Here is a 144,179-nt window from a genome sequence, read left to right on the forward strand (position 1 = left end):
GACCACCGCGTAAGTTTAGCTGCCACCTGTCACCATACACGGTTAGTACAATATTATTGACTAAATTTCCATGCTGTGCTTGACATTTCCATGACTTTTTTATTTTATAACTGCAAGTTTGTACTTCTTGATCCCTTTCACCCATTCCCTCCCCCAACAACCTCACTCCTCTCTGGCAACTACCAATCTGTTCTCTGTATCTGTCAGTCTGGGTTTTGTCTTGCTTTGTTCATTTTGTTTTTTAGATTGCACATGTAAGTGAGACAGAGAAAGACAAACACAGCATGATTTCACTTTATGCGGCAAACGATTTTTGTCACATTTTCATCATTTTGCAATTCCTGTAGGTGATGATAAAACACTGAAGAGGATGGGGCATTTTAGACAAACACACATTTACACAGATATATTTTGGATTGATTGGTTGCAAGGAGATAGTATCTATTTTCTTTTTTCTTTTCTAATTTTGGAAAAAACAAAAAACACTGGAATGGAAATATATGCAAAAGCTTTTCAAATAGTATTTATTTTTGGCTCCCAGAAAGCTTAGCTGTGAAGGAAGGTGCTGAAATGTTGATGATGCCGAGTTTGAAATGAACATGTGCCTGAGCCAAGGTTACAGCCCTGAGGAGCCCCCTGCTTCAGCAGTCCCCCACTTAGAGGCAACGTGGGTTCACTCCACACTGTGAAGTGGCTACACACTGTGAACACAAAAGTGGAATGACAGCATTTGGATGAACCTGCTAGTCTAATCTGCATTTTCCCGCACAGGACCCATAATAGCCGTGGAAAAATTCTCCAATCAGACCATTCTACAGATAACAGATGACACCCCTCCTCTGGAGATGCAGCTCTCTTGAATGAATCATTTAATTATATAGTGTTCTTTTCTTCTTTTCTTTCCTTTTTTTTAAGTGGGAGGTGTGGTTTTGAGGTGTCTTTTGAAGAAAGTGGACTTGAACCTGTCATTAACTAGAAAACATTCCGAGAATTCCTCGGCAAATGCAATGGTTTTACACTATGATTTGAATTTCCAGGGAGAGCTTAGAATGGCCTCATTAGGCTCCTGCAAAGGAGACCTCTCCCATTTATTTTTAATTTTGTATCCTTGTTCTTAGGTGTGATAGGAGTGCCTGCTGTGTCCAGCTGCCACATCTCTCCTACCATTTTGGTGCAAAAGTCTATCCCATTATCTTAGTTGACATTGTACATTATGGTTCCTAGAATTATTTCTGAGACAGTTGAAAAGTTTGCTGGGGGTGAAATGTGGGAGGGAGAGATGGGTTAAGAGCCAACTGCAGCACAATACCTCAGAGATAATACAGTGGTGCCTCAGCAAAACTCCTGATGAACATTTGGTGTGGAAAGAGTGTCTTCAGGCTAAGACCCAGATGGTCTGGGCTTAAGGTAAGGAAAACTTAATTGCTTTGCATAAAAACATAGGTTTTCTATAGGCAGAACAGGAAGGAAGAGGGTAAAGATTCTCAGAAATAAAGAGATGCAAAAATTTGTGATAGAAAGATATGACCACGTTTAAGATAAGAGGCAGGGGCTCTGGAAGATAAGGCATCCAAGAGATAGATCTTTGGGCTGACTTCTTTAAAGCTACTTAATAATAAGTACAACAATTTTCACTGAAGCACTATTTACAATAGCCAGGACAAGGAAGCAACTTAAGTGTCCATCAACAGATGAATGGATAAAGAAGATGTGGCACATATATACAATGGAATATTACTCAGCCATAAAAAGAAACGAAATTGAGTTATTTGTAGTGAGGTGGATGGACCTAGAGACTGTCATACAGAGTGAGTAAGTCAGAAAGAGAAAAATAAATACTATATGCTAACACATATATATGGAATCTAAAAAAAAAAAAAAAAAAGGTTCTGATGAACCTAGGGGTAGGACAGGAATATAGACACAGATGTAGAGAATGGACTTGAGGATGCAGGGAGGGGGAAGGGTAAGCTGGGATGAAGTGAGAGAGTAGCACTGACATATATACACTACCAAATGTAAATAGCTAGTGGGAAGCAGTTGCATAGCACAGGGAGATCACCTCGGTGCTTTGTGACCATCTATAGGGGTGAGATAGGGAGGGTAGGAGGGAGACACAAGAGGGAGGGGATATGGGGATATACGTACACATATAGCTGATTCACTTTGTTATACAGCAGAAGCTAACACAACATTGTAAAGCAATTATACTCCAATAAAGATGTTAAAAAAAATATTACAAATTACTTGTTGATTGGCTCTTTACTATTTCTTTGTTGGCATGAACCTCCAAATTCAGTTAATTTCTGTTTGGGAAAATGACCGTGTCAGAGCAGTGCTTTGAGGAAATAAAGGCCAAGGATTTCTGTTGATGTGTTTGTTTTGTTCTCATTATTATTTGGTACAGAAAAGGGAACAACTAAAAGAAACAAGATAGGAGATTTGAGTGGAAACAGAATATTAGATTAATAAGGGATTATGAGAAATACAAGCTCCTGGAAGAATGTCCCAAAACACTGGGAAGTGGATGAATAACCCAGGTTGTCCATAATTTGTATATGAACATTTAATTCATTTTTGTTTAGATGTCATCATTCAGCATAAACCCAAAGTCTTAAAGGCTTGGGGACTGCTTGGATAGCAATCTCAATATTTTCCCTCTGGATTTTTAGAGATGTTTTGTTTAATTAGCTGTAAGTAATTTCTTTGCACGTAGGCATGGATCTTCAGTGTCTACACATAAAATCTAAAATCCTAAGAATTGTATATGTGACTTGTGGGCCCGAACTACTTCTCACCCACATTTCTTGCCTTTCCCTTTAAGACTTTTCAACAAACCTGTTTGCAGAAGAAAAATTTTCCCAAATTTAACCTGGAATAGAAATGATTTACAGGAGTGGGTCATGACACCATCTCTCTAGAAGAGAAAGAACACATGCTGGAGAAGAGAAATTATCTTCTAGAGCGGTAGAGTTCATAGAACCCTCCTTCTCAGGAGCAATTTGTATTCCTGGCAAAATGCTAAGTGATATTCTGCTGAACTCAAACAGGATTAATTCTTATTCTGGGAACTTCACCCTCCCAGTTGAAGGTCAGCTAATTGTCAGTCAAGAATCCAATGGCCTTTAAGGAGATTTTCTTTTCTTTCTGTATCTAACATGATTATCTGTAATTAATAGATAATCCAACAAGTTTACTTATTCTTTCTCTTATTCTACAAAATACCTACTAAGAGTAAACCCTTGAATTAGCCCATTCGGCCTTTTATAAAAGTATCTCACGCAAGACTGTAATAAAACTTTGACTCATACTTACAACCAAGCTGTCTGAAGTTTTCTTTAATACACATGGTAAAATATTTTGGTTGCTTCAAAGCAGCCAAATACAAATTTGAGACCTAAATAGTACAGGCAGCCAGGAGGCTAGGATTACATGAAATAAAAACAAACAAATCAAATCAAATCAAATATTTATTTGTGATCTGAGTAAATATACATATCTTAGAATTCCCTGTTGGAGTGTACTATAGATCTGTACCGTCTTATAGGTTAGCTATTGGGAACAGTGGCTATTGAGGATTTGAAATGTTACTTGTTCAATTGAGATTTGCTGTAAGGGTAAAATACACATCTGATTTTTAATACTCTATTTAAAAACAGAATGCAAAATATCTAATAATATTTACATTGATTACATGTAGAAATACTAATTGGATAAAATTATATATATTAGTAAAATTAATTTTACCTGGCTTTTTTTTTTTTTTATGTGACTTTAACTATGCACATGTAGCTTGTATTTGCAACACACATTATATTTACATTGGTTGGCACTATTATAGATAATAAGAGATTTTTTTATTGGGGTTTTTAAAAATTTTTTTTATTTTGTTCATTTGGTTTTTCAATATGATTTCTAAGAGGGCTAGCTGTAAAAATTATGGAAAGAATTTTGACTTAACTTGGTATGGGATAATAATGAATGAAGCCCTCCATCTGATTGCAGACTAACAAAGTAAATAGATCCTAGATTAAAGCACAACAGTAATTCTGTGTTTCCTTTTGTTTAACAAATATTTACTAAATTTCAAATATACACTGAGCATGGTACTATATCCTGGGGTTACAGTGATAAACAATGCAGGTGTTTTTCTTTTCCTCTCCTTTTTGCAGAGTAAGTGGGTATCAGGCATCACATCTGTAACTACAAGCATGGGGAATATCATAAAAAGGATTTTAAGTGGTGCTACTCGTAAATAACCAATAACCATTGATGAATAACCATAACTAACCTGGAGAGTTTTGAAATGGACTCTCTGATTTAATATTTTTAAACCTGATACCTGAATGATCAATATATATTAGCTAAGTAAAGAGGGATCTTCGGTAAGGAAACTCTTCATTTAGGGCCATTCCTAGAGAGGAATTCTGCCAAGAGCCATCAGGTGCTGAGGGATGAGTGTCCCGGTCCTAAAGGGAGAATCTGAGCAGCACAACACAGTGTTCACTACAGAATTTGTTAGGTTTGAGTTGCTCCAAAATGTCCAACTGTGGCTGCTTATTGGATCCAGAAGTAGATTAACTGTAAACTAATGAATCTCAGGCTTCAGGAGCTTTCTCTGGCAGGGGTCCCTACTAAGGCTCTGGGAAGGACACTGGCAGTGAGTTGGTAGGATCCTATATGTTTGTAAGTTTGCAAAAGTAGAATATTTTAACCACTATTTCTTCCCTCTATATCTCTAACTTTCATCTGAATTCACTGGCAAGGTCACAGGTATTTAGGGATCTGGCCATGGGGAAGATAAAGTAGGGATTCATCACGTTTCATAAACATAATCTTAGAAAGTTATACTTTTAAAATTTAGACTCTCTTTCAAGACTAGTTACTGTTAGCTATTCCAGCATGGGAAGGTCTTTCAGGAATAAGTCTGGTGTACATTATGACACAAAAGTGCAGCACCAGGGGTCATACAATAACATAAACATGTCCTTTGAAGCCTAGTGCCAGAAGCATGTGAATAATGGAGGAGCAATAAAGTTTAACATGTAAGGAACAAACATCTAATCTGTAGAAAATTAGTCTAATCATTAGATGTACTGAATTGTAAACAGAAGAATCAGTTCTCATCAACACCTACTCAAAACAGAAGGTCTCTCCTGTCAAGGATATACTTGAAGTGGAAATGGTTCAGAAGAGAGGACTGTTCTGGAGAACATCATGGGTGTTATACGTGTCCAGCAAGGATCTCACCTAAGGGAAATGGAGGTTATAAGGAGAACTCCCAGAGAGCTTGACACAGGTTCTCAGGAGTTGGCAGAACATAGAGTTGCCCTTTGGTTCTGGCTAAGAAAGTCTAACTGTGAGCAAAAGCTCAGGAGTTGTCCTTTTCTGATATCAGAGCAAAAAGTAGAATGATGCAATCAAGATATACTTCCCTTATGTGCTGTCAGCATAAAGAGCTAGTTAGAAAAGAAGTATTGATCAAATCAAGGACACCGAAGTTGAGGTCCTAAGCAGAGAATCTCTGAGAAATCCACAAAAGTACTCAATGAAAGAACCATCAAAATGACATCTGACACCTTAGGGGCACTAATGCTGGCTCACAACACTGACAGCAATTTCCCTCAAATTACCTTTTCTGCTGAAACTGTCAGGGATAGCAGTTGAATAATATGAGGTGGAAGAAAAAGAAAAAAGCCAACTTTCACCCACTGCCCACTGCAAACTCCCAAGGCTAAATCAGATCAGATCTAGGGCTTTAAATTGGCTAAGAGTTTTGAATGTTTATTATTGCATTAGCCTAAACCAGAGTTATTTGATGATTCAACCAGAGCAGATTTTTAACGTCAGAAAAGCGTAGAAGGGTGGGAAGCATCAGCAAAGTTGTGGAATAGTTCTAAAATTTCAAACAGAAATAGAGAAAGTGCCATCCCAGAGAGGGGAATTGAGGGGACAGCGGAAGAAACAATAAAGCTAGTTATTATATACCTTCTCAAGCCCAGTTGGACAATAAAACAAGTTACACATATTTGAGTTCATTCAAATCTTAATTTTTCATCTTTGTGTATTGAAAAATTAGTTCAATGTTGGATATATACTGGTCACAGAATACATTTTTAATAAATAAATGCTGTGTGTGTGTGTGTGTGTGTGTGTGTGTGTGTGTGTGTGTGTGTGTGTTATGTAATGTAGTGTTTGGGGGAGAGAGGTACTGAAAAGAAGTATCCTGTCTGACTTTGGAACTGGCTAAAGACATGACCTTACCAGTTGGGAAGTTGGGAAGGTAATTTTTCACAGCTATAGGCACCGATGAAGTGCTAAACCCAGTAGGGTTCAGAGGTCTAAGAGGATGAATTTCTTATACTTTATCATCACTCATGAGTGGATATTTAACTACCAAGCTAATCACAAAAGGTTTACATCATCGGAATTAATGAGGAATTAAAACACTTGATTGAATCAAGGGAAATTTTTCAAAGTTATCTGCCATAGGCTATTGATCTCTCAGCAGTTCATTAAACACCTGAAGCAAACATTGCCCTGAGCCGGAAGGGCAATGGGTGGGAGCACAAGAGATTTACAGAGACGGAGCAGGGATGTGATCCATCAGTATCTTCTTTGTCTCTCCTTGTCCACCCCCACTCTCATCCCAGATCTCTTTTCTGTTGATGTGTTGACCTTCTTAGAAGGTCTCCTGTGATTAATGAAGTCAGATAAATATAAGAATGTTCAACACAGAGGTTTAGAAATCATGTAACCTGATGGTCCTTTTTCCTAAAGCTGTATTTGACCAGAGCAAATCCTGACTAAGGAATCAAACTGTGCTTTCCATAAACCAGATATTTACTATTTTTCTAGTTTGACTTCCACACTCCCCCCTCTTTAAAGTCCAGAGTAAATCATGCCTCATGTGGAAAATCACTCACAGGCACCCTGTCTCATAGCCATATATTAACTGTTGCTAATTGCATAATATAGGAGCTTCTTTAAAATATGTGGCAATATAGAAGGAAAGGGAAAGTGATACTTAAGCAAGAATAGAAGCTGAGTGTTATCTTGAAAGTTGATTAAAAAAATCAAAGTCGTTTAATAATTTTTCAAGTATAGAAGAACCAACAGATATCAAATCTCCTAATGAAATAACAGTAGGTAACTAGTGCATGGAAGATCAATGGATAGATACATAGATAGATATATAAAGTTATACTTATACTTTAATGAATGTATTTAAATTAATTTTATTCCTTTCTCCTGGATCATTGACCAGTTTAACATATATTTATTAGCCACCTATATTGTTAGGAAGTGTGCTACATAATTAAGGAGAGAAGATGAGTAGGAGGTAACCATGACTTGAGGGATCACAGTCTTTAAGAGACAACAAGTGAACAGAGAATCATAAGACAGGTAAACTGAGCTCCGATGGAGGCACTCTGCTTTCCGGGAATCTCAGCAGAAGGGTCGCCAGGGTTGGAGGGTGTTATGGACTGAATTGTGTCAACCTCCCCAAATCCATATGTTGAAATCCTAATTCTCAGGGCCTCAGAATGTGACTGTGTTTGAGATAGGGTCTTTTAAGAGGTAATTAAGGTAAAACGGGGTCATTAGGGTGGCTCTAATCCAGCACAATTTAGAGGAGATTAGGACACAGAGGGAAGACCAGGTAAGGACACAGGGAGAAGAGGCCATCTAGAGCCCAAGGAAAGAAGCCTCAGAAGGGACCAAACCTACTGATACCCTGATTTTTTACCTTTAGCTTACAGGACTGTGAGACAATAAGTTTCTGTTGCTTAAGCCACCCAGTCTGTATTAATTTGTTACAGCAGTCCTAGCAAACCAATACAGAGGGCAAGTATCTGTGAAGGGTATCCTAACTTTATCAGGTTCTGACATTATCAGTGGAGGCAGATTTAGGGGAAATGATAGTGTCTGTCTCCAAACAGAGAGAAAAATACATGCAAAATTCAGGCAATGAGAGAGAGCAGGAAACATTAAAAAACTCAAAGTGTGAAATGCAAATCAAAACCACAATGAGGTATCACTTCACACGAGTCAGAATGGTTGTCATCAGAAAGTCTACAAGTGATAAATGCTGGCGAGGGTATGGAGAAAAGAGAACGCTCCTACACTGTCGGTGGGAATATAAACTGGTGAAGTCACTATGGAGAACAGTGTGGAGTTTCCTTAAAAAATTAAAAATAGAACTGCCATATGACTCAGCAATCCCACTCCTGGGCATACATCCAGAAAAGACAAAAACTCTACTTGAAAAGATACATGCACCCCAGTGTTCATAGCAGCACTATTTACAATAGCCAATATATGAAAGCAACCCAAATATCCATTGACAGATGAATGGATAAAAAAGATGTGAGATATAGATAGATAGACAGATAGATAGATATCTATAATGGAATATTACTCAGCCATAAAAAATGAAATAATTCCATTTACAGCAACATGGATGGACCTAGAGATTATCATACTAAGGGAAGTAAGACCGAGAAAGGCAAATATCACATGATATCACTTATATGCGGAATCTAAAAAATGATACAAATGAACTTAATTACAAAAAATAAGAAATAGGCTCACAGACATAGAAAACAAATTTATGGTTACCAAAGGGAGAAGGGCAGAGAGGGAGGGGTAAATTAGGAGTCTGGGATTAACAGATACACACTACTATATATAAAATAAACAACAAGGACCTACTGTATAGCACAGGGAACTATATTCAATATCTTGTAATAACCTATAATGGAAAAGATTCTGAAAAAGAATATATATATTGAATTATATATATATATTGAATATATATATATTGAATTATATATATATATTGAATATATATATATTGAATTATATATATATATAATATATATATACTGAATTACTTTACTGTACACCCGAAACTAAGACAACATTGTAAATCAACTATACTTCAATAAAACAAAGCAAAACAAAACCCTAAGTGTATCTGACTGGAGGACAGAATGGGAATACGCATGGCAAGATGAATCTGGGCTCTCAGCAGGCTTCAGATCTCAGAGGGTAGCAAGTGGTTGGTTAACAGGAGCCATGGACTTCCTAGCAAGAAAATAAAAAGAGTCCTACAGTGTTGAGGATGATACACTGGCAAAGTTGAATTTCACCCTCTGCTTCATCTTTGGATATTTTGAACATTCTCTGCTTTGTGACTATTTGCTAACCTCACCTGTAATGGGGAAAGCCACATGACACAACCCACAAAAAAAGCCACCTTTACAAAAGGACATTAATTTATTGGCAGAGATTCTGAGGGGTGCTAGAATGGACTAATCACAACAGATGGAGACAGGTCGCTTGAGAAAGTGAACAGCTTCATGTCTGTGTTTCTTTTTCATGATTTCAAATTTATAACAAAATTAATACAACTTATCACCAGAGATTGATGGCATTTTAAAAGCAATGAGTAACCAGAGGTGTGAAACGTTTTACTATATATCTGAACACAGTCATTAGTTAAAACAAGAAATGTTCTTTAAACTATGAGATGGATGACTGGATAAGTGAATAGAGTTCAGCCACTGGCTAATATTATTTGATAATACAACTGAGACTGTTATGTTTTATAAAGCAAGATTTGATCATATTAAGGAAGAAGCCCAAGTCATACTATATTGAAAGAAGAAGTCTTGAATAACGGTTAAATGCATGGATTACAGAACCACAGGCTCTCAGTTCAAATCCTACCTCTACCACATATTAGCTGTTTAATCTCAGGAAAGTAACACAGCCTCTCTGTGCTTCATTTTTCTCATATTAAAGTCATTTCAAGAATGATGACAGAAAGCATTATGGGATGTGCCAGCTGCTGTAATAAATGTTTTATATATACATATATGTATTATCTTCTTTAATCCTCAGAACCTGTAAATATAAGCATTATCATTAACCCCATTTTATTCATCAAGAAACTGGGACAGAGAGTGGTTAATTAATCAGCCCAAAGTCACACAGCTAGTAGTGACAAAGCTGAGATGTGAACCCAGACGATCTCTCTCCAGGGTCTATGCTTTCTTTATAATCTACTAGTTCCATAAGATTATTAGCACTATTATTGTTATTATTATAAATACTTATTATAGGAACACACTCTCCATTCAATTAACTTACTCCATACTTAGGTGTTTTTGCACATATCTGATCTCACCTTATCCTGAGCCTTAAGCAGATTGTCTCGAACTAGACCTCGGTTCCCGTCTTCCTATCCAGCACTCTGGTTGGCACCTTTCTCCCGAAGGGTCTCAGTTCTCCAGAATTGCCTTCAGTTGTATGCTCACTTGTAGCTGGATTTCGCTGTCAGATCAATGCTTCCTTGCTCAGTTCTTTGGTTTTGGTTCCAGGACATCTTCAACTTATTCATTTTCTTCCTTAAAGCTCCTTCACATCGGACCCATTTCACCCTCAACTCTGGGTCTGCTTCTTGCTCACTGGCACCAACTGACTTCTCCAACTACAAATGACTTTCTTCCCCCTCCTCCCTTGATGTAAAACTTCATGTTTTCCAACACAATAAGGGAATCCAGAATGTATAAATTCAGGTGGAATGTAGTTTGTGAGAGCCTGGGCTTTGGAGAAGGAAACCTTCAATTTGAACTTGACCCTATCATTTGTTAATTGTGTGACCTCAGATGAAGTTCTTGATGTCCCTGAACCCAGGTAACTTTTCGTACCATGTAGATGACATCAGCCCCACCCTCAGAGAGTTGCCTTAAGGATTAAAAGAGGCAACATGTGCAAATGCCTGGGTGCAGGTCGCAGTACTCAGTAAGTCCTCAGTAAAGTGATATGTTTATTATTTTTAATTTTGCTTAAGGTAATGTAATTTACATTGCCAGAACTATTAGATACACAAGCAACAAATGGCAAGGCACATGGGATAATAAATTTTTCCTGCTTAAAACCTGCAAAATCTTCTAATTACCTCCTAAATGAGTTTCCTAAGTTGATATCTGCTTATCTCTTTTACCTCATAGCCATCTATCCTGCCATGCTTTATATTCCAATAACAACGAATTATATTCTTCCTCAAAAAACACCATATGTCTTTGCATTTACAGAGTGTGTTCCTTAATACTAAGGATCTCCATTCATTCATTTCCCAACCTGGAAAGGTCCTACTAAACCTTATGAATCCAACTCAAGTAAAGATCCCTCTTCTACCCTCTCTGAGAATCCAGGTTCACAATCTCCAACTGAAGCTGAACAAGTGTTCCTCTCTGTGCAGCCCGTGGGCCTTGAAAGTGCATCCAGTAGCATGCTCGTTCTGATAAATGTATACATTTTTAGTGATAGCCCTATCATTCTAGGTCTCACCTAGATTCTGAGTTCTTTATCCCATCACTGGTATGTCCTCAAGACTTAGTAAAGATTCCTGATACTTACCAGGAGTCCAAGTTTTGAATGAATGAATCAACGCATGAAAACTTTAATGAATAGCAGTAAATTAGACTACTTTTAAGGCACTTTCTGACAAGTTCCAGCAGCTGCAACCAGAGATCACAGATAGAGGCATTTCTCTTTATATTTTCAAGAATTTGATGTAAAGTTTCTGTGTTATCTAGTTTGCAGGTTGATATATATTACATATTAAGCATATGTTTGATCTTTACATAACTGGCTTCAATTTCCCTCTATAAATTGTGACAATTGGCATAAATAATACTCCGGGTTTTTTTTCCTAAAACTATACCCATGTTGAGGCAGCACTGTGGAGTAGAAGGAATATGTGCTTTAGATCCACACTGCTTATTAGCTGGATGGACTCTAGCTACTTAGTTTTGCTGAGGCAGTTTTTCTCCATCTTTAAAGAGGGTTTATAATCCCAATTTGCAAGGCTTTGTTAAAAATTAAAAATCATAATATTATACATTAATGTGCAGGATTTAAAAAGCACTAAATAAATAGAAAATATCACTACTATTAATTATTGATTACTATTGACATACTATTTCATTTTTAACATCTTTATTGGAGTATAATTGCTTTACAATGGTGTTAGTTTCTGCTTTACAAAAAAGTGAATCAGCTATACATATACATATATCCCCATATCTCCTCCCTCTTGCATCTCCCTCCCACCCTTCCTATCCCACCTCTCTAGGTGGTCACAAAGCACCGAGCTGATCTCCCTGTGCTATGTGGCTGCTTCCCACTAGGTATATATTTTACATTTGGTAGTGTATATATGTCCATGACACTCTCTCACTTTGTCCCAGCTTACCTTTCCCCCTCCCCGTATCCTCAAGTCCATTCTCTAGTAGGTCTGCGTCTTTATTCCTGTCTTGCCACTAGGTTCTTCATGACCATTGTTTTGTTTGTTTTTTAGATTCCATATATATGTTAGCATACAGTATTTGTTTTTCTCTGACTTACTTCACTCTGTATGACAGGCTCTAGGTCCATCCACCTCACTACAAATAACTCAATTTTGTTTCTTTTTATGGCTGAGTAATATTCCATTGTATATATGTGCCACATCTTTATCCATTCATCTGTGGATGGACACTAAACGTTGCTTCCATGTCCTGGCTATTGTAAATAGAGCTGCAATGAACATTGTGGTAAATGACTCTTTTTGAAGTATGGTTTTCTCAGGGTATATGCCCAGTAGTGGGATTGCTGGGTCGTATGGTAGTTCTATTTTTAGTTTTTGAAGGAACCTCCATACTGTTCTCCATAGTGACTGTATCAATTTACATTCCAACCAACAGTGCAAGAGGGCTCCCTTTTCTCCACACCATCTCCAGCATTTACTGTTTGTAGATTTTTTGATGATGGTCATTCTGACCAGTGTGAGATGATATCTCATTGTAGTTTTGATTTGCATTTCTCTAATGATTAATGATGTTGAGCATTCTTTCATGTGTTTGTTGGCAATTTGTATATCTTCTTTGGAGAAAGGTCTATTTAGGTCTTCTGCCCATTTTTGGATTGGGTTGTTTGTTTTTATATTGAGCTGCATGAGGTGCTTGTATATTTTGGAGATTAATCCTTTGTCAGTTGCTTCATTTGCAAATATTTTCTCCTATTCTGAGGGTTGTCTTTTCGTCTTGTTTATGGATTCCTTTACTGTGCAAAAGCTTTTAAGTTTCCTTAGGTCCCATTTGTTTATTTTTGTTTTTATTTCCATTTCTCTAGGAGGTGGGTCAAAAAGGATCTTGCTGTGATTTATGTCATAGAGTGTTCTGCCTGTTTTCCTCTAAGAGTTTAATAGTGTCTGGCCTTATATTTAGGTCTTTAATTCATTTTGAGTTTATTTTTGCGTATGGTGCTGTTAGGGAGTGTTCTAATTTCATTCTTTAACATGCAGCTGTCCAGTTCTCCCAGCACCAATTACTGAAGAGGCTGTCTTTTCTCCATTGTATATTCTTGCCTCCTTTATCAAAGATAAGGTGACCATATGTGCGTGGGTTTATCTCTGGGCTTTCTATCCTGTTCCATTGATATATATTTCTGTTATTGTCCCAGTTCCATACTGTCTTGACTACTGTCAAATCTGGGAACCTAATTCCTCCAGCTCCATTTTTCTTTCTCAAGATTGCTTTGGATAGATTCTGGGGATTAACCAAGATGGCAGAGTAGAAGGACATGCTCTCACTCCCTCTTGCAAGAGCACCAGAATCACAACTGGCTGCTGGACAATCATTGACAGGAAGACTCTGGACTTCACCAAGGAGGATACCCCACGTCCAAGGACAGAGGAGAAGCCACAGTGAGACGGTAGGAAGTGCGCAATCAGAGTACAATCAAATCCCATAACTGCTGGGTGGGTGGCTCACAGACTGGCGAACACTTATACCACAGAAGTCCACCCACTGGAGTGAAGGTTCTGAGCCCCACGTCAGGCTTCCCAACCTGGGGGTCCGGAAACGGGAGGAGGAATTCCTAGAGAATCAGACTTTGAAGCCTAGTGGGAATTGATTGCAGGATTTTGACAGGACTGGGGGAAACAGAGACCCCACTCTTGGAGGGCACACACAAAGTAATGTGTGCATCGGGACCCAGGGGAAGGAGCAGTGACCCTGGGGGAGACTGAACCAGACCTACCTGCTGGTGTTGGGGGGTCTCCTGCAGAGGCGAGTGGTTGCTCTGTTTCACCGTGGGGATAAGGACACTGGCAGCAGAGGTTCTGGGAAGTTCTCCTTGGTGTGAGCCCTCCCAGAGTCTGCCATTAACCCCACCAAAGAGCACGGGTAGGCTCCAGTGTTGGGTTGCCTCAGGCAAAACAACCAACAGGGAGAGAACCCAGCCCCACCCATCAACAGTCAAGTGGATTAAGGTTTTACTGAGCTCTGACACCACAGCAACAGGGAGGGAACCCAGCCCCACCCATCAACAGTTAAGTGGATTAAGGTTTTACTGAGCTCTGACCGCCACAGCAACAGTCAGCTCTACCCACCACCAGAGCCTCCCATCAAGCCTCTTAGATAGACTCAACCACCAGAGGGCAGACAGCAGAAGCAAGAAAAACTACAATCCTGCAGCCTGTGGACCAAAAACCACAGTTACAGAAAGATAGAGAAGATGAAAAGGCAGAGGGCTATGTACCAGATGAAGGAACAAGAAAAAACCCCAGAAAAACAACTAAATGAAGTGGAGATAGGCAACCTTCCAGAAAAAGAATTCAGAATAATGATAGTGAAGATGATCCAGGACCTTGGAATAAGAATGGAGGCAAAGATTGAGAAGATGCAAGAAATGATTAACAAAGGCCTAGAAGAATTAAAGAACAAACAAACAGAGATGACCAATACAATAACTGAAATGAAAACTACACTAGAAGGAATCAATAGCAGAATAACTGAGGCAGAAGAACGGATAAGTGACCTGGAAGACAGAATGGTGGAATTCACTGCTGCGGAACAGACTAAAGAAAAAAGAATGAAAAGAAATGAAGACAGCCTAAGAGACCTCTGGGACAACATTAAACGCAACAACATTCGCATTATAGGGGTCCCAGAAGGAGAAGAGAGAGAGAAAGGACCCGAGAAAATATTTGAAGAGATTATAGTCGAAAACTTCCCTAATATGGGAAACGAAATAGCCACCCAAGTGCAGGAAGCACAGAGAGTCCCATACAGAATAAACCCAAGGAGAAACACGCCGAGACACATAGTAATCAAAGTGACAAAAATTAAAGACAAAGAAAAATTATTGAAAGCAGCAAGGGAAAAACGACAAATAACATACAAGGTAACTCCCATAAGGTTAACAGCTGATTTCTCAGCAGAAACTCTGCAAGCCAGAAGGGAGTGGCATGATATACTTAAAGTGATGAAAGGGAAGAACCTACAACCAAGATTACTCTACCCGGCAAGGATCTCATTTAGATTTGATGGAGAAATCAAAAGCTTTACAGACAAGCAAAAGCTAAGAGAATTCAGCACCACCAAACCATCTCTACAACAAATGCTAAAGGAACTTCTCTAAGTGGGAAACACAAGAGAAGAAAAGGACCTACAAAAACAAACCCAAAACAGTTAAGAAAATGGTCATAGGAACATACATATCGATAATTACCTTAAACGTGAATGGATTAAATGCCCCAACCAAAAGACATACACTGGCTGAATGGATACAAAAACAAGACCCATATATATGCTGTCTACAAGAGACCCACTTTAGACCTAGGGACACATACAGACTGAAAGTGAGGGGATGGAAAAAGATATTCCATGCAAATGGAAATCAAAAGAAAGCTGGAGTAGCAATACTCATATCAGATAAAATAGACTTTAAAATAAAGAATGTTACAAGAGACAAGGAAGGACACTACATAATGATCCAGGGATCAATCCAAGAAGAAGATATAACAATTATAAATATATATGCACCCAACATAGGAGCACCTCAATACATAAGGCAACTGCTAACAGCTATAAAAGAGGAAATCGACAGTAACACAATAATAGTGGGGGACTTTAACACCTCACTTACACCAATGGACAGATCATCCAAAATGAAAATTAATAAGGAAACAGAAGCTTTAAATGACACAATAGACCAGATAGATTTAATTGATATTTATAGGACATTCCATACAAAAACAGCAGATTACATGTTCTTCTCAAGTGCGCACGGAACATTCTCCAGGATAGATCACATCTTGGGTCACAAATCAAACCTCAGTAAATTTTTAAGAAAATTGAAATCATATCAAGCATCTTTTCTGACCACAACGCTATGAGATTAGAAATGAATTACAGGGAAAAAAACGTAAAAAAGACAAACACATGGAGGTTAAACAATACGTTACTAAATAACCAAGAGATCACTGAAGAAATCAAAGAGAAAATAAAAAAATACCTAGAGACAAATGACAATGAAAACACGACGACCCAAAACCTATGGGATGCAGCAAAAGCAGTTCTAAGAGGGAAGTTTATAGCTATACAAGCCTACCTAAAGAAACAAGAAAAATCTCAAGTAAACAATCTAACCTTACACCTAAAGTAACTAGAGAAAGAAGAACAAACAAAACCCAAAGTTAGCAGAAGGAAAGAAATCATAAAGATCAGAGCAGAAATAAATGACATAGAAACAAAGAAAACAATAGCAAAGATCAATAAAACTAAAAGTTGGTTCTTTGAGAAGATAAACAAAATTGATAAGCCAATAGCCAGACTCATCAAGAAAAAGAGGGAGAGGACTCAAATCAATAAAATCAGAAATGAAAAAGGAGAAGTTACAACAGACACCGCAGAAATACAAAGCATCCTAAGAGACTACTACAAGCAACTTTATGCCAATAAAATGGACAACCTGGAAGAAATGGACAAATTCTTAGAAAGGTATAACCTTCCAAGACTGAACCAGGAAGAAACAGAAAATATGAACACACCAATCACAAGTAATTAAAATGAAACTGTGATTAAAAATCTTCCAACAAACAAAAGTCCAGGACCAGATGGCTTCACAGGTGAATTCTATCAAACATTTAGAAAAGAGCTAACACCCATCCTTCTCAAACTCTTCCAAAAAATTGCAGAGGGAGGAACACTCCCAAACTCATTCTATGAGGCCACCATCACCCTAATACCAAAACCAGACAAAGACACTACAAAAAAAGAAAATTACAGACCAATATCACTGATGAATATAGATGCAAAAATCCTCAACAAAATACTAGCAAACAGAATCCAACAACACATTAAAAGGATCGTACACCACGATCAAGTGGGATTTATCCCAGGGATGCAAGGATTCTTCAATATATGCAAATCAATCAATGTGATACACCATATTAACAAATTGAAGAATAAAAACCATATGATCATCTCAATAAATGCAGAAAAAGCTTTTGACAAAATTCAACACTTATTTATGATAAAAACTCTCCAGAAAGTGGGCATAGAGGGAACCTACCTCAACATAATAAAGGCCATATATGACAAACCCACAGCAAACATCATTCTCAATGGTGAAAAACCAAAAGCATTTCCTCTAAGATCAGGAACGAGACAAGGATGTCCACTCTCACCACTATTATTCAACATAGTTCTGGAAGTCCTAGCCACAGCAATCAGAGAAGAAAAAGAAATAAAAGGAATACAAATTGGAAAAGAAGAAGTAAAACTGTCACTGTTTGCGGATGACATGATACTATACATACAGAATCCTAAAACTGCCACCAGAAAACTGCTAGAGTTAATTAATGAATATGGTAAAGTTGCAGGATACAAAATTAATGCACAGAAATCTCTTGCATTCCTATACACTAATGATGAAAAATCTGAAAGAGAAATTATGGAAACACTCGCATTTACCATTGCAACAAAAAGAATAAAATACCTAGGAATAAACCTACCTAGGGAAACAAAAGACCTGTATGCAGAAAACTATAAGACACTGATGAAAGAAATTAAAGATGATACCAACAGATGGAGAGATATACCATGTTCTTGGATTGGAAGAATCAACACTGTGAAAATGACTATACTACCCAAAGCAATCTACAGATTCAATGCAATCCCTATCAAATTACCAATGGCATTTTTTACGGAGCTAGAACAAATCATCTTAAAATTTGTATGGAGACACAAAAGACCCCGAATAGCCAAAGCAGTCTTGAGGGAAAAAAATGGAGCTGGAGGAATCAGACTCCCTGAGTTCAGACTATACTACAAAGCTACAGTAATCAAGACAATATGGTACTGGCACAGAAACAGAAACATAGATCAATGGAACAAGATAGAAAGCCCAGAGATTAACCCACACACCTATGGTCAACTAATCTATGACAAAGGAGGCAAAGATATACAATGGAGAAAAGACAGTCTCTTCAATAAGTGGTGCTGGGAAAACTGGACAGCTACATGTAAAAGAATGAAATTAGAATACTCCCTAACACCATACACAAAAATAAACTCAAAATGGATTAGAGACCTAAATATAAGACTGGACACTATAAAACTCTTAGAGGAAAACATAGGAAGAACACTCTTTGACATAAATCACAGCAAGATCTTTTTTGATCCACTTCCTAGAGTAATGGAAATAAAAACAAAAATAAACAAGTGGGACCTAATGAAACTTCAAGGCTTTTGCACAGCAAAGGAAACCATAAACAAGACGAAAAGACAACCCTCAGAATGGGAGAAAATATTTGCAAATGAATCAACGGACAAAGGATTAATCTCCAAAATATATAAACAGCTCATTCAGCTCAATATTAAAGAAACAAACACTCCAATCCAAAAATGGGCAGAAGACCTAAATAGACATTTCTCCAAAGAAGACACATAGACGGCCACGAAGCACATGAAAAGATGCTCAACATCACTAATTATTAGAGAAATGCAAATCAAAACTACAATGAGGTATCATCTCACTCCTGTTAGAATGGGCATCATCAGAAAATCTACAAACAACAAATGCTGGAGAGGGTGTGGAGAAAAGGGAAACCTCTTGCACTGTTGGTGGGAATGTAAATTGATACAGCCACTATGGAGAACAATATGGAGGTGCCTTAAAAAACTAAAAATAGAATTACCATATGACCCAGCAATCCCACTACTGGGCATATACCCAGAGAAAACCGTAATTCAAAAAGACACATGCACCCGAATGTTCATTGCAGCACTATTTACAATAGCCAGGTCATGGAAGCAACCTAAATGCCCATCAACAGACGAATGGATAAAGAAGATGTGGTACATATATACAATGGAATATTACTCAGCCATAAAAAGGAACGAAATTGAGTCATTTGTTGAGACGTGGATGGATCTAGAGACTGTCATACAGAGTGAAGTAAGTCAGAAAGAGAAAAACAAATATCATATATTAATGCATGTATGTGGAACCTAGGAAAATGGTACAGATGAGCCAGTTTGCAGGGCAGAAGTTGAGACACAGATGTAGAGAATGGACATATGGACACCAAGGGGGGAAAACTGCGGTGGGGTGGGGATGGTGGTGTGCTGAATTGGGCGATTGGGATTGACATGTATACACTGATGTGTATAAAATTGATGCCTAATAAGAACCTGCAGTATAAAAAAACAAACAAACAAAACAACTAATACTAAAGTTTCATTGGGTTATTTGTATGGAAATATGTTAATATAAATGTTTCAGACATTACATGAAATTTCTAAAAATCTTATATTTGTATTTGTATGGAAATATGTATGGAAATATGTTAATATAAATGTTTCAGACATTACATGAAATTTCTAACAATCTTATATGTTCTGGTATAATGTTATAAGTAATAATCCTAGTTATTACTTTAAAATGTATATCTCAGAAATAACTAATTTTCTTGTCAACTGCATTATTATGAACTTTCATCAAATCTTTAACCGTGGTCATTTTTAAGTCTTTTGTCATTTACGGACAGTTCTGGGTGTACTCTGATGATTCTGTAAATATGTTCCTATAAAAGGGTTTCATCTTCAAGAAATTCATGGAAAAGACTCTGACAAGTACAGGTTTCTGGTAACTGACTGTACTGCTGAACTGAATGAATAAGCATTTTCAGAACTCTAATGAAAAACTGATGAACTCATAGAAGTGCTAACAAAAGATCAAGATGAAAAAAAAAATTAATTACATGGGACTGAGTGAACTGATGAGGATGAGTATAATTTTTGTGACTTTCTGTCTGAATTTAAAAAAAAAAATCCCACAAGGACTCAGAGGCAAAGAATATACAAATCAATTTTCACTGCAAAGTAAAGGAGCTGTTACAGTGGAGGATTACTGGACTAAATGTCAATATTATGACATAGTATGAGTGTGTTTCATGTTTGGTAATTGCAATCATTGTTGCTTTTGTTGTGGTCATCCATGTACAATGCTTGGTGTCAGTCTATTTATCTCTTGTAAAAATAAAATACATTGTGTGTGTGTGAAAAAAAAAAAAAAAAAAAAAAGATTGCTTTGGCTATTGGGAGTCTTTTGTGTTTCCAAACAAATTGTTCAATATTTTGACCTAGCTCCATGAAAAATGCCATTGGTAGTTTGATAGGGATTGCAGTGAATCTGTTGATTGCTTTGGGTAGAATAGTCATTTTCACAATGTTGATTCTTCCAATCCAAGAACATGGTATATCTCTCCATCTGTTTATATCATCAATTTCTTTCATCACTGTATTATAGTTTTCTGCATACAGGTGTTTTGTATCCTTAGGTAGGTTTATTCCTAGGTATTTTATTCTTTTTGTTGCAATGGTAAATGGGAGTGTTTCCTTAATTTCTCTTTCAGATTTTTCATCATTAGTGTATAGGAATGCAAGAGATTTCTGTGCATTAATTTTGTATCCTGCTACTTTACCAAATACATTGATTAGCTCTAGTAGTTTTATGGTAGCATCTTTAGGATTCTATCTGTATAGTGTCATGTCATCTGCAGACAGTGACAGCTTTACTTCTTTTCCAATTTGGATTCATTTCTTTCTTTTTCTTCTCTTATTGCTGTGGCTAAAACTTCCAAAACTATGTTGAATAATAGTGGTGAGAGTGGACAACCTTGTTTTTCCTGATCTTAGGGGAAATGGTTTCAGTTTTTCACCATTGAGAATAATGTTGGCTGTGGGTTTCTCATATATGGCCTTTATTATGTTGAGGTAAGTTCCCTCTATGCCTACTTTCTGGAGGGTTTTTATCATAAATGTGTGTTGAATTTTGTCAAAAGCTTTTTCTGCATCTATTGAGATTATCATATGGTTTTTATTCTTCAGTTTGTTAATATGGTGTATCACATTGATTGATTTGCGTATATTGAAGAATCCTTGCATCCCTGGGATAAAACTGACTTGATCATGGTGTATGATCCTTTTAATATGCTGCTGGATTCTGTTTGCTAGTATTTTGTTGAGGATTTTTGCTTCTTTGTTCATCAGTGATATTGGCCTGTAGTTTTTGTTCTTTGTGACATCTTTGTCTGGTTTTGGTATCAGGGTGATGGTGGCCTTGTACAATGAGTTGGGGAGTATTCCTTCCTCTGCTATATTTTGGAAGAGTTTGAGAAGGATAGATGTTAGCTCTTCTCTAAATGTTTGATAAAATTCGCCTGTGAAGCCATCTGATCCTGGGCTTTTGTTTGTTGGAAGATTTTTAATCACAGTCTCAATTTCAGTGCTTGTGATTGGACTGTTTATGTTTTCTATTTCTTCTTGTTTCAGTCTCAGAAGGTTCTGCTTTTCTAAGAATTTGTCCATTTCTTCCAGGTTGTCAGTTTTATTGGCATATAGTTGCTTGTAGTAATCTCTCATGATCCTTTGTATTTCCATAGTGTCAGTTGTTACTTCTCCTTTCTCATTTCTAATTCTACTGATTTCAGTCTTCTCCCTTTTTTCCTTGATGAGTCTGGCTAATGGTTTATCAATTTTATCTTCTCAAAGAACCAGTTTTTAGTTTTACTGAACTTTGCTATTGTTTTCTTCATTTCTTTTTCATTTATTTCTGATTTGATCTTTATGATTTCTTTCTGTCTGCTAACTTTGGGGCTTTTTGTTCTTCTTTCTCTAATTGCTTTAGGTGTAAGGTTAGGTTGTTTATTTGAGATGTTTCTTGTTTCTTGAGTTAAGATTTTATTGCTATAAACTTCCCTCTTAGAACTGCTTTTGCTGCATTCCATAGGTTTTGGGTCGTCATGTTTTCATTGTCACTTGTTTCTAGGTATTTTTTGATTTCCTCTTTGATTTCTTCAGTGATCTCTTGGTTATTAAGTAGTGTATTGTTTAGGCTCCATGTGTTTCTATTTTTTACAGATCTTTTCCTGTAGTTGATATCTAGTCTCATAGCATTGTGTTCAGAAAAGATACTTGATATAATTCAATTTTCTTAAATCTACCACGGCTTGATTTGTGACCCAAGATATGATCCTGGAGAATGTTCCATGAGCACTTTAGAAGAGAGTGTATTCTGTTGTTTTTGGATGGAATGTCCTATAAATATCAATTAAGTCCACCTTGTTTAATGTATCATTTAATGCTTGTGTTTCCTTTTTTATTTTCATTTTGGATGATCTGTCCATTGGTGAAAGTAGGTTATTAAAGTCCCCTACTATGATTGTGTTACTGTCGATTTCCCCTTTTATGGTTGTTAGCATTTGCCTTACGTACTGAGGTGCTACTATGTTGGGTGCATAAATATTTACAATTGTTATATCTTCTTCTTGGATTGATCCCTTGATCATTATGTAGTGTCCTTCTTTGTCTCTTGGAATAGTCTTTATTTTAAAGTCTATTATGTCTGATATGAGAATTGTTACTCCAGCTTTCTTTTGATTTCCATTTGCATGGAATATCTTTTTCCATCCCCTCACTTTCAGTCTGTATGTGTCCCTAGGTCTGAAGTGGGTCTTTTGTAGAGAGCATATACATGGGTCTTGTTTATGTATCCATTCAGCCAGTCTATCTCTTTTGGTTGGAGCATTTAATCCATTTACATTTAAGGTAGTTATCGATATGTATGTTCCTATTACCATTTTCTTAATTGTTTTGGGTTTGTTATTGTAGGTCTTTTCCTTCTCTTGTGTTTCCTGCCTAGAGAAATTCCTTTAGTGTTTGTTGTAAAGCTGGTTTGGTGGTGCTGAATTCTCTTAGCTTTTGCTTCTCTGTAAAGGTTTTGATTTCTCCGTCAAATCTGAATCAGATCCTTGCTGGGTAGAGTAATCTTAGTTGTAGGTTTTTCCCCTTCATCACTTTAATCTCTTCAAATATTTTCTCAGTCCCTTTCTTTTTCTCTTCTTCTTCTGGGACCCCTACAATTCGAATGTTTAGGCATTTAATGTTGTCCCAGAGTTCTCTGAGACTGTCCTCAATTCTTTTCATTCTTTTTTCTTTATTCAGCTCTGTGGTAGTTATTTCCACTATTTTATCTTCCAGCTCACTTATCCGTTCTTCTGCCTCAGTTATGCTGTTATTGATTCCTTACAGAGAATTTTAATTTCATTTATCGTGTTGTTCATCATTGTTTGTTTGCTCCTTAGTTCTTCTAATTCCTTGTTAAACGTTTCTTGTATTTTCTCCATTCTATTTCCAAGATTTTGGATCATCTTTACTATCATTACTCTGAATTCTTTTTCAGGTAGATTGCCTATTTCCTCTTCATTTGTTTGGTCTGGTGGGGTTTTACCTTCCTCCTTCATCTCTTGTGTGTTTCTCTGTCTTCTCATTTTGCTTAACTTACTGTGTTTGGGGTCTCCTTTTCACAGGTTCGTAGTTCCTTTTGTTTTTGGTGTTTGCCCCCAGTGGCTAAGTTTGGTTCAGTGGGTTGTGTAGGCTTCCTGGTGGAGGAGACTGGTGCCTGTGTTCTTGTGGATGAGGCTGGATCTTGTCTTTCTGCTGGGCAGGACCACATCCGGTGGTATGTTTTGGAGTGTCTGTGACCTTATTATGATTTTAGGCAGCCTCTCTGCTAATGGGTGTGGTTGTGTTCCTGTCTTGCTAGTTGTTTGGCGTAGGGTGTCCAGCACTGTAGCTTGCTGGTCGTTGAGTGGAGCTGGGTGTTTGCATTGAGATGGACATCTCTGGGAGAGCTTTCACCGTTTGATATTACGTGGAGCCAAGAGGTCTCTGGTGGACCAATGTCCTGAACTCGGCTCTCCCACCTCAGAGGCATAGGCCGGACACTCGGCTGGAGCACCAAGACCCTGTCAGCCACACGTCATTGTCTATTCAGGTATTCCAGAGAGGCAGAGTACATCAAGTTGATTGTGCAGATTTAATCTGCTGCTCCTGAGGCTGCTGGGAGAGATTTCCCTTTCTCTTCTTTGTTCACAGCTCCTGTGGTTCCGTTTTGGATTTGGCCCCGCCTCTGCGTGTAGGTCGCCTGAGGGTGTCTGTTCTTCGCCTAGTCAGGACGTGGTTAAAGTAGCAGCTGATTAGGGGGCTCTGGCTCACTCAGGCCAGGGGAAGGGAGGGGTACGGAATGTGGGGTGAGCCTGCGGCGGCAGAGGCTGGCATGACATTGCACCAGCCTGAGGCGCGCTGTGTGTTCTCCCTAGGAAGTTGTCCCTGGATCACAGGACCCTGGCAGTGGCGAGCTGCACACGCTCCCGGGAGGGGAGGTGTGGATAGTGACCTGTGTCTGCACACAGGCTTCTTGGTGGCTGCAGCAGCAGCCTTAGCGTTTCATGCCAGTCTCTCGTGTCCACGCTGATAGCCGCGGCTCACGCCCATCTCTGGAGCTTGTTTAGGTGGTGTCCTGAATCCCCTCTCCTCACGCATCCCAAAACAATGGTCTCTTGCCTCTTAGGCAGTTCCAGACTTTTTTGCGGACTCCCTCTCAGCTAGCTGTGGTGCACTAGCCCCCCCTCAGGCTGTGTTCACGCAGCCAACCCCAGCCCTCTCCCTGGGATCTGACCTCCGAAGCCGGAGCCTCGGCTCCCAGCCCCCACCCGTCCCGGCAGATGAGCAGACAAGCCTCTTAGGCTGGTGAGTGCTGGTCGGCACCGATCCTCTGTGAGGGAATCTCTCTGCTTAGCCCTCTGCACCCCTGTTGCTGCGCTCTCCTCCGTGGCTCTGAAGCTTCCCCATTGCCACCCCCCATCTCCGCCAGTGAAGGGGCTTCCTAGTGTTTGGAAACTTTTCCTCCTTCACAGCTCCCTCCTAGTGGTGCAGGTCCCATCTCTACTCTTTTGTCTCCTTTTTTTCTTTTTTCTTTTGCCCTACCCAGGTATGTGGGGAGTTTCTTGCCTTTTGGGAAGTCTGAGGTCTTCTGCCAGCATTCAGTAGGTGTTCTATAGGAGTTGTTCCACTTGTAGATATATCTGTGATGTATCTGTGGGAAGGAAAGTGATCTCCATGTCTTAGTCCTCCGCCATCTTGAAGGTCTCTCCTGACATACTATTGTGATATATCTATATCTATCTATCTATCATCAAGAGAGAGAGAAAGAGAAAAATAAGTTGAGAGAGAGAGAAAACCAGGAAGAGTTACTGGAGACTGAAAATGTACCAGTAATATTTGTTAAATATAGAATCAGTTAAGTTTGCAAACTTAGGGAACATAGATCAACAGACATTTATAAGAAACAGAAAAAATAATGACCAGGGATTGCTTAATATTGAATTTCATTCATGATAAGAGTGAGGTGACAAAGAACAGAGCTAAAGTTCAACCAAATAGTCCGATTGAGTTATTTTGGCTAAAGTCCAACATCTTCATGATAATGAGAATACAATAAGAAAAGTCACAGATAAATTAGGAAATAAACTAAGTAGAAGTGAATCAACATATAGTCTACTTTTGTCTTGAACAGATACATGGGAAGGAATAAAGGAACAGTTTGTATACTGAAACAAGAATGAGAATTTTGTATTCAGTAATTTCGTAAGCACTTTATGTTGGCAAAAATATTTCTTCCCTACTCCTGATATTTCCTTCCTTTTGAAGAAAGCTCAAATAATGTAATGTCCTGGCTTCTTTCAGCCTCTTTACCAGTGCACTAAGTGTGGTTGCTCATCTTGTGCACTGCACATATCGAGGGATACCATTCACACTGTATTCTATTTAAATAGGTCCAGTGGAATAATTCAGTACACAACTTGTACAGATGTACTCTGATGCCTGCCTTAAACTCTCTCTATACTTGGGCTGAGGAAATAACTTTTCTCACTGAAACTTGGCGTGCTTGGCTTTGTTCCTCTTCTTATCCTCTTGAGAAGGAGCTGCCTACAAAGAACACATTTTTCCTTGTTCCTCCATGCTGTAACTGTACAGAGTCTGCTTCCTTGTAGGGTGACCAGTAAGTGTGGCTAATTCTGATGTTTAGTGTTAGGAAATCCAATTTCTCACACATGTAAATTTTGTCCTCCCACCGACTCTTTATTATTAATGAAGGGAATACTTTGGCTCCTATTTGCTATTTATTTCTCAGTTAGTTCATGGCCCAGGCATAGCAAAGAGGAATGTTGTTTACTTAGCTCTTTTCAAGTAAGTCTAATGTGTGCCTTATGGACCTTGAGAAATGAGCAAGGTGTAAAATTTTGTAGAATAAATTACGCATGGAATGATTTGGGCTTTGGGCATGGTTTGAACAGATGGCTATAAGCTTTGTTAGTAATTTCCTAAGCATAGACCATGTTGATTTTTCATAAATCCTAGTGATTTGCAGCCAGCATTGCACAACAGCTGATTTTTCAGTTGTAGAACTGGCTTTATGAATGTGTGGCTTGGGTATGTGGTATTGAACCTTTGCTGTATTTTGTCTTTAGCAGGTTACTGCAGCGAATGGAGGCAGTGACTAGAATGACCCAACTCATGTGCAGGGTCTTCTCAAACCCCAACAAATGTGTGGACTGCCTCAGCAAGCAGGTTAGAGCACCTCAACCTTGCCCTTTACTTAGTTTATGTGTGTAAAGAGCGGTGACCATGGTTACTAGGGGCTGCCCTCATAGGCTTTGGTAATAAAAAGGAAGCAGAGGCAAGAATTTGATTGGAGAGAACAGATTGTCACTACAGAACTTTCCAGCATCAGTAGCTGAAGAATATGTGCTGTGTTTGGTCTGAAATGAATGAACTGTGGATTGTTACAGAGCACAAAGGATGTTCTGGCTGTAAATCGTTAGCACCAGCCCTAGGTAGGAGACTGCATTGGTCTCCCCCAATTTCGATCAGGATTCAATGCCAAGGAGGGAAATTTCAGGGCTGGAACCAGCTCAGGCTTCTCCACAGAGTCAAGCATCAAGCCACTTAACCCTTCCAGTTCTCACCATAATCTGGTGTCAAGCTAGTACTGTATTGCTTAATTACTTATATGGAAGGAAATCCTCTCTAAGAAGTAAAAATTTTTTAAGTCTTAAAACTTCCAAAAATAAATGAAGGAGAAACAGCCTTAGTATTGGAGGACTGAAAATGCCTTCTCCTAACAGTGGGTGGTAGATCCCACATTACTTTGTAGAGCCCCGATTCAATTAAGCACTATATGCCTGAATCAGGAGGCTCCATGCAGACATGGGAAAACAAGGTAAATACTCTTCTGATCTACCAGGCAGTATTCATAAGTGGATTTTATTGATACAGTAAATAGTGCCAAAATTAACCTCTTGCTGAGAGAGTTGCCCAACTGAGTTTTAATTCCAAGTCTTAGGTAGCAGGAAATTGACATAAACTGCCTGGTATCCCAGCAAGACCCCACCAAGACATACATCTTCTTTCAGGATAATCATAAGTCTCCGCTATGGTCTTTAGCAACACAAAAGATTGGCTTGAAAACAATTTTGTCTGAGATAACTCTTTTAAGAGCAGGGGTTACTTTGTTTTTCTAATTCTGGGGATATGATGCCAGTGCTGTGATAATCTTGTTTTTCATAATAACTCCTGGGAATCTTTAAAATAATGAGGAACACCAGTGACTCGGTGTTGAACAAATACAATTCTGAGGCCATGAAGGAGGAGATAATATTTTAGTGAGAAAGAAGCCAATATTCAAATTAAAAGAACACTGTTTCTACCAACATGCTGAGAACTCTTCCAACTGAGACTGAATGGACTAAAAATTAAGTACTTTATAATCTTTGGAATTTTAAATCACTAGCATAAGGAAAATTAATTAATTTATGGAAATTTAATTCTTAATTCTATGGAAATTTAATATATTTGGACTTTTACTTGCAAAAGAATTTAATCTCCCTCTTTTAATATTTCCCCAGTAAGAGTATATTAGCAGAGTGTTTATATTCAAATTTGGGCAATCTCTTTATTGAAATTTTGTTATTGGCATATAATTATGTCATCAAGCATGCTCTCAAAACAGATCTCATAACAGACTATGTTGAGCAATGTTGTTGGGAAAAAATGTAGACTGGAAAATCAACTAGAGATTGAATGTTCAGCTTTGTAGTTGATTTAAGTAAAGTGCTCTTCTGACCCAGTTTAGAGTCTCTGGGCAGGAGGTGTTGCGGGGAGTCAGCTCTCATCACAGTCCTCCTGAATGTTACTCCAAGGTGTAGTGTCGGCATTGGCGGAGGGGCCCACGCAGGTCTGGAAAGAACTGGCTTGTTAAACTTTCACTCTCCTCCCCAGTCAGGGAAAACAGTGTTAAGAGAGCAAAATGTAGAGGAAGGCAAAAGGGAAATACTTCTCCCCTGTTCCTCATATTTCCTTCCTTGTGGAGCGAGATGAATTAGTGAAACACTCCTAGCTTTTCCCTGTTCCATTATTCACTACATTATGGAGAAATTGACTAATCTTGGATTAATTTGGGAAATAATAAGCTGTACATCCTTGGCACCATTCCTCCTTTTCCTTTGGGAAGAGTCTGAGTTCTCTTCTGTTCCTTTCAGTCATGTATCGTAGTTTTCTCTCCCCAGGAGCAGAGGTTTGTAGGGGTCTAGTGATACCTGTGCATGGAACAGTAAGTCTTTCTAATTTGGGGAGGGGGCCAATCCTGGGGAGTCTACCTGCCAGGACAAATTTACATCCTCCAAACTATGATGTGTCACTAATAAAGATGATATTTTACTTTCATCTAATGATTAGTTTATTTTCAAGGATTGTTTCTTCTGGGCCAGCCTACATAGACAGAGGGTGGGGGGAATTTCAGGGTCTTGCAGGAAAGGAAAAGGGTCCAAAATAAGTGGAGTCTTGTCACCTGGAATGGGTACACCCCATGGATGGGACAATGAGGAGAGAGACTGGAGTGGGATTAGGCCAGGATTATGTGGGATGTGATCATTTAGAAAGCTCTTTCCATTTGGAAATAGCGCTGAGCCAGCATTAATTGTCTCTGTGTCAAGCTCAATGGAAACAATGCTGAGAATGGAACTGAATTGGTCTAATTTCTATGTGTGACATCACCTCAAGCTGACTTCTAGTGAGAAATAAATCCTGAGCCTGTTTTACTGATACTTCTTAGCGTTGAATGAATTTCACAATAGATCAAGTCCTTGGGGAGGTAAAGCCAGTCTCCCTAAGGCAGTTCATGGTGAGATATTTTGTGACTGTACAACCTCATACACCATGCTTAGTAAAAGAACATAAAGATAGCTGAGCCATCCTCATCAATCAATGTCTTTTTGCCCAAATTTGAAGTCACTTGGAGCAATAACAAACTACTTCTACCTTTAAATACCTTAACTTCAGGCCCAGGCTGATGCATGTGGAGAGTGAGACAAATGACAGTTAACTGTCTCACTTCTCTCTGCTGGTCTGACCAGTACAAAAGGAAACAGCATTATCATCTCTTATAGTGTAAACATATTTCTCTTAATTCAGCCAAGTATGTCCCCAAAACCTTCTTGTATATTACCATACTGATGCACCTTCTATGTGGAGAAGGAGCAATGGGCCTGCAGTCTTGTGGAGTCTAGTCTAGGCTCTGATACATACTATTGTATCTTCCAATGAGTTTCCTAGCATCTTTAAACCTTGTTTTATTATTTTCATATATGAAAAGCCTTATGTTAGCCACATATTTGTAACCATAAATGATAAGACTATAGACTCTAAAGCCAGACTGCCTGGGCTCAAACCCTGACCCTGCCTCTTATTAGCTCTGAATCCTTTGCCAAGTTAAATGACTACTCCATGACTCAGTCTCCTCATCAGTAAAATGGAGATAACAAATATCTCTTTATATTGCAAGATTATTCCAATAATTAACAAACAGTGAATAAACGTAAAGTTCTCAGAATAGTGCCTGGCATGTGATTAGTCTCAAAAACGTGTTGTTATTAGTAGTGACAAGATAAAACTCAAACTCCTTTGTGTGTCACTGAAGACTCTTCACAATAATGAATTAATCTTCTATTGATGTCTGCTGCATTCATACCCCAAGGACCATTACCATCTCTAAATATCATGAGAGCAGACCATGTCAAATCCCTTGCTGTATTTCTAGTATCTAATCATGGTATCTGTATACATGTATATTGAGTTAGTGAATTAATTCATACCACACCCAAATCTACCTTGTTCTTGATCCCTGTCAGTGACATCCAGATTCCCTGTTTATAGATTCATGAAAAACACTCTCTGGTGGTCCTCTCCCACTTCTTTTCCAAAATAAATTTTACCTGTTCTTCAAGGTCTATTTCAAAGGTCATCTGTTTAATGAAACTGATAAGGTAACACAATGCTTTAGATGGAAAAAGCATCATTGTTCTGAAATGAGAAAGAAATGAGGATCGGAGATAGAGCAACTCTTTCTAGAAGTTTAAAAAAAAAAAAAAAACTTCTAGATGGAGCCCAGAAATTTGGAGCAGTAGCTGCAGGGGTATATACAGTTCATGGTGGTCCTGAGGAAGGTTTTGGGGCTTTAGCCATTCCATTCCCCTCAAATGTCCTTTAGCCCATCCAGAAAGTCCCCGTGGTGTACTTATACTCTGATAGGAAGAACTAACAATTTATTAATTATGAGTGGAGTTCACAGAGAAATAATTTGAGTACTTTGTTGTTTTTTATTGTTGTTGTTTTTTTTGATCTGTAACTCACACTCTGAGGTACACCAATATGCTTGATATACAAATAGAGAGTCAAGACAAGTTCCCCAAATCTTGGTCTTACCATACGCCTCCTCTTAGATCCAATAAAGAAATTTTGGTTCCACCGCTGCTTAAGGGTGGAAAAAAATGTCTTTTAACACAAAAGACCTGGCACTATGCTTATATACACATTAAAACAGAAGAAAATATAAGTTGCTGTCCCATTATTCCTTTGACTTATGTAGGAAAAGTATTAAAGCCCTCATAGTATGAATAAGAACATGAAAGCACAGAGGTTCAACAACAAGAAAAAGTAACAAGTTGAGTGCAGGGCAAAAATGAGAAGGCTGTTCTAATTAGTACAAACTTTGCCTTTTATTCACAGTATTTTAATGTTAATGGAAAGTAATCTGTAAATTTTAATTCCATAGCCTTGAAAATTTAAACCAAAGCACTGCCAAGTCTTTGTTATTAATAATCGTTCATGAATATTATGGCAAGAATTAGTTTTCGCCCTGTAGTTATAGTTGTGTTTCCACATCCAAGCTGGCCTTTAATTTCTTAAACTTTATTTTGGCTATGGAGAAAAATATCAGAAAAAATGTTTAATAGTTACAGTATTAACCCAGCAGAAAGATTTGGGCTATTAATCAGAGATTGGACCTTTAGCCCACATATATAAATACTTTTTATATAGAAGAAAAGTTCAAGGAGCTGAAGTCTGCAAAAGTCAATTGTTCTTAAGTATCCTTTAAAGGAGAGAGGACCCAGTGTTTGCACCAACTGGGAACTATTCTATGTGGCTGAAATGGGAACTTTTTTCACTGTTTAATGCTCTAGAAAGTATCAATGTGACAATGTCTCTTTTGAATTCTTTTCTATACTGAGTATATATTATGTGCCAGCTACTGTTTTAAATACACGGTGTAGAACCCCCAACAGCCATGTCTTTTCTTTATGATCCAAACTTCACTGGTCATACTTGTTGGCACAGGGGTGGACATCTGATCTTCTGACCCAACAGATATCTCAGGGGTTTTCAAAGTGGAACCAAAGACAGAGAGTGAAGCTCTTTTCAGTAATTTCAGCTACATGGCGAGTGGCTTGGGTGTCAGTAGTAGTCATAAGTTTCAGTGTGTCAGGAAAAAAAGAACATGAAACAGACATGCAAAGACATGCAAGAGATACACAGAGAGATCTCTGTAGTTCTTTTTTTTTAAATTAATTAATTAGTTTATTTTTGGCTGTGTTGGGTCTTTGGTGCTGCGCATGGGCTTCCTCTACTTGTGGCGAGTGGGGGCCACTCTTTGTTGTGGTGCGCGGGCTTCTCACTGAGGCGGCCTCTCCCATTGCAGAGCACGGGCTCTAGGCACACAGGTCTCAGTCGTTGTGGCTCACGGGCTCTAGAGCACAGGCTCAGTAGTTGTGGCACACGGGCTTAGCTGCTCCGTGGCATGTGGGATCTTCCCGGACCAGGGCTCGAACCCATGTCCCCTGCATTGGCAGGTGGATTCTTAACCACTGCACCACCAGGGAAGCCCGAGTTCTTAAAATCTTTGGAATCCAATATGTTTTCCTTTTTTAATAAAATACTTCAAGTTCACTTTCTGCCACTCTCAATCAAAATATCCCTTATTTATTCAAGAGTCTAATAGGTTCAGGGAAGAAAATGTACTGCACAGTGTGGTAAGTGTAATAATAGAGGAAATTCTAGGGTAGTGTGAGCACTTAGAAGATAATTTTCTATTCCTACTCCAGCACTGGGGAAAATAACATATCCAGAGAGATGTGCTAGTTATTATATTTTGTTTGGTTTTAATGTGTTGTTTTAATTTTTTTATGGAGGAAGTCTGGTGATGTGGGTGGAGAAGGATACAGGATAGGTATAAGTGGTAGGAGATAAAACTTCAAGACACTGTATCATAGCTCTTATTTGTAAGCAATGTAGTGCAATTTATATTTGATTAACCTTAATGGCTCACTTACTTGAAGATTTATTATTATAAGAATAAATCTATGTTAATCTCTGTTAATGACTGATTTGTCTGGCTTCATTATCATTTTTTTTTTCTACAGGGTGGATGGGTCATCCTGATCTAGACTATAATGGAATACGGTCAACACAACCCAAGTGATTGCTTTGGGGATTGACACGTATCCTAAATCAGGTCAATCCAAATTCACCCTAGGATGGTTCTAATAGCAGTTCCAAAAGCCTCCCATGTTGGTGATCATGGGATGAGAAGCTGGGGAAGCATTTGGCCATATTCTCTAACATGTGAAAAATTATCAATCTGCAGCAGGTGGGTAAGAGCCCAGCACAGAGAAAAAGGGCAGAGCTATGAGAAGGCAGAGCTTGGAATCTACGTACCCACCTAAGCCTGAGGTGAGATCCACCACATCTTTCTTAGTGATAAAGCTAATAAAATCCTATTCTTTGATTAATTTTGTTGAATGTCAATGAAAGAATATCAATTACACACTGGGTACTGAAGAGTGCATCAATGTGTTTCTCCTGTTGAGTATATATGTCTTTACTTTGCAAATCATGTTATACAATGAATTTAAGAACTGAGAAACAACATAGATGTCATGTGTCCCAGCTGCCATTGTTTTACATATAAGAAAATTGAGGAATAAACCAGGCATGTTGCTTGCCCCAAATCAAAATGTGAATTGCTGGTAGAGCAATCACCTCTTTAGCAATTAGTAAGCTAGTCTATTTCAAAATTTGTACTATACATGTTATAATTAATTGTGTATGATTGCATATACACACACACACACATATATACACACACACACATATCAAATTGAATGCAATTCGTGCTGTTGATGACAGCTCCACTTGACTTTAGAGTGGTTACTTTGCACAGTGAGAACAGAATATATGAGAAGTTTGTGGTGTTTTTTTTTTTCATTTAACATTTTAAATTAAAACCATTCAAAAATATCCAAAATAGACAAAATAGTGTAATAAAAAATGTAGTTATCATCCAGATTCAGTAATAATCATCTCATAAAAAATCTTGCCTCGTCTGTATTTCTATCCATCCTCTGTATGAGGACTTTGGAGTCAACTCGTTGTAGCTCCTTGGCGTGACCTCATTGAGAACAGAGAAGGGCTCAGTTAAGGAGTAGAAGACCCAAAATATGTACCTCCTATCATTTTGTCTATAGCTTTTTTCAACAATTTAAGTTTTTGGTTTTTTTCTCTTGAAGATGACTCCTCAAGGTCCAGGTGATTGCTGAAGCTCATTATCTGGGGCATGATATCACTGCTGGGTAGAACATTTCTTTGATAAGTGTCACTACTGCGTCTTCTCACTTTAAATAGTAGACTTGGTTCAGATTTGAAAACACTAGGGTCCACCCCCCCCCTTCATTTAAGCTGATTATGATTAAGCAGGCTGAGAAGAATTTAACACAGATAAACCTCTGGCAGTGAGGACAGAACTCCTTAATGTTTAGCAGTTAACACCAAAAACATCAGCACTTAACAACAGGATCAAACTTTCCTTTGACACCAAGAGGTTATGATGATAACCTAATTGTTTTCTCTCTCCCAAAGATTTAAGGAGCTGCTGTTCTTACCCAGCGGCATGAAGCACATGGAAAGAACTTCAAAATCTGACCATGTTCCATGTTCCTATTAGGAAATATATTTAAAAGGAAACACAAACGAAAAAATAAAATCTCAAAATCAAACTTAAAGAATTTAGAAAAATTGCATTTTCTCTAAAAGTCACAAAGACGATGATGCAGGAGAAAGAGTTGTAATTTTAGAAAAAATTAGTCCTAGAATTTAAAAAAAAAGTAAATAAAATCTGCTTTACTACTTTTTTAAACTAATTCCTAGAATGTTACTTAATTTTTTGAGCACAATTCTCCTCATTTATCTTAGTTTAGGATACCCAGAAATCAAAATTGAGGCAAAAGTTGATAGCAATTATTTTATAAAGGCATGCAATATCAGGGAAACAGATGTACAAGTAAAGAGAGAGTGCGGTAGGGAAGGAGTGAGTGTTATCGACATCAACCAATTGCTTGCATGTGGGGCCGCCTTCCAAGAGGTCATATGAACTGCCTTTTCTTAGAACAGTACATCTGAAGAGAGCTAGAAGACATTAGTCATAGAAGAAGAAATATCCACAGACTCCAGTTTCCCACTGGTCAAGTTCATGCTGCAGGCCATTAACTCATGGGTTGCACATGTGTGGGCACAGAGCAGAGCCTGTCACACCTCAGTGACAACATGGAAGAGGCATGTGACACCAGCAAAGGGTGAGGCCTCTTGGGTTGGGTCCATGGAATCTGCATTTCAGCTCATAGAGTTTGATGTTCAAGTAGTAACTGGGATGAAACAAGTAGTTAAATGGCCAAGGAGACAGATGAAGGCACAAATATCTGAGATGGTGGGAGTTACCTATCTGATCTTAAAGAGTTGTTCTAAGAATTAAGTAGGATAACATGCTAAGGACTCCATCTATAGTAGGTATTTTATACGTATCATGTAACCAGAATGTTCTGCCTCTTAGAAAATCACTTATGAAGTAATTCCTGAAAAAGTGTTTAACATAATCAAAAGGAAACAATTGGAAAAATTCAGAATGTGGGATAGTCTACATGTCAACTGGCCTAGAGTCTTCTAAAAAGTCATTATGAAACAGTAAAATTAAAACAATACAAAACATCTACATTAAATTATAGAATTAGTTTATACATTAAAAGAACCCAAAAACATAACAATCACATGCAATATGTGAACCTTGATTGGATCCAGAAATTTAAAAATGAAAATAACTGTAAGAGAAATGGTTCACTGGCGATTTGAATATCAATTGTATATTAGGGTTCCTAGAGTTAGCAAATAAAAATATAGGACATCTAATTAAATCTGAGTTACATAAAACAATGTAGTTTAGTATTGTATTTTAATATAAGTGTGTGCCATTCAATATTTGGGATATACTTATACTAAAAAGTTATTTGTTATTTATCTGAAATTCAAATTTAACTCAGTGCTGTGTATTTTATCTGGCAACCTTACTGTATACTCAATGATATTATACAATTGTTATTTTCTTAGATCTGTTAATGCTATTTAGGGGTGAACTATCACAGTGTCTGAAACTTTGTTTCAAATTATTCTGAAAAAAAGATGTTTAATATTAACACTATATAAATCAAGGTTAAGGATATACTGATTTTAAATTTATTTTTCTACAATGTCATCTGTAAATTTATTTTTAATGAAAAATTGTTAAAAAAGTTAATCAACTCATGACCCATTCCACATAATCGATTTCATTTAAAATTAGCAAGCAAAATGAGTATTTCAAGTGTTTCTTCTTTACCATGTAGTTAATCAAACTATGTTTCAGGCTATTTTGAAAGGCAAGGATCAATTTAGGAGAAATCAATTTCATTTGAGAGAAAATGAAAAAAGTAATAAAACAAAAGATTTTTAAAAAGATATTTAATAATTTTGATCTAATTATCAAAGGTAGAGTTGATGGATACATTATGTTCAATCATCCATAAAACAATAACAAAATGTGATTAGATTTCTTTGTCATAAAGCAATCATCAACAAAAAACTGATTCTCACACATTATGATTTCTGATGACCAATAATAGCAATACCACATTCTTCTAAACAGCTAGTGTACCACAATTTTAAAAGAAATTAGAAAATGTATAATGGAATAATAAAGAAAATATTTGAGAGCAAAATTTGTGAAACACAACCAAAGTGAATTAAACTAAATCAAGAACAAGGAAGAGAATAACAAATATAGAAGCTAAAAGTAATGAAATAAAACAGTAAATAATCAAAAGAGGGTGATAAAGCCAATATTTGGTTCTTAAAAAAGAACAAAAAAAATGGTAAATCACTGTCAAGAGTAATAAATAAAAATAGAAAGGTGTAAAATAAAAATACTAATAAAAAAATAAAACTATAGATATTTTAGTGATCAATGGGATAATATGAAAATTATATTCCAATCAATTAAAAACCTAGATAATATTTATAGAAAACTCAACTTATTGCAACTATTTCTATTTTTAAAAAATGGACTAGTTTAATAGCCAAAAAGAAAACTTAGTCAATAGTTAAATCCTCTGCCACAAATAAAACACTAGACCTAGATGTCATTACAAAGAATTTTAACCATACAATTGAGGGCAAGATGATCACTTTGGTGGTAACTGCATTCCTCTTTCAAAGGCTCTTGTTGGATGACCCTTTCCTACATGCAACAGTCTTCCTGGTTTCTAATACCCACCCCCTTGCCCCTGCAGCTATAAATGCTTCCTCCTATTGGAAAGCCTGAGGGTAATCCATCATCCATTGTTGATTTCCTTTACCCTGTCCACACATTTATAAAAAGTCCCTTCGTTATCCTTTTTTCTGTAGTCCATCATTCCTTTTTTCTTTTCTTCTAGGACCCTGACCAGTCAAGGTGCCAAATGAACAAACTGAGAAAAAAGATAGGAACCAGGACAGGGGCTAATTAGTTTTTGTTTGTTTGTTTTTTAAGCTTTGTACTTACTGGCTCATATGGTAGCTCTATTTTTTTTTCTATCTTTTTTTTAACATCTCTATTGGAGTATAATTGCTTTACCACAGTGTGTTAGTTTCTGCTTTATAACAAAGTGAATCAGCTATACATATACCTATATCCCCATATCTCCTCCCTCTTGTAGTCTCCCTCCTACCCTCCCTATCCCACCCCTCTAGGTGGTCACAAAGCACCAAGCTGATCTCCCTGTACTATGTGGCTGCTTCCCACTAGCTATCTATTTTACATTTGGTAGTGTATATATGTCCATGCCACTCTCTCACTTCATCCCTTCCCACTCCCTGTGTCCTCAAGTCCATTCTCTATGTCTGCGTCTTTATTCCTGTCCTGCCCCTAGGTTCTTCAGAACCAGTTTTTTTTTTAGATTCCATATATATGTGTTACCATATGGTATTTGTTTTTCTCTTTCGGACTTACTTCACTCTGTATGAAGTACAGATAACTCAATTTCGTTTCTTTTTATGGCTGAGTAATATTCCATTGTATATATGTGCCACATCTTCTTTATCCATTCATCTGTCGATGGACACTTAGTTTGCTTCCACATCCTGGCTATTGTAAATAGAGCTGCAATGAACATTGTGGTACATGACTTTTTGAATTATGGTATTCTCAGGGTATATGCCCAGTAGTGGGATTGCTGGGTCATAGGGTAGTTCTATTTTTAGTTTCTTAAGGAACCTCCATACTGTTCTCCATAGTGACTGTATCAATTTACATTCCCACCAACAGTGCAAGAGGGTTCCCTCTTCTCCACACCCTCTCCAGCATTTATTGTTTGTAGATCTTTTGTTGATGGCCATTCTGACTCGTATGAGGTGATACCTCATTGTAGTTTTGATTTGCATTTCTCTAATGATTAGTGATGTTGAGCATCCTTTCATGTGTTTGTTGGCAATCTGTATACCTTCTTTGGAGAAATGTCTATTTAGGTCTGCTAATTTTTGGATTGGGTTGTTTGTTTTTGTGATATTGAGCTGCATGAGCTGCTTGTAAATTTTGGAGATTAATCCTTTGTCAGTTGCTTCATTTGTAAATATTTTCTCCCATTCTGAGGGTTGTCCTTTCATCTTATGGTTTCCTTTGCTGTGCAAAAGCTTTTAAGTTTCATTAGGTCCCATTTGTTTATTTTTGTTTTTATTTCCATTTTTCTAGGAGGTGGTTCAAAAAGGATCTTGCTGTGATTTATGTCATAGAGTGTTCTGCCTATGTTTTAAGGAATCTTCTTAATGTTCTCCATAGTGGCTGTACCAATTTACATTCCCAACAATAGTGTAGGAGGTTTCCCTTTACTCCACACCCTCTCCAGCATTTATTGTTTGCAGAGTTTTTTATGATGGCCATTCTGATTGGTGTGAGGTGATATCTCGTTGTAGTTTTGACTTGCATTTCTCTAACAATTAGTGATGCTGAGCAGCTTTTCATGTGCCTCTTGGCCATCTGTATGTCTTCTTTGGAGAAATGTTTATTTAGATCTTCTGCCTATTTTTTGATTGGGTTGTTTGTTTTTTTGATATTGAGCCACATGAGCTTTTTGAAAATTTTTGAGACTAATCCCTTATCAGTCGAGTTGTTTGCAAATATTTTCTCCCATTCTGTGGGTTGTCTTTTCGTTATGTTTATGGTTTCCTTTGCTGTGTAAAAGCTTTTGAGTTTAATTAGGTCCCATTTGTTTTTGTTTTTATTTCTATTACTCTGGGATTTATGTCAGAGAGTGTTCTGCCTATATTTTCATCTAAGAGTTTTATACTATCTCGTCTTACATTTAGGTCTTCAATCCATTTTGAGTTTATTTTTGTGTATGGTATTAAAGAATGTTCTAATTTTATTTTTTTACTTGTAGCTGTCCAGTTTTCTCAGCACCATTTATTGAAGAGACTGTTTTTACTCTATTCTGTAGTCTTGCCTCATTTGTCATAGATTAATTGGACGTAAGTGTGTGGGTTTATTTCTGGGCTTTCTCTCCTGTTCCATTGATCTATACTTCTGTTTCTGTGTCAGTAGCATACTGTTTTCATGATTGTAGCTTTGTAGTATAGTCTGAAGTCTACCATATTATCCAGCAATCCCACTCCTGGGCATATATCCAGAGAAAAACATGTTTTGAAAGGATGCATGCACCCCAATATTCATTGCGGTACAGTTTTTTACAGTAGCCAAGACATGGAAGCAACCTAAATGTCCATTGATAGATGAATAGGTAAGGAAGATGTGGTACATATATACAATGGAATATCACTCACCCATTAAAAAGAATGAAATAATGCCATTTGCAGCAACATGCTTGGACATGGAGATTATCATACTAAGTGAAGTAAGTCAGAGAGAAAAAGACAAATATCATATGATATTGCTTATATGCAAAATCTAAAAAACATTATACAAATGAACTTTTTACAAAATAGAAACAGACTCACAGACTTAGAGAATAAACTAATAGTTACCAGGTTGTGGGGGAGGGATAGATTGGGAGTTTGGGATTGACATGTACACACTGCTATATTTAAAATAGATAACCAAGAAGGACCTATGGTATAGCAGCAGGGAACTCTGCTCAGTATTCTGTAATAACTGAAATGGGAAAAGAATTTGAAAAAGAATAGATACATGTTTATGTATAACTGAATCACTTTGCTGTACACCTGAAACTAACACAACACTGTTAATCAACTATACTCCAATATAAAATAAAGATAAATAAAATAGGGGCTTCCCTGATGGCGCAGTGGTTGAGAATCTGCCTGCCAATGCAGGGGACACGGGTTCAAGCCCTGGTCTGGGAAGATCCCACATGCCGCGGAGCAACTAAGCCCGTGAGCCACAATTACTGAGCCTGCGTGTCTGGAGCCTGTGCTCCGCAACAAGAGAGGCCACGATAGTGAGAGGCCCACGCACCGCGATGAAGAGTGGCCCCCACTTGCCGCAACTAGAGAAAGCCCTCGCACAGAAACGAAGACCCAACGCAGCCATAAAAAAAAAAAAAGAAAAAAAGATAAATAAAATAAAATAAAATAAAATCCTCTCCCAAAAAAGCTTTGTACTTTCTGAAAGCTATTCTCAGGCTCTTCTTGAGGATGTGCTCCTAACCCAATATTATTTGTGTCCTTATAAGACGGGACACACATATGGGGAGAAGGCCATGTGGAAATGAAGGCAGAGATTGAAGTGATGTTTCTGCATATCAAGGAATACAAAAGGTAGCCATCAAAGTACCAGAAGCTAGGGGAGAGGCATGGAACATATTATTTCATAGTCCTCAGAAGGAACTGACCCTGTCAACACCTTAATCTTGGACTTTAACCTCCAGACTGTGAGATAATACATTTCTGTGGTTTAAGCCACTCAGTGTGTGGTACTCTGTTATGTCAGCTTAGCAAAATAATACCTTACTGACTGCATGTGCCATTCATTGGAAAGCCCTTCATTTCTCTAGCTTTAAAAATTTATCCACTTCAAGTTTCAAGTTTCAAGCCTCACCTTGAAACTTCTATAACCATCATTCTCTTGTAGACTTTACCGATGCACAAAATTCCTGGCAAGCAACTCCAGAATCCATTTCTTGAACTCCTACATTATAGGTTTACAAACTCCTCAATATACAGGATAAATAAATGAACCTTATGGACAAATAATGTATCTGTCTGGCCTAAGCAAACCAATGTATACCGATTAAATTATACATATAGAATAGCATCTCAATGCACCAGAACATGTTGTTTGCAGATATTTATGGTGGTTTTTTAAGAGTGTGGTATCAAACTGAATGCAGGCCATATGTTATCGAAAGGATGAACCATAAACAAATATTTGTTATTTGGATAATAAGGGGTTTGTAGGGCAACAAACTCACATAAGTTAAGAAACAAAATACTTTTACTTCATAATATATATATCTTGAAAGATGACAATTATATGTTATGATTTTTTAAATTGTACAGTAATTTGAATTGCAATTACAATTTTAAATGAACAATTGGGATGGATAATTATATCTCATTATGTCAACTGGGTTACTCTGATGAGTTCTATTACTGGATACTGGTGAAAGTAAAATGGGTCCCCAAATATGATTTATTTAGCAAAATGGTATGTTCACCTTATGTTCCTGAGCTGTTTCTATAGAAAATAATACTGAAATGTTTGGTAGTGATCAGGTTAAGTTTGGGAGATTCATCTGAAAAAAACTGAAAAGGAGGATGAATTGGGAGATTGGGATTGACATATATACACTGCTATGTATAAAATAGATAATTAATGAGAACCTATTGTATAGCACAGGGAACTCTACTCAGTGCTCTGTGGTGATCTAAATTGTAAGGAAATCTAAAAAAGAGGGGATATATGTATAACTGATTCACTTTGCTGTACAGCAGAAACTAACACAATATTGTAAAGCAACTATACTCCAATAAAAATTAATTTAAAAAAAAGCCTGAAAGGGAATATTTATTTTGCAGCCAGTAATATTTGCAAATGATATGACCCAAAAGGGGTTAATATCCAAAGTATATAAACAACTCATACAACTCAATATAAAAAAAACTCGATTAAAATTGGGTAGAAGGCCTGAATAGACATTTTTCCAAAGAATGCACAAGAGATGACCAATGGGCATGTGAAAAGATGCTCAATACTATTAATCATTAAGTAAAGCAAATCAAAACCACAATGAGATAATCCTCACATCTGTCAGAATGGCCATCATCAAAAAGACCACAAATAATAAATGTTGGGGAGTGTGTGGAGAAAAGGGAACACTTACACACTGTTGGTGGGAATGTAAGTTGGTGTAGCCACTGTGGAAAGCAGTATGAAAGTTCCTCAAAACACTAAAAATAGAGCTATCATATGATCCAGGGATCCACACCTGCGTATATATCCAAAGAAAAAGAAAACACTAATTTGAAAAAAATACATGCACTCTGATGTTTACAGCAGCATTATTTATAATAGCCAAGATATAGAAACAACCTGAGTGTCCATCAATAGATAATGGATAGAGAAGATGTGGGATATATATATATACATACATTGTATGTATGTATGTATGCATACATACAATGGAATACTACTCAGCTATAAAAAAAGAATGAAATTTTGCCATTTGCAACAACATGAATGGACCTGGAGGGTATTACGCTTAGTGAAATAAGTCAGACAGAGAAAGGCAGATACTCTATGTTATCACTTATAGGTGGAATCTAAAAAAGTAAAACAAACTAGTGAATATAACAAAAAAGAAACAGACTCACAGATATAGAGAACAAACTAGTAGTTTCCAGCGGGAAGAAGGAAGGGAAGAGGGGTAACCTAGGGGTAGGGGACTAAGAGACACAAACTACTGTATCTAAAATAAATAAGCTACAAAGATACATTGTATAGCACTGGGAATATAGCCAATACTTTAGAACAAGTATAAGTAGAGTATAATCTATTAAAAAATTTGAATCATTGTGTTATACACCTGAAACTAATATAATATGTAAATCAACTATATCTCAATAAAATAAAAATAAAATTATTGTTAGTAATAATTAGAGTCTTAATAAAAATGTTAAAAAGCATCAAATATAAATAAAGAAAATAAGCATGGTATAACTATTTGTATCTTTGTTTAGGAGACAGGTCATTGAGCATGAAACTACAAAATCATTAAGTGGATGTGAGCACAGTGTACATAACTTTTTTGGCCCTAGTTTTCTCACCTCTAAATGTGTACAATAACATTTTCCTCTCAAGTTTGTTTCGATGGTTAGAGGAATTCATACATGAAACGTGGTTGACACTAAGTGAGCAATCAGATGTTGTTAGCTTCTTCTTGTCAGTTTTGAAAAGAAAAGATGGTTCTGATCTTTTTATGTGATTCTTGAGGACACAAAAGTAATTCACAATTCACTTTTTTGGTGAATTACCCCCAATTTGATAAAATAAGTTCAGAACATGTTGAAGAGTGAGCTTACAGTGTGTCTCAGTTATGAGATGGACAACAGGAGTGTCCACATTGAAATGCTCCCTAGAGGACACCCATCCTCCCAGGAGGGGGCTTGGAAGGGCTCCTCTCCTCTCCGGGTCTCTTGTTTTCTTCTCTGACAAGAGTTTGCAAGTTTTTAAAGAGAGAAACCACTTATTTTCAGGATAGTCATTATTTCATAGTTGCTTTTTTAAGTCTACCAGCTTTCTGCAGTCTGTGTCCTCCTCTATGAAACTATCTATTTTGGGGACTAAAACACAGACCGTTAACCTACACATCTGAATTTTATTACTGATTCCAAAAGTGACCTTGGACAAAATTTGACTCCTTCATATTCTGTTCCTCTACCTGAAAATGAGGGGTCAAAATACCTGTCATCAAGTAATCTCACTAGAGAAATATCAACTCTTTATCTAATCTTATTACATTTGATTGTAAAGTGAAAAAATAAGAATTCCCTTCTGTAACATTTACCTAGTTCCCTCATGCACATGGTATTTCAACAAGCAGAAAGTATAAGCAGACTATGTATTAAATAGTCTAATTCACAAATTTTGATTTGAAGGTAAGACTCACTCTTTATATAGTGTTTTCTTTGATCTTTCAGAGGAACAACAGTAAATGATCAAGAATCAATTTTCACCCTGGGGAGTCTCTGGTAAAGTTTCAGTTGCCCCACTTCTGATGACTCTGATGATTAATCTTGAAAAACTTTAAAAAAGAAACGTATCTAAAGATAGTTTTGAAAAATAAAAAGACAGAAAAAGATAAAGGTGATGAAGTATTATAACTACATCCAGAGGGCTACAACTTGTCTTTTAGAGTATATAAAAAGATATTTCTGAGTTTGGAAGAAAATAGTAGAATTCTCATTTATGTATTTCTCATTCTTATTATTTCTGTTTTCCTTTCCTTTTTTATTTTTTATTCCTTATTGAAGTATAGTTGCTGCACAATATTGTATAAGTTAAAGGTGTACAATACAGTGATTCACAATTTTTAAAGGTTATACTCCATTTATAGTTATCATAAAATATTGGCTATATCCCCACAGTTGTACAATATATCCTTGTAACTTATTTTATACCTAATAGTTTGTACCTCCTATTACCCTACCCCTATATTGTCCCTCCCCTCTTCCCTTTGCTTTTATATTATATCATACATATTATATAGGTATACTAGAATATGCATTTAATTTATACACAAGTAAACAAATACATAGTAAGAATAAATGGGGATACATGTTCTAATTTGATAATTAATCACGATCAATGAAAGTTTGGAGACAACTGGGTTAAATTCAAAACATTGCAGTAGAAAAAAGAGATATTAACATTTACTGATTGTTTTTGTCAGAGAGAGGGGGTCATCAATATCTTACTTCAAGGTCTCCATGCTCGCTGCTCCAACCACATGAAATGGTCTTTCTCCCCAGATCCATCTACCTCCTTCCCAAAGTCCTCCGGGCATATTCAAATATTACATTGCTAATAATTCTTCCCTGCATACCCTATCTAAAATTTAATACCCCATGTTCCAATGTTTCAAATAGCTTATTACTCTATTTTTCTTATTAGTACTTAGCCCTACCTACTGACCTACTATTTTATTTATTTTCTATACTACACTATAGGTTGTATACTTTCTGCCTCCCCACAAGAAAGTGAGCTCATGAGAGCAGGAAATCTGTACATTCTGTTCACCTTTAAATCCCTAGTTGCTAGACTAATGCCTGGCACACAAAGGTGCTAATATTTGTTGAATGGTATATATCATTTTATTTATTCCTCACAACCAAGAAAAGCAGATATTATTATCCATACTTTTTAGCTGAATAAACCGAGTGTCCAAAGATAGTAAATAACTTGTTTCAAATCTCAGCAAGTAATAGGCTTCCTCTGAGAGAAGAAAAGGTGAAAGAGGGCAGCAGGCCAACTGGATGATAACAGCTAAGGGCTGGCATCCAAAGACAGATCAGACTTGTTATATGGGTACCCGAGGAGTCAGGATGGAGTTAATGAAGAGAAACTAGGGGAGGGAAATTTCAGATCTTCGCAGAGATGAATAGACTTAAAATGCAACTCTTTCTAGGGAAGGAGAGAGTTCCTGGAAAACAGAGATGTTCAAAAAAAGTGTGTACAATCAGATTGCAGGGCTCTGGTAATGATGATTAAAGTACTAGAAGGAACATGGAATTAGATGTTTCTAAGGATCTTGCATGGTTTTTAAATATAAATTTTTAAGAAAGTGGCTGCCAATGACACCAATTATTAAGCTTCTATGGAAAAAGAAATGCTAGGATTTCCAATAAAAGCAATGAAAACTCATTGTTCTGTTTTGAGTAGATAAATCATAGTTCCAAGGAGGAGAAGGCTTAGGGGTGATGGAAATAACCCTCATAGTGCATCTACTGTACCAAACAATGTGTGAGGCACTCTACTCACATTTTCTATTTTTTCTGCCCATCACATTTTCAAATGAGGACACGAAGGTTCAGAGAAGTCTTGCTTGCTCAGGGTGAACACAGTAAGGGAGTCACAGACCTAGGACATGAGGCCAGGCTTTCAGATTCCTTTCTAGCCCCATACTTTGTCAACTTTAATACAGTTAGATTTTTTTTTAAGTTAGGAAATAAATTAGTTGAAAAATATACCTAAATTAATAGAGAAGGGCCTAAAATTATTTTTATGGCTCAACCTTTGCCATTTAGCTTTGCTATTTTATAAGAACAATTTAAAAGTATAAAAAAAAAATCAAAATCACTGTGACTATGAGTTCTGAAATTCAGGTAAGCATATTTAAGAAAAACCTGCCCAAATGAGGCTGGTCTGACCATTTTTTTCCACCTCGAAAAGTCTAAAGAATAATGGCCAAATGTTTTAGAATAAAACAGTTCAGTATGTTCACAACTTACTGTATTTAAGCAGGACAGGTAACTTGATTAATCAATTCATTCATTCTTCATAATTGTGTTTAAATATATCACCATACTTTATACAATTAAATTATTTTATGATTATTTTAAAAAATCCCCTTTATGGACTTTGGAAAATAGAGAAAATCTTTCTTAGATTACTATCGTTAAAATTCTTTCTCTTCAGTCATAAAGTATGTGATCTCATGAAAGTTTGTATGAATTTGTCGATCAGCTAATATAATAACAACGACAAACAGTTCTACAGTACTTATTCTATGGCTACACCTTACCTATATAACTCATTTAATCTTTACTACAAATACAGTATGCTGCTGCATTTGCTGCATTTCCATTTAATAATAGTGAAAACTGGAGCAAAGGGATCTTAAGTAACTTGACCAAATTTACGCAACTAGTGTGTGTCCTTAGCACTAGACTAGAAACCTTTGGATATTAAAAATTATTTTCCAGGTGCTTTGCCTGTCCTTAAAACATAAAAACCCTGAAATATCTGATTATTACATGAATTAATATATTAATGAATTAACTAATCAATTGAATAACTAATAAAACAGCTAACAAACTGCATACTATATGATCAAACGCTATTTTTGTGGTTAATGAGTTGAAGTGCTTTGAAATCTGCAGGGGAAAAAATATAGAATAGAATCAGTATTTGAGGAAAATGAGGTTATGCCAAACTTGAGGAAAGAGAAAGCTATCTCATTAATTCAACGTATATACATTATTCACATAATGCTTAAGAGCCATTGGACTAGATTCTAGGGATACAGAAACAAATGTGATGTTTGCTGTCCTCAGTATCTTTCTAGTAGGAGAGAAAGATTTATAAACACATAATTGCAAAAGGGTTTGGTTTAGGCAATAATAGAATACAAAGTGTTTTTCTGAATGTTGACAGAAACTGTATGTAGATATCATTTGTAATTTAATATAAATTGCTATTTAGAGCAACAGCCCTTGTGCCAGTGTCTTCACCTCCCACTTGTTTGAATTATTTTTTTAAACTTCAGTGAACACTTCAACTGAATGCTGTATATTACATCCCATAAATAGGAAATGGACCTTAGCTCAGTTGTCTGTTTTTGTGACGCCAAGTGATGTATCATTAGAGTAAATTAGTGCTCTAGGATTACTTCTTTAGCTAGAAAAATATGCAGATGCCAAATTTTCCCATGGACATTATCAACAAAAACTGTCAATCTCTTTTCACAATACGGATTCATTTCAGAGAGTCTACAGCAACTGCACAAACAGGATCTCTGTTCTAAAACAGGCATTTTTGTAACCACATTTCCCCTTGCAGATCTGCTTATATGTATTTGAATATTATTCATCCTCTAAGACAACGGGAGATTATTTCAAATTTAACATATTGAGTTGTGATGTGTCTTGTGTAAAACAAGTCTAACAGCACAATTACCTTCTTAATTACTCAGAATTTGTGTGCATCAATGCATGCTGTCATGCATGAAGGTGTTAAACACTTACAGCATAGTTTTCAGATGACACCATCACAATAAAAAGTATTTAGACAGGACCAGAAATCAAAAGTATTTTTACATGTTATCAAAAATTGAAATGAATATTGCTGAATTGAGGACTCGAAAAGTTAAGGAATTGAAATTAAGAATTCCAAAGATTCTCAGACAATATAGTTGCCAGGAACAAGCCTAAAGCGGTAGAGAAAATAATTATCCCTGATATTCTATTGTGTCAAGTGCTGTGCTCAGATTACTTTTCTGCTATTAAGCTAATATTTTCCTTCTTTGAATCTATGGTGCTTATTTGGAAATCAGTTTTGTAGTCTTTAGGAGAGGTGGAAATAGAAGAGAATGACATTTTTGAGCTGCTAATAAATAGCAGACAAAATTCTAAGCTCTTCACAATACAAAGAGTAAAATGTGGACACCGCTTTCAAGAGAAAAAACACATTTGAAGTATTGTTATTTTATACACATACAGTAACCACATACAATATTACCTACAACTTGTATATGTTTGTTATGTATGTTAACATAATGTAGATAAGCGATGCCAGACAAATCGTAATTATATTTTTGTTTCTGAACAAATTCATTAAGTGGACCTTGTTTCTCAGACACACTGAGCTTCTCCTTAATATGAGAAACAACGCATAATAAATCAGGTGCCAGAATAGTTAACTAAGAATCTGCCCTTCAAGATAGCAAGAACAACTAGGAATTTTATTTCAGGTTAAAGGGATATTACAAATCTTGGACTATGTATACTTTTAGAATATGTTTACTTACACCTTATTTCTTCTGGACAGATTCTGGAACTAGACAAAGCCAACACATCCCACATCCCATTTTGGAAAGAGTTCTTACTATACTGTAGCTGGTGACCTTCATAAGTTTACTCAGTTTTGCTGCCTTCAGAAGTGCCTCTTCTTGACATAAAGTTTCAGAACAGCTGCCTTTCAGGGTGATACCTAATTCACTGGTTGGCATGGTCCCTTTTCGGTAGTTCTCTCTCTGTTTCTGCTCAGTTTAATTCCAAAGCCCTTACAAATCACCAACCAGGATAGAAAAAAACCCCAGTGTTTAAGTGTGCCTAAGGAACCCTGAGATGCTTTTAGAGTGACAGGAGGGTATACTAGTCTGGGGTTCTAACCAGGGCCTTGCTTGTAGGTTCTTTCCCTCCTTCTTAATGTGCTAGTTTATCTGTGGCTAAATTAAGACCTTGGCAACACAACTGAGTCTCAAACCAGCAACTGCCCAAACTTAGTTCATCGCACACTCAGTGTATCATGTGGCCTCTCCCGATGCTCTTTTTTTACCCTCCAATTTTTAGTGTCCTTTTTGTTTATATAAACCTCTTTATTTACTTATACCTCAAAGAGATAAAAATGGGGGGGGGGCAAATACTTTCCGTCCAGTGCTTCAAAGCTAAAAAGGCAATAAATTACCCCTTTTTGGAAATGTAACAGGATTCTTAGACTGGCCCAAATCCTTATTTTGTAATGTGTCTTCAAACATTCAGATCTTTGTCCTGAGAGTGAAGAGGCAACCCTGTTTGGGTGATAATACGATCATTACAGGACAAAGTTTATAAGGTGCCTGAACTCACAGAAGAAGGATTTTAGATGATCAGGCAAAGCAAAAGAATGCAGCATTGAACTCTGCCCTTCTTTAAAAAGTATAACAGTAATTCAAAGGTCTGTTTTCTTATGTCCTTAGCTGGTTTTCCCTGTAACTCAAGACCCTGGGCCCCTTGCTGCAGCAACAGTAAGTACATCTCATTAAGCAACTGAAGAGTCAGAAAGGCTCATTGCTAATAACAACATCTTAAAGGCTAATGTATATTCATTTAGCTTTATGCCAATTTCAATTTCCTTCTATATTTCAGTTCAACTCTTAAGTTTTTTATGAGTTCTCTATGAAAAGTCAAGTGAAGAATACAAAAAAAAAGGGCACATGCAAAATCTCAGACTCTTAGATTCCCAGTGCAGAGGCAGTAATTTGAAATAAGCTTGGGTCAAACCAACTCGCAGATCTTGAAGAGCCTCCTGGAGAGGTAGTTGGCAACTGCAACTCCCCCAGGAACATAGACATTGGTGGCAGCCATTTGGGGAGCTTATTCTACCATGAGGACACTGGAGCTGGCAAGTAGCATTTTGGAATCCTCCTCTAGGCTATTAGTACTGGAGGCTTATATGCCCAGCAGCCACGACCAGTCTTGGGACCATAGAGCCAGCTGCCCTGGAACCCAGATCTATCCACTAGTGGGCCAGTCCCAGCCCCAGGCCCCACTGGCTCCCACTGCCAGTCACCCTGTCGACCAGAGACCTAGCAACCAAGCACAAGGCAAAGCCTGGGAGCCAACCAGGCCAGGGGCCAAGCCCCGCCTACCTGTGCACCCACAAAAATCAGACCTGCCACAACAGAAGGGCCCATGCAGCCCACTTAGGGGACACCCTTAAACATACAGCTCTGATGACTAGAGGGGAGTGTGCTGCCAGACCCCGTAGGACATCTTGTACATAAGGCCAGTTCTCCAAGTTTGGAAAATGTAACTAACCTACCTAATACCTAGAAATAAGTACAGAGAGTTAGGCAAAAAGAGGAGACAGAGGAATATGTTCCAGAACAAGGAACAAGGCAAAACCCCAAAAGAAGAACTAAGTGGAGATAAGCAATCTATACAATAGAAAGTTCAAGGTAAGGATCATAAAGATGCTCAACAAACTTAGGAAAAGAACACAGTAAGAATATTAACAAAGAGTTAGAAGATATACAGAAGAACAAAACAGAGCTGAAGAATATAATAACTGAAATTTAAAAATACACTAGAGGGAATCAACAGTAGATTAGATGTACAGAGGAACAGATAGGTGAACTGGAAGAGAGAGTAGCAGAAATCATGCAAGCTGAACAAAAAACAGAAAAAAAAAATTAAAAGATAGTTTAAGAGGCATCCAGGACAACATCAAATACTGATATTTGCATTATAAAGGTCCCAGAAGGAGAGGAGAGAAAGAAAGGGGCAGAAAATTCATTTGAAGAAATAATACCTGGAAATTCCCTAACCTGGGAAAGAAAACAGACATCTATGTCCAAGAAGTAAAGAGAGTCCCAAACAAGATGAATCCAAAGATGTCCTCACCAAAACACTTTATACCTAAAATGGCAATAAAAAAGAATAAAAACTTGCCATTTGCAACACCATGGATGGACCTAGAGGGTATTATGCTAGGTGAAGTAAGTCAGTGGGAGTAAAATAAATACCATGTGATTTCACTTACATGTAGAAGCAAAACAAAAAACAAAGCAAAGGAACCATAAAAATGAAACAGTATGAGACTCATATATAGAGAACAAACTGGAGATAACTAGGTAAGATGGGAACACAGGTATCAGTAAAATGGGTAAGGGAAATTAAGATGTACAAACTTCCAGTTATAAAATAAGTCACTGGGATTGTCTGTGCAGCATAGGGAATACAGTCAATAATACTGTAGTAGCTTTGTACGGTGACAGATGGTAACTAGAGTTATCATGGTGATCATTTTGTAATGTATAAAAATATCGAATCCCTGTGTTATACACCTAAAACTTATACAATGTTGTAAGTCAACTATACTTCAATAAAGAAGAAAAGAGACTTGTTTTATAGTATAACTTGTGATTGAAATTTATAAATATTCTTAAAGATCAATTTTTTTTATTGTGTAAGTTTTTCTTTCTTTCTCTCTCTTTCTCTACCAATATTCATTTTAACCCTTCGATTTCATTATTCAAAATTGTTGTATTCTTACTTATATTTTTTTCTATTTAATATAACCATTTTTGATAAAGTTGCATTTAGAAATTATGGTCCAGATCATATCCTGGTGATCTTTGAAAATACCCCTTGGTAAATTATCTGTATATGTGCTTATTTATTTTTTAGAATAAAATATTTTAAAAAAGAAACCTGTTTTATGTTATTTTTTAATTTAAACTAAAATATTGTGTAAGGCTAACGCAGAATGGGTAGGTCTTCTCTCTTCTGATAAAGAAGTAAACTTTTTTGTCACTTCAAGTTCTATTTTGCTTAAGAGGAAGAACTTTGGAGTCCAATATTACACTGTTTCAACCCCAGCTTATCCACTAAATATGAGACTTGGGCATATCACCTCATCACTGGGTTTTGTTGTTTTTCATCTGGAGTATGGGCAGAAAAATAATTACTTCACACACTTGTTATGAAGATTAATAAGTAAATTTATGAACAATGCTTAGTATACTTCCTGGCCCACAATGAGGCTATTTAAATTACAGCTGTTATTTTTATTTTAATAACAGCTATTGTTGAGAAATAAATTACCAGCGATTTCATGGTGTCTTTATAGCTAGTGTCCATTTTATATTTTCTATGCCCATTCACAGATGAGAAACCTGAGACTCATTCTGGGAAGCGGTCTCTTCAAGTTCAGGCAAATAATTAGCGTTACAGTCAGAACTTGAACTGAAATCATTTGACTGCAACCTTGTGTTTTTACTTCAACTTACTGTATTTTAGTGTATTAATTTGTCTTTTGCATTAATACAGTAAAGGTACTTGGGGGAAAAACACACACACACTCAAATGAGATATGTAAGAACACTAAAAAAGTAATTGTGAACCTGAGGTCAAGGGGACAAGCTCTAAAGAACACTACACCCATTCAGAGAAACAAAGGGGCAGGTCTAGTGACTTCTCTCTGAGGCGAGCAAGGGAGGACATGAAATGCAGGGACAAGAGGTCAAGTTTAAAATAATAAATGCCTGTGAGGCTGATTCTTCATTATTACTGTTACTTGAACAAACATGCACAGCTGTTAGTTGGACCTTTGGCCCAAACCGCAAGCTTCTTTATATGTCTGCTGTAAATTTCACTAAAAAAGCTGTTCTTAAGTAACATTTTTAAAAGAATAAATGTGGGGGGAAATGACACCGAATAGAGCTCAAATTTGTTCTTAAATTTGTTGGATTAGTAACTCTGTATCTTCAGCTCCCTATTTTTTTTCTCCCAAAATATTAATATTAGAAGGAAACAACAAAAAAGACTTGCTACAGATAGGAAATATCAGCCAACGGCGTTCCATTTTGTTAGGGCCCCCTGCTGTCTCACTCAAAGAGAACTGCTGTGAGTTGGAAAGAAGGAGGAATTAGCTCTCATATTTAATAACATCAGACCCTCTATCAAGAGCATCCCATATTTTAGGCAATGAAATTCTTACAAAAACCTTGTGAAGTAGATATATTCCCCATAGAGAGTTAGCGAACTATGGTTTACTGACCAAATTCAGCCTGCCACCTGTTTTTGTAAATAAAGTTTTATTAGAACACAGCGACCCTCATACACTTATGTCTGGTCTATTGCTGTTTTTGAGTTCATACACTGGCTGAGTTGAGTAGATGCAAAAGGGAAGAAATGGCCAGCAGAGCCCAACAAAATAAGATTGCAGAGCTCTGGATAAGGAAACTGAGACTCAGTGAGAAGAAATGTCATCTTCAAGGTCAAACAGCTTTTGGTCTTTTAAAGATAGAGATTGACCTCAGATTTTCACAGTTTGATATGAGATAAAACCCAAAGACTTCTCCAGGGCAAGCAAGATGCACTTCTTAAAAGGTACCATTTCACACACATTGGGGAACATAATTTCATCATAGAGAAAATGGGTACTAAATGGGGAAAGTTTGCAGTTCAAAATCTGAAGAGCTGCTGAGAGAAGAAGGTTCCCTCCTACCTGTCGGTACCCTTAACTTATGAAGTGAAAATTAAATGAGGGAAGATTAGTAGTTACGTTCTGCGAACTAGGAAAGAAACATATATATGTGTGTGTAATATCTTTCAGTGTCGGGCTTCCCTGGTGGCGCAGTGGTTGAGAATCTGCCTACCAATGCAGGGGACACGGGTTCAAGCCCTGGTCTGGGAAGATCGCACATGCCGTGGAGCGACTAGGCCCGTGAGCCACAATTGCTGAGCCTGCGCGTCTGAAGCCTGTGCTCCGCAACGAGAGGCCGCGATAGTGAAAGGCCCGCGCACTGCGATGAGGAGTGGCCCCCACTTGCCGCAACTAGAGAAAGCCCTCGCACAGAAACGAAGACCCAACACAGCCATAAATAAATAAATAAAATTAAATTTAAAAAAAAATAGTAGAAAAATGTTTAAAACAAAAAAATATCTTTCAGTGTCAAGTATTAAAAGTTTTGGTTCTTTGTTCAAAACTTTGTTTCCTCTCATAGGATTTCCTTTTATATATGATGCCTCTTTGAGGATTTTGAAAAAGAATTTCCTATTGCCCTGCCCAGGCAGAAGGAGTGAAGAATAGTTGCTGACTTCAGCCTTCAGGCTGATAAGGAGGAAGAGGGCATGGTTAGCAAGAGGAAACATCTGCGCATAGATAAATGAATTTGTGAACCAAGCGGGGGGGGGGGGGTCTTTTAAAATATCCCTGTTAATATTTGTGCTGTATTACCACATAATCCCCCATGAGTTTGGGGTTTTCAGATTTTTCACCCCACCAGATCATAAAGTCAAAAAGTCATGATATTATCAAGAAGTTAAGACAGCAGTATGGTATAGTGGGAAAACTCACAGTCGTGCTCACAAAAACATGGATTCAAGCTCTGCTTCTGTACCGAAGATTCATCTGATTGAAACCCCAGTTTCTTTGAAAATGGGACAAATATTGCCCCCACCTGCCCACAGGATTATTGTAAGGGTTAAAACAGACAAAGCATATGAACATGCTTTTAAACGATTAGAGACTATGTAAAGTAAAAATTATCAGTATCACCAAGATGATGATGATGATGTTGATGATGATAATGGCACAGATGACTAGCCCAGGACATTTTTGAAAGAGAAAGAGGGTGCTGTTAATGATTACCTTAGGGCAATACTTAAACCAGAATGGTTCCCAGCAAACTAGATATATGGTCTCAGCCACATTTTTTTTTTAATTTTATTTATTTATTCTTTTATACAGCAGGTTCTTATTAGTTACCTGTTTTATACATATTAGTGTGTATATGTCAATCCCAATCAGCCACATTTCTTAAGCTTTTAACTTTGCATCATGCTTAATTTCTGAGCTTCAAACTACAGTCTGTGGTGAGAGAGGAAGAATTTATATCATTTCAGTAAAATGGTTCATACAAGAAAGTCCTAACTTGGAAAGAGAGTGGAAGAGAAGGACAAGTGGAGGGATGGGTCCTAAAGTCCTCCCATTGGTGGTCTGTTACTAGAGAGTCATTGCTGATTAGTTATCTCTACTTGTATGTCCCTCAAGCCCCTCAAAATCTATTGTCTCAAACCAGATTTCCTTTCCCACAAACTCCTACCTCTTTTAAGTACCTCTTTCTTACTCTGGAAGTTGCACCAAAGTACACTTGTTCATTAATTGTGCCATATTTTTCTGGCAGAAAATGTTACTTTTATCATCTAAAACTCATTCACATCAGGTCCTGCATTTTCAAGCCCACTTCCACTGATTCTGTTCAGACACTTATCTTAGTTATTACAATACCCTTTATCTTGTTTCTCTGCTTCCAGCCCCCACCCTTCCATCTTCCTTGACTTCTTTGTCTCCTACACTTCCTTTAAAGCTTTCGAGCTTAATAATTCCCCATCATTTTCTCTCCCATACTCTCACAGGACGGTCTAACAGGTACTAATATTGCAGGACTTAACTCTGTGTACTGTAACTGAATGTTTGCCGCACTTTCACACACTACACTAGAGAACAGAAGGTATTTGAAACTAGTGCTGTGAATTGCACAGTGTGTGGCACAGCATTTAGACTCGGTAACTCAATAGTAGTTTCAGTGTGCATAGTTTTATGTGTTTACTATCTGCCCATCAACATGTAGATGCTTTGGAGCCCCACCATTTGCAAAAATAAAGTGCAAATATTCTTGAGGGGCCACTTCCCCTTCTCTAGAGTTTGGTCATGCTGAAAATCTTGATGTCTTTATTTTTAACTGTTTCAATTTGTGCATATGGGGATTATCATATCTGATTGCTAGGACAGGTTTGATTTCCAAAAGCACATTGCATACTATAAACCACTACTACCATGGGAGATCTTTGATATCTAGTTCAGTGGATCGCAAACTCATTTATAATGCTCTTAGATATCAGGGTCTCTTTATGGAATTCTGTGACATAATGATTATATCATATATTTAAATTTATCATGTAAAATAAAGTATTTACTATTAGAAAATGTGATAATGATAACATGAATGCAACATGAAAGGCATATTGTTTTAATAGGATCTAGGGAGAAGGTAGTTGGAGGTCATCTTTTCAACAAAGCTTTTAGCATTTTGGTTTTTGTTGCTGTTAATGCTTGCTTACTTACTCTACGTGCATTCAGTTTGTCTTTTGTTGATACTTCACAGGCGCTAACCTTATTATAAAGAAGGGAAGAAGATCTCATAACTGAGAAAATTCTAAGAATTAACCTAGCTTTCTCCACAAATTTGGAAAAAATTTATATGGCTGAATACCTTCCCACTATATTCCCCAGAAATATTTGTTTGGACCAAAATCTTTATTTTAAAAGATAGGAAAATTTTTAAAAATAAGAATTATTTCACGATTCTCACACACTAAGGAACTGAGAATTGAATTTTATGTCATACTTAGAACAAAATTCTGGCTTAGCTTGTTTTATTTTCTTTTCTCCAAACTTGAAAAGACCAGAGATGACACTCAGAGACTTTGGGAAAATAAGCAAGAGCAATATTATCTAGCCGCAAAGAGGGGCATTATTAGCCAGCCATGTAGAGCACTAGAAATAGAATGACTTAAGTTGTTGGCACAGGACAGGATGACTAAGGTTACCAGAGGATATGACAGGGAGGGGCTCTACATTTCTGGAAGTATGTTTAATGTGAAAAGGAAAGCTGACTCTTAGGTCACGAATGGGTTACCTTGTATTGTGGTGAAATCTTGATATGCTGCAAAACAGCAGGACCAATGATTCTGAAGAACTCGTGGTGTGGAGTCAGAGAGGCGGGGTTGAACCACAGCTCTGCTCCTTACAAGCTGCTGAGTTATATTAAACAAGTCAATTAACTGTTGCCAGTCTCAGTGTTATATTTAAGTGATAATAATAATAATGATAGTCTAAAAATACATATACATGCATGTTTTTAGGATCAAATGTATAAAAATTGCTTTTATCTAAAAAATGTTGATACCTACTTAAATGCTGACACCAACAAACACAGGATTAGTAATGAGTTATATCATATGGTTGATTTTATTTTAATGCTAACTTTTTACACATAAAAATTCTGTAAAGAAGGTCAGTATTTAACAATATGCTAAACCCATCTAAGAAATCAGGCCCTTGGTATGTAGACTAGGCTGAATCTAAGCACTAAAAGATTCCAGACATGTCTCTTAATTATAGAAAAGTCACAACTAGTGTTAATGCTTTCATCAGAATATCTTAATGTTATGTCCTTTATTACAGTCTTTTCTTTGAGTAGTCTGAACATCCTTTTTGTTGAAACTTAGGTCAATATAGCTATTGTGTATTCTTCCACTGTCCTCCTTCTATGTGCTGTTCAAATTGCCACCAGCTCAGGAAATCATCAAACAGCAGAGAAGGCTTACTACACACATTAACATTTCCAGTGCTACTGTTCAATGGTTTTGTATTTGTTATCCGTGTTCTTCTAAGTTAAATGGTCTAATTTCACCTTGAATGCCTTTCCTGCAACTAGTATATGTGTGTAAACAGCAAGAAAAGAAATAATTTTTAATCTAATTGTGTTGTTGCTTTTATTGTGTTTTCTCTTCCTCAAGTTTAAAGATACTCAATGAGTAAAGAATAAACATTTTTGAGGCTTCTATCCCTTGAAGAAGAAGGAGAAATTGGACTTTCTTTTTAGGAATGAGGTCTGCGTTTTCAAAACAAGTTTCAGTGGAAGCAACTGGTAAGCAGTGATGAGCAAAGGTTTAAAAGACACAAGACCTGGCCTCATATTTTGGCTCTAACTTGTGTAAGATGCATTGCTCTGTTCACATGACTCGATCCTATGAATTGCAGCTGCATGATTACTAATACCGACTTCATTGGTGTGTAAGACTTGAAAATGTTTCATAAATCATCAAGCACTATGCAAACATTAGTGATTATTGTTACTACTTTTTTATTACTTCTATAGGGAAAAGAGTGCTGGAAGTTATAACTAAGAATTCTAGTTATTTTACAATTCTATAAATAATATTGTGAAAAACCTTAAATGCTAAGATTAAGGATGCTAATATATTAGGAGTGTTTATATATATATATATATTTATATACATATATGACTATAACATATATATATATATATATATATATATTTATTTATTTATTTTTATTCAGAGTAAATAATATGGTCCCCAAAATTGGCCACAATTGTAAACACAACCACCGTTAGTGCTACAAAGTACACATCAACCCAGCATGTGAAAGAACTGTATTGAATAAAATCTTCTAGCTACATAATACCTAGAGACTGTCATGTTAACACACACACACACATACACACACGCATGCATGGATGGCGTTAAAAAGCAAAGGAAATGAAGATGCTAGTGAGTTCATATGAGGATGAAATTTCCTCCAACACCTGGGGGTAGGTTAAGCAGTGGGGAGTCTAGTGGCTTCGTAGGTCTATAGACTGAGGCCTGAACTACTCTCAGAGGTTCCCCTTAATTCAGGAAAAATTTAAGTGCAATAGACCAGATTCCAAGTCAACATTTGACTCTGTTGTGGGAATATTTTCAGAACAATCTATTCTCCCTTCTTCTTGCCTGATGCAGATAATGAAGTTTGCTTCTGAAATCCCCCAAAGCCCCAGTTAGCTTGGCCCTGGGCCCACATGTGGAGTGTGGCACTGGCCATGCAGTGACAGCTGCCCCCCCACCCAGGTGGTGAGGTCCAACATTCCTCAGGACTGTATGGGCACAGGAAGTGGGATCATTCTTTGCTACACAGAGTGTTCTGTGCACTGCAGGTTGTTTGGGTTTTTTTGTTTTGTTTTGTTTCTGTTTGTTTTTTTGGCCGTGCTGTGCAGCATGTAGGATCCTAGTTCCTCAGCCAGGAATCGAAACCTCACCCCCTGCAGTGGAAGCGTGGACTCTTAACCACAGGACTGCCAGGGAATTCCCCATGTTGTTGTTTTTTTTTTTTGTTTTTTTAATTTAATTTTTATTTTTATGGGTGTTTTGGTTAGTCTCATTTTATATTTTTACTGAAGCTTAATTCATATACAACAAAATACACAATTCTTAGGTATTTGGTTTGATAAGTTTTGACGATTGTAATAAGATAATAGAACAAGAAAGCTCACTTGAGCTCCCTTTCCCGTCAGTTCCCCTGGCCCCCTCTTTTTTTTTTTTTTTTTTAACATCTTTATTGGAGTATAACTGCTTTACAATGGTGTGTTAGTTTCTGCTTTATAACAAAGTGAATCAGTTATACATATACATATGTTCCCATATCTCTTCCCTCTTGCATTTCCCTCCCTCCCACCCTCCCTATCCCACCCCTCTAGATGGTCACAAAGCACCGAGCTGATCTCCCTGTGCTATGTGGTTTCTTCCCACTGGCTATCTATTTTACATTTGGTAGTGTATATATGTCCATGCCACTCTCTCACTTTGTCACATCTTACCCTTCCCCCTCCCCATATCCTCAAGTCCATTCTCTAGTAGGTCTGTGTCTTTATTCCCGTCTTGCCACTAGGTTCTTCATGACCTTTTTTTTTCCTTAGATTCCATATATATGTGTTAGCATACTGTATTTGTTTTTCTCTTTCTGACTTACTTCACTCTGTATGACAGACTCTAACTCCATCCACCTCACTACAAATAACTCCATTTCGTTTCTTGTTATGACTGAGTAATATTCCATTGTATATATGTGCCACATCTTCTTTATCCATTCATCTGATGATGGACACTTAGGTTGCTTCCATGTCCTGGCTATTGTAAATAGAGCTGCAATGAACGTTTTGGTACATCACTCTTTTTGAATTATGGTTTTCTCAGGGTATATGCCCAGTAGTGGGATTGCTGGGTCGTATGGTAGTTCTATTTTTAGTTTTTTAAGGAACCTCCATACTGTTCTCCATAGTGGCTGTATCAATTTACATTCCCACCAACCCATGTTGTTTTACTTCTTTCTCCCGATGTGAAATTCTACTAAAGTCTCACAATGAATTTATAAAAATTCATTCACATATTTCCAAATACTTCCTAGGGAAGAATTACCACCCATGTTGAGAGCCTCTGGGCTAAAAGCAAGCTGTTGCTGAGGTTGGATTCTTAAGAGGAATCCGAGAAACTGTTTCTCTTCTCTGAACTAAGTACAACCTTAGACCTAGAAGGCAAATAAGGTTTCAATGATCAAAGTATGAAGGACTATGTAGTGGACATCTAACATTTTTTTTGGTTGCCCAGAACTTAAATCCTTTACTCATGTTTACATAACCCCTGTCTGTCACCACAGGTTAATAGGGGCGCAGATTTAATTCTCTTAGCTCCCAGGGAAATGGGGGTTAAGGTCTGTAGAATCACTCATCAGCCCAGAAATGTGTATGTGGGGTTACTGATGGGAGTAAAGAATTTTATTTTCTGATGGGCATCAGGCTTAGCAGGAATGTCAAATTACTAGGAGGAGCCCACACAGTGGTGAGGGTCCTGCATGTAATGTGGGCAGCAAGGGATACTGCATTCAGGTTCTCCCTAGACTAGTTCTATTCTTCTGTTTGCACTGTGGTTCTGGCTAATAAGTCTCTCCTCATTTCTGTCATTTTCTGAGTTTGATTCTCCAGACTTCCTGGAAATTTATGAATCTCTCCCTATCTATCTTTTTAGTAAATACTTCTTTTTCTGCTTAAAGTACCTCTAGTTGCTTTGTGTTATAGATTGCATGTTTGTGCACCCCCTCAAATCCATGTGTTGAAACCCTAACTCTGAGCCAGATAGTCTTAAGAGTTGGGACCTTTGGGAGGCAATTAGGTCATGAGAGTGGAGTCCTCAAGAATGGGAATAGTGCCCTTATGAGAAGAGACACCTGAGAACTTTCTTCCCCTCTCTCTGCATTTGGCCATGTGAGGGTACAGCTAGAAGACTGCCATTAGCAGAACGGAAGGACGACCCTCCCTGGACACTGGATCTGCACATACCTTGATCTTGGACTTTCTAGCTTCTGGTGCTTTTGAGAAATAAATGTTTATTGTTTAAGATACTCAGGCTATGGTATTCTGTTAAAGCAGACTGAACTAACTGTATTATATCAACCTAAATGCTCAAGTGATGTGAATGGCTGACTATTTCTAAATCACTGAAGAGGATTCAGCATAGTATCTTGTACATGATGGACCACACATGCTGGGGATTAATAGGTTTGTTCTACAGAGTTAATATTTCTATTCATTCAGTAAGCATTGGCTGTGTACCAATATTTGTCAGGTACTGTGCTAGGTTCTGGGAATGCAAAAATGATCTAGATCCAATTCATGTCAAGTTCTCACTATTTCTTAAAGTTGAGGGGAATACATAAATATTTACATTCACATGTTAGTGCTAAGACAGAGGTATGGCTCAGAGTTTTTATATATTGTGAATCCTAGTCTTTTGTTTGCTATATGTATTGCAAATATATTCTAGTTAATTTTTATGGTGTCTCTGAAATAGAATTCATTATATTATAATCTGTGTTTCTGTGTCATGTATAAAATATCACCCTTCTGAAATTCAGGTTTATTAAAATGCTTACCTATATATATTTTTTTCTCAGGGTTTTATGTTTTCTATTAGTTTTAAAAAAATTAATTTAGCAAACATTTTTCTTGAATCTATTGAAGTGATTTTATGGTTCATCTCCTTTAATGAGTTAATGAGGTGAATTACTTTAAATATTTTCTAATATTAAGCCATGCCAGCATTCCTGGAATATACCCAAGCAGTATTGACTTTGCTCATATAGTGCTGAAATCAATTTGTTAATTTTTTTTTTTAATTTTACCTCTACATCCATAAATGAGATTGCCATATAATTTTTATCATCTGCCTTTGTCCAGTTTGACACCAAGATTATCTCAGCCTTATAAAGCAAATTCAGGTGGATTACCTATTTGCCAGTTCTCTGGAGCAGTTTGTGTAAGTTTGGAATTAACTCTTCCAAATCTTGACTGTTTGTTGAAAATTGCCTGTAATATCTTCTGAGCAGGGTGCCGATTTTTGGCAGTTATATTTAGCCATTTTTTTCTTGATAACCACTCAAGATGTATCTTTGATGTAATAGTCATGCATTTTGAATTAAAAAAAAAACCACATTAATTATACCATTCATTCTTCTATGGTCCCATACACACACTATTCTTATTTCTCCTTCTAATTCTTCTCTTGACAGTCTTTCCTCTTTATGTCCCTTTCAGGCATATCTATTTTGTATAACTGTCTGAAGTGATTCTGTCCCAACTTGCTTTTCTAAAGAAGTTTAAAGGACCCTAGAGAATAGAGCATACCAGGGTTCAGGAAATGGCCCTTCAATATTCTCAAGGCACAGAATGCTCCTGTCTTTCTCAAACACCCACTTATTCAATTCCTGAGTCCTTGGGGGAATGTAAGTTCTCTTCTGAAAAATCATTTGCCAAGCGTTTAAAGAATACTCACCATGTGCCAGGCTGAGAGCCGGGATTCAGGATGAGTAAAACAAGGTCCACACCCTCTGCCCTCCCCAACAAGGTTTCATCGTCTTTTTAGGAGATGGACGTTTTATAAAGAAAAAATTAGAGCAATGCGATAAATGTAGAGATAAAACCAAGGAACCTAGAGAAGGCAATATCTATATCTAAATGCCCAGGGATGAGAGGGCACCACTGAAGTCAATAAGTTCCTCTAGATCTTGGTTGAACAACTATTTGCCCAGGAGCATCCCGTTTTTAGCACTTAAAGTCTCAAAATCTAGGAAACTCCTCAGTCCCTTGCAAACCAGTTCAACTGGTCACCATATCTAGACCCTGAGTTCCTAGTGCTGTACCTGGACAGAGAGAGAATCAAAAGTGTGTATTTAGTTAGTTGACATATGACCCGAATAACCAAAAACATTGATTTTCACCAGGTATAGGGAGCAGAGATAGCAGGGCAGTCAGAGGAATAACGCTTTCACGGGCAGGAGAGAATTCAGCTGTGGTTTGGAATTACAAGTCATCCCTTGTGATGAAAGGTACGATGCTTACAGGGAAAGGATGGAGGATAAGATTGCCGAAATAGGCAATGGCCAGATAGTAAAAGTCATGTTGAGGAGAGTGGGCTTTATTTGACCCTTGGTCAGTATGAGATGATTAATAGGGAGGCATTAAGAAAGTTGGCTCTGAAATAACAAGAGCACGATAGCGAAGCATCTGAATTGCTTCACACCATCATATATACAAGGTTTTGACTGCTATTGGGCAGACTTGTCTGCATCTTTATTATCAAGACCCAGTGTCCTGCAGAAGAGGAATCCTCAAATTCTTGCATTCTCATCAGAGTGGGCTACACATTCACTGTGTGTCCCCAGGTAAGTATCTAAAATTCTTTCAGCCTTGGTACCATCCTCTCTAAAAGAGAAACAGTGATACTAACTCTACAGATTTTGTCAGGAACCAGAGAAAATGCCAGTGGGAGAGCTCTAGAAAATGTCAAGCAACCAGAAAATCTGGGTTTGGATTTTGTAGTTGGAATGATTGGATGGCTAAGTGTGTAAGAGAAAACTGCTGAAAAAGAAAGAAGGAACTGAACTCATCAGCGACTGAAGTTACCCCTAAATTGTCTGTGCAGCTTCAGCAAGGCTGCACAACAGGCCTTAAACTTGAGATAACTCAGTAATAGCATAGCTCAGCACACTTAAAGTTAGCTGCATATAATTTGTACATGAAATGGATCAGTCTGTGCTCTCAACGCAAAGGAGAGCTATATTTAACCTGACATAGAAGGGAAGCTAACTTACAAAAGAGTTAACAACCATGAGGCTGATATAGCATTTTTAATTAAATGCCACCTAGCAACACCCTTCTCAGTTAATTCCAACAAGAGACCTCATATTTCCCTGTGAGGGCCTTAATCCCCCTGGCTCCTAGCACTGTGAACACTCCATTGTTTCTATTTGAACTGAGATACCAATCGTTGGCCCATGGGGACTGAAGGTGCCATTCCCACCTGCACATCTCCAAAATGTGCCATCACCTACATCCTCCCATTTGTAAGAGATCTGGTCCCAGCACTATAAGTAGGGCTGTAATCATGGCCTATCTGTAGAGAAATTCTGCATCACTTTGGTTTATCTAACCTATCATTTTATTAGGATGAGGTTAGAAATGACAACCGTGCCTGTATATAGAGCTCACTCAGAGTAGCATGAACTCATGGCCCATAGACTTCATACTGGTTTAGGACCCTTGTGTCTTGGTTTCCAGTCTCAGGACTGCCGCTAACTGCTGGTGTGACCCTGGGTAAGTCCCTTGAACACTCTGAGCCTGAACCTCAGTTTTCTATCTGTGAAGTAGAGGAGAGTAATTTTACTTGTTTCACCCAGCTGTTGAGCTGAAAATAAAAGAAATAATGGTAAATGTGCTTTTGTAAACCACAACTGCTACCAGGGATACAAGACTTTAGAAAAGATTAATTAAAGTGCCAGATTTTTTATCAAAATTCAAAGTTTAGTTTTCTACCTACAGGTTGGATAGTAATGAATGAGATAGCATCACTATCTTGGAGTAGTTAAAAGTTTGGCTCTGGAGCCTGAATGCCTAGGTGCAAATCCTAGGGCTACAATTTACTAGCCATGTGTGTGGCCTTAGGCAAGTCTCTCAAATACTCTATGCTTCAATTTCCTCATCTGTTTAATGCTGATGATATTAATTGATTATAGTATTGACAAACTTATTATTAAGTATTAACTAAGTTTATGTTATGGAGTTGATATGAAGATTAACTGAGTTAAAAATCTATAAAGCTCTTTAATCAGAATCTGGCACACTGAAAATCCCTCAATCCATGTGAGTCAGTATATTTATTTCAGTTACATTTTCTGAAATGAAAAGGATTAAGATACCTCTGACTACAACATAAAATAATGAGAAGCCCAAGATGGCAGCATACGAAGACCCTGAACCCACCTCCTCCCACTGACACACAGAATCTACACCTGCATATAGAGAAGTCCTTCCTGAAGAAGACCTGAGGGCTGATTGAACAGCTTCTGCACATAGAGGGAGGGACCACATAGAGACTGGTAGGAAAGATGAAGATGCAGTATCCATGGGAACCCCACTCCCAACTCAGAGAACTGCTATAAGGAGGGATATCACTGAGAGGCCTGAACTCAGAATTACCTGCCCTGGGACCCAGAAAAAAACACAGCAGTTTAAATGTCACCTAGACTACATGGGAAGAAAATCCAATTACTAATCTTAGAGCATCAGCATAAAATAATGAATTTTAAAGACTTTGCCAACTTTAAAAAGTAATTCAAATATTACTGGTATGTGGGTGTGTGTGAATAAATATTGGTGAAGGGCATTGTTGCTCTGAAAAGTGGAACTCCTGAAGCTGGAGTCTCTCTCTCTCTCTCACACACACACACACACACACACACGTGTGGATACCACACTCAGACATAGACACACACACCTGCACACACACAAACACATTTACACACATCCAAATGCACTAGATTTCTAATCATTCTCAGGGCAGAATTTGCTTCCTTTAGTCAATTTTAAACCTGAAAGTATAAAAACCAGAGTCTTTCAGAAAATTAACAACTTTGTTTTCAGGAAGTCCCCTGTTCCCCAAAGATCATTAATTTTCAAGTCATGAGCCATTAATCTTGAACAAGACTAGTTTCTTGTCCCTTTTGGGTACTCAGTTACCTCAACTCTAAGAGGAACTTGGGCTACAATATATTTGGGATGGTGGTTACTTGAGGTGAGGTGAGGTCAGAAAATGATTCAAGAGGAATTCTTACAGTTTATTCTTACAAAAGGTCTAATAAAAGTGAGAAATTATTATTTTGATTATTTTGCTCATTAAAGATACTGAAGATTGAGTAACCACGAGAAATGCCTGGAAGCTCCTGATGTTTATAAGGGCACATCTGTCTGCCTTCTCTAGTGGAGTCTACATTTTTACTGTGCAGAGATACTGACATATTCTCTGATATACCTTTTGCACCTAGCTGCTCCCCTGCATTCTGCCAAGTGTTGAATCAATAATGGAATAATCACAAAGAACTCTAATGCTGGCCTCTTTACAATCCAACTGCACAATAACAAGGGTTTCATAGCTAGAATCCCTTTGAACCCACTCTCCAAATAGGTGACACTCTAGCCTTTATGAGACAGAAATCGAATCATACAGTCCTGCTTTAAAATTCCCTTGAGCTCCCTAATGTCTAAAAGAAAAAAAAAAAAAAAAAACTTCACATTCCTAAGCATGATATTCAACACTCATAGCATATTCCATCTTCTCCCTACCTTTCCTCCTCTCCCTACTTTTTTGGTGTGCCACAAAAGTATACTGATCCACCAAGTTCTAGAAAATGGGCCATGCTCTCTCCAAGCCTTGCAGTATTTCATGCTCTTCCTCATGCCTGAAATTCTCTTATCATTCTTAACTGCATCCCTACCAAACAAACTCCAGTTTAACATTCAAAGCTCACACATCTGCTCTCCCTGTCAGCCCCAGGCAGCATTCCATAGCCCTGTCTCTGCGGGCACCCATCACACCTCATGGAGTGATCTGTTTATGTGTGAGTGTTCCCATGGCAGAAAGCAAACTCATCTCTTATCTCTAGTACCCACCACAGTGTTTGGAAACAGAGGACATGCTCAATATGTGTGTGGTGCAGAAACAGAAGAAAAGATTTTGCCTTTTCCAGGCGTAGCCCAGGAGATGTTCATGGTAGGGAGCCTGGGAAGGCATTTCCCATGGATCTCTCACAATGACCCCTTAGGAAAAGAAGGAAAAAAAGAAGTACTAACATTTTGAACTTCTCAAATGTGCCCAGCCCTCAAGAGCTTATTTCCTGCGAGACTTTGTCTCTATGGAGCTGAACTGGATTTTGTCGAATAGTAATTTGTCACATGTGTAATAGGTGGAGGTAGGTGATTGATGAGGAATTTTGAAAAATAACTCTAACATGTCAGAAGGACAAAAAGATTAGTGAGAATTATTATTTATAGTAGTAGATGTGGCTTTGCATTTACCCAGCCAGATCAAAAGCCTTATTTAAAGGGAACTACCTCAAACCTAGATTCTTCCCTAACTAAATACTATTGCCAGTAAGGCCAGTATAATCAAAATAGCCCAATTGTGTTAATTTCAGGCTATTCCATCTGCTTCCTTTGATTAATACTTCAGAACATTTTTTGTTATACTGGTTTATAAAAAAATGTGACTCTGAATATTATAAAGTCTTTATATCACTAGAAATACAAATTTCCAAAGAATATAAATACACCTTTCCCCAGTTTTTTTGTTTGTGTGTTTTTGTTTCTTAAGTTTTTTTTAACAAGCCTGTGACTTATCGTCATGGACTGAATTGTGCTCCCATCTGAAATTTGCATGGTGAATCCCTAATCCTCAATGTAATATGGAGGCCTTTAAGGAGGTGATTAAATGAAGTCATAGGGTAGGGCCCTCATCCAATGGGAATGGTGCCTTGTAAGAAGAGAAGATGCCAGAGCTCTCTCTCTACATGCACAAGGAGGAAAGTCCATGTAAGGACACAAGGAGAAGGCAGCCGTCTGCAAGCCAGGAAGAGAGGCTTCACCAAAAACCAGCTCTGAAGGCACCTTGATCTGGACTTTTAGAAATGTGAGAAAATACGTTTTTGTTGTTTAGCGTACCCAACCTGTGGTATTCTTTCATGGTAGCCTGAGCAGACTAACACAGTTACATGCAATGACATACACAGGCTTAAATGGGCATTGCAATAATTCTTAGCATATGTATGTGCTCAGGTAACCCCTCTCTAATCAGGACAGAGAGCATTTGCAACCACCCAGAATGCTTCCTGCTGCCACCTCCCAAGAAAAGCTGACCTATACCTCCCACCCTACCACTGATCTGGTTTCTATCACCATAGATTAACGTTTTCCTATAATAGAATGAAATCTTACAAAATGTACTGTTTTTTGGCCTGAATTTATTATCTCAATATGATGATTTTGAGATTTATACATGCCATTTCATGTGTCAGTTACATATATATGTATATACATATATATAAATACATATGTATATTATATATTATGTAATATATTGTATATAAATTATATATTGCTGGGTGGTATTTCATTATATAAATATATCACAATTTATATATCCTTTATCCTGTTATTGAATATTGGAGGGTGTTTTTTTTTCCTATTGTAAATAAAGCCACTCTGAACATTCTCAGAAAAGTCTCTTTGTAGCCTATGTTTTCACTTCTCTTGGGTAAATATCTGGAGTGGAATACTCTGATCATTGGATGGTTGTATATTTAACTTTGTAAGAAACTTCCAAGAGTTTTTCAAAGTGTCTGTGCTATTTTACACTCTCAACAGCAATGTATAAGAATTCTAACTGTGCTTCATAACATCAGCAAAATTTTGGTGTAGTAGTTGTAGCTTTTTCTATGTATGGTAACTTATTGTGGTTTAAATGCTCATTTTTTAATGCCTAATGATATTCAGCTGTTAAAAAATCTTGTAAAATGTGTTTATTGGTCTTTATATATCTTCCTTTTTAATTGATTTTTAATTGTAGAAATTCTTTATTCTGGAAAAAAAAATCTTTTCTCAGAGATCTATGCAAATGATGTTATCTCCCATTCTGTGCTCTGTTTTTTCATTTTATTGAGAGTCCTTTGATGAACTGAGGAGCTTAATTTTTATAAAGTCCAATTGGTTCTTTTTTATTATATACTAGGTCTGTCCTCAAATAAATTTTTGCCTGACTCTCAGTCACAAAGATGTTTCTCCTATGTTTTCTCCTAGAAACTTTATGATTTTAACTTTTAAATTTAGGTGTCTGATCCATTTAAATTAATTTTTGTATACAGTGTAAACCAGGGGTTGAGATTCATTTTATTCCATACATATATCCAATTGTTCTTGCATAATTTATTGAAAATAATTTATTTTCTTCATTGAATTGATATGTTACCATTTGTTGTAAATTAATTGACTTGATAATTATGGCTGTATTTGAGGAAAATTAATCTGCTACAATGATTTATTTGTTTATCTTTATGCCAAGTTAACACAATCTTGATCACTGAAGCTTTATGTTGAATTCCACTTTGTCCTTTTTCAAAATAGTTTTGGCAATTCTAAGTTTTGGCATGAAAATTTGGCTTACAAATTAATGCAACAAAATCCTATTGTAATTTGCTTCATGCTGTGTAAAATCTATTGATCAATTTGGGAGGACTGACACTGGAAAAATACTGATTCTTCAAAAGCATGAAAATGTGTACTTCTGCGTTTATTTAAATTTTAAAATTTATTTCAGCAATGTTTTATAGTTTTCACTAAGGTCTTATAAATCTTTTGCTAAGCTTATTTCTAAGTAATTTCTTACTGTATGCCATTGCAAAAGGTACATATGCCAGTTGTTTGGGGCAGATACTCCAGTACACAGGGGATGAATGGATATCCTTTGTCTTGTCTTTGATCATGGTTTCACCATTAAATATGGTGTTAACTGTAGATTACTTACAGACGACCTTTATCAGATTGAAAAATTCCCATTTGTTCTTTTGTTCTATGTTTGCTGAGATTGGTATTAACATGGGTTCTTTTTGCATTTATTGAGATGATTATGAACATTTTCCTTTTTTTTTTTTTTTTTGTCACTAATGTCAAAGTAGATTGATTTATTTTGTAACATTAAACCAACCTTGCTTGTGCTGGATAAAATGACTTGATCATGGTGTATTATCATTTTTGTATATTGTCATAAATGATTTAATAATGATTATTTTGCTAAGGGTTTTTGTGTCTATTCATTAGAGGTATCAGTGTTGAGTTTTGTTTTTTGTAATGTGTTTCTCTGGTTTTGGTATCCTAGTAATTATGTCTCAGAAAAAGAGCTGTGAAATGCTTCCTTCTCCTCTACTTTCTGAAAGAATTTGTATAGTACTTTAAACATTTGCTGAATTTTACCTATGAAGACATTTATGCCTGGAATTTTCTTTGTGGAAACATACTTAAATACAAGGTAACTGCCTCTAATAGGCTGTTCAGATCTTCTAGTTCTACTTGAGGCAGTTTTGGTAATATGTGTCTTCAAGGAATTCTTCCATTTTATTTAAACTGAAGAGTTTAATGGCATAAAGTGTTTCATAATCATCTTTCAGGATTGTTTTAGTATTGATAACATTCTTAATAATAGTATCTCCTTCATTCCTGATATTGGTAGTTTGTGTTTCATCTCTTTTCCTATTACTCTTATTTTTCTAGCTTCTTAATGTTTAAGCTTAGATTATTAATTTTAAAACTATGTTCTTTTCTAATAGAATCATTTGAAACTATAGATTTCCCATTAACCAGTGCTCAGTTGTATCCACAAATTTGTATCTTTATTAAAAATATTCACTGTATAGTAGAAACAATTTTGTATTTATTATTCTAATATTATATTTATTATTCATCATTTTTTAGTACTAATTTAATGCTAAATAAAACTAAATATTACAAATTATTTCTTTGATCCATGTGCTATTTTGAAGACTTTTCATTTAATTACCAAAATATCTATTTTCAGATATTTTAAATTGTTTTTTACTACAATCTCATTACAGATAGACTATATAATTTAACATATTCAAAATTTGTTGAGTTGTTTTATAGCCCAGGATATGGACTACCTTTGTGAATTTTTATAACACTTGAAAACACTGTGCATTCTACAGTTTTGGGGTAGTCTATAAATATCAATTAGTTCAAGTTAGTTCATAATGTTTTTAGTTCTTTACACCCTTAGTGATATTTTCTCTGCTCTATCAATTTCTGAGAGAGAAATGATAAAACCTCAAAACGCAATTGTTGACTTTTAAAAAAAATCTGGGGCTTTGGTTTTATCAACTTTTTTTCATGCATTTTAAAGCTCTATTATTGGATGCATTTTAGGATTCTCCTATCTCCTAGAAAAATTATAAAATTATAATTATAAAATTATTCTTTTTATCACTGGTAACATTCCCTGTTTGAAAGTCTACATTATCGGATATTACTATAGCCACTCCAGCTTTCTTTTGATTAGTGTTAATAAAGTATACCTTTTTAATTCATTTTGCTTTTAACCTATTTGTCTTTTTATTTAAAATGTGTTTCATGTAAACAGCACACAATAAGTTCTGTTTTTTATAATCTGTTAATTGATGACTTTCAGTGGAATGTTTAGTCCATTTATAAATAATGTGAATGTCAATACGACTGGATTTAAACCTGTCATGTTCTTATTTGTTTACTATTTGTCTCATCTGTTTTTGTTTCTTCATTGTATTTTATTTCACTTATGGACCACAGCCCTGTGATTTCTATTGCTAAGGCTGAAAAATATTTTCATATATTTTGTCTAGTTTCTGTCATTGTTGCTGCTTTTACAGGCAAAGAATAAGTCCAATATTAATGATCCGTCATAACAAAAATGGAAGTGCTTTCCTATTTGTTTTGAAGTACAATTATGAATCTAATTTTCCAATGACTAATAAGTACTCCACAATCTTTGGGCTCTATGCCAGGAAGAGATGTGTTTTACATGCTGAGTTATCAACTATATGAGTAGATGTGGAAAAGAAACTTGGATTATGGACCAGCTTTAGAGGAAGGAACCCTGAGAGCAAACAGGTCAGAGGTCAGAACAAGCAATGCATCTGGAATCCTGACTTCAGGCAAGCTTTCAACCCAAAACCAACTGTCACATACTTTTGAGATATCTGACTTAGAAACTCAGTGCCAGGTACATGAAATACGATTGATACTGAAAGAAAAAAAAAAACAACAAAAAAAAAACACACATAGCAGCCAATTCAAGGAATCTTTCATCAGTAGAGGAGAGAGTGAACCTGTCATGAAGTCAAAAGCTGACTGGCTGAGATTAGGGTACCTTAACTACATGCTTCCAGAAAAAGTCTTGTCAAGCGTGTTTGGAATTGTATTAATCATCCATTGCCTTGTAACAAATTATGCCAAAAACTTACCAGCTCATGACAGTAAACATTTATTACCTCACTCTACTTCTGTGGATCGGGAATCCGGGGAGCATTTTAGCTCGGTGGTTCTGGTTCAGGGTCCATCATGAGATTGCTTTACGTGTTGGCGAGGGCTACAGTCATCTGAGTGGTTGGTGGGCTTTAGTTTCTCCTTGACTGCTGGCCAGAGACCTCAGTTCCTCACCCCCTGGCCCTCTTCCTAGGCTACTAAGTATTTTTATGATATGGCAGCTGACTTCTCCCAAAGTGAGTGATACAGAGAAAAAGAGAAGTTGATGCCATTCTGCTTTCAACGACCTAGTCTCTGAATCACACACATCACTTTGGCCTTTATTCTATTCATTGTAAGTAAGTCATCAAGTCCAGCTCACTTTCGGTGGGACAGGTTTACACAAGGACGTTACTACCACGAGGCAGGGACCACTGGGGATCATCTTCAAGGCTGGCATCTACAGGAACTGTGGTATTAGTATTAAGGGTTTCCTGTATTTATCTTTTTGGGGGGTAAGGTGGCTATGAGAACTGGAATTACAGAAAACCTCAATGCTAATAGAAGAAAGAGTTCTAGTGTGTGTAAAACTATTTAGCTATTTTATATCAACATCTAATCTCATCTCATTATCTGCACACAGGTTATCCTGACCTCTGAAACTATAGTTTAAGAGACATTTATTTTGTAATTCCATGTAAATCACATATTTTATGTTTTTATTAAAAGCAAATATACTTGTCTCTTATGGAAAAGAAAGTAAAAGTCCTCTTAAATCACTGCACCCAGAGATAACCACTATTAATATTTTGATGAGCATTTCAGACATTATTATATCTACATAAACATATAAACTATATATTACATAATTTTATGTAATTTTACAATAATCCTGCACTGGTTTCTCAGCATCTGCATTTTTCACTTGATAATATGGTGTGAGCAATTTTCCATGTCAATAAATATAGCTCTATACCATCATTTTTGGTGAATGCAGTGTGTCCCATTGTATAGATGCTCTATAATTTATTCCAGTAGTCACTCATTAGTAGAATATTTAGGTTGTTTTATATTTATGTTTTAAGAGAAGCTGAATGTGCAGCTGTAGGGATGCCCAGCTTAACCCAAACCCAAAATACAGGGCATTAAATTTCCTGGCTTTATTTCCTTTTCCATAGGTTTTTAGATTTAGTGAAAATGTCAATGTTTCAGAATTATTTGTGAAAGATGTAAACTTTTTTTAAGGATTTCAAGAGGCCAGCGTTTGTAAGGGAACATGTGGTTCAGGAGGGCTTTCCTATTTTCTGGGTAAAGTTAACTTCATTAATTTTTATGAGAAGATTCACAGCTCACACTCTCTCCATTCATCCTTAATATGACACACTGAAGACAGAGAGAAACATTAATCAGAATCAGTGAGGAGATAAGCTCCAAAGAGCAAGCTTTAGTGTAAAAACACATTAAGCAAGAACCAAACACCTAAGTCATGGCTGAACCTCCATTACCCCAAGCCCATTTAATTCTCCTTATCAAAGTAAAAGAAAAGAACATTACCCTTAGATCATGTAACTAGGGTGAACATATAATTTATAACCCAAATGGGGCACATTAAGGAGTGAAATAAGGTGTTATTAATCATTACCTGGTACAACTGACATAAACCAAAACGACGCCAGGCAAACTGGGACATATGGTCAACCCAAATATATCAATTAAGGCAACTAAAATACAGATTGCTGAGATGACTCATCAGCATCCACAGCCAGTAAATTAGCTGTGAATCAAAATCAGACCTCTCCTAGTCCAGGTCCTTTACTTTTTTCATAGATTTCCAGGTCTCTGAATATCTTTGCCTGTTTGTTTTCTGGTTGGTGCCACTTCTAGGTGAGATGTCATGGATACAATTTTTTATTTGTTGAAAGTGCTTTCTTGGAGATATACTTCTATAGTATTGATGTATTTATTCTTACTCAAATACAACAAAGAATTATTAAATACTTGTTTACATTCTAGGTATCTTCATGAGCACAATTTTACTCAGGTTCCTGCAACTTAGGAATCTGCAGAGGGGTAGTTCATAGGTCCACCACTAGAGAGAGTGCTGGCCAAGATTTTGAGTCGATAGCCTGAAAGTTCCATGTTTTGAGAAGAAGGAACAAGAATGAGATTTTTTTTATATGACCATAAGATCCTCTACCCCACTTCTGCCTCTAATTTTTACTAGTTGTTATTATTATTATTCAGTTTTTTATTTAATTTTAACACCTATTGGAAACTTTGTTAATCTATCTGACTTTTTAAAAATTTTTCTTTTTTTATTAAAGTATAGTTAATTTACAATATTGTGTTAGTTTCAGGCATACAACACAGTGATTCAGTTAAATATATATTCCGTTTCAGATTCTTTTCTCTTATAGGTTATTACAAAATATTAAATATAGTTCCTTGTGCTATAGAGTAGGTGCTTTGTGGTTATTTATTTTATATACAGGAGTATGTATATGTTAATCCCAAACTCCTAATTTAGGTTCTAGGGTAAAAGCCCCAATATGATAAATTAGGAGTTTGGGATTAACATATCTGTGGGTTTTACCCCAGAACCTCCTACTCTTTCTTCATTTTATTCCCAAAGCTCCAATGTTTTCTTCAGTCATTTAACTCATCATATTATACTACAGTTACCTATTACTGTTTCTGGTGCCACCCTTATCAATTATGATCTTATGAAAGTTAAGAACTACCTTATCAGTTTCACTCTTTCCAGCACAAATTTGGTACTTGGTTAATGTTAAATAAATTAGTAAAATAATGAATGAATACATGAACAAAATGAAAAAATATGATATGATCCAAGAGGAAATCTATATTTTGGGATGGCAGTCTTGATACAGGATGCTTGTGACTGGGATATTAAATTTGGATTTTAAAATTTCAAAGAAGGAACGTGTAGCCAGAGAGAATATAACAAATAGCTGACTTCTTAAGCTTATTTCCAACTTTAAATCAAAAGAAAGAGAAAGGGACTATCTCATGTTCCTCAAAAAGGTAAATCATCAGTGTCAGCCAAAAAACACTGACTTGGGACAGATCATATTTTACATGTTAATGAGACGTATGTGTAGGTCTGAGTATTGCTTATGTTTATCCGGTATTTCTCGGAGATCTGAAGGAGGTAGGTACGATGCAGAAGAATTAATGACCTAACCTCACTTCATGAGTTTTTATTTAAAATTAAAAGACCATTACATATGAGATTTCTTTCTTCGTTTTTTCATAATTACAAGACACTGTCAGGATTCTGGAGAATCTTGATTGTATCGCTCAGGATAGTTTATACTCTCTACTTCATGTCATCTACATCTATCCATGTACCTGTAATCAGATCAGTGTTTAATTAAAGTATTAAATAGAACAGGGTTAAAGACAAAACCCTCAGATGCATCACTAGGGGCCTTTGATGAGTCTGACATTGATTCATTAATTCTTTCCTTATGATTTATGCAATCACTTATGAATTAAATTATTACACTGTCATATAACCCACATTTCTATATCTTGAACATGATGAGACCATGAGATTTTTGCCACGTCTTCTAAAATCATTTAAAAATATGTATTTATTTCTGAGTCTAACAACCCTCTCAAAATGGTAATACATTTAGTTGCCCTGACCCATTTTCCATGAACCAGTGCTGTTTAATTGACTAATGCCTTTTACACAAGTACCAATTCATTCAGTCATTCAACAAAATTTTATTTCTGATGAATCATCTGTGGCAAGCATTATGCTAAATACTTGTGTCTAATCACTAGCTTCAATATTTTGCATCTACCTATGATAGTTTAAAAAAAATTAAGCAACATTTCCATGACTCTACTCTTCAGGAATCTAGTTCATCCCCCCAGAATTCCAAGCTAATCACTAACAATGACTCACTGATACCAACTGAAAAAAGAAAATCAGTATCATAAGTAACCAAGGGGAAAGGGGGAGGAGGGATAAATTGGGAGATTGGAATTGACATATACACACTACTATATATAAAATAGATAACTAATAAGGACCTATTGTATAGCACAGGGAACTCTACTCAATACTCTGTAATGACCTATATGGGAAAAGAATCTATAAAAGAGTGGATATATGTATATATATAACTGATTCACTTTGCTGTACAGCAGAAACTAACCCAACATTGTAAATCAACTATACTCCAATAAAAATTAATTAAAAATAAAAAAATCAGTAACATATGTGTAATTTTTCTGGCACAGGCTAGACAACTGAAGTCAAGATCATCGAAAGCAATTCTCTGTTTAAATCCTTTCTAATGAGTTTCCCTCCCTTGGGATCTTGTTTTTCCGTACTTTCTCCACTGAGGACCATCTACTAGTTCTTTGAGCCGTCCTACGACCTATCTAGATTCTTTTATAGCATATCCTCAGTTCTGTGTGTTAAACAGTTTCTCTTACTCTGTAAGCCATGTTTGACATTTGGTATTATTGCAAATAGGAAAAGGGAAGAAAACCTAAGCCTCTATTGGTATTGTCATATTTTTATCTTCCTCACTGTCAGTGACATTGTGTCCCTCTCTATGACTTTTTATGGAATGAGTCACTTTTGTCCGTTATACTATGTGGGCAGAGTATTTCTGAAAAGCCAGAGATCTTGCTTCTGTATCTCAACGCTTATGTCCTACTGCCAGTTACAGTTGTTTTAGCCACATGTGGCATCTTGGTTTTTCATATCTACTGTGCTATATACATTGATGGTCCTGCTGGAGTAAAAGATGATAGCCTCATACAAATGCTTAGTGATGAGATTATGTACATGAATCTTCAGAATCATTGGGCCATTCAATCTTAAATAAGTCTAAATAATGACCTGAAATCATATGTATTTCTATAATGCCAAACTCCATGATTTGGAGTTCTCTCTGTATGATTTTTGTCAATATTCCTTAGGAAAATTATCTGTTTTGCTTTCAAATCCTGCTTTTGGTTACATGACAATGGTTTACTTAAAAAAATATTTTTCAAAATTACTATGGAAGAAAGCTTGGAGCCACATGCTCTGTAGTGAGTATTGATTAAGTGCCTGCAACAACAACAATTAAGATATAAAACAAAGCCAAGAATGAGGACGCATCTCAGAGCAATAAGGTTATTTTGTTTTGTGTACTTTTTTCCTTTCCTTTAATTTTTCTTTTTATATTCCCTCCTAGGAATCTTGTCTCCCCAGGAGAGAAAGTGCTTATTGTTGTAAGATCACTGAAAAGAGTTAGAGAAGAAATGGGCTCTTTTGTTTTCACTCTATTCATCTTCTTTCCCTTTGCCAAAACAAACACATTTGCATTCTGAAGTCAACAGCACCAGTCAACTGTGCTTGCCATAGATTAACCTCTGTAAAACCTTTTTTTGAACACTTTGGAGGCTTTGATGGTAAAACTGAAAAATCCAAGCTGTCTTCCTTTAACCCACTTGGAACTGCTTGAAAACTGTGTTCCTGGAGTTAATGCATGCCAATTAGTCTCTTTTGGCTTATTGTCACTTTCATCGGTGGCTGAATTTGTCAAATTGTGCACATTTTACATGACTTTCTGATTAAGTTTCTCTTAACTTGCTTCATGTTTATTTGGAGGTTCCACTTGAAATACTGCGTTTTTATCCTCACAATACTCCTGCAATATAGCCAGGGAATGTATTTGTATTTGCATTTTTCAGATACTGAGACTGATATTTAATTGGGATAAACAATTTACTCAGATCACAAGGCACCTGGCAACATAAGGACTTGAAGTCAGGTCTTATGATTATTTGTCCTTTTCAGATTATTTCCTCAATTCAGTGTTAAATTAAAGAATACAATTAATGGGAACTTCTTATCATAAAATGTCTTTTCTGACTCTGCTTCCTCCTCAAGCCACCAGCACATTTCCATTTTTCTCTATGTAAATATTTTCAAAAGGGTTGAGCAGTAGGAGATAGTATTGGGGCAAATATAGTAGTGGAAGCACAGTAGTTTTTGGATCTCCTAGAATTCAACTCTCACCATCCCAAAATAAAACAAAGAGAAAAACTAAGATAACATAATAAAAACCAATGAACAATTTCTACAGTAAAAACAGGTGATTAAGTATCTTCACAAACCTCAGAAATATAAGTAGGTAGGGACAAGCCATCAACAGCTGTGAGATGGATATTACACCAACATCTGTATGGCAGAAAGCAGAAAGAAGAAAAATGGGGCATTTAGAAGCCCCAAGAGCAAAAAAGCTGCAATATTGCCACAGGTATAGTTGCAGTTTGCATCACCAGGAAAATCTGCGTAATAGACATTTATTAGGGAGTGCTCTTAGGATCTATACCTGTGGAAGGGAGAAAATAGAAGCACTACTAAAGTAGAGCAGGGGAAAAAGTTCAGCTGTGATACAGTTTTGAAGACGGCTTCAGCACATCTCCTGGAGAGTTCTGGAGCTAGAATAGACTTCTGGCATTGTCCCGAGATTGTGTTGCCTGGAGGTTATTATACCTCTATATTGATCAGTCATTGACTGTGGACAAATCCTACAAGGATATAGGACCTTTGGTGAAGCAGATTTTTTTTTCCAGCAGTAGCAATCCTTATAGAGGATCATCTTTTGGCAATACTCCCAGCAGATGGAATAACAAGGCTTTCATTCCTGGAAGGGAATTTGGTCAGCACATCACTGAGCCCACCAACGGTACTCATTGGAAAGTGGGAAGCTAGCAACCAAAACCAGGAGTAGGTTCTATACACTCCAACTTATGTGAAAATGCAAGGGAACTGCAGTAAGGTGCTGGAGTGGTCTGAGACCCATGAAATTTTCTAAACAAACCATTCAAAGCTCTGTTCTAGGACAAAGCCCCATCCTGAGAATTAACTATTGTAGGGAGACTATAAATTGAGCAGAACAGGCAAAACAGGAAGAAGGAAAAGAAAATATCCAGAAATTTTTGAGTAGTTATCAGAAAGTTTGAAGCCATATTTTTTATCATATCAAAACAAAAACAATAACAACAAAAGAGAAAGTTTTAGAAAAGTGAAGCTTAAAAAACAGTCCTACCTCATCACCATCCTTCTAAAAGTACAGGAAAACTCATTTCATGTCAAAACAAGAATCAGAAAATAATGATATATGAAATTAGTATAAAAAACAGTATTAGGATTGGAATAAAATCTATACAGACAATGAAACCCTGACAGAGTACAAGTCTATGCTGAAAACAAACTATGGTTACCAAAGAGGAATGGGGTGAGGGAGGGATAAATTAAGATTCTGGATTAACAGATAACAGATATATTTTGGATTAACAGATAACAGATATATTTTTAAAATAGATAACCAACAAGGACCTACTGTATGGAACAGGGAACTATATTCAATATCTTGTAATAAGCTATAATAGAAAAGTATCTGAAAAACTATATATATATGTATATATATATATATATACACATATATCTGAATCACTTTGCTGTACACCTGAAACTAACACAATTAAATCAACTATACTTCAATAAAAAAAGAATACAAGTCTGTGAAACAGATTTAAAAAACTGCAAACTAATATTTCTAAAACACTTAGACTTGAGAAAATGATAGATGCTATTAAAGAGCCCATAAATCAAAAGTAGAAAAAGTTCATAAATTATGTAACTGGAGGAAAGAAAGATTTGAAAAAAGAGGTTACAACTCACAGAATAAAATTTTTAAAACATTATTTCTTAAATGAGGACTCAAGTAGAAGAAACACAAAACACACACCAAATATAGATTATATCTTTAAAAACAGAAGACAAAAGTGAGAAAAAAATTAAACCAACAAAATATTAGAGATAAATAAGACTCAAGGAGAAAATGATAGCTATGGAAAATAAGCAAAGAAGATCTAACAAATATTTAATAGGGGTTTGGTTTGGAAGAAAATGAAAGGATAAAATGAAACTATAATTTATTAAAGTTTTTTAAAATAAAATAAAAATTGACTTGGAACTATAAGAGACACACAACACACCTGGGAAATTTAACCCTTTACAGCAATATTAAGACATTATAATGCAAAGACCATAAAAATAGAAAGAATGGAAAAAAATAACTTTGGGCATCCACATAAAAAAGACCAAGTCACTTATAAAGGGAAGAATATTAGATACCCATCAAAATTTTTGACACTAACACTTTCTCTTAGAAGACAATGGAGTAAGATATTTAAGATGTTCTATTCTTTCTATATGTGTTCTGCCCAGACCTACCTCCTAAGGTTTTGTGAGGAATTTCTAAAAACCCACAGTGGCCGTATAAAATTCAACATGTCCAAAGTTAATTGCAATATCTTAACCCTGAATCTTTTTAGTAATTTATAACACTTATCCAGTGAATATCATAAGACATACTGAGTATAAAATTAAGTTCTTTTTGTAAAAATTTTTACTGAAGTGTAGATGATTTACAATGCTGTGTTAGTTTCAGGTGTACAGCAAAGTTACATATATATATAACATACATATATATACACATATATACACACATGTATATACATATAAATACATATATATATTATATTTCAGATTCTTTTCCATTATAGGTTATTACAATATATCGAGTATAGCTCCCTGTGCTATACAGTAGGTCCTTGTTGGTTATTTTATATCTAGTAGAGTGTATATGTCAATCCCAAACTCCTAATTTACTCCCCTCTTTTCCCTTTGGTAACCATAAGTTTGTCTTCTATGTCTGTGAGTCTTATTTCTGTTTTATAAATAAGTTCATTTGTATCATTTTTTTAGATTCTACATGTAAGTGACATCATATGATATTTGTCTTTCTCTGTCTGACTTACCTCACTCAGTATGATAATCTCTAGGTCCATCCGTATTAATGCAAATGGCATTCTTTATGGCTGAGTAATATTCCATTGTATAGATCAATATATACCACATCTTCTTTATCCATTAATCTGTCAATGGGCATTTAGTTGCTTCCATGTATTGGCTATTATTTATTTTAATCCATCTTCTCACATAGCGAAAGAGGCAACTGAATTGCATACAGAAGTAGAGATTTGTCCAAAGTCATTCGGCCAGTCCATGGCATAGTACAAGAACCCAATTTGTCTGGTTACCAATCCAATACTTTCTTTCCAAAATACTATTTTTTAATATTCTACTTTAACTTTGTAGATGCACTTTTTAAAACCTACTGAAAATTCAGGGAGATTATGAAAAAAATTTAAACTCACAAAATTATATAAGATGAGCTTCTTTGTCATAGAATTTCCGTAAAAAGTGGTTATGTGTATGGGTATTAGAAAGAAAAGTAAGAAACATTTGTAACCAAGATAAAAGTATCTGACTCCATGGATTATTACATTACATATTTATAGCCCACAAAGAACAGAATTTCATATTATCAAGGAAATTTGAAGTTTAGATACCACATCCACATGGAATTACTTTCCTTCATTTAGTCACCAGAGAAATGACAACAAACAAAATCTCAAAAATGATTCTGAGGGGCTTCCCTGGTGGCGCAGTGGTTGAGAATCTGCCTGCCAATGCAGGGGACACGGGTTCGAGCCCTGGTCTGGGAAGATCCCACATGCCGCGGAGCGACTAAGCCCGTGAGCCACAATTGCTGAGCCTGCGCGTCTGGAGCCTGTGCTCCGCAACAGGAGAGGCCACGATAGTGAGAGGCCCGCGCACCGCGATGAAGAGTGGCCCCCACTTGCCGCAACTAGAGAAAGCCCTCGCACAGAAACGAAGACCCAACACAGCCATAAATAAATAAATAAATAAATAAAAAATTTAAAAAAAAAAGAATTTCTAAAAAAAAAAAAAAAAAAATCCATCACTTAAAAAAAAAAAAAAAAATGATTCTGAGAATAGAAAAGAAGAACTAAAATTCAAAGTAAAAGTGGATTGCCAATATGGTTAGACTTTAAAAATGTAATAAAATAGTTATTCTTCTTATTTCAAAATGCCTTGAGTGTTACTGCAGAGGAAAGAGTTCAGTCAGAAGCTTAAATGCAATAAACACAAAATAATGCTGGACCAATGTATTAAGAAATTTTTGGATACATATAGGAGGGTCAAAATAGTGCCTCACCAATAAAATTTCCATGCATTTACCTTCCTTTTTTCTTCCCCATAGATAATTTAAACATTTAAAGAGATTAATTAGCATGCCATTCAAGAACCTCTCTGATTTAGCACTGTACCATATTTTTTCTCCCAATAATTTGCTTCTTTATAAAGCTCAAAACCCCAGCCAAATTGGTTTACTTATTGTCCCCACACACATGTTCATTCATTCACATCATTATTCTTAATGTTGATATTCATTTTTTGGTATCTACAAAGTGTCAGGCATTGTGTTAAGTACCAAACAATTTTGGACAATTTTTTCAATATATGTTTGATGTTCCTTCCCTCTGCCACTGTTTCCTCCTACTTCCGGAGTCTACACCTACCACCAGACCCAGACTTAATCTCATTTCCAACATCATTCTCTGCCTACCTTGCTCTAAAATGGCCTTATCTCTGAATATTCACGAAAGTTCTTGACCAGACCGTTCCTTTACTGAGTAATCTTATACTGACCTGGGATATCTTTGAATGATAGAGTCATAGAAGTTATGGTTTGTGATGGGATCTGGTTGAAATAAAAATATGCTTTTTCTATGATTTAATCCACTGTACCTCGGAAGGCAATCATCAATCTTTTACACTAATGCCATTAGAGATACAGAGCACTCCACTTTTTAAAGGTATCTATTCTCTCCTTGAAGCATTCTAATTGCTATCAAGTTTTTCATCTACTTAAAAATAAATCCTCGTTATCTCTCTGTGACTTCTACACATTGGCCCCCAGTTTTGTGATTTGGCAGAAAACAATTTGGTAATTTATGGAAACTTTGTTTGTACTCAGCATCCACTCACCCATCCTCTGGGAACTATGCCCTATTTCCCATCAGAGGAAATTTCTTTTCCCAGTCTCAGTCTTTTAAGTGAGACTGGCTCAGTTACAGGGAGGAAGATGTTTCCTGCACCTAAACCAGTCAGTGTAGCCCCATGCTCATAGCAATTATTTCAGGATTGGCCAAAAAGCCTAGATCAAGACAGTCATGATAAGAATTTTCAATTCTTAAAGTTATGTTTATATGAGCTCTATGGTAAGTAGACTTAACCTATTTTTTTTTTTTTATTCTCATTTTTCAGATGACTTCACTGGCAACTCTACAAAAGATTTAAGGAATCTATGTTACCAACTGTATATAAAGTATTCCAGAAAAAAAGTAAACAATACCCAACTTGGTCAATGAGGCCAGCATTACCTTATAATCAAAACCAGATAAAGACATTTTCAAAAAAAAAAAAAATCACAGACCATTATCCCTCATACAAATACTTACAGGTATTTACCCTGGGTAAATTAAAGATGGAAACATTCTCAATCAAATGCTACGAAATCAAACCCAGCAATATATAAAAAGAATAATGTATGATCACCTAGATGGTTTTACCCAGGAATCTAAGTTTAGTTCAAGACTTATCAATCAATGCATTCACCCTACCAACAGACTAAATAAGAAAAACAATATGATTGTTTCAAGAGATGCAGGCAAACATTTCATAAAATTCAACATCCATTTATGTTGAAAACTTCAAACCAACTAGAAATTGAAGTTAACTTTATCAATCTGTTAAAGTCACCTACAAATAACCTACAGCTAACATCATTCTTAATGGTGAAAGGCTGAATGCTTTTTCCCTAAGATTGAAATGATACACTAACAGGAAAAAAAAGTCCTCTACCCATACCTCACACCATATAGAAAAAACAACTCAAAATAAATTATAGGGGGTCCTCGGGAAGATGGCGGAAGAGTAAGACGCGGAGATCACCTTCCTTCCCACAGATACAGTAGAAATACATCTACACGTGGAACTGCTCCTACAGAACACCCACTGAACGCTGGCAGAAAACGTCCGACCTCCAAAAAGGCAAGAAACTCCCCCCGTACTTGGGTAGGGCAAAAGAAAAAAGAAATAACAGAGACAAAAGAATAGGGACGGCACCTGCACTAGTGGGAGGGAGCCGTGAAGGAGGAAAGATTTCCACGCACTAGGAAGCCCCTTCGCGGGCGGAGACTGCGGGTGGCGGAGGGGGGAAGCTTCGGAGCCACGGAGGAGAGCGCAGCCACAGGGGTGCGGAGGGCAAAGCGGAGAGGTTCCCGCACGGAGGCTCGGCGCCGAGCAGCACTCTCCAGCCCGAGAGGCTTGTCTGCTCAGCCGCCGGGGCGGGCGGGGCTGGGAGCTGAGGCTCGGGCTTCGGTCGGATCGCAGGGAGAGGACTGGGGCTGGCGGCGTGAACACAGCCTGAAGGGGTTAGTGCGCCACGGCGAGGCGGGAGGGAGTCCGGGAAAAGTCTGCAGCTGCCGAAGAGGCAAGAGACTTTTTCTTCCCTCTTTGTTTCCTGGTGCGCGAGGAGAGGGGATTCAGAGCGCTGCCTAAACGAACTTCAGAGACGGGCGCGAGCCGCAGCTACCAGCGCGGATCCCACAGCAACAGGGGCGCAGAGGGAAAAACGGAGAGATTCCCGCACAGAGGCTCGGCGCCGAGCAGCACTCTCCAGCCCGAGAGGCTTGTCTGCTCCCCCGCCGGGGCGGGCGGGGCTGGGAGCTGAGGCTCCGGTTTCGGTTTCGGTTGGATCGCAGGGAGAGGACTGGGGCTGGCGGCGTGAACACAGCCTGAAGGGGTTAGCGCACCACAGCTGGCTGGTAGGGAGTCCGGGAAAAAGTCTGCAGCTGCCGAAGAGGCAAGAGACTTTTTCTTGCCTCTTTGTTTCACGGCGCGCAAGGAGAGGGGATTCAGAGTGCCGCCTAAACGAACTCCAGAGAAAGGCGCGAGCCGCGGCGATCAGCACGGACCCCAGAGACGGGCGTCAGACGCTGGGGCTGCTGCTGCCGCCTCCAAAAAGCCTGTGTGTGAGCACAGGTCACTCTCCACATCGCCCCTCCCGGGAGCCTGTGCAGCCCGCCACTGCCAGGGTCCCGTGATCCGGGGACAAGTTCCCCGGGAGAACGCACTGCCCACCTCAGGCTGGTGCAACGTCACGCCGGCCTCGGCCGCCGCAGGCTCACCCCGCCTCCTCTGTACACCTCCCTCCCCGCGGCCTGAGTGAGCCAGAGCCCCCGAAGCAGCTGCTCCTTTAACCCCGTCCTGTCTGTGCGGGGGAATAGACGCCCTCAGGCGACCTACACGCAGAGGCGGGTCCAAATCCAAAGCTGAACCCCAGGAGCTGTGCGAACAGGGAAGATAAGGGGAAATCTCTCCCAGCAGCCTTAGAAGCAGCGGATTAAAACTCCACAAACAACTTGATGTGCCTGCATCTGGTGAATACCTGAATAGACAACGAATCATCCCAAATTCAGGAGGTGGACTTTGGGAACAGGATATATTAGTTTTTCCCCTTTTCCTTTATTTGTGAGTGTATATGTATATGCTTCTGGGTGCGATTTTGTCTGTATAGCTTTGCTTTACAATAGCTTTATTTTACTTCACTATATTATAGCCTCTTTCTTTCTTTCTTTCTTTCTTTCTTTCTTTCTTTCTTTCTTTCTATTTTTTCTCCCTTTTACTCTGAGCCGTGTGGACGAAAGGCTCTTGGTGCTCCAGCCAGGCATCAGGGCCGTGCCTCTGAGGTGGGAGAGCCAATTTCAGGACACTGGTCCACAAGAGACCTCCCAGCTTCACGTAATACCAAACGGTAAAAATCTCTCAGAGATCTCCATCTCAACATCAAGACCCAGCTTCACTCAACGACCAGCAAGCTACAGTGCTGGACACCCTATGCCAAACAACTAGCAAGACAGGAACACAGCCCCATCCATTAGCAGAGAGGCTGCCTAAAATCATAATAAGGCCACAGACACCCCAAAATACACCACCAGACGTGGACGTGCCCACCAGAAAGACAAGATCCAACCTCATCCACCAGAGCTCAGGCACTAGTTCCCTCCACCAGGAAGCCTACACAACCCACTGAACCAACCTTAGCCACTGGGGACAGATACCAAAAACAACAGGAACTACGAACCTGTAGCCTGTGAAAAGGAGACCCCAAACACAGTAAGATAAGCAAAATGAGACGACAGAAAAACACACAGCAGATGAAGGAGCAGGGTCAGAACATACCAGACTTAACAAATGAAGAGGAAATAGGTAGTCTACCTGAAAAAGAATTCAGAATAATGATAGTAAGGATGATCCAAAATCTTGGAAATAGAATAGACAAAATGCAAGAAACATTTAACAAGGACGTAGAAGAACTAAAGAGGAACCAAGCAATGATGAAAACCACAATAAATGAAATTAAAAATACTCTAGATGGGATCAATAGCAGAATAACTGAGGCAGAAGAAAGGATAAGTGACCTGGAAGATAAAATGGTGGAAATAACTACTGCAGAGCAGGATAAAGAAAAAAGAATGAAAAGAACTGAGGACAGTCTCAGAGACCTCTGGGACAACATTAAATGCGCCAACATTCGAATTATAGGGGTCCCAGAAGAAGAAGAGAAAAAGAAAGGGACTGAGAAGATATTTGAAGAGATTATAGTTGAAAACTTCCCTAATATGGGAAAGGAAATAGTTAATCAAGTCCTGGAAGCACAGAGAGTACCATACAGGATAAATCCAAGGAGAAACACACCAAGACACATATTAATCAAACTATCAAAAATTAAATATAAGGAAAACATATTAAAGGCAGCAAGGGAAAAACAACAAATAACACACAAGGGAATCCCCATAAGGTTAACAGCTGGTCTTTCAGCAGAAACTCTGCAAGCCAGAAGGGAGTGGCAGGATATACTTAAAGTGATGAAGGAGAAAAACCTGCAACCAAGATTACACTACCCAGCAAAGATCTCATTCAGATTTGATGGAGAAATTAAAACCTTTACAGACAAGCAAAAGCTGAGAGAGTTCAGCACCACCAAACCAGCTTTACAACAAATGCTAAAGGAACTTCTCTAGGCAAGAAACACAAGAGAAGGAAAACACCTACAATAACAAACCCAAAACATTTAAGAAAATGGGAATAGGAACATACATATCGATAATTACCTTGAATGTAAATGGATTAAATGCTCCCACCAAAAGGCACAGGCTGGCTGAATGGATACAAAAACAAGACCCATATATATGCTGTCTACAAGAGACCCACTTCAGACCTAGAGACACATATAGACTGAAAGTGAGGGGATGGAAAAAGATATTCCATGCAAATGGAAATCAAAAGAAAGCTGGAGTAGCAATTCTCATATCAGACAAAATAGACTTTAAAATAAAGACTATTACAAGAGACAAAGAAGGACACTATATAATGATCAAGGGATCGATACAAGAGGAAGGTATAAAAATTGTAAATATTTATGCACCCAACATAGGAGCACCTCAATACATAAGGCAAATACTAACAGCCATAAAAGGGGAAATCGACAGCAACATAATCATAGTAGGGGACTTTAACACCCCGCTTTCACCAATGGACAGATCATCCAAAATGAAAATAAAAAAGGAAACACAAGCATTAAATGATACATTAAGCAAGGTGGACTTAATTGATATTTATAGGACATTCCATCCAAAAACAACAGAATACACATTTTTCTCAAGTGCTCATGGAACATTCTCCAGGATAGATCATATCTTGGGTCACAAATCAAGCCTTGGTAAATTTAAGAAAATTGAAATCGTATCAAGTATGTTTTCCGACCACAATGCTATGAGACTAGATATCAATTACAGGAAAAGATCTGTAAAAAATACAAACACATGGAGGCTACACAATACATTACTTAATAACGAAGTGATCACTGAAGAAATCAAAGGGGAAATCAAAAAATACCTAGAAACAAATGACAATGGAGATACGACGACCCAAAACCTATGGGACGCAGCAAAAGCAGTGCTAAGAGGGAAGTTTATAGCAATACAAGCCTACCTCAAGAAACAGGAAACATCTCGAATAAACAACCTAACCTTGCACCTAAAGCAATTAGAGAAAGAAGAACAAAAAAACCCCAAAGCCAGCAGAAGGAAAGAAATTATAAAGATCAGGTCAGAAATAAATGAAAAAGAAATGAAGGAAACAATAGCAAAAATCAATGAAACTAAAAGCTGGTTCTTTGAGAAGATAAACAAAATTGATAAACCATTAGCCAGACTCATCAAGAGAAAAAGGGAGAAGACTCAGATCAATAGAATTAGAAATGAAAAAGGAGAAGTAACCACTGACACTGCAGAAATACAAAAGATCATGAGAGATTACTACAAGCAACTCTATGCCAATAAAATGGACAACCTGGAAGAAATGGACAGATTCTTAGAAATGCACAAACTGCCGAGACTGAACCAGGAAGAAATAGAAAATATGAACAGACCAATCACAAGCACTGAAATTGAAACTGTGATTAAAAACCTTCCAACAAACAAAAGCCCAGGACCAGATGGCTTCACAGGTGAATTCTATCAAACATTTAGAGAAGAGCTAACACCTATCCTTCTCAAACTCTTCCAAAATATTGCAGAGGGAGGAACACTCCCAAACTCATTCTACGAGGCCACCATCACCCTGATACCAAAACCAGACAAAGATGTCACAAAGAAAGAAAACTACAGGCCAATATCACTGATGAACATAGATGCAAAAATCCTCAACAAAATACTAGCAAACAGAGTCCAACAGCACATTAAAAGGATCATACACCATGATCAAGTGGGGTTTATCCCAGGAATGCAAGGATTCTTCAATATACGCAAATCAATCAATGTGATACATCATATTAACAAACTGAAGGAGAAAAACCATATGATCATCTCAATAGATGCAGAGAAAGCTTTCGACAAAATTCAACACCCATTTATGATAAAAGCCCTGCAGAAAGTAGGCATAGAGGGAACTTTCCTCAACATAATAAAGGCCATATATGACAAACCCACAGCCAACATTGTCCTCAATGGTGAAAAACTGAAACCATTTCCACTAAGATCAGGAACAAGACAAGGTTGCCCACTCTCACCACTATTATTCAACAGAGTTTTGGAAGTGTTAGCTACAGCAATCAGAGAAGACAAAGAAATAAAAGGAATCCAAATCGGAAAAGAAGAAGTAAAGCTGTCACTATTTGCAGATGACATGATACTATACATAGAGAATCCTAAAGATGCTACCAGAAAACTCCTAGAGCTAATCAATGAATTTGGTAAAGTAGCAGGATACAAAATTAATGCACAGAAATCTCTTGCATTTCTATACACTAATGACGAAAAATCTGAAAGTGAAATTAAGAAAACACTCCCATTTACCATTGCAACAAAAAGAATAAAATATCTAGGAATAAACCTACCTAAGGAGACAAAAGACCTGTATGCAGAAAATTATAAGACACTGATGAAAGAAATTAAAGATGATACAAATAGATGGAGAGATATACCATGTTCCTGGATTGGAAGAATCAACATTGTGAAAATGACTCTACTACCCAAAGCAATCTACAGATTCAATGCAATCCCTATCAAACTACCACTGGCATTTTTCACAGAACTAGAACAAACAATTTCACAATTTGTATGGAAACACAAAAGACCCCGAATAGCCAAAGCCATCTTGAGAACGAAAAATGGAGCTGGGGGAATCAGGCTCCCTGACTTCAGACTATATTACAAAGCTTCAGTAATCAAGACAGTTTGGTACTGGCACAAAAACAGAAATATAGATCAATGGAACAGGATAGAAAGCCCAGAGATAAACCCACACACATATGGGCACCTTATTTTTGATAAAGGAGGCAAGCATATACAGTGGAGAAAAGACAGCCTCTTCAATAAGTGGTGCTGGGAAAATTGGACAGGTACATGTAAAAGTATGAAAATAGAACACTCCCTGACACCATGCACAAAAATAAACTCAAAATGGATTAAAGACCTAAGTGTAAGGGCAGACACTATCAAACTCTTAGAGGAAAACATAGGCAGAACACTCTATGACATACATCACAGCAAGATTCTTTTTGACCCAGCTCCCAGAGAAATGGAAATAAGAACACAAATAAACAAATGGGACCTAATGAAACTTAAAAGCTTTTGCACAGCAAAGGAAACCATAAACAAGACCAAAAGACAACCATTAGAATGGGAGAAAATATTTGCAAATGAAGCAACTGACAAAGGATTAATCTCCAAGATTTACAAGCAGCTCATGCAGCTCAATAACAAAAAAACGAACAACCCAATCCAAAAATGGGCAGAAGACCTAAATAGACATTTCTCCAAAGAAGATATACAGATGGCCTACAGACACATGAAAGAATGCTCAACATCATTAATCATTAGAGAAATGCAAATCAAAACTACAATGAGATATCATCTCACACCGGTCAGAATGGCCATCATCAAAAAATCTAGAAACAATAAATGCTGGAGAGGGTGTGGAGGAAAGGGAACACTCTTGCACTGTTGGTGGGAATGTAAATTGATACAGCCACTATGGAGAACAGTATGGAGGTTCCTTAAAAAACTACAAATAGAACTACCATACGACCCAGCAATCCCACTACTGGGCATATACCCTGAGAAAACCATAGGTCAAAAAGAGTCATGTACCAAAATGTTCATTGCAGCTCTATTTACAATAGCCAGGACATGGAAGCAATCTAAATGTCCATCGACAGATGAATGGATAAAGAAGATGTGGCACATATATACAATGGAATATTACTCAGCCATAAAAAGAAATGAAATGGAGGTATTTGTAATGAGGTGGATGGAGTTAGAGTCTGTCATACAGAGTGAAGTAAGTCAGAAAGAGAAAAACAAATACAGTATGCTAACACATATATACGGAATCTAAGGGGAAAAAAAAAAAAAAAAAAGGCCATGAAGAACCTAGTGGCAAGACGGGAATAAAGACACAGACCTACTAGAGAATGGACTTGAGGACATGGGGAGGGGGTGGGGTGAGATGTGACAGGGTAAGAGAGTGTCATGGACATACATACACTACCAAATGTAAAATAGATAACTAGTGGGAAGCAGCCGCATAGCACAGGGAGATCAGCTCGGTGCTTTGTGACCACCTAGAGGGATGGGATGGGGAGGGTGGGAGGGAGGGAGATGCAAGAGGGAAGAGAAATGGGAACATATTGTATATGTATAACTGATTCACTTTGTTATAAAGCAGAAGCTAACACACCATTGTAAGGCAATTATACTTCAATAAAGATGTTAAAAAAAAAAAATAAATAAATAAATAAAAATAAATTATAAATATAAATATATTACTTAAAGCTATAAAACTTTTCAAAGAAACACAGGAGAAAATCTTTGCAACCTTAGGTTACCACCACACCACAGTTAGAGTATGAAAGAAATTGGCAATATTCAGTGCTAGAAAAAAAGACAGAGCAAGTTGAACTCTCATTTGTGGCTGACTGTAATGAAAAATGGTACCGTGACTTTGGAAATCAGTTTGGTAGTGTCTTATAAAGTTAAACATGCACTTACAATATGACATAATAATTCTACTTACAGGTATTTATCCAGGATAAATGAAAATATATGTCAAAGATCTGTATGTGGATATTTATTCATAATTGCCCCAAACTGGCAATAATCCAAATGTCTTTCAACTGGTAAATAAACTATGTTAAATCTATACAATCAAATATGACTTAGCAGTAAAAAGCCTACATGCAACAACATGGATGCATCTCAAATCATCATTCTAACAGAAGAAGCCAGAATCAAAAAGCTACATATTGTATGATTCTGTTTATATGACATCCTGGAGAAGGAAAAGACATAGACACAAAAAATGATCAGTTTCTCCTATGGGCTTGGAAAGATGAGGAAGATGAGGACTATAAGGGGATTAGAGAAATTTTGGGGTGACAGAAATTCTCTAATCTCAATTGTGGTGGTGATTACATGCATATCTGTGTTTGTCCAATTTCATAGAACCAAACACCAAGAAAATGGCGAGTTTTACTTCTTCCAAATTACATCACAATAAATCTGACTTGGGAGTAGAAAGAGAGAGAAACAAGGGAGAGAAACAAAGGATAGTTACCGGGTCTGACTCTCTAAATGTTTGGAGACTGGAGGGATGAAGAAGAACTAGTAGAGAAGAGTGAGGAGGGAAAGGGAGTGAGGTAGGAGGAGAATTGAGAGAGTGGAATCTTTAAAGCCAAATGAAGAAAACAGTCCAAGGTAAGTAGACCGTTGTATTATGGCACTGACAGGGCATGTGAGGAGAGAACTGAATATTCTCTCCATCAGGAGAGAACTGATGGACTTAGCAATAGGGATGTCATTGGGTAGAGACTGACAAGAATAGTTTCATGATATGGTGGGTTAATAGTGGGTTCAAGAAAGGAAAAAGGAGAAGTGAAAATGGGAAGTGAGTAAAGACAACACTTTTAAAGAGTATTATTGTAAACAAACACAGTGAAATGAAATGTAGCCAGAAGTCCTATGGGATAAAAGATTTTGTCTTGCTTTCTGATAGTTCCTGCATGCATGTGTGTTGATGTGTATGACCTAAGAGAGAGGAAAAACAGTGATGACACAGGAAAGGGAACAATTTCTGAAACCACATCCTCAAATAAGTGAGAGGAGATGGGATCCAGTGCAGACCAACAGTCAAGAATTTGAAAAAGCTTCAAATCAGGAAAAGTGTCTGGACAGTCTGGTTAACAAGATGAGGCTGGTTCTTGCTTAAAGTGGTGTGTTAATTTGAATAAGTCCTTATCCAAGGGGCTGCTAGGAGTTACAAGAAGGGGTATGGAGCCCCAGATAAAGGGGATATGAGATGTAGATTGGAGGTCCGAGTCATAGCCTCAGGCAAAACTTGAAAGGTAAATCAGAACTACCATGAATGACTAAAAACAGAACTAACATAGGATGCAGCAAATCCACTCCTGGGTATTTTACCTGAAGGAAACAAAAGCACTATCTTGAAGAGATAACTGTACCCCTGTGTTCATAGCAGCATTATTTACGATAGCCAAGACATGGAAACAACCTAATCGTTCATTTATGAATGAATGGCTAAGGTAAATGTGGCATATAGAGATAATGGGATATTATTTAGCCATAAAAAGAAGAAAATCTTGCCATTTTCAACATAAAGACAAATACTGTATGATCTCACTTAAATGTGGACTCTAAAAAGAAGAAAACTCATATTGAACACAGAAAAGATTGGTGTTTGCCAGAGGCTTGGGATGGGAATAGGCGAAATGATGAGGGTGGTCAAAAGTTATAAACTTCCAGTCATAAGATAAATATGTTCTGGGGATATAATGTACAGCCTGGTGATTATAGTCAACAATACTGTATTATATATTTAAAAGTTGCTAAGAGAGTTGATCTTAAAAGTTCTCATCATAAGAGAAAAAAAATTGTAAATATTGAGGTGATAGATGTTAAATAAACATTGAAGCAGTCATTTCATTATATATATTTATATATATATATTAAATCATTATGTTGTATACCTTAAACTAATACAATGTTATATGTAAATTATATCTCAATAAAGCTGGGGGAAACAAAAAAGAAAAGTAAATCAAGAAACCCAAAAGAGAGGGCAAGTTCATTTGGAGGGGAGTGGGGAGATGCGTCAGGGAGGTAGGACTCATTCCGAGTATTTGAAGCCATAATCATGAAAATTAACACCACCTTCCTTGATTTAGGACAGATAATTCCAAACCCAACCTAGCCAAGCTCCTGCTCTAACTTCAGGCTTCTCAAAGACTGACTCAGGAATCAGGAGACCCTGGGCCTGAAGTTTGAAGGTTAAATGTGACTACAGTTAAGGAGGCTATGGTTGGCAGCAGCATTAAGGAAAAAAAAAAGGTTTTTTGTGGCTGGGTTCTATTTGTTTTGATGGATATTTAAAGTATGTGCAAAATACAAGTAGACTGATTTTTAATTTGATAAATTATTTTCTAAAGTGTTGAGGGAAAATACAAACTATGGAACCATAACAAATAAATCCTTTTTGAAACCAGAATCAAGCCACTCATAGATGTTATTCTTATTCCTTTTTTTTTTTTTTTTGAGTTGTGAGTTAAGTTTTCTTAGCCATTTTTAAATCAAGGTTTTGTTTTTCTCTTCTGAACACTTCCTTGAAATGGCATAACTTATTAAGGGAAAATACGCAATCCAGCAAACAAGAGTCCACCCTAAGTCTAACTTTTCAGAAACACTAATAGCAATCATTTGTACTTTATTATAGGTTGAAAAATGCTTTCAGAAATTTGATCTCATGTTATCCTTATAACTAAACTACGTTTGTCATCATTTTACAAATGCAGTTACAAGACCCAGAGAGTTAACTGTCCCGCTTAAAAACACGCAACTAATGACAGAGCCACAGCTAACATCCAGGCTTTCTGACTTTAGGTCTAATAATATCCCAGCCTTACGATCACCACAATCTTGGGGAGTGTGTGCAGAAAATTCCCCTTCCCAGACCTCTCCCCAACAAATTTTGATTTAGCCAAGCGGGGCTGAGGAGTCTATTTTAACCTCCATGACTGTCGTGAAGTTTCCATATGGATTTACTCAACTCTGCTCTGTGCATGCCTGGGTCATTCACAAGCCTCTATAAGAAGGGACCTTAACGCAGACTGTGAATGACCATGGAACCCCCAAGGAAATAGCACCAACCTTGAGACAAAGAAGCATGGATCCTGGTGTCAGCTCTGCCACGCTCCTGCAAAGTGGATAAAATAAGTCACTTCTCTGAGTCCCAGTTTTCTAATTTCTATAAATTGAGCTAACCTACAGAATTGCTACCAAGATTAGAACACAGCATGCTCAATCAGAACTGTCCCTTATGAGGACTAAAAATAAAGCTTTAGAAATCAAAATAAAGCCTTAGAAATCAAAGTCTGGCAAAAAATATATATATATATATGTAGAGTAAAAAAAAAAATCACAATTGAAAAGTCACCAGCAGAAGAAATGGGGTGAAAAGCAAGCAAACTCTGCTATTTATCTGTATGCTCTTTTCGTTTAAATTTCCATTTGAATTCTGGCATGAAATTAGCGATCCATTGAAAATATTCTATAAAAAACTAGTATTCAGAGTTACTAAAGAAGGTTGATGAGCTTCACACACATGCCACACACACACACAAGCACACATACACACAACCTTGCAGGTTGTGCTTTTTAACAGACCTAAATGTAAACTTCTGGAACCCAAAATAAACTCCAAGTTGGTAATACCTAAAATTAGCCCCAGTATGTAACTGTCTGCAAAGAGAACTGTGGTCTGTTCTGAAGATAATGATAGGGACTCAAGTCCAGCTTGGAAGGGAGGCCTTCTGTGGAAGACAGACACTGATGTAGAATACGGGGTGCTGTCCTGACACTAGAAAGCCAGGGTGTCACTCCAACTGAAGCTCATTCATTCTCTTTGCCCCAGAGCTTGAACCTGATCAATGTCTGTCTCACAGGAGCTTTCCTGGAGGCTCCGCACCACTTCGGCAGTGAGTTCTTGCTTGCTCGAGACACCTGTGTTTTGCAAGTTGAGGCGAGGACACCTGGTAATGAATGATGCAAGAGACACAGGTGGCCCAGGGCTGGGCCTGGTGGGCAGGTTCTTGGAGCGGCGCCCCTGTGAGAATCCTCTGTGCAGAAGGAGAACACGCCAGCAGCCAGATTCTTGCTTAGTCAATTACGCGTTATCACTGTCAGTCATGTCCTCATGGATGCCCTGGAAGGGCATAAACAAGGCAGTGCTATTGCTTGAAGGCAACACACTTACTCTGGTGGAAGCAGCAGCAGTAGCACTGCTTATATTCAGCATTTTCTCTCTTCAAAGAGAACAAACTCCTCAGTAAGACTGGAATAAGCTTTCCATGATTCTTCCTTGTCTGTCTCTCTAAACACATTTCCCTGTAATGTCTCCACGTGCACTGGAAGCCTCAACAATGCTGGAGGACTATTATGGGTTGAATCGTGTCCCTGCAAAATTCATATGTGGAAGGACTAACCGCTAGTACCTCAGAATGTGACTGTATTTGGAAATCGGGTTATTACCGATGGAACTAGTTAAAATGAGCAGATACTGGAGTAAGGCGGGCTCTTAATCCAATATGACTGGTGTCCTTAAAAAAAATAAATAAAAAGGAGAGATTTGGACACAGAGACACACACAGGGAGAACGCCCTGTGAAGATGAAGGCAGAGATCAGGTTGATGCATCTACAGCCTAGAAATGGCAAATATCACCAGCAACCACCAAAAGCTAGAAGAGAGGCCTGGAACAGATTCTTTTTTATAGCTCTCCAAAGGAACCAACCCTGCTGACACCATGATCTCAGACTTCCAACCTCCAGAACTGTGAGACAATGCATTTCTGTTGTTTAAGCCACCCAGTTTGTGGTCTTTTGTTATGACAACCCTAGCAAACTCACAGAATGATCTCCAAAGAAATTGTTCTTAAATTCTGGCATTTGTGTTTCTAGGACAGTGAAGGATTAAGGGCACAAGGTTTGGAACTAGACAGAATTCAGTATTATTTGCAGCTTAACCACTTTCTGTGTGATTCTAAACAGGACACCGTTGGAGACTCTGCTTGTAATTGTCGTGGTTAATAACATGGCCTTGGACTTGAGACAGACCTGGTTACAAATCCTGGTCTTCCACCAGCTGAGTTATATTCTGTTCTGTTTCCTACAAACAGTGGATACAATACTACTTCCTGGGGAGCCTGTGAGAATTCAATGTCACAGTGTACAGAAAACTTCTACCTGCTGCCTAGGCTTGGCCACTACTCCTACAGAGGCAGCAGGAATTTGTTTTCCTGGGAATCATTTCCCTTGTGCTGTCGGGACTATTCTATTTCTCTAGCAGGTTCTATAGACGGGTGGCCTTCTTGGGAAATCCTTGCCATTTTGGTTTAGCTATGTCCTATTATCTCATAAAAGCCTGTTCTTAAGTCATGCACCCACGCACAAATACACATATTAAACTGTTCTGAGGTAGCTTAGTTACATGCAGACTTTCCCTACTGGACCACATCCTTTGAGGGAGAGACCTTGTTTTCTAATTCCATATCTTAGTTCTTCAAAGAATATTTCACTAAATACATGATTAATGAATGAATGAATGAATGAATGAATGGTAAGGTTCTAAGTCGGGGTGAGTAATTTCCAGGAGGGAGTTCTGTCCTCCTGGGTCGCAGTGAGAGCATACTTGTGGCTTCTTTCTGATTCTGGGACATGGAACTTTGAGGAATGGAAGCAGGGAGAGTGTCTCCCCCCAGGGATGGAAAGACTCTAGCCAGATGAGACAGACGAGACCCTGCACGACTGCCCCTTACTCACACGTAGATCTTACCCTTTACAACACCTCACACTTAGGAAACATGCTCACACATGCTTTCTCATTTAGATATCACATCCATTTTTCTTCCAGGCCAGGAAGACTGTATTTCCCCATGTACCAAGGAGAAAACTGAAGCAGATAAATTTCTCAGGATCATATACACTAATGAGAGAGAGACATAGGACAAGACGACAGTCTTGGATGCCATGGTGTTCAGCTCTTTGTATAACTATGACTTCACTTGACATTCTGACTTCATGGAATTGGTTTCTGCAGTAAGGCTTTAGCTTTCTGACTGAGAACAATTCAATAGACATTTACATAAGAGTCAGCATGCATGGGTTTTCCAGGACTAGCGAGCCTCTAATAGGAACCTAAGCAGAACACATTCAAGAGGAGGATGAAACCTCCAGGACTGAAGTAAAAGCCTAGAGCAGATCATCAAACAGGAAGTGGAAAACACTTCAGTGAAGCTGATACCGAGCAGGACCCTGTGGGGCTCCTGGGCACAAAAGCCTTTCTGTGTCCCCAGTTTCTTGATTACAGGAAATAGGCTTCATTCAGCCTCCATGAGCTTCCCGGAGCTCCAATGGGCAGGTTCAAACAGATGCTAATTAGGAAAGGGAAGGTATGTGGAGACAAGGGAGGAACAGTCAAGAAACAATAGTGCAGCATTGGGGTAAGGTCATGATTCCCCCTCAAGGGATACACATAACAATACCTTTGAGCTGTTTTGCAGATACTGAGACCCCCACCAGGTGGGAGGAGTTAATGGTTTGCTGCCCACAAGCCCGTAGAGCCCAGACAGGCTGGAACCAGAAGGTTGGTGATGCTGACTCCCGCTTACCTCACCACCAACCAATCGGAAGAATGTCCACGAGCTGATCACACCCTCCTCTTTGAACCATTACTATAAGACTCCTCACTACACCCTCCAGGTTGGGACACACAGTTTTGAGGGCATTAGCCCCCTGTGGCCCCCTTTGCCTGGCAAAGCAATAAAGCTACTCTTTCCTACTTCACCCAAAACTCTGTCTCTGAGATTTAATTCAGTGTTGGGGTACAGAGGCTGGATTCGGCTTCAGAATCTTAGTCATGATCCTAGTTCTGACAATTACTAGTTGATTGATAATTATCTTACCTCCCTGATCTCATAGTTTTCATCTGCAAATTGGAAATAATATTATCTGCTCTGATTTAGAGTTCATGACAATCCATTGTAATATGAGACAGGAAGGGCATCCCAAAAGTTTGTAGCAGACACACAGAGGCTATTAATCTGGGCTTAATAAGAGTTAGTTTTGTAGTCAGCACTTAATTTTTTTTTGTAATTGAAGTAGAGTTGGTTTACAATGTTGTGTTAGTTTCGGGTGTACAGCAAAGTGATTCATATATATATGTGTGTGTGTGTGTGTATATATACACACACACACACACACACACATATATATATATACATACATATATATTTTTTTTTTTTTTCAGATTCTTTTCCCTAGTAGGTTATTACAAAATATTGAGCATGGTTCCCTGTGTTATGCAGTACATCCTTGTTGGTTATATATTTTATATATAGCAGTGTGTATATGTTAATCCCAAACTCCCAATTTATCCCTCCCCCATCCCTTTCCCCTTTGGTAACCATAAGTTTGTTTTCTATGTCTGTGGGTCTATTTCTGTTTTGTATGCAAGTTCATTTGTATCATTTTTTTGATTCCACATATAAGCAATATCATATGAAGTCAACACTTAAATTTAAATTAAGTCCAAAACATCCTCCGAAGTCCTTTGGGCAAGTCCTAAGTTAAAGACTAGCACTATTATTTCTCATTTGTCTAACACATCCAGCGTTCCCTTTAGTGCACAGACAGATCACTTCTTCTCTTAAGTACAAAATACGTGGCTGACTTGCTTCTAACGTGGTAGGAAAAGTATGAATATTTAATGTAAGAACCAGACGTCACTTAGGCTACAGCACATTCCTGTCTCCCATGTCACATGCAATCAAGGAAATATTCAGAGAAGCAGAGAAATGGGGGGGTGGGGGGAGGGGCGGAATTACAATGTAAGAGGGCTTGAGTGTTAAGAGGGTGTGTGCGTGTGTGTGTGTTTCCCATACATACTCTGAGTCTGATTAGTAATCTGAAGGTAAAGAGTCAGCAAATATCTGAACTGAGTTCCTCTGGCCAAGCAAAGACTCCAGGTGACTTTTTTTTTTTAATATCAGAACTAGATTGGGTCATTTGTAGAGACGTGGATGGACCTAGAGACAGTCATACAGAGTGAAGTAAGTCAGAAAGAGAAAAACAAATGTCGTATATTAACGCATATATGTGGAACCTAGAAAAATGGTACAGATGAACCAGTTTGCAGGGCTGAAATAGAGACACAGATGTAGAGAACAAACGTATGGACACCAAGGGGGGGAAAGCGGCAGGGGGTGGTGGTGGTGGTGTGATGAATTGGGAGAGTGGGATTGACATATATACACCAATATGTATAAAATAGATAACTAATAAGAACCTGCTGTATAAAAAAAAAAAAAAAACTAGATTATGATTAGGTTGATTTTCTATACCCCTCCCCACCTTGGGGTGTTAGAGCTTCAGAGGATAAGGGGTAGGGGGTGGGCATACTAATCAGAGTCCAGACCAAGACAGGCACTCAAAAGCCACCACTAAGAAGAGGCTTCCCTACAACTGATCTCTCTCTCTGCCCTCTTCACAGGATCCCTGTTCCCTGTTTCAGTTACTATGGTTCTTAGAGGCAGTGGCATTAGGTTCCAGAATCTTCTCCTTGCCTTTAGTCTCAGCATACTCCAAATCCATCCCCCGCACCATAGCCAGAGGTAGCTCTTAAATTGTAAATTTGACAAAGTAATTTACTGCCTAAAACTTGTCCGTGTCTAACAGGTACCCTTCAAGACAGTGTTCAAAATCCTTAAGAAGGCTTTCAAATCACTTGGCAAGCCAGCGCAAACAAACTCTCACGCTCGGTCTCTTACCATACCTCTGTAGAGTGCTGCCAGATTAAATTAAGGACAGAGAGGAAGAGAACAATGGCACACAGAAAATATACAAAACAGCTTTCTTTGCATTGTCTGAGTCTATGGAGCTCAGGTATAATCTGTGTTAAATTTATTGCCTCTCTGCCACCATCCTATTAAATAAGAAAACTCTAAACATTTGACTTTGCACTGGATCATCAATATTTAAGGATGGAAGAGACACTAGGGGGATTTTCTCCATATTTTGGGAAGCTCTGCGCCTACTTAGTCTTTAGAAACTCAGCTTTTTAAAACATCCTGTTTAAAGATGACCCGAAACCGCCCCCCAACAACGCGTCACTATTTTTCTGTGTCCTTCAGAAAACCTGCGTCAGGTTCAGTAAGCATGTGATGAATGTTGGGGTTTTTGTGCCCACATATTACTGGTGCTGAAATGCATTCTGAGTAAAATCCTCATCTGCTTTAGCCAGGGTGAGAGTTTCAGAGTGTTACATCGTGTGATGGTATCTGTGTTTCTAGGCAAAAGGCAATCTGCTTTTAACTTAAACTCAATTTGGCAAGTGTATGTCCAATAAAAAAGAGTAGCCCTTGAACCTCACTCCCATTCCCAAAGAGAATCAAATCACAGAGAGCGAGAAACATACAAGGAGAACGGACAACTTCGGCATATCAAGCAACTGGCAAAGAGCGTATTGCAGGACTCACTCTGCAGACAGGCAGCTGACAAAGCACGCTCTTGTCAAATGAACTATAATAACCAAATAAGCAGAAACGGGATACTTTCTATAACCAGTATAACGAAGGGCCCTGGAATAAACAGATAACAATTGCAAGTACACAGAAGCCCAGAGCACATGGAAATAAATAAAAATACCTGGAATGATGAAAGGAACAATATTTGTTCAGAGCAGAGAAAATGCAGTCCCCAAAGCCAGGCTGAGCTAAGGGAAAAAAAACACAAGTTAGTATCAGAATTCCACAATATACTACATAAAATGTGTTGCATATGATTATGTTCAAGTTCAATGTACAGGATATAGTTCTCACTCTATAGTTACAGGCTTCTCAATTAACCTCTGTCAATGTCTTCATAAAATCTTACATATTGTAATAGACATCTTCACTTTGCTGAATGATATAAAAGTAAAATTTCTGGTTCAGGTTCTGAAAATTATAGTGGTCAGACCAGGTATATGACGTCAATTCTACCTTTGCATACAGGGTGAGAGAATATTGTGCATTTCATTCATTCAACTCATTCAACAAATGTGTACTGAATCCATAATATATGGCAAGTGCATCCCTAAGTGCTGAGGAGATACTACTAAACAAATCAGAAAATAAATTGTTATCCTAATGGGACTGACAGATAATTATGAGGCAAAGATATAAAAGAAGAAGATAATTTCAGATTGTGATAAACACCATAAAGAGAATGAAGCAGAGTCTACTGAAGAAAGCGGTGACAGCTAATTTAGATAGCAGGGTCACAGAAAGACAACTTATGAAAGAGCAAATCATAAACCACAGAATTAAGATGACTGCTTGGGATATGAAGGCCAAGAGGGCCTGAGATGGACCCAACAAACTTCTCTCCAGCCCAAAGTGAAGAGGAATGACTGCAATTTCCCAAGAAAGGTACAAAAGATAGCTAAGAGAACAGAGCCAAGAGACTTGGGAAAAACAAACAAACATAATAATGACAACTAACTTAACATCTCCATAGCACAACAGAGATTTCAAAGAAAGTCCACAAGTATTCCTTTATTTTTTAAATTTTTTTTCACAATACCGTTGTGTCTTTATTATGAAAATTAAATGTAGGTCTTGTGAAATTAAAAATAGGATTTGCCTCAGTCTACTACCCTTATTCCCTTCCTCCCACTTCTTCCACTATCTATTGATTTAATTTGGTACACCTTTTAGTAAACTCAGTAAGGCACGGCGGGCAAATCCCTTCTCCCAAAGATTTGGTCATTGTGCGCTGGATCTCCAGATATTATTACTTTTTCCAAGCGAACAACCTTTGCTTGGTACCCAAATTCTACTCTTGGTAAGTCGTGCATCACTCTATGCACAGGTATTCCTTTAGCATCTTCTCACACTGCTAACGTCAGGGAGGCTGCCACTATTATCTCCATTTTATAGATAAGGAAAATGAAGCTCAGAGCTGCCATGCGACTTATCCTTGGTCCCACAACTAACCAATGGCAAGGCAAGGTCTAGAACAGGAGTCAGCAAATGACAACCTGTCGACTGAACCCAGTGGGCCCACTGCTTTTGTTCATAAAGTTTTAATGGAACACAACCTTACTCATTCATTTACATGTTGTCTATGGCTGTGTTCATGCTCCAATAGCAAAGCTGAGTAGTTGCAACAGAGACTATATGGCCTGTAAGGCCTAAATTATTTACTATCTGACTTATTACAGAAAAAAACTGTCAACCCGTGATCTAGGACAAAAGTTTCCTAATTCTGAGTCCAGTTTTTCTTCCTGCGGATGGTGCTGTATGAATGTATTTCACGTTTGTTAATCTTGACCCCTAACTAGCTGAGTCCTTGAGAGAGGAGCCATAATCTATTTTATTTTTTAAATTTATTTTATTGAATTGTAGTTGATTTACAATGTTGTGTTAGTTTCTGCTGTACATCAAAGTGATTCAGTTATACATATATACATATTATTTTTCATATTATTTCCCATTATGGTTTATCACAGGATATTGAATGTAATTCCCCGTGCTACACAATAGGACCTTGTTGCTTATCCATTCTATATATAATAGTTTGCATCTGCTAATCCCAACCTCCCAATCCATCCCTCCCGCACCTACCCCTCCTCCTTGGCAACCACAAGTCTGTTCTCTATGTCTGTGAGTCTGTTTCTGAAGAGAGGAGCCATATTTTTAAATGCTGCTTCCTGGGAAAAGGGAAGGCATATCATAGACATTCATTGTCTTGTTTTAACTTAAAAGAAAAAATAGGAATGGAGCAATATAAATTATTTATGTATATATTAATCTAATGGTTAATCCAGATATTCACTCATATTGTTTGTTTCCTACTTCAGCCAAATTACATTATCAGCACTGAGAAAGGAGGACCAGTTTATATTTCTATGATGATAATGACAGATAAAATTCTTAATCAGTGCTTTATTTTATGATGAGTACTATTTCTCAGTGACACAGCAGAAAGAAGACTGAAATGGAAAATTAAAGAAGGTAACTCTATGTCCTAGAAAAGTAGTTCCTCGAACTCTTAAAAATTCAAATTCTCATCTAGGAAATTATTTGAAATACCTAAACACTCCACAAAATATGATTAATAATAAGAAATCTTCTTGAGTTCATCATTAATTATTTTATTAATTTATCAATCATTATTAAATACTATTCCAGCTATCTATTGTTATATAATTAATATCCCCAAAACCTAAAAGCTTAAAATAACAATTTTTAAAAATTATTTCTCAGAATTCTAGAGTTTGACTATGCTCAGCTTAGTGGTTCTTGCTTCTCATGTGGTTGAAACTAGTCAATGGGTAGGACAGAAGTTATACCAAAGGTTTCCTCACTCACATGTCTGGTGGTTGATGCTGGCCACTGGTTGGAACCACAGCTGGGGCGGTCTGCTGAACACCTACCCATGGCCTTGTTACATAGCCTGAGCTTCCTCACAGCGTTGTACATATGTTCTAAGAGCAACTGTCCCAGTAGCAGGAAGTGGAAGTGGCCAGTTTCTTACAGCCTGGGCAAGGTGTCCCTTTTGCTGTAATCTATTATAAGAGCAGTCACAGAATCCAGTTCAATCAAATATGTCAAGTCTTTATTGAAAACCTCCACAGTCTGGTATCCAACCACAATTATGGACATTACTCCAAAATTCAAAATACGTTCACTCACTCCCAAGATCCCACAACTTTATCACATCATGGCATTAGGCCCAGCATCAAGGTCCACATTTTTTCATTTATATTGGCTCCTTGAGTGTGGTGCCTTAAGAACAGACCCTTGGATTCTGGATTCTCTCAATCTAAAGACATATAAACTAAAAAGACAACTTATCTGACCCCCACAGTCACTAAACATACAATGCTGGAACAGGTACAGAATAACATCTACTGACGCTCCTTTAGAACAAGGCGGACAACAAAGTGCACAGGGAAGTTACTGGCCCATAATAATTCTGAAATTCAGCCAGGCAAGTGTTCCTCCATTCCTGCGTAGGGTCCTTTATTCTTCTCTGGGAGTGATTCTTCCACGTTTTGGTTCAGTACTTGGCTCATGGTTCCTTCCTCTGAGTCATGCATCCTTTTTCATAAGAAAATTGACTTTACAACTAATTAATCTTCTCAACCTGTGTCCTAACACCCTTTTCATTTTGCATTGCCTCTATTTCCTTATATCCCAGCTTGTGATGCTTCCATAAGAAATTTATTTCAGATGACATGATACTCTACATAGAAACTCCTAAAGAAGCCACCAGAGGACTACTAGAGCTCATCAATGAATTTGGTAAAGTTTCAGGATACAAAATTAATACACAGAAATCTGTTGCATTTCTATACACTAATAATGAACTATCAGAAAGAGAAATTAAGGAAACAATCTCATTTACCATCACATCAAAAAGAATAAAATATCCTGGAATAAACCTACCAAAGATGGTAAAAGATATGTATTTGGAAAACTGTAAGATGCTGGTGAAAGAAACTGAAGATGACACAAGCAGATGGAAAGACATACTGTGCTCTTGGATTAGAAGAATTTATATTGTTAAAATGACCATACTACCCAAGGCAATCTACTGATTCAGTGCAATCCCTATCAAAATACCAATGGCATTTTTCACAAAACTAGAACAAATAATTTTAAAATTTGTGTGGAAACACAAAAGACCCCAAATAGCCAAAATCATCCTGAGAAATAAAATATTTGTAATTTTTAAAATAAGTTTTATGTGGTTTTTCTCCATTAGAATAAACCAAATCATACATCCCTGTTAGAAGAGCTCTTTTCTACTTTAGGTTTCCTGTGAAGCTGTTGTCAGAAAATGGCCTGAAGATGATCCGAAGCCCATTGTTTAATGGAGAGAATCTGCAAGGTGTCACCTTATAATCCATAGATGAGCTCTTATTTGTTTGGAGATTTTTATGAGACACTGCTTTGATTGTTCTCAGGTCATAGCACAGCCCATCCTCTATTTGGTCTTTGTCCAAAGCCATTCTTAATTTTAGACTCATTTGCTGTCTGGAGAGGCTGGAAATGGAAAACAGCATGAATTTGGAAAGCAGCAAGCCCTGACACATTTACATTTAACTGTTTGTTCTTTAGCTCATTTCTTTCCTCTCCCATTTTACCAAGACACCGGCTGAAAATCTTTGAGATCATCAGTTACATCATCTAATTAATACACTGCCATAGTGCCAAGATAATCAGACTTTCTGCCACTACACAAGTTCTCTTTCCTCCAGCTTCTAAAAAGATTATTCTTACTTTTCTCTAAGCTCTCACTGAAAGATTTCTTGAGGTATTTTAGGCTCTTACTAGCAGTCTCCTCAAAGTCCTTCTAGTTTCTTCTCACTGCTTAATCCCAAGGTCAATTGCCACTTGTTTTGTTTATTATGGCAGCACCCCACTTTTGATACTAAAATCTATTTCAAATATCTATTTATTCATAACAGGTCACCCCAAAATTTGTGGCTTAAACCAATGAGTATGATTTTATTACTGTCTCTAGAATTCTGTATATTGACTAGACTCAGCTATATATACACTAAGCAGGATTCTCTATGTTGACTGGGAAGTTCTTACTAGGGGTCTCTCATATGGGTGTAGTTAGATCGTGTCTAAATTTCAAGTCCTTGCAAAGGCCTCCAAACTCACATGTCTAGCAACTGATGTACCCTGTCAGCTGGGACTTCTGCTGGAGCTGATAGGTGGATCATGGTCTCACCATGTAGCCTGGGTTTCCTTGTGGCATGGCTGAGGTCTAACAGCAAGTGTCGCAAGAAGTAGGAAGTGGAAGGTGCCTTTTCCTTAGGTTCAGAAGCGGAAGGTGGATAGGCCCCACTGCAAAGAATTTGGAGGCTGTTTTTTTTTTTTAATTTTTACAAGTTCCTACTGTGGTCTAGACACAAGGTTAGGCACTTTAATGTCTTACAAACATGAACATGACATGCAGCATCTCTTCGGTGAAATCACAGTATAGGATGGCTTTACACTCTATCAACTTAATTAAGTTGAACCTTCACAGAATTCTCTTCTCTATGTGAATCCACATTAGGGTTTAACACAAGAAAAAACTATGAGCACGACTTGGAATGTAGAAGTGAAACCACAGTTACTATTTTCCAAATGTTGGTGTAAGGTGACAAAAGCCACTGCAACATTTATACTTGGTTGCCAATAGGCTGACTTAATTGCTAGCTGGTACAAAACTAGCGGCTTAATGTTGTGGTCAAATTGTAGCTCCCCCACCTGCTGCTGGATATCTGGATTTTTTTCAAGTCTTAGACAAGGAACATCAGTTTCCTCTGTAGGTCACCCATGTGGTTGAGGTTGGAGGCAGTGACAGCTGTAGGTTCCCCTTTGTTCTCATGGATTCCAGTTTTCTTTACAGGTTTCAGTTTGTCCAGCTGGTCTCAATTTTACTTCCAGCTTTTTTCCTAACTACCAGCCTTACAGACCTTCAGCGACTTTAGACCTTACTGCCAGATGCTGAGGCAACTGTCTTCCTTAGACCTCATATCCATCTCCCACAATTATCTATGGCTTAATAGGTATCTTTTTTTTTTTTTTAACATATTACTCATAGTGGGGCTGCCTGCCTGACAGCACCCAAATGAATACAAGCAGAGCATGATAACTTAATTATCAGAATTATAATACAGAATAATATGTATTATCATGTAAAGAAAAGAGTAACTAGGGAATGGATACAGCTTTTACAGAAGTGACTTTTTACATGGGTCTTTTAATTAATAAATATATTTTCACAATGCAGAAAAGACAAGACTGGCATTCTAGGTAAAGCAAACAGTATTGATTCCACTGACTTTTAAGTAAATGACTTTGAAAAAAATCACTCCTATGGATAGTAGCTGGTGCTTTATTAAATTACATGCCTTGGGGGGCTACTAGGCTTTCTCTATTCACCCTGTTCGTGAACTTCCCATCTGGTCAGGAAAACTTTGGACTCCGTGACATCTTACTCACAGCCCCTTCTTCCGATTTTTTTTTTTTTCAGAAGTCTCTAAGGAAAGCTGCTATTTATTCCCAACCATGGCACGGTCAGGATGGAGAATCTTAATAGCTTCCTCATTACCCCAGATCTGGCTCTTTGTGGCTGCACTTGTTTACTCTATTTGTAGTTAATTCCCAGAACTTCAGACACACCCATGAACAAATGTGTGTATCTTTAAAAAGCATTTTCTCAAAGGGAACATCAATCATTTCTCAAGCCAAATATAGACTCTCGCTGTTATGGGAAGAGTTATATATGAAAATGCAATCCCTGAGTTAAACTCCATTATGTTACAACTAACCTGTCGGAAACTGAGCACCAAATATAATTTCCATTAGCCTCAATTTCCACAGCTACAATGTACAGTCATTTCTTGGTATCTGATTGGTTCCAGGACCCCGGCAGATACCCAGATCCGTGGATGCTCAAGTCCCTTATATAAAATGGCATAGTACAGTCAGCACTCTGTGTCTGTGGGTCCCCCATCTGCAGATATGGAGGGCCAAATGTAAATAATGTCATCTTTAAGCTGTGTGCCTGGGGTTGCCTTTGGTGGTGTTAGTTGAATGGTGAATACAATGTATCATTTTGTTCAGTGCCAGCCTCTGTTTCCATCTGTTTTAGTGTTAGGAATAAGAAGACTTGACAGTCTAGAGCTCTAGGATTTCACTCTTCAATCCCAGATTTTATTTTCTTGCAGGGCTTGTTGAAGATTAGAAATAAGGTAAATATTGCACCTCAAGTAGTGTCTGGTACATTACAGGTACTCCTTGCTAGGGATTTAACAGGATGCAATGTAAGGCTGGGATAATGCTAAGATGGTAGAAGGTGCTAGTACAGGGGACCCAGGGGTACTAATGTCTTGCCTTGGTCGGACACTTCTCTTTTCTGCTAGGTCACTGGGGAGAATACAAAGGCAAATGAAAGTCAGGCACACTTCACTAATATCTGGCTCTTTGTCTCAAGCCATGTAGATTAGAGCGAGCTTGGAGGCACCATGTGGAGACCTAGTCGTTTCTAGTTTAAATATCGTATATGTGGAAACAGAAACAGAGACACAGAGGTAGAGAACAAACGTATGGACACCAAGGGGGGAAAGTGGTGGTGGTGGGATGAATTGGGAGATTGGGATTGACATGTACACAACAATATGTATAAAATAGATAACTAATAAGAACCTGCTGTATTAAAAAAAAAAACAAACTAGAGTGTTTTTCTTTCCCCTAAGCTCAAACCTATGTCTTTGAACTCACCGTTCAAATTATGATAAAAAGTTTTGCTGAGCAGAGGAGGGAAAAAATGAATACAGAGGGGGAGACAGCCTGAGAGAGTGTATTTGTGGCAGAGCCTAGATCCAGACTGGTCTATGCCTTCCCATAGTACAAGTAGCAACCTGCATCCAGCACTTACTTACAAGAACAGAGAGTGTCTATAAAGAAAGAAATACCTAACATGGCTAGAACTTTTATGCTATTACTTCTCTGCCCACATGGACACAAAATTTCAAACACCCTACTTATATGTATTCCAACTTATATCTACTTTATGGGTATACCCTTAGGAAAATGAGGCTCATTTAGAGGTGTTAATTTTAAGAAACTTCTTCTCACAAGGACCAGAAGAGTAGTGGAATTTATGCATTTACCCATGACTTATCAATAATCATCTCATGAGTAGTTATATTCACTCAATTTTTACTTTTTTTTTTTTTTGGTGAAACAGACTAATGCACTTTGCTGTTAATCTCAGTTCTGATAGCTGTGTGACCTTGAACGTTGCTTCCTTCTGGTACTCAATTTTCACATCCTTAATAAAGGAGGTGGACCAGATAATTTCTCAAGTCCCTCTCAGCTCTAACATCATAGTAGATAACCTAGTTATCTACGTGTCTTTAAACTACTTAAGGAAAATTTAAAGGGCAAAGTTTTATTCTTCAAGAAATTATTCTGTATCCCACTTTTTAGTTAAAAAATCTCTGCCGCATGCATTTAACAGACACAAAATCTTGGTGATTTTGCTAAAGCTAAAAATAGAGTCTCTGAAAAAAACAGGAGAGTCACGTTGTTTATAAATAGCAAGGCTTCAACTCTGGGGCTTGTTCGGTCAGAAAGAACAGCTTAAACTGAAAGGCAGAATCAAAATAAACCTATTTAACTCGTTTGGCAAGAGTCCAGGTGCAAGACTGAGAGCTCTTGAGTCAGCTAAAAGAATGGTGCAGAGGAAAAGCATTAAGAATTACCTAATGTGCTGTGAACAGGATGATGTGTCTGCTTAAATTATGACCCACTTCATAGGAGAGGAGAGTGAGGCTTAGAGGAGATTGCTGTCCGGCCTACAGTCACAGACAGATGGGGAGGGACTGGCATCAGAATCTACTTGTTCTTTTCTCTCCTTTATCCCCACATCTTGCAGCCATTCTGAGACAATCACAAAGCTTTCTGCTTATGCAAACACTTCCTTTTACTCAGTTGATACTCAGCAGAAATGTGGGACTGAGATTTGAGAAGCCATGAGTGCCGAAGCAGGCCCAGATAGAGGTACCCCATTGATTAATGAATCAATTAATAAAAGAATATGTTTAGAAGAGACTACATACAAGATACTCTGAAATGGACTTTAGGAAAAACACAGGCCTTGGTTTCAGGACACCTATACTCCAGTAAATAAGACAAGATCATAGCTAATTAAATGCCAGAACAAAACAGTGACCAGAGAAATAGATAATATTCATTTGTTAAACATTTCCAAACGTAATGGTATTTATTTCTGGGTAGTGGTATTTCATGAGAATTTTAATTTATTTTTGTTTTTTTTAAAATTATAAGGCTGTAATAAATGTTATGAAATATACAATGTAAATTCTCCAAGGACCAAAGACCATAAAGGCATGACCTATTTATTTATTTATTGTGAATTATTTGGTAGTATTTTTTAACCTAATTTATTTCTTAGAGCAGTTTTAGATTTACAGAACAATTGAATGGAAAGTACAGAGATTTCTCATATACTTTCTTACCCCATACAGAGTTTTACCTATTATAATATTTTGCAGTAGTGTGGAACATTTGTTACAATTGATGAGCCAATATTGAAGTATTATTAACTAAGGTCCATCGTTTACATTAGGGTTCACTCTTTGTATTGTACTTTCCATGGGTTTTGGTAAATACATAGTGGCATATATTTACCACTAAACTATCATATAGAATAGCTTCACTGCCCTAAAACCCCCCTGTGTTCCACCTATTTATCTATCTTAGCTTCCCCCTTCCCCAGCCCCTAGTAACTACTTTTTACTGTCTCTATAGTTTTGTCTTTTCCAGAATTTCATATAGTTGTAATCATATCATATGGAGCCTTTGTCACATTGGCTTCTTTCACTTAGCAATAGGCACTTAAGTTTCCTCCATGTCTTTTCATGGTTTAATAGCTTATTTCTTTTTATTTCTGAATAATATCCCATGGCCTGGATGTACTACAGTTTATCTCTTCACCTATTGAACAACATCTTGGTTGCATCCAAGTTTTGACAATTATGAAATAAGCTGCGGCAAACATTTGTATGCAGACTTTTGTGCGGACATAAATTTTCAGTTCGTTTGGTAAGTACCATGACGCACAATTACTGAATTATATAGTAAGACTATACTTAGTTTTTTAACAAATCGCCAAACTGTCTTCCAAAGTGGCTGCACCATTGTGCATTCTCACCAACAGTGAATGAAATTTCCTTTTGCACTATATCCTTGCCAGCATTTGATGTTGACAATGTTTTGGATTTTAGCCCTTCTAATATGTGTGTAGTGGTGTGTTACTGTTTTAATTTGCAACTTCCTGAAGACATTTGATGTTGAACATATTTTCATGCTTATTTCCATCTATGTATCTTCTTTTGTGAGATTTCCAGATCATTTTCCTATTTTTAGTGGGATGTCTGTTTTCTTATTGTTGGGTTTTAAGAGTTCTTTGTATAGTTTGGATATAAGTCCTTTATAAAATATGTGTTTCAAAGATTTTTTTCCCCAATTTGTAGATCATCTTCTCATTCTCTTAACAGTGTCTTTGGCAGAATAAAGGTTTTTAATTTCAATTAAATCAAATTAATGGCTCATGCTTTTGGTACTGTAGCTAAAATATCATCTCCAAACCCAAGTTTATCTGCATTTCTCCTATGTTATCTTCTTGGAGCTTTATAGTTTTGCCTGTTATATTTAGGTCTATGACCCATTTTGAATTAATTTTTGTGAAGAGTATGAAGTCTGTATCTAGATTCATTTTTTGGTATATGGATGTCCAGTTCTCCAGTGCCATTTGTTGAAAAGACCATCCTTTCTCCATTAAATAGCCTTTGCTCCTTTGTCAATGAGCAATTGACTGTACTTGTCTGGGTCTGTTCTAAGCTTTCTATTCTGTTCCATTGATTTATATGTCTATTCTTTTGCCAGTATCACACTGCCTTGATCCCTATAGCTTTATAGGGAGTCTGGAAGTTGGGTGATGTCTGTCTTATAACTTTGTTCTTCTCCTTCAACGTTGTGCTCACTATTCTGGGTCTTTTGTCTCTCCCTATAAACTTTAAAATCGGTTTATTGATATCTCCAAAGTAACTTGCTGTTTTTCTTTTAATTGGAATTGTGTTGAATCTATAGATCAAGTTGGGAAAAACGGACATTTTGACAATATTGAGTCTTCCAACCCATGTACATGGACTATCTCTCCATTTATTTACATCTTTCTTGACATGATTTATTTCTCAGACCTAAAGATAAATGTTGCATCTATAGACTTTATTTTAAGCTTGCAGTACACATACACGACAATTCCTTGTTGCAATTATTAAAAAGCAAAAGTAAAGACACAACACGGTAGTAAGTGCTAATAATGGAAGTGTATATAAAAAGCCATAGGAGTACAATATCAGACCAGATTAATTCTGTGATGAGTTGATGGAAGGAACTCTAGCTTCTCCAAGATGATGGTGGATGAGAAGTTCATAAACTAGTGAATTATCAGAGGATCTTTCTAGACCAGGGGTGGGTGTGTGTGTGTGGTGTGTGTGTGTGCGTGCCCAGGATGAAAGGCTGTTCAAAGGCATTCTGGAGACATGAAATATGGGGGGGGGGGAGGGTTATAGGACAGAGATATCACTTTTGTCGAAGGGGTTTGGATAATTAAAAGGAAGAAGAGTCTCCAGTAATGGACACACAAGGTACACAGGGGGCGGGGGGCAGAGTTAATGAAGTGTCAGATTGTATAAGGACTGGTAAGAAGATCAGTTTGCTCTTGTGTAGGAGGGCAATCGTCGGTAAGGCAAAGAAGTATGAGAGAATACCTGCTGCTTTTGCAGGCAGTAGCTCTACTCCTGGCCCATGTTTGCATTGCTGTCCCTCCAAAAATATCTCAAGAGGGTACACCCTCAGATAATTCACTACTTACTCATTCATCCAATAACTCTGTGGATGATATTACGCTCTGGGTACACTTTTCTAGATGCTGGGGCATAGAGATGTAAACAAGACAGTGAAAGTCTCTCCCCTAAAGCGCTGAAGCACTTTATACTGCTCCCCTTGTCAGCCATCTGCCTCTAGTTACCTGACTCCACACTGTGGGCCTCTTTAAATGCTTTTGTCCTATTATTTGCTTCAATGAGCAATTCAGGTTTTCTACTCTTGTTTATTGACCTAAACATTTCTTTAAACTATACCCCATCCTTTTTCACTCCTTCACCACTCAGCTCTTAATTCAATATTTTGATTCAAGAACATCTGAAACATCCTTTTTCATCCTTAGCACCATAAAACTCTAAGCACTGAGGTTCCTTTCCTCATGCCGCAGTGGGGAATTTGGGTCAGGATGTGACATTCATATTGTACATATACCACCAATGTACTCATCAGTGGCTTTTCTGCTGGCGTAAAAGGCTAAAAATACTTCCTTTTTAGGAGGGGATGGGATAAGGTGTCATGGAAAGAGTGGGTCTATTCTGTAAATTGATTGCCTAAAAGAAAGAAGTGTTTTTCCAGTTGGAAATGGGAGCTGCTGGAAAAGCCTAGGCAAAGTCTGAGGCAGATGGTCCACAACCCTGGCCATCACCTAGAAGGAAAGCTAGTCACGTTGGCAAAGAAAGAGCCAGGCATTTTACACGCAGTTATTTCCTTGAATTCGTCAAGTTGCATGAAGGTATAATTATTGTTATTTTTCACTGAGGCTCAGGAACATTAAATCATTTCCCAGGGTTACAGGGCTCTTTTTTGGCAGAGCTAGGATTCAAACTTGGGTCTCCTTCTATGGTTTCCCAAGCTTTCAGTCTCTCTGTCACCCCACACTGCTTCCCAAGACTGGCTGGGCATCCAGAACTGAGCTTTAATTTGAGCTTGCCAAACGACGCATTGTACCAGGTTTGACTGGTGCCCTGTCCGCCTCCTCTGGGCACTAACCATTCCAGTACTTGCGTGAAGTCTCCTGCTGCAGGCATCTAGGCCTCTCTACCTGTGAGGTGAAGGGATGCCACGCCCGAAGGGGGAAACTGGGGAACCACTGGGAGGGCAGAGGATCAAAAGGGAGTGTAGCCAGGTTTCCCTTACCCACTTGGGCCCCCAGGAACCTGCTGAAATGCCGGGCCTGATTCTCTGCCCACTGAGGACCCTCCAGCCGCGCGGGTGCTGAGGAAGTGGGAGGGAAGGCGGAGCAAAAGTAAAGGCTGGACACCTGGGACCAGCACCCCTGAGGGGCGGCTGGGGGAGGGGAGGAATTCCTACGCCCAGCAGGGCCCACGCACAGTTAGGGGTCCAGCGGCGACAGGGGAGAGGGGGAGGGGTGTGAAGGAACGGAAGGGAACAGGGCCAGTGCCTTCTCTGTCCACTTAGGCACCGGGAAGCCTCTTGGGCTCCAGGTCCTAACCCTCCGCCCTCGGAACCTCCCTCCTGCCGCTCAGAACACAAGCCCCGGCCCTACACCGCCACCCAGGGCCCGACCTCTACACTCGGAGACCCCCTCCAAAGCGCTGGGCCTAAAACCCACCCACATACCCTCACCCAGGGCCTTACCTCCAAACTCCGGAACAGCACACTCCAAAGACGCTCCGTTTGAAGTGCTGCCTCTCCGCTTCTGCGGAGTTCTGAGGCAGAGGGCCTGCCTCAAGCTTGAATGTTGCCCCGCTTAGGCCCCGCCCCACGCTCAAACGTAACCTCTCCACCCGCCTAGGTCCCGCCCCACCCTAAACCCCGCCCCTGCCTAAGTTCCACCCCGGCCTAAACTCTGCCCCATAGCCAAGGCTTTTTTTTAATTTTATTTTTTTCTTTTTTCCTCTTTTATTTTTTAAAATTTTTTAACTTTTTAAAATTTTTGAATTTTATTCTATTTATTTTTTTATACAGCAGGTTCTTATTAGTTATCTATTTTATACATATTAGTGTATATATGTCAATCCCAATATCCCAATTCATCCCACCACCACCACCGCCTGCTGCTTTCCACCCTTTGTGCCCATATGTTTGTTCTCTACATCTGTGTCTCAATTTCTGCCCTGCAAACCAGTTTATCTGTACCATTTTTCTAGGTTTCACATATATGCATTAATATATGATATTTGCTCTTCTCTTTCTGACTTACTTCACTCTGTATGACAGTCTCTAGATTCATCCACGTCTCTGCAAATGACCCAATTTCGTTCCTTTTTATGGCTGAGTAATATTCCATTGTATATATGTACCACATCTTCTTTATCCATATGTCTGTCTATGGGCATTTAGGTTGCTTCCATGACCTGGTTATTGTAAATAGTGCTGCAATGAATATTGGGGTGCATGTGTCCTTTTGAATTATGGCTTTCTCTGGGTATATGCCCAGTAGTGGGATTGCTGGGCCATATGTTAATTCTATTTTTAGTTTTTTAAGGGACCTCCATACTGTTCTCCATAGTGGCTGTAACAATTTACATTCCCACCAACAGTGCAAGAGGGTTCCCTTTTCTCCACACCCACTCCAGCATTTGTTGTTTGTAGATTTTCTGATGTTGCCCATTCTAACTGGTGTGAGGTCATACCTCATTGTAGTTTTGATTTGCATTTCTCTAATAATTAGTGATGTTGAGCAGCTTTTCATGTGCTTCTTGGCCATCTCTATGTCTTCTTTGGAGAAATGTCTATTTAGGTCTTCTGCCCATTTCTGAATTGGGTTGTTTGTCTTTTTAATATTGAGCTGCATGAACTGTTTATATATTTTGGAGATTAATTCTTTGTCCGTTGATTCATTTGCAAATATTTTCTCCCATTCTGAGGGTTGTCTTTTCGTCTTCTTTGTAGTTTCCTTTGCTTTGCAAAAGCTTTTAAGTTTCATTAGGTCCCATTTGTTTATTTTTGTTTTTATTTCCATTACTCTATGAGGTGGATCAAAACAGATGTTGCTGTGATTTATGTCAAAGAGCGTTCTTCCTATGTTTTCCTCTAAGAGTTTTATAGTGTCTGGTCTTACATTTAGGTCTCTAATCCATTTTGAGTTTATTTTTGTGTATGGTGTTAGGGAGTGTTCTACTTTCATTCTTTTACATGTATCTGTCCAGTTTCCCAGCACAACTTATTGAAGAGACTGTCTTTTCTCCATTGTATATCCTTGCCTCCTTTGTCATGGATTACTTGACCATAGGTGCGTGGGTTTATCTCTGGGCTTTCTATCTTATTCCATTGATCTATATTTCTGTTTTTGTGCCAGTACCATATTGTCTTGATTACCGTAACCTGGTAGTATAGTCTGAAGTCAGAGAGCCTGATTCCTCCAGCTCCGTTTTTCTTTCTCAAGATTGTTTGGGTATTCGGGTTCTTTTGTGTTTCCATACAAATTGTGCAATTTTTTGTTCTAGTTCTGTGACAAATGCCATTGGTAGTTTGATAGGGATTGCACTGAATCTGTAGTTTTCTTTGGGTAGTATAGTTATTTTCACAATGTTGATTTTTCCAATCCAAGAACATGGTATATCTCTCCATTTGTTTGTATCATCTTTAATTTCTTTCATCAGTGCCTTATAGTTTTCAACATACAGGTCTTTTGTCTCCTTAAGTGGGTTTATTCCTAGGTACTTTATTTTTTCGGTTGCAATGGTAAATGTGAGTGTTTCCTTAGTTTTTCTTTCAGAGTTTCATCAATAGTGTATAAGAATGCAAGAGATTTCTGTGCATTAATTTTGTATCCTGCTATGTTAACAGATTCATTGATTAGCTCTAGTAGTTTTCTGGTGGCATCTTTAGGATTCTCTATGTATACTATCATGTCATCTGCAAAGAGTGAAAGTTTTACTTCTTTTCCAATTTGTATTCCTTTTATTTCTTTTTCTTCTCTGATATCCATGGCTAGGGCTTCCAAAACTATGTTGAATAATAGTGGTGAGAGTGGACACCCTTGTCTTGTTCCTGATCTTAGAGGAAATGCTTTCAGTTTTTCACCATTGAGAATGATGTTTGCTGTGGGTTTGTCATATATCACCTTTATTATGTTGAGGTAGTTTCCCTCTATGCCCACTTTCTAGAGAGTTTTTATCATAAATGGGTGTTGAATTTTGCCAAAAGCTTTTTCTGCATCTATTGAGATGATCATATGGTTTTTATTCTTCAATTTGTTAATATGCTGTATCACATTGATTGATTGGATTATATTGAAGAATCCTTGCATCCCTGGGATAAATCCCACTTGATCACAGTGTATGATCTTTTTAATGTGTTGTTGGATTCTGTTGGCTAGTATTTTGTTGAGGATCTTTGCATCTATATTTATCAGTGATATTGGTCTGTAATTTTCTTTTCTTATAGTATCTTTGTCTGGTTTTGCTATCAGGGTGTTGGTGGCCTCATAGAATGAGTTTGGGAGTGTTCCTTCCTCTGCAATTTTTTGGAAGAGTTTGAGAAGGATAGGTTTTAGCTCTTCTCTAAATGTTTGATAGAATTCACCTGTGAAGCCATCTGGTCCTGGACTTTTGTTTGTTGGAAGATTTTTAATCACAGTTTCAATTTCATTGCTTGTGATTGGCCTGTTCATATTTTCTATTTCTTCCTAGTTCAGTCTTGGAAGGTTATACCTTTCCAAGAATTTATCCATTTCTTCCAGGTTGTCCATTTTATTGGCATAAAGTTGCTTGTAGTAGTCTCTCAGGATGCTTTGTATTTCTGTGGTGTCTGTTGGAACTTCTCCTTTTTTATTTCTGATTTTATTGATTTGAGTCCTCTCCCTCTTTTCTAGATGAGTCTGGCTAATGGTTTATCAGTTTTGTTTATATTCTCAAAGAACCAGCTATTATTTTATAGTTCTTTGCTATTGTTTTCTTTGTTTCTATTTCATTTATTTCTGCTCCAATCTTTATGATTTCTTTCTTTCCACTAACTTTGGGTTTTGTTTGTTCTTCTTTCTCTAGTTCCTTTAGGTGTAAGGTTAGATTGTTTACTTGAGATTTTTCTTGTTTCTTGAGGTAGGCTTGTATTGCTGTAAACTTCCCTCTTTGAACTGCTTTTGCTGCATCCCATAAGTTTTGGATTGTCGTGTTTCCACTGTCAGTTTTCTCTAGGTGTTTTTTGATTTCCTCTTTGATTTCTTCAGTGATCTCTTGGTTATTTAGTAACGTATTGTTTAGCCTCCATGTATTTGTGTTTTTTACATTTATTTTCCTGTAATTCATTTCTAATCTCATAGTGTTGAGGTCAGAAAAGATGCTTGATATGATTTCAATTTTCTTAAATTTACTGAGGTTTGATTTGTGGCCCAAGATGTGATCTATCCTGGAGAATGTTCCCTGCGCACTTGAGAAGAAAGTGTAATCTGCTGTTTTAGGATAGAATGTACTATAAATATCAGTTAAGTCCATCTTGTTTAATGTATCATTTAAAGCTTGTGTTTCCTTTTTTATTTTCATTTTGGATGATCTGTCCATTGGTGAAAGCGTGGTGTTAAAGTCCCCTACTATGATTGTGTTACTGTCAATTTCCCGTTTTACGGCTGTTACCATTTGTCTTATGTATTGAGGTGCTCCGATGTTGGGTGCATAAATATTTTCAATTGTTTTATCTTCTTCTTGGATTGATCCCCTGATCATTATATAGTGTCCTTCTTTGTCTCTTGGAATAGTCTTTATTTTAAAGTCTATTTTGTCTGATATGAGAATTGCTACTCCAGCTTTCTTTTGATTTCCATTTGCATGGAATATCTTTTTCCATCTCCTCACTTTCAGTCTGTATGCGTCCCTAGGTGTGAAGTGGGTCTGTTGTAGACAGCATATAGATGGGTCTTGTTTTTTTATCCATTCAACGAGCTTGTGTCTTTTGGTTGGAACATTTCATGCATTCACGTTTAAGGTAATTATTGATATGTATGTTCCTATTACCATTTTCTTAATTCTTTTGGGTTTGTATTTGTAGGTCCTTTTTTTCTCTTGTGTTTCCCACTTAGAGAAGTTCCTTTAGCATTTGTTGTAGAGCTGGTTTGGTTGTGCTGAATTCTCTTAGCTTTTGCTTGTCTGTAAAGCTTTTGATTTCTCCATCGAATCTGAGTGAGATTCTTGCCCAGTAGAGTAATCTTGGTTGTAGGTTTTTCCCTTTCATCACTTTAAATATGTCATGCCACTCCCTTCTGGCTCTCAGAGTTTCTTCTGAGAAGTCATGTGTTAACCTTATGGGAGTTCCCTTGAATGTTATTTGTCATTTTCCTTTGCTGCTTTCAATAATTTTTCCTTGCCCTTAATTTTTGCCAATTTGATTACTATGTGTCTCGGCATGTTTCACCTTGGATTTATCCTGTATCGGACTCTCTGCACTTCCTGGACTTGGGTGGCTATTTCCTTTCTCATGTTAGGTAAGTTTTCGACTATACTCCCTTCAAATATGTTCTCGGGTCCTTTTTCTCTCTCTTCTCCTTCTGGGACCCCTATAATGTGAATGTTGTTGTTTTTAATGTTGTCCCAGAGGTCTCTTCGGCTGCCTTCATTTCTTTTCATTCTTTTTTCTTATTCTGTTCCACAGCAGTGAATTCCATCATTCTGTCTTCCAGGTCACTTACCCGTTCCTCTTCCTCAGTTATTCTGCTATTGATTCCTTCTAGTGTATTTTTCATTTAAGTTATTGTATTGTTCATCTATGTTTGTTCTTTCATTCTTCTAGGGCTTTGTTAAATATTTCTTGCATCTTCTCGATCTTTGCCTCCATTTTTTTCTGAGGTCCTGGATCATCTTCACTATCATTATTCTGAATTCTTTTTCTGGAAGGTTGCCTATCTCCACTCTATTTAGTTGTTTTTCTGGGGTTTTATCTTGTTCTTTCATCTGGTACATAGCATCCTGCCTTTTCATCTTGTCTATCTTTCTGTGAATGTGGTTTTTGTTCCACAGGCTGCAGGATTGTAGTTCTTGCTTCTGCTGTCTGTCCTCTGGTTGATGAGGCTATCTAAGAGGGTTGTGCAAGTTTCCTGATGGGAGAGGCTGGTTATGGGTAGAGCTAGCCATTGCTCTGTTGGGCAGAGCTCAGTAATACTTTAATCCACTTGTCTGGTGATAGGTGGGGCTAGGTTCCCTCCCTGTTGGTTGTTTGGCCTGAGGCGACCCAATACTGGAGCCTACTGGGCTCTTTGTTGGGGCTAATGGCAGACTCTGGGAGGGCTCATGTTAAGAAGTACTTCCCAGAACTTCTGCTGCAGTGTCCTTGTCTTCATGGTGAGACATAGCCACCCCCCACCTCTGCAGGAGACCCTCTAACACTAGCAGGTAGGTCTGGTTCAGTCTCCTATTTGGTCACTGTTCCTTCACCTGGGTCCCGATGTGCACACTACTTTTTGTGTGCCCTCCAAGAGTGGAGTCTCTGTTTCCCCCAGTCTTGTCAAAAAGTCACGCAATCAAATCCCGCTAGCCTTCAAAGTCTGATTCTCTAGGAATTCCTCCTCCTGTGGCCGGACCCCAGGTTGGGAAGCCTGACATGGGGCTCAGAACTTTCACTCCAGTGGGTGGGCTTCTGTGGTATAAGTGTTCTCCAGTTTGTGAGTCACCCACCGAGCAGTTATGGGATTTGATAGTATTGTGATTGTGCCCCTCCTACCGTCTCACTGTGGTTTCTCCTTTGTCTTTGGATGTGGGGTCTCTTTTTTGGTGAGTACCAGTTTCTTCCTGTCGATGATTGTTCAGCAGTTAGTTGTGATTCTGGTGCTCTTGCAAGAGGGAGTGAGAGCACATCTTTCTATTCTGCCATCTTGAGTCAATCTCCCCTTTTCCTGTTTTAGATTAGGGTTCTGTTTTACCTTGTTGATTCATTATTGTTGATTCTTTTATATTTTTATTTCTCCTAATAAATCTTTTATTTTTATGCTTTTATTTTATTCTTTAAACTTTGTTATTGTTCTCTCCTTTAGGCTTGTTCTCCCCCCCCCCTTTTTTTTTCTTTTTTCTGTTGTGGTTTTATTTTACCTTGTTGCAGTTTTTTCAATTATAGATTTATTTCCTACTATAATGTTTATCTTTCTAGTATTGTTTTGGTTTTTACACTTGATATTGTACTGCTCCTTTTTTTCTTTTTTCTCCCTTTTTTTTTTTTTTTTTTTCCAGGGCTGGACATCCCAGGACAAACAACCAGTAAGACAGGAATATAGCACTACCCAGCAAAAAAAAAAAAAAAAAAAAAAAAAAAAAAAAAAAAAAATGAAATGACAAAAAAATATGTTACAAATGAAGGAGCAAGGTAAAAACATACAAGACCAAATAAATGAAGACAAAATATGCAAACTTCCTGAAAAAACAATTCAGAGAAATGATAGTAAAGATGATCCAAAATCTTGGAAAGAGAATGGAGAAAATAAAAGAAATATTTAATAAGGATCTAGAAGAACTAAAGAGCAAACACACAGTGATGAACAACACAAGTGCTGAAATTAAAAATACTTTAGAAAGAATCAATAACAGAATAACTGAGCAGATGAATGGGTAAGTGAACTGGAAGATAAAATGGTGGAAATAACTGCCAAGGAGCAGAATAAAGAAAAAAGAATGAAAAGAATTGAGGAACGTCTCAGAGACCTCTGGGACAACATTAAACGCACCAACATTCAAATTATAGGGTTCCCAGAAGACGAAGTGAAACAGAAAGGGTTTGAGAAAATATTTGAAGAGATTATAGTCAAAAACTTCCCTAAATGGGAAAGGAAATAATCAAACCCAGGGAGCACAGAGAGTACCATACAGGATAAACCATACAAGATAAACACACTGAGACATACATTAATCAAACAATCAAAAATTAAAAAGAAAGAAAAAAATTATTAAAACCAGCAAGGGAAAAGCAACACATGACATACAAGTGAATCCTCATAATGTTAACAGCTGATTTTTCAGCAGAAACTCTGCAAGCCAGAAGGGAGTGGCAGGACATATTTAAAGTGATGAAAGGGAAAAACCTACAACCAAGATTACTCTACTGGGCAAGAATCTCACTCAGATTTGACCACGGAGAAAGGAAAACCTTTACAGATAAGCAAAAGTTAAGAGAATTCAGCACCACAAAACCAGCTTTACAACAATTGCTAAAGGAACTTCTCTAGGCAGGAAATACAAAAGAAGGAAAAGACCTACAAAAACAAACCCAAACAATTAAGAAAATGGTAATAGGAACATACATATTGATAATTACCTTAAATATAAATGGATTAAATGCTCCAACCAAAAGTCATAGACTAGCTGAATGGATACAAAAACAAGACCCATATATACGCGGTCTACAAGAGACCCACTTCAGACCTAGGGACACATACAGACTGAAAGTGAGGGGATGGAAAAAGATATTCCATGCAAATGGAAATCAAAAGAAAGCTGGAGTAGCAATTCTCATATCAGACAAAATAGACTTTAAAATAAAGACTATTACAAGAGACAAAGAAGGACACTACATAATGATCAGGGGATCAATCCAAGAAGAAGATATAACAATTGAAAATATTTATGCACCCAACATCGGAGCACCTCAATACATAAGACAAATGGTAACAGTCATAAAAGGGGAAATCGACAGTAACACAATCATAGTAGGGGACTTTAACACCACACTTTCACCAACGGACAGATCATCCAAAATGAAAATAAAAAAGGAAACACAAGCTTTAAATGATACATTAAACAAGATGGACTTAATTGATATTTATAGGACATTCCATCCAAAAACAACAGAATACACTTTCTTCTTAATTGCTCATGGAACATTCTCCAGGATAGACCATATCTTGGGTCACAATTCAAGCCTTGGTTAATTTAAGAACATTAAAATTGTATCAGGTATCTTTTCTAACCACAATGTTATGACTATAGATATCAATTACAGGAGAAAAAAAAAACTGTAAAAAATACAAACACATGGAGGCTAAACAGTATGCTACTAAATAACCAAGAGAACACTGAAGAAATCAAAGAGGAATTCAAAAATACCAGGAAATAAATGACAATGAAACACGATGACCCAAAACCTATGGAATGCAGCAAAAGCAGTTCTAAGAGGGAAGTTTATAGCAATACAATCCTACCTTAGGAAACAAGAAAAATCTCAAATAAATAGCCTAAACTTACACCTAAAGGAAGTAAAGTAAGAAGAACCACAAAAACCCAAAGTTAATAGAAAGAAAGAAATCATAAAGATCAGATTGGAAATAAATGAAAAGAAATGAAGGAAGCAATAGCAAAGATCAATAAAACTAAAAGCTATTTCTTTGAGAAGACAAACAAAATTGATAAACCATTAGCTAGCTTCATCAAGAAAAAAAAGGGAAAAGACTCAAATCAGCAAAATTAGAAATGAAAAGGGAGAAGTAAAAACTGACACTGCAGAAATACAAAGGGTCATGAGAGATTACTACAAGCAACTATACGCCAATAAAATGAACAACCTGAGAGAAATGGACAAATTCTTAGAAAAGCACAACCTTCTGAGGCTGAACCAGGAAGAAATAGAAAACATAAGCAGACCAATCACAAGCACTGAAATTGAAATTGTGATTAAAAATCTTCCAACAGGGCCTCCCTGGTGGCGCAGTGGTTGAGAGTCTGCCTGCCAATGCGGGGGACACGGGTTCGAGCCCTGGTTTGGGAGGATCCCACATGCCGCGGAGTGACTGGGCCCGTGAGCCACAGCTACTGAGCCTGCGCGTCTGGAGCCTATGCTCTGCAACAAGAGAGGCCGCGATAGTGAGAGGCCCATGCACCGCGATGAAGAGTGGCCCCCACTTGCCTCAACTAGAGAAAGCCCTCGCACAGAAACGAAGACCCAACACAGCCAAAAAAAAAAATCTTCCAACAAACAAAAGTCCAGGACCAGATGGCTTCACATGCGAATTCTTTCAAACATTTAGAGAAGAGCTAACACCTATCCTTCTCAAAGTCTTCCAAAATATAGCAGAGGGAAGAACACTCCCAAATTCATTCTATGAGGCCACCATCGCCCTGATACCAAAACCAGACAAAGATGTCACAAAAAAAGAAAACTAAAGGTCAATATCTCTGATGAACACAGATTCAAAAATCCTCAACAAACTACTAGCAAACAGATTCCAACAGCCCATTAAAAGGATCATACACCATGATCAAGTGGGGCTTATCTCAGGAATGCAAGGATTCTTCAATATACACAAATCAATCAATGTGATACACCATATTAAAAAATTTAAAGGATATAAACCATATGATAATCTCAATAGATGCAGATCCATTTCCTCTAAGATCAGGAACAAAACAAGTTTGCCCACTCTCACCACTATTATTCAACATAGTCTTGGAAGTTTTAGCCACAGCAATCAGAGAAGAAAAAGAAATAAAAGGAATCCACATCAGAAAAGAAGTAAAACTCTCACTGTTTGCAGATGACATGATACTTTACATAGAGAATACTAAAATTGCTACCAGAAAACTCCTAGAGCTAATTAATGAATTTGGTAGAGTAACAGGAGTAGCAGGATTCTGTGCAAAATTTTTGCACAGAAATCTTTTGCATTCCTATACACTAATGAAAAATCTGAAAGAGAAATTACAGAAACACTCCCATTTACCATTGCAACAAAAAGAATAAAATAGCTAGGAATAAACCTACCTAAGGAGACAAGAGACCTGTATGCAGAAAACTGTAAGACACTGATGAAAGAAATTAAAGATGATACAAACAGGAGAAGAGATATACTGTGTTCTTGGATTGGAAGAATCAACATTGTGAAAATGACTGTACTACCCAAAGCAATCTACAGATTCAGTGCAATCCCTATCAAACCACCAATGGCATTTTTCACAGAACTAGAACAAAAAAACACACAATTTGTATGGAAACACAAAAGACCCCGAATAGCCAAAGCAATCTTGAGAAAGAAAAACGGAGCTGGAGGAATCAGGCTCTCAGACTTCAGACTATACTACAAAGCAACAGTAATCAAGACAGTATGGTACTGGCACAAAAACAGAAATATAGATCAATGGAACAGGATAGAAAGCACAGAGATAAACCCACACACGTATGGTCACCTTATTTTTGATAAAGGAGGCAAGGGTATACAATGGAGAAAAGACAGCCTCTTCCATAAGTGTTGCTGGGTAAACTGGATAGCTACATGTAAAAGAATGAAATTAAAACACTCCTTAACACCATACAGAAAAATAAACTCAAAATGGATTAAAGACCTAAATGTAAGGCCAGACACTATCAAACTCTTAGAGGAAAACATAGGAAGAACACTCTGACATAAATCACAACAAGATCCTTTTTTACCAACATCTTTGAGAAATGGAAATAAAAGCAAATATAAACAAATAGGACCTAATGAAGCTTAAAACTTTTGCACAGCAAAGGAAACCATAAAAAAGACAAAAAGACAACCCTCAGAATGGGAGAAAATATTTGCAAATGAAGCAACTGACAAAGGATTAATCTCCAAAATTTACAGGCACCTCATGCAGCTCAATATCACAAAAACAGCCAACCCAATCCAAAAATGGGCAGAAGACCTAAATAGACATTTTTCCAAAGAAGATATACAGATTGCCAACAAACACATGAAAAGATGCTCAACATCACTAATCATTAGAGAAATGCAAATCAAAACTACAATGAGGTATCACCTCACACCAGTCAGAATGGCCATCATCAAAAGGTCTACAAACAATAAATGCTAGAGAGGGTGTGGAGAAAAGGGAACCCTCTTGCACTGTTGGTGGGAATGTAAATTGATACAGCCACTATGGAGAACAGTATGTAGGTTCCTTAAAAAACTAAAAATAGAACTACCACACGACCCAGCAATCCCACTACTGGGCATATACCCTGAGAAAACCATAATTCAAAAATAGTCATGTACCACAATGTTCATTGCAGCTCTATTTACAATAGCCAGGACATGGAAGCAACCTAAGTGTCCATCAACAGATGACTGGATAAAGAAGATGTGGCACATATGTCCTATGGAATATTACTCAGCCATAAAAAGAAACGAAATTGAGTTATGTGTAGTGAGGTGATTGGACTTAGAGTCTGTCATACAGAGTGAAGTAAGTCAGAAAGAATAAAACAAATACTGTATGCTAACAAATATATATGGAATCTAAAAAAAAAAAATGGTTCTGATGAAGTTAAGGGCAGGACAGGAATAAAGACGCAGATGTAGAGAATGGACTTGAGGACATGGGGTGGGGGAAGGGTAAGCTGGGACAAAGTGAGAGAGTAGCATTTACATTTATACAATACCAAGTATGAAATAGCTAGTGGGAAGCAGCTGCATAGCACAGGGAGATCAGCTCGGTGCTTTGCGACCACTTAGATGGGAGGGATAAGGAGGGTGGGAGGGAGACACAAGAGGGTGGGGATATGGGGGTATACGTATGCATATAGCTGATTCACTTTGTTCACAGTAAAAACTAACATAACACTGTAAAGCAATTATATTCCAATAAAGATGTTAAAAAAAAGAGAAAAGAATCAATCTATAAACCTTTCATATCAACAGGCTAAAGAAGAAATATCACATGATCATATCAATTGATGCAGAAAAAGCATGTTACAAAATTCAAAACTCATTCATGATATATAGTCTCAGAAAACTAGTAATAGAGGAGAGTTTCCTCAACTTCGTATATAACATGTAAAACCGCCCCCCCCCCACACCAGATTGGGAACCAGGCAAGGAGATCCACCCTCACCACTACTATTCAACACAGCACTAGATGTTCTAGCCAGTGCAATAAAGCAAGAAAATGAAATCAAAGGCACTCGTATTGGAAAGGAAGAAATACAACTGTCTCTATTTACAGATGGCATGATGGTCAGCAGAGAAGATCCCAAAGAATAAACACTTTTTTTGCCTGTGTATACCCTATTACTGCAGCACCATTTGTTGAAAAGACTCTCTTTTGAATTACTTTTACACTTTTGTCAAAAATCAAGTTGCTGGGGCTTCCCTGGTGGCGCAGTGGTTGAGAGTCTGCCTGCCAATGCAGGGGACACGGGTTCGAGCCCTGGTCTGGGAAGATCCCACATGCCGCGGGGCAACTGGGCCCGTGAGCCACAACTGCTGAGCCTGCGCGTCTGGAGCCTGTGCTCTGCAACAAGAGAGGCCGCGATAGTAAGAGGCCTGCGCACCGCGATGAGGAGTGCCCCCCACTTGCCGCAGCTGGGGAGGGCCCTCGCACAGAAACGAAGACCCAGCACAGCCATAAATGAATGAATGAATTAATTAATTTAAAAAAATCTTAGATTATAAAAAAAAAAATCAAGTTGCTGATGTTGGACAGTTTCTGGGGTCTCTATTCAAATATGTGTCTCTCCTTCCATTAATACCATACTGTTGTTTGTTTTTGTTTACCAGTAATAAACAAAGATTTATTTGGGAAAAAAAAAAACTTAGAAATAACTAAGATGTCCTTCAGTAAGTGAATGGATAAATAAACTGTGGTACATCCAGACCATGGGATATTATTCAGAGAATAAAAAAAAAAAAAGAAATTATCTATCAAGACATGAAAAGACATGGAGGGGCTTTAAATACATCACTAAGTAAAAAGAAGCCAATCTGAGAACACTCCATACTGTATGATTCCAACTTTATGACATTCTGGAAAAGGCAAAACTATGGAGACAAAAAAAGATCAGTGGTTGCCAGGGTGAGGGATGAAGAGGTGAATAAGCAGAGCACAGAGGATTTTTAAGGGAGTGAAAATACTTTGTATGATGTTATAGTGATGGATATATGCCATTATGCATTTGTCAATATCCATAGAATGTACAACACCAAGAGTGAACCCTAAGGAAAACTGTGGACTTTGGGTGATTATGTGTCGACATAGCTTTGTTCTTGGTAAAAAAATGTACCACTCTGGTGAGAAATGTTAATAATGAGGGCAGTTATGCATATGTTGGTGCAGGGAGTATATGGGAAATTCCTGTACCTTCCTCTCAATTTTATTATAACCCTAAAACTGCTTTAAAAATAGTCTTAACAATGTCCAAAAATGAGATATGTCCCAAATTCGTGGATCATTATAGACAATAAGTAGCACCTCCCTCACTGTCATACACAATAATAATTCTAGTAGAATTGAATAAAATCTCTCTTTAACAAGTTGATTAAAAGATTAATTTTTGGCTTATATGCAAAATATCCTCAGTAAATGCTTAAAAGAAAGTAGAAACACCTGGATTGTGAAAGCAGTCATTGTTTTGCTCAGAATTTATTAATACATACAGGTATGCTCCCATGGTGCTTATCATTGTAGAAAAAACTTATTCTGTCATAGAGGCAGAAGGCTCGATTTAGGGAAGTATGTCTCATTCAAAAAAATTTGACTAATTTGACAAAGTATGTTTTAGTAATGGACCAAGTATGCCTGTAGTGCCACAGCTTTATTTTTTTTTTAAGTTGCAAGAGGAATAATCCTGCCGTTTACAGATGATGTCAGTGGAGACCCTTGACAAAGGATAAGATGTCCTCTGAGAATGCCTCCATTCTGGAGGGATGTATTTCATCCCTCTGCAGACTTGACCCAACACACTGTGTGGCATTCCTCACATGAGGCACCAGTGACATGCATTTTTCCCTTGCCGCTTCTGAGACTTATGTCAACACGAGGTAGCTGGTGAAATTCCTCATTATGTTTCCTAGTTTTAATAAGAATGCAAGCAGCCCAATTCCTTCGAGCATCTAAATTCACTACATTCTGGGAGAAATTAGGAGAAGTCAATCTTTCTATATTTATTGCCCTGAAAATGAAGCATGCAGCTAGAAGCACTTTTTTTCTGGCAGAAAATAATTTTATCAGTACAACTCACAACTTAAATTACTGAAAGAATGAGGAACTATAATTAGTTTTCCAATGCTATTGTTGTTACTGAGAATATAGTTTTCCCCCTTAAAAAAATTAATTACAAAAATAATCGTGTTGAGAAATGAATTGCAGGTAAGGTGGTTCCTCTTTCACTGAATGCTAATCACTTGATTTGCTCTTTTGCTGGAAAGAGTCAAAAAAAAAAAAAAAAGAGAGAGAGAGAATAAAGAAGAAAAGAAAAAAAAAAAAAGACAAAAGTTGTTTTAGGATATTGTGTGTGGTTCCTTTAGGAAAAGGCCTTCAGGAAGGCTCTCAATTGAAGTTCATTGAAAGTTTAACTGAAGTTATTTAATGACTGCTTTTGGCAAAAAAAAAAGACTGAACAGTAGTTTTTGAGTAGTGTGTATAGGCAATATTGTTTTCTCTTGCTCTTACTAGCTTTACCATCTTTGTTCCCATCTTCCTCATAAAAGAGTAGAGAGATGCTGCTTTGATAATAGGGTTAAATTTTGTTTGTGTTGATTTTTACTTTTAATGAAACATACACAGATATAGTAATTGGTCAAATTTATCAAAATTCATGATATATATACATACACGTATATATGTATGTGGGTCTATATAAACATGTATATTTGTATGTGTATATCAGCTATTAGAGAAATCAGTAAATTTTAAACTTTTTTTTTTTTTTAAAGATTTATTTATTGAATGATTGATTACTATGTTGGGTCTTCGTTTCTGTGCTAGGGCTTTCTCTAGTTGAGGCAAGCAGGGACCACTCTTCATCGCGGTGCGCGGGCCTCTCACTATCGTGGCGTCTCTTGTTGCGGAGCACAGGCTCCAGACGCGCAGGCTCAGTAGTTGTGGCTCACGGGCCCAGTTGCTCCGCGGCATGTGGGATCTTCCCAGACCAGGGCGCGAACCCGTGTCCCCTGCATTAGCAGGCAGACTCTCAACCACTGCGCCACCAGGGAAGCCCATCAGTAAATTTTATATTCTTCAAACTAAGGCAAAGATATCATCTTCACCCTGATGTTGTTTACTAGAAAGCCAAACTCTTTTTCTTCTTCCACAAATCATCCTTTTAGGTAGGAGATATTTTTTAACTTCAATTCTTGAACTACCAAAGCATGTTTCACTATCAGGCCATGCTAAACATTAGCAGTTACAGAGTTCCTGAATATCTATTTGTGTATGAATAATTCAATGTACTTTGAGGAAATGTTCATGAATGGTTAATGAACAAGAACATATTTGTGCTAGGTAGATCCAAAAGATGGAATGGGAGGGTAGTGGTTATCTGGTCATTCGCAAGCTCGAATCCAACAATAACTCAGAAATCAGTGTAAAGAACGTGACACAGGATACCCGTGAGGGAATCTTTTCTTATCCACCCAGTTTGGTTTATGAGACAAGAAAGAAGGTGTGTGATTAAACATGAACACAGGTATACTCCCATGCCTAATTTCTGACCCATTATCAAGTCTCTGGATGAAAATCTTGTCTTAAAGGAATGCAGGATTAGGAATTTACTGTGAAGATATTTGAAAGAAAACACTCTAGTCCAAGCACTGAAAATTAGATGTTTAAATTTTTTTCAAAAATCACTTTTTTTCTTTTTGGAAAAGTCCCCTTAATCCCAAATTCAACTTCCCTAGCACTGGTGGTCCCAGTGTCTGCCAGGCTGTATGTGCCTAAACGTGTTTGTACCTAAACGTGTTTGTACAGTTGAACTTAGAGTTAAAAATTAGTGACACATCCCTTTTTTCTTCCTTTTCCTCCCTCTGTTTCACTCCAGCTAGAGATTGACCGAGCTGATTACAAACCCAGGGGTCTACAGTTTCCCACTAAAACACACTAACTTTAATAAATATTCTTACCCATGACCTTACAATGTTTTCTCACATACATTATCTAATTTCATGTTTACAGTAACATTTGAGGTATGTATTAACTTAGCATTGTTTTTCAGATTAAATACCTTAAGTTTAGATAGATTTGCTCAGCCATTAATTGGTAAAGCTGAATTTGAAACCAGTATCTTTGATTCTAATTCGATTTATATAAATAGCTTCTTAGATGCAGTGTCCTTGTGTGTAAGTGGATGAAATATGTCTGTGTATATATATAAATTTCCTGGTATCATTTAGAAGATATATAGTAGATGTTGTGTGTGTGTGTGTATGTGTGTGTTTCTTATAAATGAAGCATGAGAGATTCTGGTTTAATAAGGAGTTACATATATCAGAATTCAGAATAATCAAGAAAGTATCTTAATTAAAAATATATACCCTGTTTAGAGGCTATTATTTTAACTTTATTACCAGAGAATTAGAGACGATGTTAATTCCAACTCTAAGGCAGTGCCCACCTAAGTGAGTATAAGTCAGTAGAACCACAGGATCACGAGATGGACAGCAGAGAAATTTCTATCCCAGTTGAGATATCCAGCAGGGGATGGGATGGACAGGTGGGACATCTGAGGTGACACCGGAAACAAATGGTTTATGGAGAATGAGGCTGAGATTTCCCATCAGCACTAAGTGCTGAAACTGTTCTTTTTCCACCTGAAGCCAGGGTGGTTTGTACCACTCCCACATGAGACATTTTGCAGAAAGCAGTCGTAGAATTTTCGCAGAAGGCATGCTCACATGAAAAGTCTGTCATAAATTCATTATTTCCAGAATGTGTGAAATAGCAAATAAAAACAAAAATAGCAAATAATAGTTGTGATAGATTGTAAAGTGGCTACAAAATCTCCCTGTGCCTGAATGTACCCCACTTTGCTATGTGACAGAGTAGAGTGTATTCCTCCATCCTGTGAAATTGAGTTGGTCATGTGACTTGCTTTGGCAAATGGGGTATTGGCAAATGGGGTATTATCAAATGCCTCAAGCAGAAGTTTATAAGCACTAGTGAATAGGGCTTGCCCACTTGCTGTTCTTGGAATCCTAAGATTGCTATATGAAAGAGCCCAAGCTAGCCTATGGGACCTATGTGGAGAAGAACTAAAGCATCCCACTGACAGCCAACCAGCTGCCAGATACATCAGTGAGACCATCCCCAGTCCTGAAACCAGCTGGTCTCACAGCTGACCACCAGTGCATGAGAGAATTCAGCAGAGATCAGACCAGAAGAAACATCCAGCCCACAGTATTATAAGATAGATAACATGACTATTGTTTCACATTTCTAGTTTTGGGGCAGTTGTAATGCAGCATCAGCTAAACGGACACAACACTGAAAGTACAACCAGTGAAGACTGAGTCAGCAAAGCAGAATTTCTCAGTCCTTTAAAAAATATCTCAGAGAAATCACAGGCAGAATTATTGGGAAAATATCATATTTGACTAGGCTATGCCATAGCAATTGGGTCCTATAGATTGCTCCTTGTGGTGGGCAATGTCACATTAAATGTCACAAAGGGCTGAATACAAACCCAGACTCTGCATTGTAGTATGGAGAGGCTCTCTAACCTTGCTGAGCTTCAGGGGTTTTTTAATCTATGAAATGGAATTAAAAACCTTTTTCTTTTACAATGTCAATTAGTATTGTATCAGTATGCCATCTGACACAAGGTAGGTGCTAAATAAAATGATATCAATTTTAGTTTTGGTGATGATAATAATGCAGGTAGAAATCCTGCACCCATACCCAGAACATCCTTGCATGAGCTGTTTGGGTCAAAGGGCACCACAGGATACAGGCTGCACATTTAATGTATCTGTTCTGATAGGGTAAAGAGTTTGACAAGGACTAGCCTGGAACAGCCTGGGGCAATGGACTTGGAGATTGGGAATAATGAAGAAACACAGTAAGGAAACATGACTGATGATTTAATGAGGGTGAGGGGCTTGTTATTAACACCAGAAATACACTGAAACAATGTTTGTTTGTTTTTTCACAATGTGGAAACTTTCCTCCATGTAGGTGTATAGATCTAAGAGCAGAGACACTGAAAAAAAATTTTTTTAATTATTTATTTTCTTTATTTTTTTGGCTGTGTCAGGTCTTAGTTTCAGCATGCGAGATCTTTTGTTGTGACGAGAGGGCTTCTCTCTAGTTATGGCGCTTGGACTTCTCTCTAGTTGTGGCAGGTGGGTTTTCTCTCTCTAGTTGTGGTGTGGGCTCTGTAGTTTGCGGCGTGTGGGCTTAGTTGTCCCGCAGCATGTGGGATCTTAGTTCCCTGATTAGGAATCGAACCCACATCCCCTGCATTGGAAGACGGATTCTTTACCACTGGACCACCAGCGAAGTCCCTGAAAAATTTTTTATTCTAATATTTTAGTTTACATCTTTAAAGGAGTCTCTTGTTTTCCATATAAGTGTTTACACTAAGATTTCACATTTGGGGATTAATTTAATAAAATAAAATAATATTTATCAAAGAAATGAACTACATTCATAGACATATCCTAAAAATCTATTTCTAATGAAAAAGCATTTCTTAAAAGTTAAATAAGCAAGTAAATAAATAAACTGCATATTTTCTATCACACATATAGTTAAAGGTTAAAAAAAATAGCCATAAGACCTCTGTTCCTAAAAAAATGATGACCTAGATATCTTCAAAAGGAAAAAAAATGCCACCTGATAAGAAAAAAAAGAACTTTTTTGTGTGAAATATACATATATTATAAGGAAAAAAGTATTTTAAAAACCTGTTTAAATAAATAAACAAGACTCAAAATTTTGGAAATTCTTAGGGCTCAAAATGAAGTCGGAATCTTGAATCCTGAGTTATTATTTATCAGGGAAGTTGGTAGCTGCCCCAAATCATTGTCTAATCCCTGGTAATTTTGAGGCTTCTATTGAATACAATATACGCTGGGGACAGAGACCGGGCTTTGGGCCTCCAAAACGTGAGCAGCTGAAATAGAAAGGCTGCATCAGCCCAGGACTTCATGGGGCCACATCCTCAGTGAACTTAGAGGTGAGAAAAAAATCCAGCCTTAATGCCAGTATGACTTGTCCTTGGGGGTGAGTAAAAGAAAAAGAAAAATAATTCTTCTTAGCTGTAATGAAGGAAAAATTTTCAAGTTTTTAAGGAAAAAAGTATAGTATTTTTATGCCAGTAAGACTTTGTAAGTAAATATTATAATGTATGAAACAGTAAAAAATTAATTACCTATTAATAAAAGCTTACTATACCAAAATACACCATTCACAAAAACAGTGGAGAAAAAAAGACACAAAATAGTTATTTATCACACATATAAGCTTTATAAAGAATTCCTGGAACGAGTAAGAAAAACAAAGCAAGCTACCTAATAAAAAAATGGCCAAAGACATGAACAGATATTGTGCTGAAAAATGAAAACACATCAACCAAAAAAAATAAAGCAAAGATGATCAACATCATTAGTAATCTGGGAAAAACAACCTAAAAATCACAGTGAGATACCATTTCACTCCTCCTGAATTGGCAAAACATTTAAAAGTCTAAAAATTGAAAGGTTGGGCAGGGCTGTGGAACAATGGGAACCCTCATACACTAGTGGTAGGAGTGTAAATTGGTACAATTGCTTTGGAAAGCAATTCAATATTATCTATAACAGTTTAAGATGCAAGTATACCATGACTCAGCAATTTCACTCCTAGATAAACTTTGCTTTGTGTATCAGAAAAGACATATACTAGAATGCCCTTGTCTATGTTGTTTGTAATAAACTCAAATACCCATCTATATGAAAACAGAGCAAAAATTGTGGAATAGACACAAAAGTGTCTATGTAGCAGTAAAATAATTAATTAGATCTATACGCATACAATGAATTAATCTCAAAGACAAAATTTTGAGTGAAAAAACCAAGCTATAGAGTAAAATTCAGGACGATATTTAAAGTTCTAAACAGTGTAAACCATTATACTGTTTTAAAAACGGATAGAAAATGACACCTCATATTGATGGGTTATGCCTTCCTGGGAAGGAAGGTTTTATTTCTTCATAAAAGGTGGTTAAGAGGTGGTTACACACACATATATTTATAATGTTAGCCTTCATAAAGATTTCATACTTATGAAATATTGCATAATCCATTTTTTAAGAATGAACTTGAAAGCCACACACCAGTTATACCAAATTCATGCTAGTCGTTAACCATGGGGGAGGGAAAAGAGACTGGGTTTGCGGGTATGAGAGAAAGAAATTTAAAAGAAATTATTGAGGTACAATTGACATATTACATTAGTTTCAGATGTGCAATATAATGATTCAATATGTGTATATATTGTGAAACCATCATGACAATAAGTCTAGTTAACATCTGTCACTATACAGAGTTACAAAATGTTTTTCTTTCTACTTGGGATCCGTGACTTTTCCTTGTTGCCATTCATACTGGAGCACTAGTGTCCTGCCCTGAGCACACATCTAAATTAGCCACCCAAGCATTGTCTGTGGTATCACCTTGCTTTAATTCTTTCCATAGCACTTATCAATGTTACATTGATTTGTGTAAGTATTTATTGTCTCTCTCTCTCTCTCTAGAAGGTAAAATCACATATATAACCCTGACTATGTGCCTGGGTTCTCTGTTCAAGAACTCCAAGTGTGTCTACTGATTTAAGATTCAGTACAGCCCTTAAAGGTAAGTGCCGTTCTTGTCCCCATTATACAGATGAAAAAAACTGAGGCACAGAGAGACTAAGTTACCTGCTGGAGATCCCAGAGTGAGTAAGCACCACAGCCAAGACTTGCCCTTGGACAGTCTGGCTCTCGAATCTACCACTTCACCCCTCTACTCTACTCACCACTCTCTGTACAAAATGACCTGGGCTTTGTGTTTTTCTCATTTTTCTCTTTATCCCTACCACTTAGAATGATATTTGGCACATGGTGCTAACTATTTAAACATTTAAATTTAAAAATTTTTGAGTAAATAAATAAATGGTACATTTTAAAGAAAATCCATGTTTATATTGCTTGTTTCATACACACACACAATATAGAAAGCAGAATGCCGTGTGACCTAAATGTTCAGCACCCTAAATTTAGCTACCCTCTGTTTCAGTTTCTTCATCTGTAAAAGGGCATAATAATAGAACCTATAACACAGATTGGTGAGGATTAAATAATTTAATATACAGAAATATTTAGGACAGAGCCTGTGTGTATATATGTGTATGTATAGATATAGGTACATATGCATATATTATTTAATTATATATTTTATATAGTTTTATTATATATATTTTACATATTATATATAACTTCTCAATAAACGGTAGGTATAATTGTGAAGAAGATAAACCTGGATGGCTGGAAAACATTTTTCTTTTGTACTTTTCTCTCTTTACCAAATTTCCAAACACATAAATATGTTATCTAAATGTAGTCATTTATTTATAGATCTATGTCTGTATGTGACTCCTTCAGGCTCTTTTGAGGAGAAACACCTAAACTGGCCGGGCCCCTTTCGTGTTATTGTCACTCTACTGGCTCCAACTGCCTACAGCAAATCTGCATCTACTCAACAGAACAGTGTCTCATTCAAGAACTATTAACCTGGAGCCTGCGATGTGCCAGGATCCCTCTTAGCAGCAGGGGGACAGAGGTGGAGGCATAAGCCCAACCATCCAGTTGCTCACGTTCCACTGGAGGGAAGAGAAAGAACGGCAAACAAACCAGTACTGCACAGCACTCTGAGTTCTACGACAGAGGGAACACTGTCAGGGCAGAGTGAAGAGCCACAGAGACATCAGGTTGCCCCGTGCTCCCATGTGCCAGGACAGCCTTGATCCAGCAGGGTGTCCAAAAGGAGACCTGTTCTCTTATTCTCAAAAGCCAGCAGAATTCTAATAAGAAGAATCTGCTCTAAAAATAGGTCTCTTACCTTGTCATGCTGGTCTGTTTCTCTTTCCTCAAAATAAACCTACAACACAGCAAATATTATTATACCCATTTTACAGATGAAAAACTGAGGCAGAGAGGTTCAGGAACTTTCCTGGGATCACACAGCTGATAAGAAGAAAAGCTCCAGAACCCATGTCTGAAGATCACAGGCAGAAGAAATGGTGCCAATTATTACAAGATGTCTTTGAGCAAGTTATTCACTTCTCAATTTGCAGATCTAAAATGGCCTAATAAACGTGATTTGCATTATTTCTATGGGGACTAAATGACATGATGCACCTGACAGTGCTTTTTAAACTATACAGGGCTTTAAAATCAAAAGCATTATGATAGTAAGCAATTATTAATTACAGTTATTTTAATAATATAATGGTTGCAGAATTGTTATTATCAACGATTATCATATTACTATTGTTACATGTTATCTAGGGCTAAGATGATAAATAGGATATGGGATGAAACAGAGTGGAAATAAGTACTTTTTTAGAACCCAGTTTCAGTATTTAATCATTACCAGAAGTCCAACCCCCAGCCGGGGCCTTGTCCTTCAGGGCAGTGAAGGGTGGAAAGATTTCTGGCCTGCCGTGTTATCTTGAGTATCCCGCCAAGAATAGGGATTGGTCTCAACCAGCGGAAGATCAGACTGAACCAGGTTCTACCACAGTCCCAGAAACATTTTGTTCTCTTAGATATGTGTGTATGTATTTTCTATTTTCATATTTTTTATGATTACAAACCAGGAACATTTTTATTGTTTATTCCCCATAGACAAACTATATTAAGATTTTGGTGAAAATACATATCTTTTACAAAGGTAGAGATCATAATTGCTACAATGTTCTAAAACATGGATTGTCTTTTAATTTACTAAATAATATGTACATTTTCTCACATCATTTATTATTTTTATATTGTATATTATTTCATTAGAGAAATGTACCACAGTTGGCTTAACTGCTTTTTTGATGAATTTGAAAATTTTAATTGCTTACAATTGTAAATTGTGAAATGGTTCCTAAATAATACTTTTTTTTTGCATATATAGCTTGCAGTTTCCTTAGAATAAATTCCTAGATGTGTATATGGCAGGTCAAAAAGCATGCTTACCTGTATAGCTTTGGGTATACCTTGCCAAAATGCATTACTGAAAGGTTAAACCAGTTTAAACTCCTACCGGACATTTGTGAGAGTGCCCATCTTCTTTCACTTTTGCTGAACTGGAGAATTTTAATTTTAAAAAGTACTGATTTTAAAAGTGCCCCTTTATTTTAATTTGCATTTTAAAAATAGTGCGGTTAAGCCTTTTTTACAGTGTGCTCATTGCCATTGAAGTTCTGGTTTTGTAAACAGTATTTTCAGGAATCCGGACTATATTGTCTATAAGGCTTTCCACCTGCTAGACCATAAGTCAGTCAAGCTCTTTGTCCCCAGAAACAATTTTTAATTTCCCCTGATTCACCCCTATGCTTTCTCTTCCTTCTGATCTCCTGCCCTAGTAAGTATCACACAAGCATTATCCTAATTAACCAAACTCTTCCTGTGTGTTCATTTCACTCTAAACAGGCACCAAATCTTGATAATTCTAGCCCTTAAATACCTCTCATATCTGCCGCTCCTGATCCATTCCCACTAATGCCATCTTAGAAGAGTCACTGATCAATTCTCACAAGTATTTTCAGTAGTTTCTTAAGAGAAATCACCATCTCAGACTCATTCCTGCAAACTGCCTGTCCCTCTTCTGCCAGCGTGATTGTTTCAAAGTGCAAATGTGCTCACAGTGTATCCCCATCACCTCCTCTTTGTACTCCTATGGAATCTTATATGTGCATCCTTGATATTGATTTTTCAGTGAGTTTAAGATGCCTAACACTGGTTTAGGTGACAAGATTTTAGTTGACACATGGACAGACCCCATTTTTATTTCACTACTTATATACCTTTATTTTAATGCAATAGAAATGATATGATGTATCCAGTAAATGATAGCATGTATTATTCATAAATGCTGTATAATTAAAATGGTATAAAAATTTAACAAGCAAATAATTATACGATTGACTGGTGAAAATGTCAAAAACATCTCCAAATGAAATATTGGTGACTTAAGTTTGTGAAGCACTGTCTCATGCCTTTGTTTCCTTGTATTATAGACACACTCAGGGCTGAATTCCCTGCCAGGCAATGAGCCCCAGGTACAGAGACTCCCTTGTTGCTTTCTTTATCTCAGGCATCTCTACAGCCCATTAAATAGTGAGTTCTGCATTGCACAAAGCTCAACTCTGGAAGGAAGAATATACTCAACTCTTAGCCAGGTTCCCATCCTTGATGTTTCTTTATGTTAATCAAGATTCTTTGGGTTGTAAGTGACAGAACAGAAACACAGCTCAAACTGGTTTAAGTCCAAAGGAAATTTTTATCTCATGTAATTGAAAAACCCAGTGGAACCTTTGGCTCATTGGTGGCTGAATGAAGATGCTCCAATGATGCAGAAGGGAATCACTTCTCTCTCTTGGTATGGTTTAGGCTTTAAAAAAAAAATGTTGGTTGTGTGTTTTGGTTGCGATCTCATGCACCCTCTTTGTATATGCTAATTCTTCAGCTTCAGTTTTATATTATTGTTACAATGAATAATCAGGTAAGAAAACACCTGTTTCAATAGCTTCAGGTGCTGAGATGGGATAGGGACCTTCAAATGGATGGTCCATTTGAAGTTGAGTCCTCATATCTCTAAGTCGACCATTTATTGATTATTTATTTTGTTGTTCCTTTACTCAACAAACATTTATTGAACACCTAATATGAATTAGACACTCTGTCACAAAGACCCATTACATGTAGCCCCTATATTCAAGTCCATCATGGAATACAAACAATATATGAGAGCATTCCATTACATTGTTGGAAGTACCATGTAGGGATGTGTACCATGCTACAGATACAGGAAGGTAGGACATCTAAATCAGTCTCAGGAGGTCAGGGAATGATCAAGGACATGTTGAAATCACCTAGATAAAGAAACTTTGGAACTTGATATTTGTTGTTATCTTGTGATAGTGTTGTCTGTGCTCATTGCCGCCACTATTAGTTTTGTTAGAATCTTGGAGGTCTCTAGGGATAACTTCTCTATACAGAGGCATGGTTCTGCCTAGAAGGACCCTTTGTCATTTCACCCATGGAAAACAGTATTTGGAACTCAAAAACTAATTTTTCCAAATTTTTCTCTAATGCATGTGAATTTGTTTTACATTGTATTCATTATTTATTTTCTATTAATGAATCGTTTGATTATTTCCCTTGGTGAACAGAATTTTCCAGCAGTTGAAGATCTGAATAATGCAGAGATAACTAATTATGTTATTTTTTTTCAGCACGCACATTTCAGATGCAGAAAGATTCTTACCGAGGGAAAATAAAAACCAAATATGTTAAATTGCCACTGTCTAGAAAATGTGATGGGAAAGTACTCTAGATTAGTTTGAAAATTAATGACTAGACTGGATAAATAAATAAATAAATGAAAGCATGATCTCTCTGTTAAACCAGCAGCAAATTGTGGCAAGTCAGCAGATCTGGTGTCTAGGCCTGGCCACCTCACTATTTAGTGAGTTAATTGGGATCTTGAGCCCTTGGCTTCTCTGCCCCATCCCTTCATTTTTAAAATAATTCCCTTTCTATTCTGACAATCAAGAGATTATGAATCCATGAAATTAATTTCAAAGTAAGAACAAATTGTATTTCTTCAGAATAAGTAACTTTTGTGAGTTTTGATCTCCAATCCCAAGGCACATGATCAAATCAAGCAAGGTACACACTCTTAACTTCAAAAGCCAAGCAGAAAATTGATTTATTTAACATTAGAACAGAGAGTAAAAATAAGGACTGAAAGAAAAGAAAACTAATAATATCAATTCTTCTGCCACTGCGTGATCTTTTTTTGCACTTACATGAACTGTTCCACATTTTATGATTTCTTATTTAGAAAAAGTACTTATATCCAAGGCTGATGCCCAGTGGAGGCTCACACTGGTAAGGCCATGTTGACCATTTCAGCCAGTGTCTGTTCTGCTCAGTCACAATTTGTGCCATTCCAGTGGTTAAACATTTTTTGTCACCCTGCTTATATCCATTGGGAAATTTATATGACCTCCTTCTTAACCTGAGTAGTTGGGGATAGATAGATATTTTATCCTTTATCTGTCAAACATTATGGAAATAGTCCAGCTTTGGGATTGTACAGGCCTGGGTTTGAATCCCAAATTTCCTACACAACAGCTGGAGCAATTCCTATTTCCTCCATAGAATCCAGTAGTTGCTGCCTCCATTTGAAATAGATTGTTGCATAATTTTGCTTATATAGACAGAGCGCAAGCATAGGATGTCCACTTCTTGATAAGATTTCTTCCAGAGAAATAGAATTTTCTTTTCAGATAGGTTGGAGGCAAACTGGGAAGGGCCTCTGCCAAAGTGAATTAAGGCTAACCAGTGACAGGGTCTACAGGTAGTTCAAAGTAGGTGCAGGGAGAGCCATTAGAGGCTCAATGTCAAGGGGTCCTATGTAGATTTCTATAGAAATTAGGGAAACAATCCTTTCTCAAGCCCAAGGACAGAGCAGGAGCAAAGCAGTGGAGGTGCTAATTGGGTAAACGAAGATAAAATGTGTTGGTAGAAAGATATAAAAGAGTGACATTGGGATAACGATTCTCAAATCTGGCTGTGGTCAGAATCTCCTGGGAAGCCTTTGTAAATACAGATTCTCAAGTCACATCCTATTATACAGAATCAGGATCTCCAGGAGTGGGAACTCCATATCTATATTCTATAAAGCACCTAGATAATTCATTTGTAATCACCCATCATTTGGTCTAATCCTGGTGTTTAGGATACACCTTCCAGACAATATCTAAGTGTGCTAATTTGTACTGGCTTTTGGCTGTATGATTTAAAGAAATTATGATGGACAAAGTTTAAAATACAGAAAACGATAAATGTAGTTGTTTAAATAGAAGAATATCATGGTTGGAATCTAAGAACTTGCATATGTTACCTTTCTTCACCCTCCTGGAAAAGCCATAGACTTGGAAAGACTCAGATTTGGAGGTTTTGTTTTTTTTTTAACTTAAACAACTGTATGACCATGGCAACTTACCAAAATCCTTTACAAACAATTTCATATGTGTTAAATTAAAAACAGTATTTCATAGCTTTTAGCATTATTACGAGGATTGAATAAAACATTGTTGGCAAATTGCCAGGTAGAATGCTATCTATCTATCTATCTATACACAGTTGACCCTTGAACAATGCAGGAGAGCTAGAGGTGCCACCCTGCCCAATGAAAAATCCACATATAACTTCGCAGACTGCCCTCCATATCTGCAGTTTCGCATCCAAAGATTCAACCAACCACAGATTATGTAGTACCATGGTACGTATTTATTTTTTAAAAATCTGTGTGTAAGTGGACCCGTGCAGTTGAAATCCAGGTCGTTCAAGGGTCAATTATATATATATATATATTTTTTTCTATATATGAGCTTATATATACATATATATATATAATGAGTTGGAAACAGTAGTTAAAAACAGAATTCTCACAAATTATATGATTCTATTTTTTTAAAAAACTGTTTTTCTTGCGTTCCTAAGGCACTGATGTATATTATATTTAGTTATCTAACAACCCCTCCCTTCTCTTCTAAACATGTTTGCGGTTGTAGACAAATTTATTAAACAGTTTAAATTATTTGTGAGTTATAGACAAATCCATTAAATAACAAAGAATCAGTTCAAGTATCCAGTCTTCCAGTCTTCTGTACACATTCCTATCGTAAAATCCTAGTCTGTGTGTCTATGTCACATAAAATCATGAATACAAGCATGTGTTGAAGCTTCTATTTAGAAACTCTTATGACCGATATAGCTGATGATGGTTATTCTTAGAAAGCGCTAATGACAAGGATGCTTGGAACAGTTCTAGACCGGAGGGATGGTAATTGACCTTCCTCTGTGGCTGATTCCTAGGGAATAATCCAAGTTACTAGGTTTATAAGGAGGTGAGAGCAGGCCTCCTACTTGTGGGTGTGGCATTTCACAAGGATTTTTTCCTCTACTGTAATACTCACAGGCAGGCTTTACTTTGTACAATTCCATGTTACCTGCTAGGCCGGGAGAGGGAGGTGGTAAAAACTAATGCAGGCTGTTGGGATTCTTGAAACAGGATACAAATTCAGTGCTACCCAGGTAAGCTTGAAAATTTATGTGTTGGAGTCATTTTGGGTTTTAATTACTTCTTTTCCACTTGTTTGCTAGTTGGCCTTTGGGCTATTAGATAACCTCTCAATGATTTAGTTTCCTCATTCATTAAATGGAAATCATTACACTCACCTAATAGCATCACTGCCAAGATTACTGGAAATCTTACCTGCAGTCCAGTCAAATAACTTCAAAGCCACTGTAATCATTTCAAAAACAAAATCATAGTTTGCTCAGCTGAACAAAATAATTCCATATTTGACTCCCACTTAAAGCAGCTAAGAATCTGTATTACCTCTTTTTCCTGGCCTTGGTTCTCCTAATTTATTGTATTTGTTAACCTATTATATTGTAAAATATAATGCATGTAGAAAAAATACCATAAAATAATTTTGCAATCTGACCAATAATTCTGAAGTGAACTGCCATGTAACCATGAAGCCATTATTCAGTAGGTTATGACAAGCATCACAAAGTCCCAAGGCCTTTTCTTTCCCGTCATCTTTCTCTCTCCAGAAGTGAGCACTATTCTAGTGTCTCTGATCATCACGTTCTGATTTCCTTCATAGTTTTACTACCTATATACATCCCTAAAAATACAGTTTAGTTTCACTTGTTTTCTAATTTTATATAAGTGAAATAGCACCATATGTATTCTTTTCTTAATGTCCTGCCTTTATTTCCCAAAATTTGTTTGCAAGATTCACGTGGTTGGAAAAATCTTTCTCCTTTGCTGGGTAACATTGCCTTTAATAAATGCACCCCAGGTTATATATGCATCCCACTGTTGGAAAACATTGGTTCGGTTTCCAGTTTTAATCTATTATGAGCAGTGTTGATGTATACACCCTTGTATGTGCTTCCTGGTGCTCAGGTATTTTGGCATTTCCACCAAAGCAGAGGCTGAGATAAAGATGAG

The 144,179-nt window shown here is 37.4% G+C and overlaps 2 long non-coding RNA genes across 4 annotated transcripts; one reads left to right on the forward strand and one right to left on the reverse strand.

Moving 5' to 3' along the window:
* Positions 1–20,288: 20,288 nt before the first annotated feature.
* LOC309660911 lies at positions 20,289–108,914 on the reverse strand. 3 transcript variants are annotated; one of them, XR_014263705.1, is made up of 4 exons: positions 106,499–108,914; positions 101,484–105,871; positions 94,934–94,979; positions 20,289–25,281 (listed from the first exon to the last, which is right to left on the reverse strand). It is a non-coding gene; the product is annotated as an uncharacterized lncRNA (long non-coding RNA). The 3 variants fall into 3 exon arrangements; XR_014263706.1 differs by having other exon boundaries at positions 101,484–108,914; XR_014263707.1 differs by having other exon boundaries at positions 95,498–108,914.
* A 5,991-nt stretch (positions 108,915–114,905) lies between these two features.
* LOC309660919 lies at positions 114,906–123,493 on the forward strand. The gene is made up of 2 exons (XR_014263719.1): positions 114,906–120,591; positions 121,423–123,493. It is a non-coding gene; the product is annotated as an uncharacterized lncRNA (long non-coding RNA).
* The last annotated feature ends 20,686 nt before the right edge of the window (positions 123,494–144,179 follow it).

This window comes from Balaenoptera physalus (genome assembly GCF_965194825.1).
Source record: "Balaenoptera physalus genome assembly, chromosome: 5".
Lineage (NCBI taxonomy): Eukaryota > Metazoa > Chordata > Mammalia > Artiodactyla > Balaenopteridae > Balaenoptera > Balaenoptera physalus.